Genomic DNA, 144179 nt, shown 5'->3' on the forward strand with positions numbered 1-144179 from the left:
AAGAAACTTCATAGGGTTGATGTAAGGGTTAGGTGACAACAAAGTACTGTCACTGTGGAACTTGACACCTACAACAACCCCAATAGAGTGGATAGCTGCTACTGATAGAGGCCTTCTTACTCTGTGGATGCTGGGGCAAGATTCTTGCCTCCAATTAAAACCCAATAGTCCAATGAGGAATTAGTCCTATTTACACAAAGATAGGTTTTGAGGTACTCTGAGATTAAGTCCCATAAAAAAATATGTTAACTTGTTGGGGTTACCAGGGTCTTACGTATATTATTCGGAGCATGTATGGGAAAGTAATTCTATGTGAGATTAATATTTGAATCAGTAGATCAATAAAAAAGCAGATGGCCTTCCCAATGCATGTAGAATGAGTCCAATCTCTAGAGGGCCTTACTAGAACAGAAACAAGTTAAGAACGAGAGAATATCACTTCCTGCTTCCATATGTTTGAGATCTTTATTCTCCCTAGAAACATGAGTCACAATTTTCTGAGTTTTCTCTTGGTCAGTTGCATATCTTGAGATTTTTTTCATCTTTGGTGAGGCAATTCTAATGATGATAGATAGACAGAGTATTCTAGTTTGTTTTTCTGCTCCTTTTATAAAACACCATAACCAAAAGTAACTTAGGGGAGGAAAGTTCATTGTTCCTGCTCACACTTCCAGTTCATTGTTCATCACCAAAGAAAGTCAGGGCAAGCATTCACAGCAAGACCTGCAACAGAAGACAAGACTATACACTAATGATCACTGGCTCATGCTTAGCCAACCATTTTCTATAGTCCAACCTTATTTACCTAGAAATTGTGATGCCCACAGTGGGCTGGACCTTTCTGTGGTGATATTTGTAATCTAAGAAATAAAGCTTGCCTGAAAAATCAGAGGACAGAGCCAGCCACAGAGGTCAAGCAGTGGTGGCACACAACCTTAATCCTAGAATTTGGGAGGCAGAGATCCATTTGGATCTCTGTGAGTTCAAGGCCACACTGGGCTACATGAGATTGATCCAGTCTAGGAAAGAAACAGAGCCAGGTAGTAGCGGCACAGACCTTTAATCCCAGTATTTGGGAATCACACAGGCCATTAATCCCAGCTGAGATAGGAAGTGAAATGGCTGGGTGGAGAAAGGCATATAAGATGTAAGGAGATAGGAACTAGGGCCCTTTTGTCTGAGGACTCAGAGGCATTCAGTCAGAGGATTTGTGGAGTTGGCGAGGTGAGAAGTGACTATGGCTTGTTCCTTTGTCTCTCTGGTCTTTCAGCATTTACCCCAATATCTGACTCTGGGTTTTTAGTATAAGACCATTTAGAATTTGTGGAACACCTTTCCACATAAATCATTGGTCAAGACAATATCTCACAGGCATAGCCACAGGTCAAACTAATGGAGGCAATTTTTCAATTGCAGCTTCTTTTCCCAGGTAATGCTAAGTTATGTCAAACTGAAAATAAAAACTAAACAGGATGGCTATGTAGATAGATAGATAAATAGATAGATAGATAGATAGATAGATAGATAGATAGATAGATAGATAGATAGATAGATAGATAGATGGCTATGTAGACAGACAGACAGATAGATAGATAGATAGATGGATGGATGGATGGATGGATGGATGGATGGATGGATGGATGGATGGATAGATAGATAGATAGATAGATAGATAGATAGATAGATAGATAGATAGATAGATAGATGGCTATGTAGACAGACAGACAGACAGACAGACAGACAGACAGACAGACAGACAGATAGATAGATAGATAGAACAATAGATGATAGGTGGATGACAGATATCTCCCATTGGCTCTGTTTCTTTGGAAATCCCTGACTAATACTGAGTACATAGATGCAAGCTGACAGAATGAAGCCAATATCCACACCAGCATGTTTGAAAACCAAGAACCCATGAATTGTGGCCTGACTCCTTTGCATTCCAGTTTGCAAGCTTCAGACCTTATTCTGTACTGGATAGCACTACCCATAGCAGGCATGGGGCAATTGGTATTTTCCAGACCAAGAAAGGGGAGGAAAAAAGATTAGGGATGAACATTCTAAACTCAGCAATCACATGAGCCAAGCCAGAGGTGGGTCCCCATTCTTATCAAATATTGCTTAATTTAATGTTGGTGTTGAGCCAAGGCTTAAGCTGGAGGCTTCTTTTAACTTATTCCAAAACTTAGTATTAGAAGCCCAAAATTCTGCCAAGTCCACATGATTTTAGGGACTCCATCACCACATCTGATGTATAGTCGGTGTATGATAAGCCCTCTAATGTTAAATATTCTGCCATGGTACTTAAAGAGTTTCTCTTGCTATTTTCAAGACTCCAGCTTCTCTGGGAAGTGGAGACAAAAAGTTTGATTTTTGAAAGTTCTCTAATTCATAGTGCTCCTCTACATCATCACCATCGAACCTTAAGGAGAGATGCTGTGTGTTAGAGAGCAGAGAAAGATGTGGGCTTTTGTTTGCTTTTTAAAAATCACTTCGTTGTAATAGACAAAAAATATCACAGCTAGATTAAGCATGCCACTCAAACAACTGCCCACTCCCAAACTTTTTTTGCATCTCAGTGACCTTCTACACAGTTAAAATGGCCATTCTAAAGCCATTTACTGACAAATACATTTTTATGCACTTATCCACCACAAAAAAGAAAAAAAAAAACTATGGCAGGGTTGCAACTAGGAAAACAATTAGGTTTATATCGTCAAAAGGACCCGTGTGTCCTTTTGCCTGCATTTTTTCCTTTCTCATCACCAAATAGCCCTTCTTGGTTTTCTTTCTAAATGTTATTCTGCACCCACACTTACAGCTTTACATATAAATAAGTATACAGTATAGGCTAGAATCTACAGATGAGGGAGAATGTGTGGGATTTTTTCCCTGAGATTGTGTGACTGTGCTTAATATAATACAATCTAAGTTCATCTAGTTCCCTGCAGATTTCATATTTCCTTTATAATTGAATAATATTCAATTTATATGGGTACCACATTTTTATTACCCATTCATTTGTTGATGCACATTTAGGTTAGTTCCACTTCCTTGCTACTGTAAACAGAGGTGCAAGAAACATGTATGTGCAAATATCTCTGTGGTAGGATATGAAGTTCTCTGGTTATATATGTTCTCTGGAGTGGAATACATGATCATTTGGCAGGTATATTTTTTATGTTTTGGAGGACCTTCCAAACTGATCTCCATAATGACTATATCAATTTGCATCTCCACCAGTAGTGAAAAGTGTTCCTGTTTCCTTACATCCTCTCCAACATTGTTGTCAGACTTCTTCCTCTCCTTTCCTTCTCCTTTTCTCCTTCTCCTTCTCCTTCTCCTTCTCCTCCTCCTCCTCCTCCTCCTCCTCCTCCTCCTCCTCCTCCTTCTTCTTCTTCCCCTTCTTCTTTTCCTCCTCCTCCCCCCTCCTCCTTCTTCTTCTCTTCCTTCTCCTCTTTTTCTTTTGGTGTTTTGAAACAGGGGTTCTCTGTGTAGCTCTGGCTGTCCTAGAACTCACTCTGTAGACCAAGCTGGCCTTGAATTCACAGAAATCTGCCTGCCTCCACCACCTGAGTGCTGGGGTTAAAGGTGAATACCACCATCACCCAGCTCAGATTTTTTAGCTCAGTCATGCTGAATGGGTTGGAATGATATCTCAACTTAATTTTAATTTGCACTTCCCTGATGACTAGGGATGTTGAAGACATTCTAAAATAGTTACTGGCCATGTGTTGAGACCTGGTTTTGCTGGCTATGATGCTGATAGAAATTTTAAAATGCAGCTCTGCATGTGAACCTAAACCTACTACTTGAACTCCACACTCTCTGGGGCTGCTTTACTCATGTGACTCCCAGGTTTTCTATTTCAGAAATGTCATCATCAGATGGTGTGTAATTATCATCAACACAATGTTGATGTTTATATATTGAAATATCTCTGAAGGTTCAACGAATAAACTTGGTTTTACTGGCTGGAGAGCTGCTGAGCTGCTGCAGACACTTGCCACAAATTTGGTTTTACTCATCTCTCTTTGGACTCACAGCAAATTCCTCAGAATGCTGTAATGATACTTTAATCTAACATAACATAAACAAAACAAAACAAAGCAAACTCTAATCATGGCATGGCTTTTAAAGTGCAGTTCAATAAATAAATTTAATCTAAAATTAAGAAATGAGGGTTAAGAGAAAGAAAGTGATGGTAGAACAACATAAAAACATGAGAGACCGATGTTATCTTTCATAAAATGAATCAAAGAAAGTCACGTCACTGCTCTTTTGTGATCCTTTCATTAGTCATCATCTTTTGGTTTAGTAGTTTGGTTCCTTTTACATTTTTTCTTGCTTCATACCATATTATGTTAAAGATTTTGTTGCTATGTTAATGTGGGGTTCAAAGCGTGAAGTGTCAGTCACCCACTTCATTCAGTTAATGACACTTCTGCCTCTGCCCCAGTTTTGCCAGGCATGGCTATCCTAAGAGTACCCAAGGTACAAGCATTGGAGACTCCAGCTTCCCTATTGCCATCACTGCTGCATTTCTGCTTGTGAACATTTTGACAAATGTAGGCTTCTGAAAAGACCTGGTATTCTGGAATGCATTAGCTTCATGTCACCTGGTTTTCCTGACAGGATGACAACCCTGTTCACTCAGGACCCGGCTCTCCTGTCCTGCCTATTTTTTAATGTGCTTTTACTCCACACAGGTGGATATCCATATACGGAAATGATACCCAGGATACTGAGAAACAGGAGTCCATTCTACCTGAGCTATAAGTCCTGTGGTACTCTTCCAACTTTTTGATGATTTGATAGATCTGCATTTCACTGTTTGATTCACCCTGATTGCTGATAGGTCTGAGTAGCAAAAGATCATTTTTAAAGCTCTTCCCTCCCTTGCTGGAACTACCAACTATTTTGCCACAACAGCTACAAATAAAGATAGGCTTCACAATAATTGATCAAGTAAATAGAAGTCTTGAACCTTTTTTTGTAGCAATGAATTAGTGTCTAAAAACAGGTTTTTCATTTGCAGGTAGCCTTTCGGCAAAGCACGTGCATTTTTCACTAGCCTATATGTTCAATTACTGAGTTTTACTGCATTTTAAAATTGTTTCAATATACAATACATAGTTTCAGAGTCATGTGGCAATCATCCAATATATCATTTTTTTTTCTTTTTAGCTTTGGAAAGATGCAAACAAGTGAAATTTTACTGTAGGAAAATGTACACTTTGGCATAATTTTCATAGGACAGTGGCAAACACAATGCTTTAGTGTTTATAAACTACCCACTGCAATGTGAAATTGCCAAAACATTATTTAGGACAAGTCTGTTCTCCAATTAATGAGCAGCTCTCAGAAAAGGAAATAATGTAAACCTCAACATATGCACACAGTTGGTGTGAATGTGAAGAGTTGTTCAGACTTAATTAAAGCTATTAAACTTTCTTCTCTCTTTTCACTACACATTTCAAGTAATCTGTTGCCTGAGGTAGGACAAATTGCAAAGAGACTGTTTTTAGAACTAAAACTAAATATCTAGACAAATGTTGTCTGTCAAAGAAGTTGTCTAGAACAGTTATCCATACACTCTAGTGACCACAAAAATCTTTCAGTTTCTCTAAATTCCCCTTTTAAGTTGATTTGAACCATTGAGAAAAACTTTACTCGCTGTTTTATAAACAAAAGTCTATTTTTATTTAATATATTTTTTCTCAGTTTTTATTAGTTCTTTGAGAACTTTATACATTGTATTTTGATCATTTTTGTACCTTCCCTCCACTCTTTTAAGAAACACTTCCATCCCATTCTCTACCTGCTCAAGTTTGTGTTCTTTTTTACCTCATCAAGTACACTTTGTGCTGCTCATATATTCTTGAATGTGTGACCATGCTCTTCACTGGGACATGGTCAAGCCACCAGGAGCCTTACCCTTATAGAAAACAGACACTTCCTCTCCCAGACACTACCAATTGCCAATAACTCCTTAGTTAGGGGTGGGGTTTTGTTCCTAGACCCCGTCTACACGCTGGGAATTTTTTTCTGGCTTGAACTTACACAGGTTTTGTACATGTTCTCATAACCACTATAAATTCACTTGTGGAATTACCCTATGTTTGAAAATAATTATTTTCCTGTAGTCATCTAGCACTTACGATTCTTACAGTCTTTATGACCCTTCTTTCATAGTGATCCCTAGGCTCACTAGACCTTGGGATAAGGAGGTATGATATAGATGTATTGTTTTGGGCTGAGCATTACACAGTCTCTTATTCTCTGCACTTGACCAATTGAGGGTCTCTGTTGGTCACTATATATTACAAATAGAAGTTTTTCTTATGAGAGTTTAGATATACATTAGTGTCTGGGGATAATCATAAATCATTAGTAGTCAATTTAATATTATATTTATTTATACTACTACTGTCAGTACTACGACTACTATTACTACTGCAACTACTAATCCTCCTCCTCCTCCTCCTCCTCCTCCTCCTCCTCCTCCTCCTCTTCCTACTACTACTACTACTAGGTTCTCCCCTAGGGCCTATAACCTGTCTGGCCACAGTGATGTAGGTATCAGGTTGGTTACTTTCATGACCCTTGTGCCACTATTACATCACTAGGACCTGTCTTGCCAAGCCTATGTTGCAGCTTCTTGGATTCTCAGCTGGGTAAGATTGGTGATTACTTTTTCCTCTGTTAGTATGCATAGCATCTTCCAGCACTATGAAAGCCATCCACTAGGCTTGAAGTTTACAGGTGAGTACTGGCTTGAGTTTTTCCATGTACTTTGACTCAAATATGTGATATCCTCAGCAATAGGGTCTTACTATCAAGTTCCAGACTGTTACAAAGAGCATTGGCAATAGCTTGTAATGTTTGGGAATCTGTGGGAACTCACTAAAAATTCCATAAATAGTAACCCATTGGGGGATAGAAGGGCAGGGCAGAGGACGAAATATGAAAGAGATAACTGTCATAGTTAGGGTTACTATTGCTGTGACAAAATACCATAACCAAAGCAACTTGGGAAGGAAAAGGTTTATTCAGCTTACACTTCCATATCACTGTTCATCATCAAAAGAAGTCAGGACAGAAACTTAAACACGGCAGGAACCTGGAGGCAGGAGCTGATGCAGAGGCCATAAAGAGAGCTTCGTACTGGCTTTCTTATCATGGCTTGCTCAGCCTGCTTTATTATAGAACCTAAGACCACCAACCTAGGGATGGCACCACCCACAATGTACTGGGCTCTCTCTCATCAATCAATTAAGAAAATGCCCTACAGTCAGATCTTATGAAGATATTTTCTCAGTTGAAGTTCCCTTCTTTCAGATAATTCTAACTTGTGTCAAGCTGACATAAAACTAGCCAGCATAGATAACTAACAATAAAAATTTCAAAAAAAAAAATCATACTGATACTTTTCACAATTTTTAAAAATCATTTTTAATTAAGTGTATGTGTGTGTATTTCTGCATGTGAGTGTAGGTAGAGGCCAAGAGACATTGGATACCCCTGGAGCCCGAGTTTTAGGCAGTTGTGAGCCACCTGACATGAGTTCTGTGAATCAAACTTCAGTCCTCTGCAAGAGAAGTTTTCACTAAGCTATATATCCAGTCCCAAAATGTATAATGATTTCTTCATGTACAGCTGTGAGAATTTTCTCTGGGAATAGTGGTGGTGGAGGGGACAAGGCAATATTCACACAACCCCCATCATGAGGTCCCAATAATAATCCGAAGTGTGATCCCAACAAAGATCACCTGAGGGAAGCAATGAGTTTATAAGGTTTATTTACAGAGCAATTGGTGAGAGGTTATGGGCAGGAGCATAGGTGGACTTACAACAGGGACCCTGGAATCTGCACCCTGCAGATAATCTGACTTTCTAATGGTTCTGTAGGTGGAGCTCCCTCTATTGGTCCTTCTAAGACATTGTACTATAGCTCCTCCTACGTCTCTAGAGGCTGTGTACAGTAAGGCAGAAATGCATACAACTGGTTGGGAGGGATTGCCTGGATACTCAGGTGAGAGTCCTATGACCTCAACTCCTTTCTTCTATGATGGAATGTCAACAGTTAACAAGCCCAGATGTTAGGAATTTTTGTGAACACATTCAGTCAAACTCCTGAAGATGGTGGCCATTTGGCTTGGAGAATTAAAGCAGGACACAGAAGCATGGGCCAGGTAAGGTTTATTAAGGAATGAAATCTATAAGGTACATTCATGACACAGAACAAAGCTGAGAGGTTGACCCTGATTCAGCTGCTACCATCCTGCTTGCTGTTCCGCTCAAGGGTGATGGAATCAAACTGCAAGTCATGCTTCTCCACTGCTTGCTCTGCTCCGACCACCCAAGAGAGAGAGAGCAGGACACCCCTTCCATAGTTTTTAAGGGGTCACGTATCTTCAGAGAAGACCAAGCCCATCAGACCCAAACACTCCATTCAATTGGTCATTGGACCAAATGGCAGAATTCCCACAACAGAGAATAGTCCTGTATAATATCTACACATGAAAACTAAATTATATAAGTTATTGATCAGAGCATAGCAAATATAATACAAAATAATAGAAAAAATTCCTTAAGAATTATTAATAGATCTTTTGAAAACTCCAAATATACATATATATATATATATATGTATGTATATGTCATCAAGTCCCTTGATGATTGATGTAACTGCATATTAGTCTATACTGCAGTGCTCTTACGATGAAATCCTAAATTTGAAACAAACCAAACACCTCTGGAGGGGCTCTAAGGAGAGTCTGTTCTACCTGCACTGAAACAGACAACCCACTCCCCTCCAAAATAAGATTTTTAGGAATGTCTGCATGTCTTTAAACTTACTCAGAGACATGAGAGACTTCTTAGTCTCCAGTGACATCTGCTACTTATATAAGTTTCTTTCAGGTACAAAGAGAAAACTCCAAATTAAAATGAAGGTGCTGCTTCATTAAGTAGCCTAATACTTAGTGTAGTGTGGTTACCTACACACATAGAAAAATGCTGTTGTTATGTATTTGTGATCTAGATCTTTGAATTACCCAGGAAATTCACATCAGAACCATCTATCTAATCAAACAATAGTAAGACATAGTCTTCCAACATCTAAGATAATGTGGACTCTCCCAACAAACATTTTTATAATATTTACCTAAAGAATATAAATTATCAAGAGGTTTTACTCAACAGATATATGGCGATATAGTAATTAAAGTCACAAGCTTTGAAATAGGATTGGTACAGGTTTGAATCCCAGTCCCACTAACTGCTTATGTATATGGCTTCAAGCAGGTCACTTACTCAAAGTCATAGTTTCCTATTTAGTAAGAGACAAAATGCAATCAAACACCCACCACACTATCTTACCAATGGTGAATTTATTCAACACGCAACTACTTTTCAATTAAAATTTTCAAATGCTAAAGAAAGACTCCTATTTGTTAGATAGCTAGCTGCCTAATAGTACTTTAGATGAAAATTGGTCAGGGTCAAAACCAACCAACTAAACAACAAACTAATGACCTTTCAGAGCACAGGGCTGAGTGCTGAGGTTCTTTGTGCTTTGTCATCCTCTGGCTCCTTTTAGGAGCAGTGATTGTGCTATGAATCAATGATGGTTCTTGTTAGACCCAACACAATCTCAAAACCTTTTAGAAATTCTCCTCTTTTGTCTACAGTCACTTAATATTCTCTGATTTTCTTCTGCATTGTTTATTTAACACCCATCCTCTGTAGTCTCCCTCACTCTCACGGGACTTATCACATGCTTTGAAAAATGTTCGTGATAGACTCAAATGAGGGAATGATTCTTTTCTGCTTTTATCATTGCTTTCTTGAACTCTCTTCTTTGATCTCTCTGTCTTCAGTACAACAGTCCCTTGAACTCCAGGAATAATAATCAGTCAGGAGACAGAAATGATAATTTCCCCTCTCCTCTCATCACTCCTGCTTGATTTATTCCAGGAATTCATTGAGTTTCTCAAGACACAGGCCACTGTTCCACATGTGGCTGGCAGGATCTTTGTAATCTAGTTCCTGCCTCTTTCTTGACTTTCTTGTGTCTTCTATCTGGAAGCTTCTATAAGACTTTCAGAACTCCATGCCCTTTTTGCTTCAGAATCTTTCAGAATCTTTCCTCAGCCTGCCATCCCAGGTTAAGGAGCACATCTTTCTGCCACGGTTCCTTACTGAAGAATAAGCACAGGCCCTCTTAGTCAGGTATCATCTCATCATCTCAGGCTTCTCTGCAATCTGGTCAGGTACCTTTTTTTCTTTCTTTCTGAGTTTGGCCTACTTTCCTTTTTCTTTTTATTACTATTAAAAATAATTTATTATTATTATTATTGTTGTTGTTGTTTACATCCTGACCACAGTTTTAACCCCCTCCTCTTCTCCCAGTCCATCCCCGTACCTCCCTTCTGCACCCCCCTACACTGCTCCTCCATTTCTGTTCAGAAAAGGGTAGATTTCCCTTGGATATCAACCAAACATGGAATATGGAGTTACAGTAAGACTAGGCACCTCCCCTCATATTTAGGCTAGACAAGGCAATCCAGTATGAGGAGTAGGGTTCCAAAAGCCAGCTAAAGGGTCTAACACTGGGTAGTTTATTTTTAGGCATTTAAGTACAGCATAACTTTGGAAAAAAGTTTCCTGGTAACAATCATCTCAATCCCAAGTGCACAAATAAAGCTTAAGGCAGCTTATGTTCCCAGGAGAGGATCAGGGGCGGTCTCACTCATACAGATCGTGTAGAGGTCACCAAGCTACAAAGAACATGTGATATCTCCCTTAAAGATGGGTACTACTGAGAAACAATGCTCAAGGTAACAGTTTAGTGTAGCTGAAGTTTCTCTCTGGATTCCGCCAATCCCCAGCAGTCCCATAGCCCACTTATAAAATAATCACTCAGAAGCTTGTATTACTTATAAACTGTATGGCCATGGCAGGCTTCTTGCTATCTAGTTCTTATATCTTAAATTAACCCATTTCTATAAATCAATACCTTGTCATGTGGCCCATGGCTTACCGGTATCTTACATCATGCTTCTAATCATAGTGACTGGCAGCATCTTTCTGCCTCAGCCTTCCACTTCCCAGAGTTGTTCTCTCTCTTTGTCCCGCCTGTACTACCTGCCTGGCTACTGGGCAGTCAGCACTCTAATTTATTAACCAATCACGAGAGCAACACATTTACAGCATACAGAACATTCCACAGCAGTTTAGGGTAAGAAAGTCTTAGATAAGCATAATAGTCTGGGGCGTTCCTGTGTGGCCTGGCCCTATAGATGGTAAAGGTCACCAGCTTATTAACTACAAGTATTCCCAGTCTTCTAGCAGAAAAACAGGTATACACACGCCTTCCATTGAAGAGACAAGCCTGGGTCCCTAGCATTTTTGTTTCCCTTAGTGCTTATCTGTGAGCACAATGAACTCATGCCCTCTCCATACACGGTTATGATGAGATGGTGTGCAATCATGGTTCAGCAGATCCATGGAATATCAACTCAATGATTCTATTTCATATTACCTAAGAAATTTGGGTAGAATACCCCAAACCAGCTGCATTCCCACTTATCAAGACAAGAGTGGACAAGTTGAAGACTACAGGCATTGTAGAGACACAATTAATCTTGAGAGAGCTACACTTCAAAATGTGTGATGTAGGTGAACAAAAATCAGGATGGTTTGAGGGAGTGAGAACAATCACCTCCTGTGTAGCACTCAGTGAATGTGACCTCGTTCTGGCAGACGATGTGGAAATGAACCAAATGCATCAACATATGAAAGTATTTATAGCATTTCTAACAGTCAGTTGTTTACAGATGCTTCAATCATTCCCTGTCTTAATAAGAAACACCCCTTTCAAGGGAAAAAAATAAAGAGGAATCTATTAACAGTCGGATGCCCAGGAACACAGGTTCCAATATAAGAGGCAGTTGCTTACATTTAGGGCCAGTTTAAAGATCTGAACAGAAAAAAAGCTACCAAGGAGATGTACACCAACTTCACTTGTGCCATAAACACCAAAACATGTGCAGTTTGTTTTTGATGCTGTTACAGACATCATAGTTCAAAACAACATAAAGGAATGTGGACACTATTGAGAGGATGGTCTGAGAACAAGTTACTACAGTGTTGAGTGTTGAGACTAGACATCTCTGTCTCGTTGAGGAGCTACAAGCATTACAGTACCAGGGTATGGGGCAGCAAGGAGAATTTTATCACTCTTTAACCCAATCTTCTGTATTAGGAGATGTTTAATTGGCATGAGATGTTCAAGGCAGACATTAGAATTGGAACAACTGTATAATTGGCTCATCAAGGCATCACTTGGATTTTATAATCTGAAATGTTTCAGGCGTGTTGAGGTGCTGCATTCCAAAACTTAAAACATTAGATCATTTTTTTCTCCCTCATTTTAAAGAAATTTCTGGTAGTTAATTTCTAAGGTTTTTCCCCACCAAGAAAAGAATAACTCAACTAAACTCACTTGCTTGTAGGAGAATTTTTATGAGAACAGTCTTAACTGCATACCTTGGGACTAAATACTCCTGAAAATATTCCTTTATGTTTTTTTTTTTAATTTTTGATGTGGTCAGGATGTAATATTTCCATAATTAAGATTTTCCTGATTATTGGGACTACAGAAATACAACTCTTCTGAATGAAATTTACATTACTGTCATGTTTAAAGTCCTGTGATGTTTTCTAAACAATGGTTGCTTTGGCGAGCTCAGCAGAAGGATCCTAGCTCTTATTTCTTTAAGCTTATAGTCAGATTAATCTTGTTTCTGCTGATTACTCAATGAACATTGAAGTAATAAGATAAAGTCAGCTTGGATGCAGATATACCCAAGACAGACTTCAACTGGAAATGCAAATTGCTTTGCTATTGGACATTTGCTAACTTGACCACTTTGATTCTTGATTGCTTGTCTCAGCCTCGGGGAGTTTTGCATAAGGTGACACGTGTTTTTTCATCCTCGTGGCCTTTGTTGTCGTTCTTGGGAGACACTTAAAGTGTATCAACACTGCATGCTTTTCCTTTGTAAATGTTGCACGGAATCCCTGTTTGCCTTTGTTTTTACTGTAGAAGTAAAAGTTAACTGTAGAAGTAATCTTCAGTATGTTCTTTGTCTAAAACTGTTATATTTTGAGACATTTCCCCACTTTGTCATGCATACAGATTTGAATCTTTTACAGTTGGCAGCAATATTAAAAATGGTGACTAAGGAGTCCAGGATTGCTTGTACTTGTAACCAGTCCTTTCTGGAAATCCTGTTTTCTGTTTCCGTTTGCTGCTGCTGAGAGTGCTTTACCGTTGTCTAAGAGTGGGTGTTATAAAAACAGTGGAAAGGTAGCCTTGGCGGGTTGGCGCCAAGGGGCCCTACAAAGCCATGCCTCACATGGAGAACGTATTGGGGGAGGGGAGGAAGGGACAAAGAGTGCGCCTTTGGAGTTATGGGCTGAAGAGAGGAGGAATAAGATAGGAAGAGAAAAGAAGGGAAGAAGAGACAGAAAAGGAGGAAGAGAAGAAGGGTGCAGACATGGCTTCGTGGGGATAGGAAGAAAGAAAAAGAGGTGGGGAGGGTTAGCCTTTAATAAGGGGATTTAGCGCATGCGTATAGAGACTATGCAGCCACGCAGTGCATGTGCACAGGCTACAGCCATAACCTGCCTGGGTTGTCTAGGTATTTGCCTGAATGTTAGCAACTGCGTCCTGCTGGGTCCCCAAGGGGTGGGCCAGGTAATGTCTAAATGCTAACAGTGGGTTCAGGTGGAAGAGTTCTCTGGAAATCCAGTCCCTTGATTTAGTAGTATTATCTAATCTAGGATGGAGGCCATTATGCCCTATCTATGTGTAAGTGATATGCAGTCATAATTCAGCTTCCATATTTATGGTTTTTGGCTTTTTTTTGAGACACAGTTTCTCTGTGTAGCTTTGGAGCCTGTCCTCGAACTCGCTCTGTAGACCAGGCTGGTCTCGGAAATCAGAGATCCACCTGCCTCTGCTTTCCAAGTGCTGGGATCAAAGGCATGCACCACTACCACCCAGCCAGGTTTATGTTTTACTTGTGTAGGTAGCTAAAGTCCTTTTGAACAAAGCACAGCAAATTTTATTAAACATTGAGTGGACCACTGAGGGACAGAGGCTACAAAGAAAATGCATTTTGAGGATTTCAAATCAGTAGGTTGGGCAGTGCCTTCTGAGGTCCAATCTTTTGGGGTTGGTTCCTTTTCATATTTTGATATCACCTTCTATGCATTTAAAAAAAAAAAGATGATTGGTGATCAACAGAACTGCTCCAGAAAGCAAGCCACAGCTGGTCAGTGCCATTGCTGGCAGCTTTTTAGGTTTCTAATTTTTACATGTTTTGGAAAATTATTACTACACACACAGTCCAACTAATAATAGCTAACAAACATTTCTTTAGGACTAGGAAATCTAATCCTCACAGTATAGGGGTTGATAGGGCTTACTTGCTTTGAATTTATTTTCCATTATTGTATTCTATAATACAGAAACATCTGGAATTGAGAACAAGTGAAATACTGTTTTCATGATTTTTCTATACTTTGGGTTTAATGCAATGGTGTTGATAAACTAAAATAATAGGTAATCCAAATTTAATTTAAAAAATTTAAAAATTCCTTCTTTCTTGGATACCTTTCTTCTAATATTTGTCTGTCTCTTGTTCAGAGAGGACGAGTATCTTTTTATGCATCTGAATTACTATGCAACTGAATTTTTTCCCTCAGATATTATCAGTCCCTATTTCAGGATAAATATGGCCTTATCTATACTCTCAAGTAGATATGGTTCTAAAGATCTTTTTTTTTCAAATATTTCTCTCAGCTCTATTATTCTTTATGAGTTTTATTTGTTTAAAAAAAAACCCTTAAGGCAGATGAAGTCAACTTCTGGAACCTGATTATACAATTTAAAGATTAGTTTATGCTTCCATTCCATTCTCCTCCCCTCAGCTACATACCCTTTAGTCATCCTTATCATAAACTCCTCCATGAAGAGAGCGATGAGATATTAACACAGCAGCATTAGTGAGATGTGTGATGGGGGAGGTTGGAACTGTTAATGTAAAAAGATCTCTTTGATTCACTCTAAGTCCACCTCTTAAACAGCAGCATTAGTGAGACGTGTGATGGGAGAGGTTGGAACTGTTGATGGAAGATCTCTCAGGCTGATTACAGATTCTACATCTTTACACTGACCAAATATAGGCTAGCTGGAAACTGCTATGCTTCCCCTGGTTTTGTTTAAACTAGCAAATGCTTTATTCAAATCCATTAGCTTTCCAGCACAGCAGTCATCACTGATTTTTTTTCTTTCCAAGCTGGAATACTCATTTCTAAACAAGCTGTCTTGGCACTGCTCCACCCCACAGACTCCTACCCGCCACCTTCCCTCCAGTGCCCCATCACACTCACATTCCTCTACTTGGTGAAATACAGAATGAAGGACACGGAGACTTGTAGACTTGGGATAGTTAGCTGTTCTAACCTGGCACCCTCTGCTCACAAAGGAAATCTGACTTCTATAAAGAGATCTCCTGATTGTACTGTCCGAACCAACCTAGAGATCTTCTGTGGGACTCTGCAGTGTCAGCAGCTCCTTAGCTACACATTATTCCAAACACAGTCCTTTTATAGTTTTGACTGAGAGCCAGCTTCTGCTTCCAGCTAGACCCAATGACTGCTGCAGTTCAAGACAGCTCATTCTGTCCTAGAACTTTCTTTTCTATTCAGCTGACAGAAGCAGAGCTCTGGAGTCCTTAATTATCCCAGGGAATATAATGACTCAGCTCATAACACTGAGTCTAGGGAGCAAATCTCAGCATTGCTGTGCCCAGTACTTTGCTGTCCTGGTTCTGTGATTTGTCACAGGTGTATTAATCAGGGTTCTCTAGAAGAACAGAACCAATAACATTTTGTGTGTGTGTGTGTGTCTGTGTGTGAATAAGGTTAGTTTTAAAATAATACCAATAGCAGAACCATATGATGAGAGCTAAGAACTCATTAATTACTTGACCCTTGATGCTGGTTGCCTCAGTAGTCCTAATCTGGCACTAGTAGCCAGAATGTTTCTGGGAGAGCTGCTGGTCTCTAGTCCAAGATGTAAGCTTAGATACTCTGCCTCCGATAACAGTCTGGGATCAGCACCGGCCCCAACAGTATTGGTTAATTCCTGGCAAGAGGGAAGGAGGAGCCAGTGAAAGGTAAGATTTTCCTTCTGCTGTATCTTTGGTATCTGGGCTGCTACCAGAAGAGCCACCTATAGTCAGGGCAGATCTCCCACATCAGTCAAACAATCAGGACACTTCTGGTGAGGTTCCCTACTCAATGACTCTAATTTGTGTGGCAAGTACCACTGAAACTAATCATAATAACTATCAAGGTACCGGCCAAAGCCAACCAATGAATGTAGTTCTGGTTTAAATTTAAGCCTTACTGACATTTTCTTCTTCTTACATGTTGCTACCACTGTTTGGGGGAGGTTTACCATACTTCAACAGAGGAAAGCACGTGTACCATGTGATCAAAGACTTTTCTAAATAACTCAACACTCTGTCTTGGGGACTATTATTGTTTCCAGCTAATGGATTTGAAAGTTCAGATCAGGTTAGTGTCCTGTGGTGAGGATGGTTGCCTGACTACTTTTTCAGGGCAAAGTCTTTGATTAAGATTGTGAGTAGCCTGGACTGTGAGTGGTAATGTAACTGTAGTATTTCTTTACTGTATTAAATGTGTGTGCAACTTTCCATGATCTTCATAATGAACTCACAGCCCATGCCCTATTCATTTGATAATGCTCAGATCTTTGCAGGTAAGAAAACAGGTGGCATAAAGAGGCCACATCTTTCTTTCTGGTGTTATGTATCTTGTTAAGAGGCAGACATAATGGCATGCCTTTAGAGCCTGTAGACGAGCATTTTATACTGCATCCTGAGTATATTAAAACATGGCCTTCCCTCTTTCCTTTGGTCACTTCCCTTAGTCTTTTTTTCTTTCTTTTCTTTTTAATCTACATTTAATACAATGATAAAGCCTAGTAGGATATAGTCATTTTTAATTCTAGGTGAGGTGAGTCCTATCATTAGCTCAATAGCACTTTTCAAATATCAAAGCCATGATGTTGAGTAAGAACCTCATGATCATATAGCCTTGTGGAGGACACAGACACTAACAAAAGTAGAAAAGTCATCTGATGCTGTACTCACTCATGGACAGGGTTCCAAGCCAGAGGAACAACTGGAAAATGAGGGATTCATGGGGATTTGTCAGCCCTGAACCAAGGCTAATGAAGAGCATTCTAAATTGGAGAGAGGAGTGCTCAAAGTCAGGAGCCCAACCAAGGCTTTCAGCACAGACTATTTCCTTTCCAACAAACAGACTTGAGTCTGAACTACCTGGCTGTGATCCAGGACTACATACCAGCCTATAAAGAGTGTGTAAACATAGCTGGGGACATAGAGTCAAATGGCCCAGAAACTTTGAATGCTATCCTTGCCCAAAACACCCTGCTGTTCATGTCTATGGGGTGGTGAGAAAGGAGCAAACATAATTCTGAGTATCTTTTACTACAGGGTATTATAAGGGTGAGAGTGAGATAGAATGACCACCACTGCTCAGCATAAGCACAAGGTTGCTGGAAGAATAGGATTCAGGATGGACCATCACAATAAACAAATAAGCAAACAAATAAAATGAAGCTAGCAAAATGGCTCATTATAAAAGTTTGATAATGGTAGCCGGGCGGTGGTGGCGCACGCCTTTAATCCCAGCACTCGGGAGGCAGAGCCAGGAGGATCTCTGTGAGTTCGAGGCCAGCCTGGGCTACCAAGTGAGCTCCAGGAAAGGTGCAAAGCTACACAGAGAAACCCTGTCTCGAAAAACCAAAAAAAAAAAAAAAAGTTTGATAATGGTGACAGGAAAACATCAAATCCTCAAAATTCTCTGAGCTCTACCTACAGGCCATGGCATGCACATCTTCCCTCCAATAATAATGACAAATAAAAATAAAAAAATATTAGCCCATTTAGCTCACAATTTAGAAAGAGAAGCCAAGTGTCCCCTGAACTATAATAATGTATTTCTGTTTTCTCAAAGCATATGCTTTTCAGTAATATGAGAATTTTAAGGGTGTGTGCTATGGATGTGATTAAGATTTCCACTGGAGAGAAATAGAAATTATCCTGATATATTTTATTTCTATGAAAATTGTGGTGCTTGAGTAATAAGGTATTGTCATAATGAAAGTACCTTTTCTATTGGAATATATTCTTTGTACATAGTGTTGAACTGTATACAGATAACTTCTTTCAAGTATATCATATACCTTGTTTATATTTGTCAAGTTCCTGTTTTTTTTCTCTAGTCCCATAATTCCTTCTAGCCTGGCTTGTATATGAATTGCTAAATGGTCTTATAAATGAAATACATGGAGCCAGATATTGGGGTGAACGCTGAAAGATCAGAGAAGCAGAACAAGCCACAGCTAACCGCACCTCACCAACTTCTCAGCCGATCCTGTTTCCTCAATCTGGAAGCCTCTGAATCCTCATCCAGAATGGATCTCACCTGAACTGCTGCTGAAAGCTTAAAAGCCTAAAAGTCCCTAGTTCCTGGTCCTCATGCCTTATATACCTTTCTGCTTCCTGCCATCACTTCCCAGGATTAAAGGTGTGTGTCTTTCCCAAGCAAGGCATGAGATCTCAAGTTCTGGGATTAAAGATTTTTTTTGTCATCATGCCTGGCTGCTTGCAGTGTGGCCTTGAATTCATAGAGATCTGGATGGATCTCTGTCTCCAGAATGCTAGGATTAAAGGTGTGTGCTACCACTGCCTAATCTCTATGTTTAATATAGTGGCTGTTCTGTTCTCTGACCCCCAGATAAGTTTATTAGGGTACACAATATATCAACCACACTGGCTAGTCTCCTTCCCCTCCCCCCATCTCTCTTCTGCTTTTATATCATGATTTTGTATGTCTGTAAAGAATTTTAGGCCCAATAAATTAAAGAAAGCACATGATATTTGTCCTTCCAGCTTAGTGTTCTTAGTATGTAATTTCTAGTTAAATCCATTTTCAAACAGAGAATATAACTATTGTCTGGATTCATCTATCTGTTGACAGACACCTATGCTGATTCTCTAACGAGGCTATTGCTCATAATGCTGAAAGTAACATTGTGCAGCCTCACTGTGGTGTGTTGATTTGGAGTCTGGTGGGTATAAAGAAGTCAAATGGGGGTTCTATGGTTAGTTTTTTTAGGACCCTCCATGTTGATTGCAATGGTGATTTCACAGGTTTACATTCTCATTAGCAGTGTGTAAGAGTTCTCTTTTGCTTACACCCTTACCAGTATTTAGCATTGCTTCTTTTCCTAATAATAGCAATCCTGACTGGGGTGATTAAAAAAAACCTCAATGTTTTAATTTGCATTTTCTTAATAGCTGAGGATGTTGAACCTTTTATCACATAGTTATTGTATTTCCTATTTTGAGAATTGTCTGTCCATTTTCACTATCCTACTTATTAATTAGGTTTTTTGGTATTTAGTTTGAGGCGTTCTTTATATAGTCTAGCTATTAATCCTCTGTCCAAGGATTAGTTAGCAAAGGGTATCTGCCATTCTTTAGTCTTACCTTCATTCAATTAATTATATGATTTCATGTACAGAAGGCTTTTAATGTCATGTAATCTTATTTGTCAGTTCTTGGTATCATTTCCTGAGTTACTAGACTCTTTCAGAAAGCCTTTCCTTACATCTATTTCTTCTCATGTTTATGTGTAACCATTTCAGAGTTTCAAGTCTTATTTTAAGTATTTCATTCACTTTGAACTTACTTTTGTATAAGATGAGAATTAGAAATCTAGCTTTGTTCTTTCACACACCAGTGTCCCTTTTCCTAGTAACATTTGTTTAAGAGGCTACCTTTTCTTCAATGTACGTTTTTGAGCATCTTCGTTAAGAATTACACCAGTGTAGTTATGTGGGTTCAATTCTAGGTCTTCCATTCTATTCCATTCACCTACATGTCTGTTTTTATGTCAGTACCATGCTGCTTTTGTTACTGTGGCCCTATTGTATAAGTTCAAATTAAGTATGATGGTGACTCTGGTATTGCCCCTTGTTCCCATTTCTCTGACCAATCCAGAATCATTTCGGCTATCCAGGGTATTTTGTGTTTCTATGTTTTTCTATCTCTGTGAAGAGTGTCATTGGAATTTTAATGGGTGTTATATTGGACCCATTGTCCCCCTTTAATAATATAGACATTTTTACTGTTGTTGATGTCAATCCAAGTCCAAAGCAGTTGATGTTTATGTTTTCTGGTGTCTTATTTTTTAATCTTCTTTTATGTTTTAAAATTTTCATCTTTTATGTCCATTGTTATGTTTATCCCTCATTCTTTTTTAAAAAACTATTGTTAATGGAATTGTTTTCTGATTTTGTTCTTAGCATGCTTTTATACATATAAGAAAAGCTATTGACCTTTAAAATTGAATTCTTATCCTGTTACTCTCAAAATGTTTCTTCATCATAAGAGATTTCTGGTGAGGTCTCCAGGGTCTCTGAAGTATAAGATCTTATTATCTGCAAATAGGGATGGTTTGACTCCTTCCTTTCTGGTTTGTATCTCTTTCATTTATTTCTCTCATCTCATTGTGTTGTCTATAGCTAAGACTTGAAGCATTTTAAAGAATAATACTAGAAAGAATGGACAGCCAGGCTGGAAGCTGCCCTGTTACTCATGAGAGAGCTTGCCTTGTGCTTTGGCAGCAGCCACAGGGCACTGGCTATGGAGAGCAGCTGGTCCTGACCCTCATGGGAGAGCTGGTCCTGTCCCCACTCTGGCCATACCAAGGGTCTCCTCAGCTGATGGTTTCTGGTGCAGATGCAGGTGAAGAAAGACTTATTCTCCCTTGGGCGGGGGAGGGGGCTGGACTCTAGGAATGAGACTGTACTCCAGTGAATATATGGACAACACAAAATGAACTTTCTTGTGGGGGGTGTTGCACAGAGGAGGGAAGGCAGACATGGAAAGACTGGGAGGTGAGCAGGATTATTTGTGAGATTCTCAAATACTCAATAAAAAATTAAAATAAAAATAGACAGCTGTTGTGGATTATTATTTTAACTGGGTAAAGATGTGTTACATTTGCTTATGCTATGGAATATTACTTTTACTGTGCAAAGATGTGTTACATTTGTTTATGCTACATTTGTTTAATTATGTAAATATGTGTTACATTTGTTTTACCTTGCCTTCCTACGGCACCTGATTAGTTTAGTAAAAAGCTGGATGGCTAATAACTAGGCAGGAGAGGGACAGGCAGGGCTGGTAGACAGAGAGAATAAGTAGGAGGAGAAATCTGGGCTCAGAAAAAGAAAGAATGAGAGGAGAGAATGAGAGAGAAAGAAAGGGAGATGCTTGGGGCCAGACAGACAGACATGAGAAGCAGTGAAAGTAAAATATACAGAAAGAAAAGGCAAAAAGCCTCGAGGCAAAAATGTAGATAAAGAGAAACAGATTAAAAATAACAACTAAGATAAAGCCGAGCATTCATAACTAATTCTAAGTCTCCATGTCATGATTTGGGAGCTGGTTGGTGGCCCCAAAGCAAAAGCCTGGTACAGACACCATTTGGTGGTACCTTCAGGAAGTGATGTTTGCTGGAGGAAGTGTGTCACTGGCTCAGGCTTTGAGAGTGGATAGCCTTTTTGGCCCACGTCCAGTTCACTGTCTCTGCTTCATGCTTGTAGTTGAAAATGTGATGTGACCTCTATTTGCCATGTCGTTTCTGGAATGAAGCCCACTTGGCCATAGTGAGAGATCTTTTAAAAAATTTAGCTTAATTCTCTCTGAAATTATTTTATTGAGAGTATTCCAATACATGTTTATCAGATGAATTGTCCTAGAATTTTTCCTTGTACAATTTTGATAATAAAAACCCAGAGTCAGATATCAGGGTGAAAGCTGAAAAATCAGAGAAGCAGAGCACCCAGACACTCTTTTTTTTTCCCTTTTATTTTATTTTACAATACCATTCAGTTCTACATAACAGCCACGGATTCCCTTGTTCACCCCCTTCCTGCCCCCCTCCCCTTCCCCCCAGCACACCCCCTATTCCCACCTCCTCCAGGGCAAAACCTCCCCCAAGGACTGAGATCGACCTGGTAGACTCAGTCCAGGCAGGTCCAGTCCCCTCCTCCCAGACTGAGCCAAGCGTCCCTGCATAAGTCCTAGGTTTCAAACAGCTAACTCATTCAATGAGCCCAGGACCTGGTACCACTACCTAGATGCCTCCCAAACAGATCAAGCCAATCAACTGTCTCACCTATTCAGAGGGCCTGATCCAGCTGGGGGCCCCTCAGCCTTTGGTTCATAGTTCATGTGTTTCCATTCATTTGACTATTTGTCCCTGTGCTTTATCCAACCATGGTTTCAACAATTCTCTCTCATATAAACCCTCCTCTTTCTCACTAGTTAGACTCCCAGCACTCCACCCGGGGCCTATCCATGGATCTCTGCATCCAGATTCCTCAGTCCTTGGATGGGGTTTCTGCTACTCACATCACCAGTGAGTGCTACCTGGAAAACAGGACCCCAAGAAAGACATGAAGATCGCCCAATGACAGAGAAGTGGCTGAGATCTACATGAACAACCTGGACATGAGTGGGAGTAATGAAGGGCGAGGGTTGAGGGAAAGAGAGCGGGAGATCCCAGCTGGATCAAGAACAGAGAGGGAGAACAAGGACTAGGAGACCATGGTAAATGAAGACCACATGAGAAAAGGAAGAAACAAAGTGCTAAAGAGGCCCACAGAAATCCACAAAGATACCCCCACAAAAGACTGCTGGCAATGGTTGAGAGACAGCCGGGACTGAACTACTCTGGTGATGGGATGGCCAAACACCCTAATAGTTGTGCAGAAACCCCATCCAAGGACTGAGGAATCTGGATGTAGAAAGACTTCTTACCTCTAGGAATCCTCAGATTGAAAGAGGAGCTCAGCTCCTGTCTCCACCCCGTCTTATCACTTCCTCTCTCCTCCCAGCCATATCACTTCCCATTTCCTCCTCCCAAGTACTGGGATCAAAGGCACGAGATCCCAAGTGCTAGGATTAAAGGTGTGTGCCACCATTGTCTGGCCTCTAGTAGCTAGCTCCACACTCTGATCTCTAGGCAAGCTTTATTTGTTAGAGCACAAACAAAATATCACCACAGTGTTCCTTCTCTTTCTCTTCTATGAATATTGTGAAAACTATTAGTCTCCATTCTTCTTTAGAGGTCTGGTTGAATTGACCCAGGAATCCATCTGGAACTAGTCTTCTTTCTTTCTTTTTTTGTTGGGAAACTTTTACTATCACTTTAGTCTCACTACTTGTTATAGGTCTACTTAAGTAGTTTATACTTGAGTAGTTTAATTTTAATAACTCACAAGTTTCTAGAAATGAATACATTTTAGTACCTTGTAATTTGGTAGAATTTGTATTTTAAATAGTCCCTAGTAATCCTCTGAATTTGTTTGGTATCTGTTGTAATTTCTCCTTTTCCTTTCTAATTTTATTAATTTAGATTTAGTCTCTTTTTATTTGGGATAGTTTGGCTAATAATTTGCTGATCTTGTTTATCATTTCATTAATTCTTTGCAATCTTTTCTCGTTTTTGTGTCACTAATTTCTGCCCTGGTATTTATTATTTCATTGCTTCTATTGATTTGGATTTAGCTTGTTCTTATTTGTCTAAGACCATTTGGTGCAGCAACGAGTTATTTATTTCATATTTCTCTAATTTTTAAAACATTATTATCTTTTTTTGGAGAATGCTATGCACAAAATCATTTATATCTTTTCCACCCCACCCTCTAAAACTTCCACCTCCTCCTGTGTTCCCTAAATCCCAAATCCCAAGTTTATGACCTCCTGTTCTTTAATTACTGTCACACACATATATCATCTTCCTTCCTTCCTTCTTTCCATCTATCTATCTATCTATCTATCTATCTATCTATCTATCTATCTATCTATCTATCTATCTACCTATCTATCTATCATCTATATCCTGCTGAGTTCATTTAGTGTTGTTCATATGTACATAGATTTAGGGCTGACCTCTTGGGATTAGATAACCTATCAGAGGACTTTCCTCTAGAAAAGAATGATACTCCCTCTTAAGCAGCCAATAATTTCCTGTAACTCTTCATCTAGAGATGGGGCTCCATGAGATTTCCTCCATTTATGTTGGTGTATCAGCTGTTGCCATTATGCAGGCTTTGTTTAGGAAAGCACATTGTTTAGATTTCACTGGTGTAATTTCTTGTCATATCTTGTAACAGACATCCTGATCTTCTGGTTCTTACAACTCTCTGCCCCATCTTCCGTGATGCACTGTGAGTGTTATGTTTCAGAGTTGTTCTGTAGATGCATCAATTGGCTGGGCACAGAACACTCAATTTTTCTCTGTATTTTGACCAGTTGTGGATTTCTGTGATAGTTTCCATCTGGTGCAAAAAGAATCTTCTTTTATGGGGGTAGCTACTTTTATCTGTGTGGACATAAAAATAGGTATTTAGAATGGTGGGGATTACACTGGTTTAAGAAATTGGTGGTATTATGTTCTCCTATAGGGTCCATGACCTCACCAGCTATAGGTAGTTGGCTATAGTTTTGGCTCTAGGCAATAATTTCTTCCTGTTGAATGGGACTTAATTCTAATTAGGTGGCTATTGGCTACCTTCAACATAAAAATCTTGGGTAGATATTGCCATACTCATCATGTTGTGGTTCATTAACTTTATAGCATGGTAGGATTTTTAATTGCTTTCCTATGTTGGCAACTTGCATAGCATCTTCCAATGCTATGAAAGCTAGCTACTCTTAAAGGAAGAAGCCTTCAGATTAAATACTGTGTTTTCCAATCTTCATGAGTTTATGCATATTCTGTGGTTTCTCTTAGCATTGATTTCTACTTGTACTCTATAGTCAGATAGAATATAAGAATTTATTCTAATTTTCCTTTTTGGAGACTTACTTTATGTCATAAAATGTAGCATATTTTAGAGATAGTTCTGTGGGCTTCCAAGAAGGATATGTATTCTGTAGCATTTGGGACAAATATTCTGTAGCTATCTGTTAGGCCCATTTGATATACAATGTCCTTTGCATGTCATGTTTCTTGGGTGATGCTCTTGTCTATTGATGAGAGTAGGATGTTGAAGTCAACACTATTATTTTTAGGTCATTCTGTACCTTTATAACCAGTAGTATTTGTTTTATAAAACTGGGTACCAATATTTGGTGCATGTAATTTTAGATTTGTAATATCTTAATGATTAATTGTTCCCTTATTAACTATATAGAGACCTTGTTTATCTCTTCTGACTAATTTTGATGTCTATATTTTCTCATTATAATTGCTACACCCACTTTTTTTGCAGTGCCATTAGCTTAGAATCTTCTTTTATATGTTGAAAAAACACCAAAACTTTATTCAAAAGAAGAATAAGCTACTAAATGGAGATATTCAATGAGTAGTACCTCTAGGTGACCACAGATAGTAAGTACTATTTGGTTTTATTTTCTTTTGGAAATTATAATATAATTACTGCATTTCTCCCTTCCCTTTCCTCCTTCCAAATCCTCCTGTATACCTCTCCCCACTCTCCTTCAAATTCATGACTTCTTTTTAGAAACTAGTTGTCATTGTATGCATAAATGTGTATATAAATACATAATCCTAAATAGAACCTGTTCAGTTCATATAATGATACCAATATTAAAGTTTTCAGGGCTTATCATTTGGCACTGGACAGCCAGTTGATACACTTTTCTCTGGAGAAGACCACTTTGCCTTGCCCATTTCCATCTTTCCTCATTGTCTAGAATTTTTTGTTTGTTTGTTTGTTTGTTTGTTTTGTTTTGTTTTTTTTTGTAGTGTTGAGGCCTTATGGGCTTTTCCCTGTCCACTTTGGCATGTTCATTGGTGCCATCCTTGTTAAGCTCATATTTGGGAATTTATACTGATGATACTTTAGTATAGCCTCTGATATTACTAGGAGACCTAATCTCACAGAAAACTCCTTGATCTTATAGTCCTTCCACCCCCTCTTCCACAGTGTTCTCTAAGCCTTAGGGGCAGGAGTGTTTTGTAGATGTGTCCATTAGAGCTGGCATCCAAAACCAGCATTTTGACTGATTGTGGTTTTCTGTAATGGTCTCTTACTGTTGCAAAGAGAAGTTTCCTTGATGCAGGGTGAAGACTACACTTATCTATGAGTATAAGAACAAATGTTTATAGATGGTTGTTAAGGAGTATATTGGTTTAGCAATTAGGGGTTGTAGACTCTTCTCTAGTAACTTCATTAGTGCCAAGTAGTCAGCTAGGTTTCCAATATCAGGCTGATTTCCCTCTTACTGAGTGGGTTTTAAGTCCAGTTAGAGAGCTGTTGGTTACAGCCAAGGTGTGTGTGCCACTACTGTACCAGTAGGGTTATGGTGTTGTGCTGGTTATTGTTGTGGTTAATAGCCATCATAGCTGAGTAGGACTAGTGGTTCCTTCCTTCCTTTGGAAGCTTGCATGATGCCTTCTGGTACCGTGAAAGTTAGTCCTCAAAGAATGGACACTAAGGTGAGGTCCAGTTTAGGGGGCTCTGGTCCCAGTCTCTGAAGTATATGGTGTCTTCAGCAATAGGGACTTATTTTCCACCTTTGTGGGCAACCAAAGGCAACACTAATATCTTATATATTTTGGAGGGTTTCTAGGACAGTCCTGACAACTCAAAAGAGGGCATCTCATGTTTGATACTGGGCTTTTGTTAGGTTGTTTTTGACTCTTTGAGGGAGCATTGTAACCCCAGATGAAAAAAGTTCATTAAAACTACATATATATTGAATCTTTGCTATGATTGCTTTTGATAAGATTGCCATCACAGAGCCTTCATCTAGTTACTGGTTGAAGTAGATGCAAAGGTTCACTGCTGGGTGCCAGGCCGAGCTCCAGGAGTCCAATCGATGAGAGAGAGGAAGGATTCTATAAGCAAGGGACACTGAGATTATGATGGAAAAATGTACAGAAATGACCAGCCACACTAGTGGAAACCCACGAACTATGGACCAATAGCTGTGGAACTCCCATAGGACTGAACTGGGCCCTCTGGATAGGCAAGACAGTTGTTTAGCTTGAACTATTTGTGGGGCCCCCAGGAAGGGGGATCAGGATCCACTCCTGGTGCATGAGCAGGCTTTTTGGGCCCAGTGCCTAAAGTGTGACACCTTGTGCACCTTGGTACAAGGGGGGAGGGCCTTGGACTTGCCTTAACTGAATGTGCCAGGCTCTGCTAACTCCCCATGGGAGACCTTGACTTGGAGGAGGTGGGAATGGGGAGTGGATTGGGGGGGGGGGCTGGGTGGTGGTAGGAGTAAGGAGGGAGGGATCTGTGGTTGGTATATAAGATGAATAGAAAATTTCTTAATAATAATAATAAACCTACATATGCGTATTTACTCATAGAATTATGTGTATTCTAGATTATTTTGGTAAGTTAATAGTATGATTCTTTTTCAGATATCCCTACTGTTCTTTTACCCTTCTTTTGTATTGACTTTGCTATTCTTCCCTAAAGAGCCCCCCTTTCCCATTTTCCTGATCAGATAACTTATACCCTGCTATTCTCTCTATTGCTCCCAAAGCTTCCTATCCTGGCAGTAGTCCCATTTTCCTTTCCTGGTTTCTGAAGTTGCTACAGGATATGTACTCACATCTGAAGATTTGGAGCTAGGAGTCTCCAAGAAGAGAGAACATGTGATATTAGTCTTTCTGGGTCTAGGTTACCTCATTCAATATGATCTTCTCTAAACCCATTCATTTACCTGTAAAGTTTGTGGTTTCATTTTTCTTTACAGCTGAAAATATTCCCTAGTATATATTCCACATTTTCATTATCTATTTGTTGGTTGTAGGACATTTAAGCTGTTTCCATTTCCTACCTATGAAGCAATGGATGTGTCTGAGAAAGTATGTGTTGAGTAATTTAGAGTATCTTTTTCCATCCCTTTACCCCCAAGCTGTGTTTGATTTGTCATTGAGACAGCAAAGTCTCTGTTCTATTAAATCAATCTTCTAGGATATTCACTTGATTAGAGAATTCAGACAATTAACATCCAGAGTTGTTACTGAAAAGCATGCATTAATTCCTGTTATTTTGTTGTCTAGTACTTTTCTAACTGTAGTTTGCTTCTTTACTGCCCTAGTTTCGTTTATTCTTCCCAATGGACTCATGGTTGTGATCTCTGAGAAAACTAATCATCAACAACAACAACAACAACAACAACAACAACAACAACAACAACAACAAAGGGTGTAGAGAGATGGCTCAGCAGTTAAGTGCGTGTACTGCTTTTATAGGAGACTTGAGTTTAGTTCCCAGCACCCATCCTGGGTGTCTCCTACTGCAAGGGATCCACTGTGGGCGTCTGAACTCACCTGTATATGACCAATACACAAGTGCATACACATACATAATTTGAACTTAAAAAAGAAGAAACAAACAAAGCAAGGAAAGCTCATCAACAAAATTGACATTAGATATCGAATAAGAAAAACACAAATGTAAAGTAAAGAGAGCTGAACAAGGGTTGTCTCTTGTCTGGATGCTGGTTCCAGCTTCCACCTTTGGGTGATCACTGATGCTGGTCATACCTCTGAGCATCTTTTCCTGGGGTTACAATTTGTACCTAGGTGTTCCACTCCAGACTATGGTTCAGGTCAGAGTTCCACCTTGTTGAGTACCACCTAATTCTTAATCAGAGTTTAGAGCTTGTCTAAAAGTATTCAACAGCCCAGGTTTCAGAGTATAGTTCCTTGTGACACTTGCTCTGGGTTTCCAGAGTGTGTGATGCAGGGAGAGACTTCTGCCTCTGGGCTCTTAAACTGATTGATTCAGGAGGGGTCTTTAAAGAACAGTTTTCCTTGTGTCTTTTCCCTTTGTTGTTGTGCAAACTCTCTCACTCCTTTTCACCCCCCTGGTCTTTGCTCCTTAAAGTGTCTGTTTCTGAAAGTGCAGTGCACGTTTTCTGAGACTCTATCCTAAGCTATGGTTCTGACCTTCCCCAGTTACTCTCCCTGGGAGAAGAGGGTTTTCTAACTGGGGCTAATGTCTTATGAACAGGTTAGGGATTCCACACCCTTCTCTTCTACTTTACAAACTTTCCTATTTTTAACTTTACTACTGAAACTTGTGTTTTTTTTTTAATCTGACACCACTCTACAATGATCCCCAGTTTACTCATAGAGGTCCCAACAGTCCATGCCGAGGTAATTGTCTGTCATTTCTGCAGTTAAATTTTCTCTTTCAAGTGAAACATTGCTTCTTTGAATATTCTTAGCTTGCTTTATTATTTATTTTCCTTGTTTGCTGTAGGATGGTCTATATGTCAAATTGCTCTGATTGGTCAATACATAAAACACTGATTGGCCAGTAGCCAATCAGGCAGGACTAACAGAGAGGAGAAAAGAAAAAACAGGAAGGCAGAGAGAGAGACACTGTCAGCCACCACCAGGACAAACAACATGTAAAGATACCAGTAAGCCACAAGCCATGTAACAAGGTATAAATTTATAAAAATGGATTAATTTAAGCTATAAGAACAGTTAACAAGAAGCCTGACATGGCCATACAGTTTGTAAACAATATAAGTCTCCATGTTTTCTTGGTTGGGTCTAAATGACTATAAAACTGGTAGATAACAAAAATTTGTCCTAACTATAAACAAAACAAAGAAACTCTAACTACACTTGTTGCTATGACCAAATACCTGACTAGAAGCAACTTAAGGGAGCAAAGGTATATTTTGACTCATAGTTAAATGGATGGGTACAATCCACCATGACAAGAAGGGCATAGCAGTAGAAGCAAGAGATAGCTGGACACATTACATCTGCAGTCTTAAAGCAGAGGGTATGAATAGGAGGAAGTGGGCCTGGCCTCTAAAACTTCAAGGCCCACTCCAGTGACTCACTTCCTCTAGTGAAGCTCTACCTCCTAAAGGTAACACAGCCTTTTCAAACATAAATAGACGCAAATGCAGCATTCAAATATATGAGTCTAGGAGGGACATTTCACACTCAAACCACCATGCCTAGTAACATGTGAAGCTAGAATTTACTGATAAAAGTCTAAGCATTTTTATCATGTCCCTTCTCCGAAAGGTTGAGAACTGAGCTAAAAGGCAGTTGAGTAGCTTTTGTGTGAGTCAGACAAGAATGGATATCTATTCCTTCCAGTTTTCTTCAAGCATCTAATGAGGAGTACATCCCAGGTGCAGTGTCTGGCACTGGAAAAATACTTACGCTGTTGTAAGACACTGGGGAGTTGAAGGAAGAGAATAGGAATGGGAAGAGACTAAAAACAGAGTCAAGATAGGGCCAAGGACAAGGTACACCTGTGTTCCAGATGTAAACAATGAACAAATGTTGAGTTAGAAGTATGGGCATTGAAAAAGAAGTGCTGACATTGGGAAAATAATAAATGCTCTGAAGTTTCAGCACCATAGAAAAGCTCTAACACATTACTGCCGGGGTTTCATTCTCTATGTTCTTTATGCTTCATGTCAGCTATAGGATCATTTTGTTCTTGAGATTGGAAAATTGCTGACTGATTACTTTCTGGCCAGATTCTTTTTGCTACATACAAACTCCTTTCTTGTAATTAAAACCAGGTTTCCTGTTACAGTTTGCTTTATATTCAGGTAGCATGTGGCCATCTGGAATGAGCATGTTGAGTTGAGTCAAATTTCCCACCCAGATAGCATGTCTTTGTGCTTCTTATGGTGTTGAAGGGGATACTAGGAAGTAGCTGCAGCTAACTGAGCAATGTTGTTTTGTTCAGGAAGATTTAATTGGCTTCTTGAGAGAATACACTTGAAACTACTGTGCTGCTTCCTGGGTGTGAGAAAGAAAATTAAGTAGCCTTCCTAGCACAGTGAGGAAGGGCAGTTGAGCAAGTCAGAAGTGGATCCATCATGCTGAAGAGCATGGTGTACCACAGGACTTGGAAGGTCACTGGTTGAATTAAGAATGAGACCACTGAATAAATAAGACAGGAGATCAGTGAGTGAATAGGAAGGGGATAATAGGTTGGATTGGGTAGAAAATCACTGACTGAATATGGACAACAATGACTGAATTGGAAAAAACATCAATCACCGCATTGGAGAGGAAAACATTGGGTGAAATAGAAAGAATATCAGTGATTGATGGAGGAAAGAGATCCAGGATTTGGGAAGGAGATCACTGACTGGACTGGGGAGAATGCTGAATGAACCTGGAGGAGTACACTAACTATATTATGGAGATAATGGAAGGAACTGAAACAGACAACAAGGACTCGGTTGAACAGCAGTGTAACACGAATCTTAAAAGGTCTTACTAAATAAGAACTCAGAGCCAGATATAGGGGTGAAAACCTGAGAGATCAGAGGAATTGGAAAAGCCACAAGCTAATTTCACCTTCCTGACACCTCAGTCTCCAAAGAGACCTAGTTCCTGTATACCCACACCTATATGCATTTCTGTTCTGCTATATCATTTGCTCTCTCCATCCAGCTACATCGCTTCCTCTTCCTGCCCAGCTCTGTCACTTCCTGTCTATCTGTACAGACCTCCAGACCTCCATGGTTAACTAGTGTTGGAATTTAAGGCATGTGCTACCACACCTGACTCTGTTCCCAGTATGGCCTTGAACTCACAGAGATCTAGATAGATCCCTGCCCCGCCAGTGATAGGATTAAAAGCAAGTGCTACCATTGTCTGACTTCTATGTTTAATATAGTGGCTAACTTTTTCCTCAGATTCTCAGATAAATTTTATTGGGAGACACAGATAAAATATCACCGTATTTCCTCCTTTTTTTTCTAATAAAAAATAAAAAAGTTATAACTAATGTAAGAAAAACTATATACAATAAATATAACTATATACAATATATACAAGCAATAAATACATCAATAATGTCTAGTTCATTTGCATTTGACAAATTCAGCAAAAATATTCCATTATCTATCCTATTTTGGTGAGTCCAAAATGTACCTAATTCACTTTCTATCCTATCTTATATTACCAACAGAAAACTATCTTATGATGTCTTTCAAATTTATACACTTCACACCTCTTCGTGAGTTTCTTTTCTGAAATTGTTAACAAGGAAACTGAAGCTACAACTATTGAATCTTCAACTCCCTCAGAGACCCGAGAAGGAAATAATAGTACCTAGTAAAACAGGAAGTGCAAACAAGCGACTTCCAAAAAATGTGAGTTATGACAGAAACAGACAGCTGCCTGGACAGTCACCTGAGGTTTCTCTGCAACACTGGGGCATCATTTTCGGTCTACAGGCTTAGCATATATGACAGATTCATTTATGAAGCAGGATGTACACAAGGCCCACAGCTGAATAAACTTGAATTCCGCAAGTGTCCTGTCATGATTCAGGATTTTAAATTCTGGAAATGGCTGGTATTTTTGGAATTCAGCTTCCCATTCTTCTTGGCTTGTGGGTGGCTTCATCTCCTTCATTAAATGCCAGTCTCCCATTGAGAGGCTAGACTCCATCAGCCTAGTTACTCCTCCAAGAATAACTGTTCCAGATACTGTTCCACTGCACACCCGGAGCCATCAGCCCACTGCCTACTCAGCTGCCTTCAAAGGAAGAGGCACTGTACCTTTTTCCACATTGCAAAGCCATTTCAGCAATGGTGCCATATTGTCCTGACCTCAGAGGATGCCTGTTGCCAAAGCTGTAACCATACTTGTCTTGGCAAGGATCGGCAGTCCTTTGTTTTGTGTTCTGCTTGTCCATTTTGGACTGCATACTGTCAGCAGTCGATGCGAGGGCACTTTCTTGTCCAGTGGCTAACTTTTGCAACAGTGAAAGTTAACTCCATGTGGAGGTTCTTCAATGCCTATATCTTCTCTGAAGTATATTGGTGCTGCCAGGAGCAGACATGTCTCATAGTCATAAAAAAAGAGAAAAAAAATCTGTTATTAAAACATCTTAAATGCCATATTCTGTAGATCTCTGAAGGGTTTGTTTATCTAAAATACATCTTTGCTTGACCTTGAAAACACACCTAATATATATGACTACAAATTTGATTGCAATGACTAACTACTAATCTGCATTTCTTTATATCCTAATTAGTTGGTAATAACTTTCAAGGATTAGCAAATTGCATTACATTGTTAAATGAACTGTTGTAGGTACAATATCTTGAACAAGATTAGAAATATATGTACAGTATTTTCTAACAAAATCAATCTCAAATTTGTATCAATATACATAATTTGTATACAGTATACAAAAATCCAATCCAATGTAAAATATTTAAAACTAGTAGTTTCTTTCTAAAAGTAGATTCAATAATCTACCTTTTTATCTATATCATATCTATAGCCACTCTTTTTTCTTCTCATGATAGATTCAATAATCTACCCTTTATTCTATCATTTCTGTATCTTTTTTTTTAGAGTAGATTCAATAATCTACCTCTTATCTATACAGGAGATCACTCACTGAATTGTTTCCCATACTGGCTGAGGTGGTTTGGAAAATAAATACTTAATTGGGAAAGAGATTACTCACTGAATTTCAAAGGAGTCATTCACAGAAGTGGTAAGAAGACCACTAACTAAAGTGGGACAGTGATTATTTACTGAATCAGAAAGAAAATGTACTGGATTAGGAAGGAAATAGCTCAATGGTTTGGGAAGAAAATCATTGACTGAAATGGGAAGGAGATCACTGATGGAAATGTGAAAGAGGTCACTGAATTCAGAAGGAGATCACTTATGAACTTGGAAAGAGATCATTGAGTTTGGAGGAAGATCAATGATTGAATTGGAAGGATGTCTGATATTGTGTCCTCCGATTTACTGTGCACCCTAATAAACTTATTGGGGGTCAGAGAACAGAACAGCCACTAGACAGATATAGAGGCCAGAAAATGGTGGCACAGATAACTTTAATCCTATCACTTGAGAGGAGGAGATCTATCCAGATCTTTGTGAGTTCAAGACCCCACCAGAAACTGCCAGGCATGGTGACACACACCTTTAATTTCAGGAAGTGATGGCAGGAAGCAGAAAGGTATATAAAGCATGAGGACCAGGAACTAAGTTTGTTTAGCTTTTAGGCTTTTAGCAGCAAGCAGTTCAGCTAAGATCCATTCGGATGAGTCCACAGAGGCTTCCAGTTTGAGGAAACAAGATCAGGTGAGGAATTGGCGAGGTGAGGTTAGCTGTGGCTTGTTCTGTTTCTCTGATCTTTCAGTGTTCACCACAATATCTGCCTACAATGTTATTAATAAGACCCTTTAAGATTCGTGTTACAGATGTCACTCAGTGAATTGGGACAGTGATCACTGAATGAATTGGAAAGATCACTGGCTGAATCAGAAAATAAATAACTGACTAAAGTGAGAAGGATAACACAGACTAACAGGTAAGCAGACATCTGAATTGGGAAGATCACTCACGGAATTGAGGAGAAAAAAGTTCCTCATTGAATTGAAGAGATCATTGATGGAGATGTACTAGGGGGAAAAAGCTTATTTGGGAAGGAGATCATTCATTGAATTTCAAAGGGGTTACTCACTGAAGTGGGAAGAAGATCAATGAAGTGGGACAGTGAACATTCCATGAATTAGGAAGATCATCCACTTAACTGGAAAGGAAATCACTCAGTGAATTGTAGACAGACTTATGGGAAAGGAGATCATTTAATTTGAAAGGAGATCAGTGACTGAAGTGGGAGTGCATTTTGAATTCTGAAAGCTGTAACTCACAGAATTGGGAAAGAAGTCAATCAATGAATTGGGAATAATTCTGGCTGAATTGGTAAGGAGATTAATAACTGAGTTGAAACAGACAATGACTAGATTATGAAAGATATCACTCCCTGAAATGGAAGAAGATCAGTGACTGGTATAGAAATGTAATCACACCCTAAATTAGGAAGGAGATTTTACACTGAATTGGAAAGGAAATTATGAAATGAATTGGGAGGGAGATCCTGACTGAAATGGAAAGGCAATCAATCATTGAAGTGGGAAGGAAATCAGTCACTGAATTGGGAAGGATGTTCCTGGCTGAATTCAGATTTAGATTGTTGACTTCATTGAGAATGAGATGACTGACTTAATTTGGAAAGAGATTACTGAATAAAATGAGAATGAGATCACTAATGGAACTGAGGAGATCACTGATTGAATTGGGATTGAAATTATAGACTAAATTGGGAGTTAAACCACCAACTAAAATTGGAAGCATATTGATGACTGAATTGGGATTTAGGTTGGAGGCATATCTAAGGAGGTCAGAGTTCATCTGACCTTATCCAACCTTCACCACATCAAACTTCCAGGCATAGTCTGGATCGAACACCCATTGGTCTGGTCCAGCCTGTTGAGTCTGTCCAACTCTAGCCCAGTCTCACCCTCACAAATACCCAAACAGCTTGGTTCATCCTATTTGCAAGCCTAATATGCTGAGTCTTGCCTGTGCTATTCCCCAAGTTCAAGGACCATTGATGCCAACATAGGCTATCATACCCAGCAAAACTATCTGCTGTAGTTGATGGAGAAAGAAAAATCTTTCTATCATGCACACAGGATTATTGAATTCATGTTCACCAAATCAACATTTTAAAGAATACTGAAAACATTATTTCAGATTTAAAAGAGGAGTAAGCTTAGTTAAAAGACTGTAGAAGAAAACTCTCTATAATTAGTAAAACACAAAGTACAACTGAAAACAACCTGCAATAACAAAAACAAAAAACAATGAAATGACTGCAACTAACACACACCTTTTTTTAAAAAAAAACCTTTTTTTTTTTTTTTTATTCTTTGTGGATTTTGCATTATGCATTCCAATCCCACTCATCTCCCCATCCCCTGGCATCTGCCTTCTGCCCTTCAACTCCTGCCCCCTGGGAAAAAAAAAACAAAATTAAAAGAACCAGAAACAAACAAACAAACAAACAAAAAACCCCAAAAACCAAACAAACAAAAAAATTCTCGGTGTGGAAGCTATAGTGTGGCCTAGTGAGTCACAAAGTATACCCTTTAGTTCATACATCTTTACTTGTAAGATCTGTATGGCTTCAGCAGAGGGACAGCCCTCAGACATTAACATGGCCCTAGGTGGCAGCCCAGATCCCTAATGTCTTTGTGGCCCTTGGTGGCAACACAGGCCATGGCTATCAACACAGACCTTGGCTGCAGTTGGACCATGAATCCAGACATGGTTCTTGGCAGCAACTTGGGCAGAGATGTCACCATGGCCCCAGTTGGCAATGCAGGCCACTCCGATCAACATGGATCCAGCAGCAGCATGGTCCTAAATATCAACATGACCTCACATGGTATGATCCAGAGCCCAGGCATCCATAAGGTTTTCAATGGCAACAGTAGTTTCAGACATCAATGCAGATCCTGCCTATGGCAGGGCAATTGACACAGATATGGTCCCAGCCACTGGCTCAGGCCCATTTGAGGTCATGGCCCTGGGTGGCAGTGCTAGTCACTCAGATGTATATGGGTCCAGCAGCATCAGAGCCCTTGGACACCAACATGACCAGAAGTGGTGGCCCAGATCCTGAGCATTCATGTGGCCTTTGGTGGTAACACAGGCCATGGACATTAACACAGACTCAGGCTGCAGTAGGACCACAGACCTAGATATAGTCCTTGGCAGCAGCCCATGCCCTGACATCACCATGGATCTGTGTGGAAAGCAGGCCATTCATGTCAACACATTTCTCACTGCCCTCACCCCCTAAGGTTTGCCTCTCTCCCCAGCACAAGAACCCTTCTGTTTCTTTCTCTCTCCCAATTCCCAACCTTATACTCACTCGCCATATTGGTGCCCAACCGCCTGGTGCTAGAGGTGCCACGCCAACTGCTGGCTAATTTCCACATGCCAAGTCAAGAGGCATGGCATGGAGCTATGGCTATCCTTCTTGCAGCCCTTGTAGTGTCAGACAGCTGCTGGTTGACTTCTGCCCTCACAAGCCAAGAAGCATGGTGTGGAGCGGTGGCTCCAGCACATACCTTTTAATAATTTTAAAGATTAATGGCCTCAACTCCCTAATTAAAATACATAGTCTAACTGGATGGATTAAGAAACAAAATCCATCTTTCCATTATCTGTAAGAAACTCAACTTTAAAGATAGACACCACCATAAAGTAAAAAGATGGGAAAAATTATACCAAGCTAATGGATCTAGGAAACAAGATGGTATTGTTCTTCTAATACCTGACAAAACACACTACAGACTAAAACTGTAGTCAGGGGAGATAAAAAATAATTAACCAAGAAGATACTACAATCCAAAATATATGCGCCAAACTCTGGCGCACCTAATTTCATATGAAGCATATTATTGGAACTGGAGACAGGGATTAGCACCAACCAAATAATAATAGTTGATTTCAATACTTGTTCAAACAGTCTGGAAATGACTGTATAATTTTCACAAAGTTAAAAGTTGATCTTCCATATGATCCAGCTATACCACTTGTGGGGATATGCCCAAAAGACTCAACACCCTACTCCATAGATACTTGCTAAGCCATGTTGATTGCTACTCTATTCACATTACCTAAGAACATGTGAACACTAAAATGTTCTCCAGCTAGTGATTGAATAATGAAAATGTGGTACATATACAGTAGAATTTTATTCAGCTGGAAACAAAAAATACTGAGAATTTCAGGTTAAATGCATAGAAATAGAGCATATCATACTTAACTAGATAACCCAGGTTCAGAAAGACAACTTTCATATATACTCTGTTGTTAGTCTTCCTACCCTCAAATCTTTAGATGTGATTATATGTAGTGGTTTAAGTGCGATTGGCCCCCTTAGGCTCCTGTCTTTGAATGCTTGGTTCCTAGTTGGTAGAACTGTTTGGCAAGGATTAGAAGGTGTGGCTGTGTTGGTGGAGGTGTGTCACTGGAGTGGGCTTTGGAGCCTGAAAATCCTCTCACCATCCCCAGTGCATTCCCTGCTTCCCATATGTGGTTCAGGACATACGCTCTCAGCTCCTGCTCTAGTAGCATACCTGCCTGACTGTTGCCATTCTCCCTGCCACAGGGGGGGTGGACTGCTACCCCTCTGACACTCTAAGTGCCAAATAAGGCCTTGGTCACAGTGTTTTATCACAGCAATAGAAAAAAGTAACAAATACAGTATATAGCCTGCAGTGACTGCAGAGTCTATGGAAATGAAAAGGGACACAGGGGAAGTAAGGGTGGGAGTGGGGGAGAGGAAGGAGCTCTGGAGAAGAAGACAACAAAATGCTGGTGCTATGAATGGGGAAATGTGAAAAACAGCAGGAGAGTTTAATTGGGGAGAAGGAAGGGAAAGAAACAAAGAGAGAGAGGGAAAGATGAGGAATAAATAACACTAAAGATGTTTGGAAAATCTATAAAGAATTGCATTATTTAATGTTTACCTAAATTTACATATAATATGCATAGGAATACATGTACACATAATTTAAATGAGGTTACTTTAGTTGGAGTGATGGATCCATAGACTATCTAACAAAAACCCCAGTATCATGCATGAGAATTCTTTTGAGTTTTTGGTCAAGGAAGTACAAGCAACTCCCAAAACAATACAGCCTATTGTTGTTGTATTTAGTTGCCTTCCAGAATCAATGTTGAGTCCTTTGTTGAAGACACCATACACTTTGGGCATTTGGAGTAATTGAGCTGGATCTGACCAAGAAGCCTCTTCATTAAGAATTATCATTCATGGTATAAGAAGATGCTATCCAAACTGCCAAGAGAGAATAGCAATCAATAGTTCTACTCAGCTGTGATACCTAAAAACAACAAACATGACCAGAATAGCAAGATATTCCCAAAGGTGAGATAGTGACACTATATCTTGACAATAGCCAACAGCTGTCTAATCAGATTAAGGACTGCTCAATAAAATGGAATTCATGCCTGGCACTGTAAACTTAGTCAACTACCCATGACTGATGAGACCATGGAATTTGGAGGAGAACCTATCTGTAGCATGAATCTTCAAAGTTCTTATTAATAAAATCAAACCCGAGGCCAGTTATTGGGGTCAATGCTGGTAGATCAGAGAGACAGAACAAACCACAGCTATCTCACCTTGCCAATTCCTAAGCTGGTCCTGTTTCCTCAGACTGGAGGCCTCTGAGTCCTCATCCGGAATGGGTCTCAGCTGAATTACTGCTCAAAAGCCTGAATGCTTAACCAGCCAAAATCTTAACCAGCCAAATGCCTCTAGTTTCTGGTCCTCACGCCTTATATATCTTTCTACTTTCTACCACCACTCCCTGGGATTAAAGGCTGGCTTTCTGGGATTAAAGGCGTGTCACTATGCTTGGCTGTTTCCAATGTGGCCTTGAACTCACAGAGATCCAGAGGGATTTCTATCTCTGGAATGCTAGGATTAAAGGTGTGAGTGTCACCATTTTCTAGCCTTTGTATCTAGTAGCTGTCTGTTCTGACCCCAGATAAATTTATTAAGGTACACAATATTTTGGGGAACATAATACCACCACACCTATCCTACTGCTACTTTCTCAACCAAGTATAATCTCTAACTGCATTCTTAATACTTACCTTTATATTCACAGATAAGTGCAGTTTTCACCTGTTAGCAAAGAAGCATTTTTGCAGCAGATGGAGATACTACAGAAAGCCACAACTAGTCAAAATGAAAAGCACTGGCCATGAGGTTCCCAGCCCTAATAGATACATCTACAACACAGCTCTTAGATGTAAGGCTCAGGGGATATAATGGAGGAGGAGTATAAAAATTGTAAGAGCCAGAGGACCAGACCATTTATTATGAGATTTGTCTTATATAAACGACAGGAAGGGTGTACCAATGAATTTTCAACAATATAGTTGCTTACCTAAAACCAGAACAATGACAACACCAATTGACATGACAACATGGAAGAGGGAAATCTCAGGAGGCCCTACCCCTAGATGAAAAGATGCAATTAAATAATGATTGCTAAGAGAGGGAGACTCAATCTTCCCCAGGGATGAGCCCCCTAATTGTTATTCAATACCATAAGGTCAGCTTAAAATATATATACAAATGAGCAACACTAAATGGACTCAATAACACACACACACACACACACACACACACACACACACACACACACGCACGTCCTTGCGCGCGTCATCAAGAAAAAGAGGCCATAAGTTTTAGAGGGAGCAGGGGATGGTGGTGGTGCACAATAGGGGATGAGAGAGGAGAAGGTAGGAAACAGCACAAATACAGTACTCACATAGGAAATTTTGACAAAAATGTTAAGAACACTGACTGAATAAAGAAGGAGATAATGAATTAGGAAGCAGGTCAGTGATTAACTTGGGAAGAAGATAACTGACTGAATGAGATTAAAGACACTGCGTTGTGTATGCAACAACAAAAGAATTTAGGAGAACACTCACTGAAGGGGAAGAAGAATTACTGAATTCTGAAGGTGATCACTGGCTGAGTTGGGATAGTCCAAAATGACTGAATTGGGAAGGAGATCACTGATGGAATCGGACAGTAGATTAATGTCTGCATTAGGACAAAGACAATGACTTAATTGAGAAGGAGATCATGCACTGATTTGCAAAGATCATTCATTGATGAGGGAAGAGATCAATGACTATAGTGGGAAGGAAAACACTCAGTGAACTGTAACAGAAATCAATGCTGAATTGGGAAGGAGATCACTGACTGAGCTGAGAAAGGCAGCAATCAGTGAATTGGACAAATCATTTGCCAGTTGAGAGGGGCTTACTCTCTGAAGTTCATAGGAGATAAGTCTACCTAATAGGGAAGATAATTACTCAAAGAATTTGCAAGGAGATCACAATCCGAATTGGGTTATAGATCACTGGTTGAGTTTGGAAGGAAAACACTTATTAGGTAAGGGATCACTGACTGAGTTGATAAGATGATTATTAACTGAGTTGGAATGGGTACGACTGAGTGAAATAGGAGTATGATCACTGATAAAACTGGGAGAGAGATTATTGAGTGAATTTCAAAGGACACCCATAGTTGGACTGTGAATGAGACATGGACTCATTGAATTGGGAAGAAAATACCTTACTTGATAAAAAGATCACTGTCTGAATTGACAGCGAGTTCACTGGCTGAATTTGGAAGGACATGGATGACTGAATTGGGATATCGCTCACTGACTAAATTGGGAAGCTCACTGACTGAATTGGGACGATCACTGATTGGATTAGGAAGTTGTATTAGTTACTTTTCTATTGTTGTGATAAAACACCATGATCAAAGAAAATTAGAGAAGGAAGAATTTAGTTGGCTTTAGGGTTCCAGAAGGTTAGAGTCCAGGATGGCAGAGGAGAGGTAGCAGGTTGCAGGAATGGTGACTTGAGCAGGAAGCAGAGGGGTCACATAGTGAACTGCAAGCAGGAAGTAGAGTGCGAACTACAAATAGAGTGAGTCTTTAAACTCCCAAAGCCCATCTCTGCTGTCATACTTCCTCTGGCTAAGCCATGACTTCTAAACTTTTTCAAACAACATCACCAGTTGGAGACTAAGTATTCAAATGTCCCCAAATATGGGAAATATTTAGCATTCAAACCTTCACATTCAGCTTCCTGGCCCTCATAGTCTCTTGACCATATCATAATGCAAAACACATATAGTACAACTTCAATAGTCCCCATAGTTTTTACAGTCTCAACACTGTTTAAAAATTCAAAATCTCTCCCAAGACTTAAGACAATCTTTTAATTGTAAACCCCTATGTTATGGGATATTTGTTCACACTGACACCCCAGGACTTTCAGTAAAGTTAAACCTTGAATCAGAGGGCAGAGTCAGTGATTCATTGACCAGAACTAACCATAGATATGTTGGAGGAGCAAGGGAGTCAGATAGAGATGTACAGGAAGAGATAAGGAGGAGCTTGAAGAGGTTTCATGGGCTTTTTGATCTGGGAAACATAGAGAGTAGGGTCAGCCAACTGTTCCTCTGCTGTTCTTTGAATTTATTAGTTTTTATCTTAATTTCTTAGCTTTTATTAATACTAGAACAATAGAGGTAAATGCATTATCTGGCAACCAGTGAATGGCTTTAAACCACTACTACCATGGCTGGCTTTCTCCCCTTTGCTCTAGACCCTCCCAGGAAGTCATGGGCCTTTCTCATTGTAGTCCCTTTGCAGTACACTCTTGCTGCCACCAGCTCCCAACCTCAAACACTGCAGGTGGCTGGTTCCCTAGCAGCATCAGTGTTAGCAGCCCACTGCAGCTGCCTCTGTCATTTGGGTGGCCCCTTTGTCTTCATGCATCGGCCTCTCCTGTTTGTTTTCCCCTTGCACCCACTTCTCAGGCCTATCACTCACCCTTCCTGTGCAGCCAGACACAAGCACCTCGGCCCAGCAGAGCTAGCCCAGCCTCCTGGAATGCCCCCCCCACTGCCCTCCCAGGCCTGTCCTATGCAGTTTGGCATAAGTACCTGGGCCAAACAGAGCTAATATGACTACCTGATCACCACCCTCCACAGTCTACTGCCACCTCCTCATCTTTGTCTTTGCTGTCATCATCAGCAGATCTGGTGAGATACCAGGGAATTCTTTTTTTTTTTTGGTTTTTCGAGACAGGGTTTCTCTGTGTAGCTTTGCACCTTTTCCTGGAACTCACTTGGTAGCCCAGGCTGGCCTCGAACTCACAGAGATCCACCTGCCTCTGCCTCCCGAGTGCTGGGATTAAAGGCGTGCGCCACCACCGCCCGGCCAATACCAGGGAATTCTTAAAGGGGAAATTATTTTTTTTTTAAAAAAAGATTTTTTCCTATGTTAAGAATGGGAAGCAATATTACAACACAGGGAGTTAGGTCTCTGTATGGTTCCTTTATGAATGGTTTGAAAATGAAAAATTTAAATGAAGGGAAAATCAATTTATTTAGGATTGACATGTCAATTATAATTATTACCAGTTTGGTAATTCATGTTTTATCTTTAAAAGAGTGGTTTGATATCAGTGCCAAATATGAAAAATTGACTGATAAGATACAATCTTTAGAAAAACCTACTAATGAAACTAAGAAAACTATTCACACACAGACTGAGGAATTTAGAGCAGAACCTATTTCACCATTGCATTATGAAACTGAAGAGGAGAGCCCCAAGGTTATTAGAAAACCAAGCTTAATTTACCCAGTTACCATACAAGAATGCAGAAGTTAACTGGGATCCTATAGAAATGTTAGATTTGAAGAGATTTAAGGAGGTAGTCATTTCATATGGTATGTATTAACTCTTTGTAAAGCAGATATTAAATGGGCAACTCAGAGCTGAATTATCCCATAAGACTGGAAAGATTTAGTTACAGAAATATTGAAAGCTGGTACTCAGTTACAATGGGAAACATGGTGGAGAGAGGAAGCTAGGGTCATAGAACAACACAGTAGGGCTAGAGGTATTGAAATTTCCCAAGACCAGTTTATCTGTGAAGGGCAGTATGCTGATTTGCAAAGACAGTTAGATTTTATGATCATACCTTGGTCCTATGCTGTATAGTAGCAGCTTTGAATGACTGGGACAGGGTTGAAGAATCAGGAAAGAGGACTGCGTCATTAACTAAAATTACACAAGGCCCAAAAGAAGCCTTCACTGATTTTAAAAGTAACTGACTTCACCTGTAAATAGAATAATATTAAATTCTGAAGATAGACAAATATTAATTGAATCTTTGACTTTTGAAAATGCTAATTCAGAACACAAAAGGATGATTAGGCCTTTAAACTCAACATCCATAAATAAATGGATCCAAAATACAGTTGATATTGTATCTCACATTTATGATGATACTTTGCTAGGAGAAGTGATTTCTAAAACTTTTAAGAAAAATCAAAAAGTTAGATGTTTTAATTGTGGCAAACAAAGTCATCTGAAAAGGGATTATAGGCAAGGTGTTTCTAGAAACAATGTTTTTTCTAGAGATAATCCAAACAGAAGGCCCTAACCTTCTGGAATATGCAGAAGGTGTGGCAAAGGCAGGCATTGGACTAATGAATGTAGATCAATAAGGGATGGGCAATGTAACCCTTTGCTATCAGGAAATGCCTTGGGGGGCGGGGGGCTTCTCACAGGCCCTAATGTCAAATTTGGTTAGTAATTCCATGTCAGCATTGGGAAAACTCCTCCACAGAGCAATTAAAAGACTTAATGACTGTTGTTAAAAACCATACTGCTCTGGATTGTAACTAGAGTTTTCCTGCCTTGCCCACAGTCAGGACAAATCTTTGTCACCACCAGTCCCACAGCCGCTCAGACCCAACCAAGTAAACACAGAGACTTACATTGCTTACAAACTGTATGGTCATGACAGGCTTCTTGCTAACTGTTCTTATAGCTTAAATTAATTCATTTCCATAAATCTATACCTTGCCACGTGGCTCGTGGCTTACCAGCGTCTTCACATGCTGCTTGTCATGGCAGTGGCTGACAGTGTCTCCTTCCACCTTCCTGTTCTTTCTTTTCTCCTCTCTGTTAGTCCCGCCTATACTTCCTGCCTAGCCACTGGCCAATCAGTGTTTTATTTATTGACCAATCAGAGCAATTTGACTTACAGACCATCCCACAGCACTGGATGACAGAACAGCTTCAGTAAATAAAATAGTTTTCAGGAGAGACCTTAAAACAAATATTTTGGCAAATTTCTATAAATGATCAAAGAGCAAAGCTAAAAATACAAATGAATGGCATTGTAATTGAAGATTTACTAGACATAGGAAAAGATGTAACAATACTTTCTCCAAAATTTTGGCATCCAGATTGGCCTCTTCAGGTGGTAAATGTCCAACTTCTAGGGATTAGAACTTTATCTCAGGTAAAACAAAGTAGAAGGTGGGTTGAATGTATAGGGACAGAAGGACAGATAGGAAAATTAAAGCCATATGTGGCTAACATAGCAATAAATTTATGGGGGGACATGATTAATTACAGCAATGGAAAACACATTAACATTCCTTCAGTCTCCAACAAAAACCACAAAAAACCCCAAATGTTTCTGAGAAAATTATGAAAAGGTATTATCAAGAACAGTCACAGACTATTCAGTTTGTACATAAACAAGGCACAACAGCTGTTGATTTTTTAAAGGTACCAACAGCTTGGTAACAGATTTGAGAGCTATCAATAAAATGTTCCAGCCAAAGAGCTCTTTACAGCCTGGAATTACCTTGCCTTCTTTATTACCTAAAGGATGGTCTATTATAGTGATTGATTTAAAAGACTGCTTTTTTTTAAAAACTATACCTTTACAAGAACAGGAAAGAGGAAAATTTGCCTCCTTTACACTGCCTACTTATAATTCCTAGCCTGTTAAAAGGTATCAGAGGAAAGTTCTTCCACAAAGGATGTTAAACAGCTCCACTATGTGTCAATATTTTCTACAACAGCCATTGGAAATAATTTGTAAACAGTTTCCTCAATCTATAATTTACCATTATATATTACTATCTGATTCAGATGCAGATACCTTAGAAAAACATTTGATGAAGTAAAGAGAATTTTGCATTGTTGGGGATTACAAATGCTCCTAAAAAATATAAAGGGGAAAGTCTATTAATTACTTGTATATAAGATAGGTACACAAAAAATTCAACCACAGTAAAACCAAAGTACAAATCAGGAGAGATCAATTATGAATTCTCAATTATTTAAAAAAGTTACCTGGAGGTATTAACTATCTATGGCCTGCAATTGGATTAACAACTCAAGAGCTAAGTAATTTATTTAAAAACCTTACAAGGTGATAAGGACTTAAATAGTCCAAGAAAATTATCAGCTGATGCTGAGAGCAAACTACAGGATGCACATGAAGATCATTTGGATCCAGAGTTTGATTGCATTCTGGTTATTTTACCCTCTATGAATTTTCCCACAGTATTCTCATGCAGAGAAGATACTATTTTAGAATGTATATTTTTGCCACACAAACAGAATAAAAAATTAAAGACCTACACAGAAAAGTTTTCTGAACTGATTCTGAAAGAAAACCGAGACTTTGTCAATTAACAGGAATAGACCCAACAGAAATTGTGGTATCTTTTACTAATACTAAAATTGCCTCATTACGGGAAGAGAACAAACATGGGCAAAGATCTTGCAGTAATTTCTCAGGAGAGATTAGAAATAAATATCCCAAAAGGAAGAGACTTCAGTTTACAAAAAGAATTAATTGGATCCTTCCTCACATTTTACAAGGAACAACAATTTCTGGAGCCACCCCCTACATTCTATACTGATGCAAATAAATCAAGAAAGGCAGATTATAAGTCAGGAAAAATAAACAAAGTAATTCAAAGCCCTTATGGTTTCATTCAAAAGTCAGAACTATATGCTATTCTCAGGGTATTAATGTTGTTATTGACTCTCAATATGCATAAAGTATTGTTTTACATATTGAAGCCATTGAAATTATTCCAGATCATTCATAATTAACATTGTTATTTATTCAATTACAAAAAATGCTCAGAAACAGAAATCATCCCTTGTATGCAACACATATCAAGTGCCATATGAGTCTACCAGGTAATGGTAGCACTAGCATAAGGTAATGATGGAATTGATCAGCAATTGGTAGGAAATGTGCTAGAAGCTTCAGAATTTCAAAAGAAACACAACGTTAATAGCAAAGGTTTGAAGAAAGAATTTTCTATTACTTGGCAACAAACAAAGGTAATATAAGGAAATGTCTTTCATGTTCTTTGTATAACCAACCTCCACTGCCTGCAGGAAATAACTCAAAGGGTACTTAAAGAAACAAAATTTGGCAAATGGATGTATTTTATTTTGCAGAATTTGGAAAATTAGATATGTTGGAGGACTGAGAGAGTTAGATAGAGATGTACAGGAAGAGATAAGGAGGGCCTTAGAGAGGTTTCACAGGCTTTTCAATCTGGGAAATGTGGAGAGCAGGGTCAGCTAATTGTTCCTCTGCTGTTCTTTGGATTTGTCAGGTTTTTATCTCTGACTCCTGAGTTTTTATTAATACTGGAACAATTAAGGTAAACACGTTAGCTCTTATAAAATTAAAAAGCAAATTACATACTTTTAACATATAATGACACAGAATATACATTACCATTACAAAAAGGAGGGATGGGGGCATAATGAGGAAGACTAGGCAAAAGCAAGACCAAAATCCAGTAGGGAAAATACCAAATTCTTCAGCTTCATGTTTGATGTCAAAGGATATAGATGGTTCTGCCCTTCCATTTTGCTGCTTACAACATACCTCTAATTCCTGTGTGCAGCTTTCCTTGGTAGGTTTGTCATGGATCAGACTTCTGTAGCATCTTGGGGTCTCAAACACAACTCAGGCTTTAGTTTTACAACTTCGTGAAGTAGTCTGTCAGTACCTCTTACTCTCTCAGGGCCTTCATGCATGGACTTTTCTGTCACACATTCAATGGCTTCAGCAGCTCTCTGAAAATGCAGAGGAAGATTTTATGCCCTTTCCCCTCATGCATCCTTTATGACTGTAAAACTGGCATGATATGAATGACATTGTCAAATGGTGACTTTTAGCTTAAGATGGACTGTGGTCCCTTGAGGAACATTTGCAATGGTTTTTGATTACATTTATTTCTAAGGAGCATAAAATGTTTTATGGTCTCTTTCAGAAGTTGGAAGTTTATCTGCGTGGGGTCTTACTTTGAGGACATCCTTCCCTTTATTCCAGTGCTGAGGACAACACCATTCTTTAATGGTACTAATCTCCTTGTTTCTTTTAACACAAGTCTTAGCTGCAATATTAAGTTTGCCAATGAGCTGGTACTTTCCAAACAACATTTTGTTTCTTTCTTCCCATTTGCTCTTTTTTTTATTGTAGACAAGCATAAGAGAAGATACTGATAACCATGAGACAGAGTCACTATTAAACTGTTTTGAATTCTCTTCTTCCAAAATAATTAACACATTACTTTTTAATTTAGCCCTAGGCAAGTTCTTAGGACAAAGGCAGAAAACATCCTTTAACCCCCTTTAAGCTCCTTATATCCCTCTGAAACTTCTTAAGCTGAGCCTCTACAGTCAGTGTTGCTTTTTGCAGTATCTTCCAAGTTCCTACTAGGACAATCCACTAAGCCTTAATTACAGTGTTCATTTGCCTTTCTAGTTCAAAGTTCCAAAGTCTTCCACATTCTTCCAAAATACAACATGGTCAGGCTTATCACAATAACAGCTCACTCTCTGGTACCAAATTCTGTATTAATTATTTTCTATTGCTATGATAAAACATCAAGTCAACTTATAGAAGAAAAAGTTTGCTTGAGCTTATGGTTCCAGAGTGTTAGAGTCAATGATGGTGGGGTATAGGGAGCAGGAAGCAGTTATGGTGGCTAGAGCAGCAAGCTGAAAGTTCACATGCTGAACCACCAGTGTGACTATAAATCTAGTGAGTCTTTAAACTCTGAAAGCCCAGCCCCTGTGACATACTTTCTGAAGCATGGTCATACTTCCTAAATCTATGTAAACAATGCAAACAGCTGGGGATCAAATATTCAAATGCTTGAGGCTATAGGGGATATTTATCATTCAAACCACCACAGAAGGAGATAACTGATGAACTGGGAAAGAAATCACAGACTAAATTGAGAAAGAGATAACAATTGGAAAGGAGATCACTAACTGAATTTCCAAGGAGATTAATAACTAGATTGGGAAATCAATCACAGTAAATATTCAGAAGGTAATTATTGACTGATTTGTGAAATATATATTTAATTGATTTTCAGTGGAAAAACTGATGAACTCTATCAAATAGGAGATCAGTAAAATGGGAAGATTACTGAGTGAATTGGGAAGAAGTTCACAGACTGAATTTGGAAGGACATCAGTGGCTGAACTAGGAAGTACATTACTCACTGATTTTGAAAGGAGATCATTAACTCTATTAAGCAGGGTACTTACTGAGTTGGGAATGTGATCTCTGAGTGAGTTAGGAAGAATATCACTCACTACATTGGGAAATACTTCATATTTTGAATTGGGGCAGAGATTACTGATTGAGTTAGCAGCTGAATGGGGAATGGGATAAATATAACAGATCACCAAAAGAATTCAGGGGCAATTATTTTTTGAGTTGGAAAATCACTGACAATTAAAGGAGATTATTAGTTGAATTTGGAAGGAAATCATTCATCTAATGGAAAGGAGATCAATGAACTGGGAAGCAAATTTATGACTTGACTTTGTAAGGATTTCAATGATTGAATTGGGAAGGAGATCAGTGACTGAATTTGGAGGATGATCACTCACTTCAGGAAGATGTCACTCACTGAATTTACAAGGAGACTGCTGAAATAGGAAAGAGCTCACTGAGTGAATTGGGAAGTAGATCACACTGAATGGGGAAGGCAATCATTCAATAAATTAAAACTCATTCACTGAATTTGGAAGGAGATCAATCAGTGAATTAGAGAGAGATTATTCATCGAATTGGGAAGACAATCACTACATTGAGGAAGATATACTGAATTATAAGGATCACTAAGCGGAAAAGGACCACTGAATTAGGAAGGAAATTTCCTATTGAATTGGGAAAAAGATTACTGAATTGGGGAAAAATCACTACTGAATTGGGAAGGAGATTGCAGACTACATTTAAGGACATCTCTGACTAACTTGGGAAGATCACTAGTTGCATTGGGAATGAGGTTACTGACAAAATTGGGAAGGAAATAATTACTAGAATTTTTTTGAGTGGGTAATTAGTAGCCAAATGTTTAGGAAAAACTTCTGTGCCAATATGAAAAATTGTTTGTAAAATAACAGCATATTTTGTTATTATGAACATTGAATAAATTTTTTTTGAGCCATTTTCTTTTTTTTGCTTTTCTCATTTTTTTTATTATTATTATTTTACAACACCATTCAGTTGAACATAATAGCCACAGATTTCCCTGTTCTCCCCCTCTCGCCCACCCCTCCCCCCAGCCCACCCCCCATTCCCACCTCCTCCAGATCAAGGTCTCCCCCGAGGACTGGGGTTGACCTGGTAGACTCAGTCCAGGCAGGTCCATTCCCCCCTCCCAGACGGAGCCAAGTGTCCCTGCATAAGTCCCAGGACTCAAACAGCCAACTCATGCAACGAGCCCAGGACCTGGCACCAATGCACAGCTGCCTCCCAAACAGATCAAGCCAAATGACTGTCTCACCCGTTCAGGTGGCCTGATCCAGTTGGGGGCCCCTCAGCCTTTGGTTCATAGATCCTGTGCTTCCATTCATTTGGTTATTTGTCCCGGTGCTTTATCCAATCTTGGCTTCAACAATTCTCGCTCATATAAACCCTCTTCTTTCTCACTAATTAGACTCCCAGTGCTCCACCAGGGGCCCAGCCGTGGATGTCTGCCTTCAGATTCCTCAGTCCTTGGATGGGGTTTATGGCACCACTATCTGGGTGTTTGGCCATCCCATCACCAGAGTAGGTCAGTTCCTGCCGTCTCACGACCATTGCCAGCAGTCTTTTGTGGGGGTATCTTTGTGGATCTCCGTGGGCCTCCCTAGCTCTCTGCTTCCTCCCCTTCTCACCTTCTCATGTGGTCTTCATGGTCTCCTATTCCTTGTTCTCCCTCTCTTTTCTTGATCCAGTTAGGATCTCCCACTCTCTTTCCCTCGACTGTCGCCCTTCATTGTTCCCACTCATGACCAGGCTGTTCATGTAGATCTCGTCCATTTCTCCATGTCTTTTTTTGGGGTCCCGTTTTCCAGGTAGCCTCACTGGTGATGTGAGTAGCAGTCCAGTCATCCTTGTTCCACATCTAGCATCTTCCTATGAGTGAGTACATACCATATTTATCTTTCTGAGTCTGTGTTACCTCACTCAGGATGATTTTTTCTAGATCCATCCATTTGCCTGCAAACCGTGTGATGTCATTGTTTTTCTCTGCTGAGTAGTATTCCATTGTGTATATGTGCCACAATTTATTTATCCATTCTTCAGTTGAAGGGCATCTAGGTTGTTTCCAGGTTTTGGCTACTACAAACAATGCTGATATGAACATAGCTGAGCAAGTGCTCTTGTGGTATGATTGAGCATTTCTTGGGTATATGCCCAGGAGTGGTATAGCTGGATCTTGGGGGAGATTGATTCCCAATTTTCTAAGAAAGCGCCATATTGATTTCCAAAGTGGTTGTACAAGCTTGCATTCCCACCAGCAGTGGAGGAGAGTTCCCCTAGTTCCACATCCTCTCCAGCATAAAGTGTCTTCAGTGTTTTTGATCTTAGCCACTCTGACAGGCGTAAGGTGGTATCTCAGAGTTGTCTTGATTTGCATTTCCCTGATGATTAGGGAAGTTGAGCAATTCCTTAAGTGTCTTTCAGCCATTTGGGATTCCTCTGTTGAGAATTCTCTGTTTAGTTCTAAAGCCCATTTCTCAATTGGACTGTTGGTCCTTTTGATGTCTAATTTCTTGAGTTCCTTATATATTCTGGATATCAGTCCTCTGTCAGATGTGGGGTTGGTGAAGATCTTTTCCCATTCTGTAGGCTGTCGCTTTGCCTTGTTGACCGTATCCTTTGCTCTACAAAAGCTTCTCAGTTTCAAGAGGTCCCATTGATTGATTGATTGCCTCAGTGTCTGCGCTACTGGTGTTATATTTAGGAAGTGATCTCCTATGCCAAGGCGTTCAAGACTATTTCCTACTTTCTCTTCTAGCAGGTTCAGAGTAGCTGTATTTATGTTGAGGTCTTTGATCCACTTGGACTTAAGTTTTGTGCACGGTGACAGATATGGATCTATTTGCAGCCTTCTACACGCTGATATCCAGTTATGCCAGCACCATTTGTTGAAGATGCTTTCTTTTTTCCATTGTACACTTTTGGCTTCTTTGTCAAAAATTATATGTCCATAGGTGTGTGGGTTAATGTCAGGGTCTTCAATTCGATTCCATTGGTCCACTTGTCGGTTTTTATGCCAATACCAGGTTGTTTTTATTACTGTAGCTCTATAGTAGAGCTTGAAGTGGGGGATTGTGATGCCTCCAGAAGTTGTTTTATTGTACAGGTTTCTTTTAGCTATCCTGGGTTTTTTGTTTTTCCATATGAAGTTGAGTATTGTTCTTTCCAGGTCTGTGAAGAATTGTGTTGGTATTTTGATGGGGATTGCATTGAATCTGTAAATTGCTTTTGGTAAGATTGCCATTTTTACTATGTTAACCCTGCCTATCCATGAGCATGGGAGATCTTTCCATTTTCTAAGATCTTCTTCAATTTCTTTTTTCATGGACTTAAAGTTCTTGTCATATAGGTCCTTCACTTGCTTGGTTAGTGTTACCCCAAGGTATTTTATGTCATTTTTGGCTATTGTAAAGGGTGATGTATCTCTAATTGCCTTCTCAGCTTCTTTGTCCATTGTATATAGGAGGGCTACTGATTTTTTTGAGTTGATCTTGTATCCTGCTATGTTGCTGAAGGTGTTTATAAGCTTTATCAATTCCTGGGTGGAATCTTTGGGGTCACTCAAGTATACTATCATGTCGTCTGCAAATAGGGAAAGCTTGACTTCTTCCTTTCCAATTTGAATCCCCTTAATCTCCTTATGTTGTCTTATTGCTCTGGCTAGAACTTCAAGTACTATATTGAATAAGTATGGGGAGAGTGGACAGCCTTGTCTCGTTCCTGATTTTAGTGGGATTGCTTTGAGTTTCTCTCCATTTAATTTGTTGTTGGCTCTTGGTTTGCTATATATTGCCTTTATTATGTTTAGGTATGTTCCCTGTATTCCTGATCGCTCCAAGACTTTTATCATGAAGGGGTGTTGGATTTTGTCAAATGCCTTTTCTGCATCTAGTGAGATGATCATGTGGTTTTTTTCTTTGAGTTTGTTTATATGGTGTATTACATTAATGGACTTTCGTATGTTGAACCACCCTTGCATCCCTGGGATGAAGCCTACTTGATCATGGTGGATAATTGTTCTGATGTGTTCTTGGAGTCTGTTTGCCAGTATTTTATTGAGTATTTTTGCATCAATGTTCATGAGGGAGATCGGTCTGTAGTTCTCTTTCTTTGTTGCATCCTTGTTTGGTTTAGGAATCAGGGTAATTGTAGCCTCATAGAAGGAGTTTGGTAATGTTCCTTCTGTTTCTATTATGTGGAACAATTTAGAGAGTATTGGTATTAACTCTTCTTTGAAGATCTGGTAGAATTCTGCGCTGAAACCATCTGGTCCTGGGCTTTTTTTGGTTGGGAGACCTTTAATGACTGTTTCTATTTCCTTAGGGGTTATTGGACTATTTAAATAGTTTATCTGGTCTTGATTTAACTTAGGTATGTGGTATCTATCCAGAAAAATGTCCATTTCTTTTAGGTTTTCCAGTTTTGTGGAGTAGAGGTTTTTGAAATATGACCTTATAATTCTCTGGATTTCCTCAATGTCTGTTGTTATGTCCCCCTTTTCATTTCTGATTTTGTTGATTTGGATTCTCTCTCTCTGTCTTTTGGTTAGTTTGGATAAGGGCTTGTCTATCTTGTTGATTTTCTCAAAGAACCAACTCTTTGTTTCATTAATTTTTTGTATTATTCTCTTAGTTTCTAATTTATTAATTTCACCTCTCACTTTGATAATTTCCTGGCGTCTATTCTTCCTGGGAGACTTTGCTTCTTCTTGTTCTAGAGCTTTCAGATGTGCTGTTAATTCACTAGTGTGGGATTTCTCCAACTTCTTTATGTGGGCATTTAGTGCTATGAATTTCCCTCTTAGCACTGCTTTCATAGTGTCCCATAAGTTTGGGTATGTGGTGTCTTCATTTTCATTGATCTCTAGGAAGTCTTTAATTTATTTCTTTATTTCTTCCTTAACCCATTGGTGATTCAGTTGAGTATTATTCAGTTTCCATGAGATTGTAGGTTTTCTGTAGTTTTTGTTGTTGTTGAAATCTAGCTTTAAACCATGGTGGTCTGATAGAACACAGGAGGTTATTCTGATTGTTTTGTATCTGTTGAGATTTGCTTTGTGGCCAAGTATGTGGTCGATTTTAGAGAAAGTTCCATGGGGTGCTGAGAAGAAAGTATATTCTTTCTTGTTAGGATGGAATGTTCTGTAGATATCTATTAGGTCCAATTGGGTCATGACATCAGTTAAGTCCTTTATTTCTCTGTTAAGTTTCCATTTGGGAGATCTGTCCAGTGGTGAAAGTGGGGTGTTGAGATCTCCCACTATTAATGTGTGGGGTTTTATATGTGGTTTAAGCTTTAGTAATGTTTCTTTTACATATGTGGGTGCCCTTGTGTTTGGGGCATATATGTTCAGAATTGAAACTTCATCTTGGTCGATCTTTCCTGTGACGAGGATGTAATGTCCTTCTTGATCTCTTTTGATTGATTTTAGTTTGAAGTCTATTTTGTTGGATATCAGGATGGCTACCCCTGCTTGTTTCTTAAGACCGTTTGATTGAAAAGTCTTTTCCCAGCCTTTTATTCTTAGGTAGTGTCTGTCTTTGAATTTGATATGTGTTTCTTGTATGCAGCAGAAAGATGGGTCCTGCTTTCATATCCATTCTGTAAGTCTATGTCTTTTTATAGGTGAATTAAGTCCGTTGATATTAAGGGATATTAATGACCAGTGATTCTTCATCCCTGTTATTTTTGGTGGTAGTGTGTGTGTACTTCTCTTCTTTGGGGTTTACTGTTGTGGCTTTATCTATTGCCTGTGTTTTCAAGTGTGTATCTGACTTCCCTCGGTTGGAATTTTCCTTCTAGTGCTTTCTGTAGGGCTGGGTTTGTGGATAGGTATTGTTTAAATCTGGCTTTGTCTTCGAATGTCTTGTTCCTTCCGTCTATGATGATTGAAAGTTTTGCTGGGTATATTAGTCTGGGCTGACATCCATGGTCTCTTAGTGTCTGCATTACATCTGTCCAGGTCCTTCTGGCTTTCAAAGTCTCCATTGAGAAGTTGGGTGTTATTCTGATGGGTTTACCTTTATAGGTCACTTGGCCTTTTTCCTTGGCTGCTCTTAATGTTCTTTCTTTATTCTGTACATTCTGTTGTTTAATTATTATGTGTCGAGGGGACTTTTTTTGGGGGTCTAGTCTGTTTGGTGTCCTATAGGCTTCTTGTATCTTCATAGGCATTTCCTTCTTTAAGTTGGGAAAGTTTTCTTCTATAATTTTGTTGAATATATTTTCTGTGCCTTTGAGTTGGTATTCTTCACTTTCTTCTATCCCTATAATTCGTAGGTTTGGTCTTTTCATGGTGTCCCAAATTTCTTGGACATTTTGGTTCATGACTTTGTTGGCTTTAGTGTTTCCTTCGACTGATGAAACTATTTCTTCTACTGTGTCTTCAATGCCAGAAATCCTCTCTTCCATCTCTTGCATTCTGTTGGTTATACTTGCATCTGAAGTTCCCGATCTTTTACTCAGGTTTTCTATTTCCAGCATTCCCTCTGTTTGTGTCTTCTTTATTTTTTCAATTTCCCTTTTCAGTTCTTGGACTGTTTCCTTTGTTTGTTTCATTACTTTTTCATGATTTTCTTTCAGTGCTTTATTGTTTTCTTGCAGGACTTTATTGTTTTCTTCCAGGAATTTATTGTTTTCTTGGAGAGCTTTATTGTTTTCTTGGAGGGCTTTATTGTTTTCTTCGAATTTGTTTGCCCTTTCCTCTAGTTGTTTACAGCGTTCTTCCAATTTTCTTGTCTTTTCCTCTACACAAGCCTCTACCTTCTTCATGAAGTTACTCATAAGACTACTTTCTTCTGCTTCTTCCAATTTTTGGTGTTCAGGTCTAGATGTTGGAGGCGGGCTAGGTTCTGGTGATGCTGTATTGCTCTTCGTTTTGTTGTATGTACTTCTGCCTTGACGTCTGCCCATGTCCTTATGGTTCCTTCTTGGTCTTATCAGTGTACTTGTTTCACAAAGAGCTGACAGATTCAGGAAGACTCTCTCTCTTGTCCAAAAGGGAGTTCTCTTGTCCAACTCTCTGGTCCAGAAGGGAAGTCCAGGGCAGGCTCTGGTCCAGAATGGCAGTCGGGGACAGGCTGGGAGCTGGGGGCCGGTCTCTAAGTCTCAGGAAGTGGCTGTGGTCTCAGGCAGATGGGCGTGGGGGCAGGGCGCGGAGATTGCAGGGGCTGCCGGGGGGCTTGGAAAAGGGGATCCCTCCCGGTGGGGCTAGAAGGGGAGCTGCCCGGTGGCCAGAACCTGGTGCCAAGTTGGGCAGGCCTTCCCGGAGTGGCTGGTGCCCAGGGATGGGGTCCGGGTTGGACCCAGGTACTCACCTCTGGACCAGAAGGGAAGAAGGGGGCAGGCTGGGAGCTGGGTGCCGGTCTCTAAGTCTCAGGAAGTGGCTGTGGTCTCGGGCAGATGGGCGTGGGGGCAGGGCGCGGAGATTGCAGGGGCTGCCGGGGGGCTTGGAAAAGGAGATCCCTCCCGGTGGGGCTAGAAGGGGAGCTGCCCGGTGGCCAGAACCTGGTGCCAAGTTGGGCAGGTCTACGCGGAGTGGCTGGTGCCCAGGGATGGGGTCCGGGTTGGACCCGGGTACTCACCTTTGGTCCAGAAGGGAAGTCGGGGGCAGGCTGGGAGCTGGGGGCCGGTCTCTCGAATAAATTTTTTAAAGTAGCTGTTAAGACTAATTTCCTTAGAAATACTTTTTTCCTTGAGTTGAAGTTTTTAGCTCAGTCATACTGTGTTCTTAGTATGTATCTATTCCAAGATCAATTTGCACAAAAATGAGAATTATTTTATGTTCTCTCTGAATGCAAGTGCAAACACTATTTGAATGGCTAGCATACACACAGTATATACAATGTATGAAGATGCATAATATATACATTATACATACATTCATATTTAGCATACATATATGTATAACCCCAGAAATACATATATAGACATAAGTGTGCACACATATGTAACATAAATTAACATATAAACATATTCACATAAATAAAAATTTTCACATGTAGCATGTGTGTGTGTGTGCACGTACACACATTATACATTCTTAAGGACTGAACCATCTCTCTAGATTCTATTTTCTAGTTTTTAATCCAAGTTGCTCTTGTGTAGTTCCTTTTCTTTCACTGGGCTGGGTCTGCCTAGCTGTAGTCAATAAACCCATAAGCAAGCCTGTTTCTATCAGAAGTGGCTGCTCTCTCAGAACCAGAAAGACTCCTTATCCACTCCCCAAATCATCCCTTAGCTTCCTGTAGGTGAGAGAAAGGCCTGGGGCTTATTGGATCCAAGTTCCTGACACTGTGGATGTTTCAAACTCTGAATTGATAAATTAATCAGCCTTTTAATCTGAATACTACAGCTAGACAGAGACCTTCATAACAACATGGCTACAGAATGTCATACTTAGCCCTGGAAACTGGAATTGAGAATTGCCCTCCTTTACCAAAGGGTGTCTGTAGGAGTCTAATTCCTCTTCAAACCCAAGCAAACATGCAGATATTTCAAACCAAGGAAAATTCTTGTTACAACAACTAGGTAAAAAAGGGCCATAAAATATCAAAGGATAAAATGTAGTTTTGCCAGGAGGAAGTTAGATACTTAGGTCACATAGTAATTTCTTCCAGATCGCTCATAAACCCTGACCATACCTCTGCTGTTAGAGATTTACCCTGACCATACCTCAGCTGTTAGAGATTTTCCTATTCCCAACACAACACAAAACAAAAAACAATTACAAGTGTTCTTAGGGCTAAACTGGTTTCCAAACTATCCATTAATTTTTCATCCACTATAGAGGAAGATTAAATGGGACCAACTCAATACCATACAAATAGGCCTGCAGGAAGAGGCAGCAATTAAGACCCTTGCTTTAAAGCAGGCCCCTGACCTTGGGCATCCAAAATATAATCTTCTCATCTTCCTTTTCATTCATGAAAAATGAGCGCACCCATTCAGGCATACTGACTCAGAAACATGGGAAAAGACTCAGGCCCTTCAAATACTTCCGGCAATTAAATCCAGTAGAGAGAGGACATCCTCTCTACATGAGGGCCATCTCTGCCGTTGTTGATCTACTGAAAATAGCAGAAGATGTCACCTTGGGCTTTGTCACCATTTATGTGCCTCATTCTGTAGAACTTCTGTTAAAATTCCATCACAACATCACATTACTCATGGAGTAGCCTAAGTTCTTAGGAGACACTTCTCTTCTGCTTCTGTTTCCCAATGTTTCCCTGGCACTCTGCAACTCTCCCCATCCTGCTGCCTTACTCCCTTTATCAGATGAACCCAAAGATGATAACACGTGACTCCACTCAAATAAATAGAATTCTATTCCATAGGAGAGATCTGTTAGAGAGACCTGTCAAACACAGAGTAGAGCTAGATATAGAGGGGATGCTATTTCAAGAAAAGGGAAAGGATGAGAAACTTTTTAAAGTGAAAGTGACATGTTTCAGACAAGGATCAAAAACATTGAACCAACACAAAAGACTGTTTTTAAAATGCTGTAGAATAATCCTTTTCTATTCTGTTGAGATTTGTCACTGTGATTAGCTTAATAAAGAAGCTGACTGGCCAATAGCTGAACAGGATAAAGTTATGGGGGAGAGCCAGACTAAGAGAATTCTGGGAAGGAGTGCAGAGTCTGGAGTCACCAGTCAGACACAGAATAAGTAGGACACACAAAATGGGACAGAGGTAAAAGCCACAGCCTTGGAGCAGCACATGGATTAATAGAAATGGGTTAAGTTGTAAAAGCTAGTTAGTAGCAAGCATGAGCTATCAAGTGTTTATAATTAATATTAAGACTTTGTGTTGGTTATTTGGGAAGTGGCTGCTGAAACACAGAAAAACTCTGCCTACACTAAACTTAGAGATGGTAAAGAGCCTATACTTTAATTTGATAGGAACTGTAGACAGTGAAAATACAGATAATTCAGAGGTAGCTTTGGGGCAGTGAACAGTGTTTCATAGTGCAGAGGTCAGAACTAACAATTTGTGGAAATCTTTTTTTCTTTTTTTATTATTAAGAAATTTTCTATTCACTTTATATACCAACCATTGATCCCCCTCTCCTCCCTCCTCCTGCCCTTCAGCCTTCCCCCCAACGTTATAAGAAACCTCAATTATTAAAAGTAATAGAGTTTGTAACTTAAGTCCTTTAAGGACTCATGTTTCCTGATTAAATGAATCTTCAAAGTATTCTATAGTATAGTTAACTAGGATTGGGAAAAAACTAAGTAATTCTAGTGTTCTACCAATGGGAAACAGATTGGAGTATTGCAAAATGACTCCCACTGGAGTCCCAAATGCCTCTTTGAGCATGAAATGAGAAATAAGATTTTGTTATGCCCATAGAACCTATGGAATTCTAAGTTCTCATAAGTCTTGACTCTTGTTTAAACTCCTTTTGTAACTACTATTTGGCGTAGGAAAAATGTTGACTCTACTGAGAGGGAATTCAAAATGATATTGTATTGCTACCTGATTCCTTCTGCAGTGTAACCATCTATTTGCTTTTACAAACTGTGATCTGGTGCAATCCCAAGATAACAGGCCAGGTCAAGTTACTACCCACAGATAAGAGTTACAATAATTTCAATATTGAAGATCATTCTTTTTTTTTTTTCCGTCAGAGCTGAGGACCAAACCCAGGGCCTTGCACTTGCTGGGCAAGTGCTCTACCACTGAGCTAAATCCCCAACCCCAAGATCATTCTTTCTTAAGAGTTGGAGCTAGCCACTTCACATAAGGTGATAGCTATGGAATCAAATTGGCCAAAAGAAAGACTAGAATTAAAGGGTAATGAACAATTTCAGGTACTCCAAACATCAAATAAAATGTTCCTTAAAGTACAAATGACTGTAGACACAGTAGAAAAAAAAATCTCATTGGTCTGCTTAAGGAGTATGAGGATACATGCGGAGAGTCTTTTCTTTGGTTAAGATGCCTATTTTCCTAAACTACTTTCACTTTTATCAGGCCAAACTGTATTCTTGATTATTTTTATTTTAAATACAGATTATTTTATTTTGGATCCAACTATATGTTACATATAAATGTTACATCAGAGGCTGGGTGGTAGTGGCACATGCCTTCAATTCCAGTACTTGGGAGGCGGAGGAAGGAGGATCTCTACGAATTTGAGGCTAGCCTGGTCTAAAGAGTAAGTTCCAGGACAGGCTCCAAAACTACACAGAGAAACCCTGTCTCAAAAAACCGAAACCAAAACCAAAATATGTCAGAGGCAGATGGTGAAAGAAAAAAAAAAAAGTCCATCTGGATAGTGATAGTTAATGGTTTTAATAAGGCCAGGAAGTTTCTTGATGGTTTTTACCAGCTGTTTCTTGCTCCTGAAGACTGCTGGCCTGTCTACTACTCAATCCCATCCACATCAGATATTGAGAATAGGTCTTCCTAGCTACAAGAGACTTTACAATATTTAGTAAATAATATGTTCACTTTCACAGATATATCATGTGATGCTTGTCCAACATGGGGAACTGTGAATGAAAATTCTGGAAAAGAAGCTGACTGCATAGGTTGATTGAGAAAAGCTGTGATAACTATGGAGGGTTTGAGATGTTGCTGATCCCAGTCTAATTATAATTTCTTTTGGATTATCTGTAGCCCCCTAAAGAGCCACCCCTTGTACTCCTTTGTATCAGACCTAACATCCTGATAAATAAATAAATGAAACCTTTAGAATGCATTAACTTAACAAACTCCTATTCTCCAGAAATGGAAAGGCTAGCAGGTGACATCTGAGACCTGTAGAAGAGGTCTCCTCATTTCCCTGTCACTGCGTCTCTGATATTTTCACCTATGTGTTTTTTAAATGCTTTGATTTATAACTTTCTTTGTTTTGCTACTGCAAAATCTCCATCAAACTGCCTCCTCCTGGGAACCTTACATTTGTCGATACCTAAGTATATGCTACTGAGCCTGATCACTTCTATTTTGCTCCAGAATAAACTATGTCTTACTCCTTTGAGGTGAGAGCTCTTCCTTTAAAGACATTGGGTAGTCAACCCTCTCTAAGAATCTTGCAAGTGTTTGTTCTACACATATGGACCATTTGTGAAGTTTTGTTTACCTCCTACTCTCTCTGGGGGGAAATGTTTCAGTTTGTAGAGAATGTTGCAATTCACAGGAACATACCATAGAACACAACATAAAGAGTCTGCATCATGTCACCAACCTAGGACAAAATCCGAATTCAAACTCTGAAGAGCAACTGTTATTGAACGTGAATCACTTCTCTATTATGATGAAGTTGAGAGATCTTAAGTGAAACTAATGTAAGTCAGGAAGCATCTCTATTCTATTGTATAGATAATACCACAATCTCTCTGTTTATACACTGATCACATCCAGGTCATTAATGACTACAAAACTTTCGGCAATATTTTGTACAAATTTTATATACATAAATGTTTTATTTGTTTTGAATAAATTATTGGTGTGGGGCTGCTGATTATATGAAAAATTTATGTTAACGAGTTGTGAAACTATTTTGTGATTCATTGTACCATGTTATGTTCTGACCTACAGTATCTGAGAGCTCTGGCTGTTCCACACATTCCCCAACACTTAATATTGACTGTTATTTTTGTTTTCTGGTATTAGTGATTAAATTTAGGGCCTTGCAGATTGTAGGCAGCGTTCTAATAGTGAGCTACATCCAGACCTCTTTTCACATTTTTGTTTTAAAGCAAGGTCTCCTTAAATAGCCCAGAGTAGAATCTAGACTTAGTCTGTATTCTTGACGGTCTGTGAAGTGGTGATTCCCTGCTTGTCAACATTTGGAGTAACCTCCTTAGCACCACCTGGGATGGATTATGGTTTTTGTTTTTTATCATTCTAGGGAGAATGATGTAGAATGTCATCTTGCCTACTGATGTTATGTATCTCTTCATATGTTAATTTGTCATTTGAGTATCTCCTTTGTGAGATAGGCATCGTTCCTATCCATGAAGGCTCTTCTCCCATGACCTAGCCACCTCTGAAGGCCCCATTTATAAAGTCCATCACATTTAGAATCAGGTTTCAATATAGAAAAGGCAACAAGCACACAAACATTCAAACTGTAAAAAACCTATAATTCTAGAATGCGTATCCTTTTACTAATTTTACAATAAGTCTTGTCTTCAGATAGAGTAAGCTCTTCAACTTTAGAACTCTTTTTCTAAATTGCTTTGGCTAGTCCAGATCCTTTACATTTCTTATACAGGTTACTATTGGTGAAAACAATAGCTAGAAACTGATCAGGTAGGATAGGGACCCCAAAGGAGCCTTCTAAGACTGTCCTTGATGGAGGCCAGAAGAGCTCTGGTTTCTGGTTCCTTGTTATCTCTCTCCTGCCTGTTAAGCTATATACGAGGAAGTGACTGAAATTAAGAGGAGCTACCTGGACACCTTGTGTTTGGACCAACTGGACTGAACCACTCACTTCCCTCCCCATGCCTCCCATCAGTTTCTGCCTCATCCTTTAAAAGACATCTAGATTAGCATCTTGATGGTGCCCTATTTCCTGGGGCACCTGCTTCTGCTGCCCAAGAGCTCTGTTCTCTTATGCTCCCACACATTAATCTATAATAAATTTCTCTCTAAAACTTAACATCTAATGTCCATGAATTTCATTCTCCAAACTCATGACACAAGAGCCCAAAGGTCACTGACACAGTGAAGTTTTGTGTGATTGTGAGCATCTGGAATTTTAACTCCTGAGTTGAAAAGCTTCCCTAAAGATCAGAGTGGGCTCTGTCACTTTCAAAGACAACTCCCCAATTTTCCCATGTGATAATTTATACCAGTAATACATTTTAATTTTAATTATTATTGTGCTAAACATAATTTTCTGAACAATTGCCATCTTCTAAGCTAGTGGGTTTAAATTTCTTTCAGTGTACTTTTTTCATATATTTTGGATGATTCATACTTAATAATGTTATGTTTTATAAAATGTAAATAAAGTTTGTTGCAGTCTCAGATTACACCTAGACCTGGTGTAGCAGGTCTGTAGTCCCACTCCTTGGGAGTTAAAGCCAGTCTGGGTTATATAGTAAGTTCAAAACTGGACTGGTCAATTCAGTATAAACCTTCCTCAAAAATGTTTTTAAGACCTTTATCTGTTGTTCATGGGTAGTACTCTTGCCTAGTATGTGTGAGGTCTTAGGTTCAATTTGTAGCACTAAACCCAAAAAATAGTAGATTGAGTGGGACAACTTACTTAAGAGAAACTTTAGCACTGTGGAGCCATTACTGATCTCAAAGCAATCTTCTAAAGGAAAACATAAAGAATTAAGCTAAAATAAAAAGAAAAGAGAAAAGTTAAAGACTATTATTTTCATTGGAATAGTTTCCATGCATTTTTCACTCTGGCCTCCCTTTTACCCCTATCTATATACCCTGGATATGTATTGAAGTCAGTGTTAGTATAAGGGCTGGTGGCTGTATCCATGACAGATGAAAAAGAAAAGTTACAATGAAACAAAACACCTTTCATAGGCAAATTGTCTTCATGTCAAGAAAGAAAATCAAATACAGATCATTGGAGGAGCTGATTTGTACCTTTCCTTGAAAATTTTAGATACTGGATTTTTTTTTCTTTCCCTTTTTTTAAACCTGCTAGACAACATTGACATTTTGCAAGCTATACTACTATAAAATGTTTTTTTTAAGCATAATATTTAGAAAGTGTGTCTTCCTTTGAGCAAGATTAGTGTTTAAACATAAATACCTATGAGTACGTTAAGTAGACTGATCCAATCATGAGCAATTATCTAAATGCTTATTGGCTTGCCTTGGAACACTTTGTTCATGCCTAGAGCTGTCACTGTGTGGATGCAAATGAATTATTTTCTGAGAGTAAGAAGTGGAGAAAAGCAAAGGACATCTCCCTGGTTTCTTTAACCTTGTGGGAATAGGACAAATCTGGTTTTGGCATCTCTCTAAGGAAAAGAATATCTTGACATGTACATAAAGCTCTTGGAGAAAGCTTAATATCCATTGGCAAGAAAGGGTGAGATTCTGAATATATCTAAATAATTTGCCTAGTATCAACATGCCTACTCATGGCAGTCTGCTAACCAGGATATAAATCATACTGCTTGCCATGTGCAGCACATAGGCATGGAGAAAGACCCCAGATCATCCAATGACATGACTTTATGAAATGTATGTAGATAAATTTAAACAGTACTGCTAAGAACTGTTTTTAATACAATTCTGAGATCAGTAAGTGGACAGTGCTACACATATAATAAAAACTAAACATGTCTCTGGGATTTGTGCAGACAGGCAATTGATCAACTTGTATGTGTAAAAGAAATATACATGATTCTTAAAGTCAGAGTTGGATGGTGCGAATTCTGGGACCTATTCTGATTGCTAATGCTCTTTTGGAGTTAGGAGGTACTAGGCTCTCTTGCAGGGGATGATTGTAAGGACTCTGACTTCCCCAGGGAGAAATAGTTCTTCCTGAATCATTGCTTGCTCTCAACTATTATATTTTACTAAAATATTCCTAACACACTATCAAATTCCTTTAAAAAAAATCTTTTAGCACAACATATCCACAACACACACACAACACACACACACACACACACACACACACACACACACACACACTTTGAATATCTTCAATCCTATGTTATAGTATCCTGACCCCTTCCATTGTTTCCTTACCTCTACCTCTAAACCTTTCTCCTACTTTCATGTATTATCTCTACTATTTTCTTTAATTATTATTATTACATATATACATACATATGAATACATAAATGCAACTTGCTGAGTCCATTTGATGTTGCTCATATGTATATGTTTTTAGGGCTGACCACTTGGAATAGGATAACCTGTCAGGAGCTTCTTCCTAAGAAAGACTGATTATCCTTCCCTCAGCAGTCATTTATTGTCTACAGCTTTTCAGCTAGGGGTGGTGCTTTGTGGGACTTCTGCAGTCAACATTGGCATTTTAATTGGTGTTGTCAATTCAGGTCTTGTTTAGGCTGCCACACTACTGAGACTTCATAGCTGCAGCTTCCTTGTCCTACATAGATGGCACAGTTTCCCAGGAGACTTCTTGGTCCTTTGGCTTTTTACAATATTTCTGACCCATTTCCATGATATTTCTTAAGACTTTGGTGTGGGAATTTTCTTGGAGATGTATCAATTGAGGCTAGGCACCCTATGGTCAGTCTTTCCCTGAATTTTGATGAGTTATGACTTTATGTATAAAGGACTCTTCTGCAAAATGAAGCTTCTTTGATGAGAGGTAAGAGCTACTCTTACCCATGGGTATACAATTAAGTGTTTACAATACAGAGAAAAATGCCACAGGTTTAAGAAAGTAGCAGCTGTAGGCTCTCCTCTAGGTTCTATGGCTTCACCACCGGTAGTTGTCTGGGTTTATAGTATCAGACATGAATTCCCTCTTATTGAGTGGGTGTTAAATCCAGGAAGACAGCTCTTGGTTAACTTCTGGATATAAGTGTAACTATTAACCTCTGAGGATATCTTGTCATGCTGGTCATAGCGTTCATAGGCAGGAGGACAGTTAGGTAGGACAATCGACTGCTTTTCTTCCTGGGAAATTTACATAGCACCTTTTGGTACCATGGCGGCTAGTTCTCCGGGAGGAGGATTCCAGATCAGTTCCAGCTCAATTCCTCAAATGAGGTGTCAGCAGTGTATAGCGTATAGGCTTCCAGTTCAATCAAAAGTCTTTCCAAAGCTGTTTGTTACCCCATAACAGTCGTGCCACCACTACACCAGTTGTCGTATCTTATCTGTTAGGTCAGTATTGAAGTGTGCAGGATCCAGTGTTGTAGAAGCGAGTCAACCAGAAGAAAGTTTTTAGGCAAATTTGGAGAATTTTCTGTAACATTTCTTAGACCATTTTTTATTAAGGTTGTTTATTTTCTTAACGTTTGGCTTTTGAGTTCTATACATATTCTTCACACTAATCTTTGGTTAAATAATATTTGGCAAAACTTGGATGATAAGCTGGGGCAATCATGGCAAAACCGTGGGAATAACCAACCAATAGTTGATCAGATTTAAGGTCCACTCTTTGAGATGGAACATATGCATGACACTGCTTGGGTGACCAGGAACCTGAGACTAGATAGAACATGAGCCTAGGGGAAAATCAAATACTACTATCCTGCTAAAAAAATGTAGCAATAAAATGACCCTTAACAATAGTCTGCTATACTCATAGACCAGTGTCTTGCTCAGCCATCATCAGAGAACCTTCCTCCTGCCATAGATGGAAACAAATACAGAGATGCATGACTGGAAAACAAAAGTGCAATGAGAGATCCTGGAACACTCAGTCCCAAATGTGATGTCTCCATCAGAGTCCCTCACCTCAGGAATCAGGGAACTTTGTGGAAGAGGAAGTGGGAAGAATGTAAGAGATAGTGAGTATGGAAGACACCAAGGAAACAAGGCCTTCTAAATACAACAGGATTAATGCATATATGAATTCACAGACTATGGCAGCATACCCAAGGCCTTAACAGGTCTAAGCCAAATGGGATCCCAACACTGAAAAAGGATGTGGACACAAGCCCACACCCCTAACCCTGAAGCTATCTCCAACAGAATCTCACTGGATATACAAACCACACTTAAGAAGAGGTCCCATGCCCAGCAGTAGATAGTCAACAAAAAATGAACTCAATGTTATTTTGGAGAGGTGTTTGTTTGTTTGTTTGTTTGTTTGTTTGTTTGTTTCATATTGCTCTGTCTGGGCATTTTTTTTAAACTTTAGAGGTTTTTGCTTATATATTATGGTTGCCAATTTAATGTCTTTATGGGGTATCTGTGTTTTTAAATGTGTGTCTCTGTGCCTATATGTGTTTCTTGTACTTTTTCTTTGGAGCATTTATTTGTTTGTTTTTTCCTATTCTGTTTTTTTTAAAGATGTCTATTTCTTTTCTAATAAGAAAGAGAAAGATGGTGTGGATTTGGGTGTGAGAGGAAGTTGGGAGGATCTGGGAGTTGTTGAGGGGATGAATGGGAAACTGAGATCAGAATATACTGTATGAAAAAAAATCTATTTTATTTGTTCATTTTATTGAAAATAGATTATTTTCTCACATAATATATCTTGTTTATAGTTCCCCTTCAATCTACTCCCAATTCCTCCCTACATCTCCTCCCCTCCAGATTCACCCCCTTTCTGTCTCTCATTAGGAAAGAACAAGCTTCTAAGAGATAACAACCAAACATGACAAAAATAAAATATAAGAGAAAGCAAAACCTATCACATAGAGGCTGGCCAAGGCAAGCCAACAGAAGGAAAAGAGCCCCAAGAGCAGGCACAAGAATCAGAGACCCACTCATTCACACACTCAGGAGTCCCATAAAAATACTGAACTGAAAAGCCATAATATATATGTATACAGAGGACCCAATAGAGACCTGTGTAGGCCCTGTGTTTGCTACTTCAGTCTCTGAATTCATATGCACCTTGCTTAGGTGGAAAAAAATCTAGTTTCAATAAAATTGAAATAAAAAATGGCAAAACTTCCTTGTATTTTGTGGGTCATGTCTTTATTTGGTTGACAGGTTCCTTCATTATATAGAAGCTTTTTAGTTTAATGAGATCCCATTTATTAGTCATTGCTCTTCTTTCCTGAGCTAATGAAATCCTGTTCAGAAAGTCCATACCTGTGCCTATAAGTTGAACTGTATCCCCTACTTTTTCATCTAGCAGTTTCAAGATTTCAGTTCTTATGTTGAAGTCCTTAACCTATTAGGAGTTGAGTTTTGTACAGGGTAAAAGGTAAAGATCTAGCTTCATTTTTTTGCATATTGAAATCCATTTTTTCATTTTTGACACCATTGTTAACAGTTATGTAAGTGTGGTAGGGTTGGATTTTATCTGGACTCTCTGTTCTATGCCATTGTGCTATGTGTCAATTTTTGTTCCTGTACTATACTATGGTTCTGTAGTATAATTGGAAATCAGGTATGGTGATGCCTCCTGCAGTACCCTTTTTGTTCAGGATAACTTTGTATACACTTGGTCATTTGTGCCTCCATATAACTCTTTGGATTTTTAAATTTATTTTCCTTCTCTTATTGTTCTATGTAGAAATTCAACCACTTTATTTAATAGAAGGGCAAAGAGTGGATACTTGCCTTTTTCATGACCTTAGTGGGAATGATTTGAATTTCTCTCCATTTATCATGATGTTGGTGACAGGTTTCTCTTATATAGCTTTTTATACAGCATGTTGAGTCATGCTCTCTCCATCCCTACTCTTACCAAGCCTTTTATCATGAAGTATATTGGAGTTTGTTTAATATGATGGTGAATCCCATGTGCTAGTGTTTTATTGGGATTTTTCATCTGCATTCATCAGGGAGGTGCGGCCCCCCACCCCGGTGTGTGTGTGTGTGTGTGTGTGTGTGTGTGTGTGTGTGTGTGTGTGTGTTTATCTGATTTTTGTATTAGTATAACACTGGCTTCATAAAAAGAATTTGGAATCCTTTATTCCTTTTATATTTTATGGAACAATTTGAGTTCTATTGTTGTTAATTCTTTGAAGTTCTGTTGGAGTTCTCCATTGAATCCATCTGGCTCTGGGCTTGTTGTTGTTATGGGATCTTTAATCATTGGTCCAATCTCATTCCTAATTATACATTTATTTCACTTATTTATTTTATCTTGGTTTAATTTTGGTATGTCATATGCATCTAGAAATTCATGTTTTTCTTTTTAAGTTTTCCAATTTAATGGAATACAGGTTTTTAAAAGAAGTTTCCATAATTTCATTTTATTTCTTTTGTATATCCTGTGGTGTCTCCATTTTCATCTCTAATTTTATTAAATTGGATATTCTTGCTCCTTCTTTGGGTTTATTTGGCCAAGGGTTTGTCAATCTTATTTATCTTTTCAAAGAACTAACTCTTCATTTCATTCTTCGTATTATTTTTGTTTCTATTTCATTAATTTCTGTTGTGATTTTTATTTATTTTTTAGTTTTTATTTAGTCTTTCTAATACAATACATCCCAACCATAGCTTCCCATCTTCCACTCCGCCTACTCTTCCCCAGATTCACGCCCCCTCAGTCTCCCAAAGAGAAGAGCACACATCTCAAGGTCATCCACGGAACACAGCAAAACAAGATACAGTAAGACCAGGCACAAACCCTCACATCAAGACTGAGAAAGGCAACCAATTAGGAGGAAAAGGGTTCCAAGTACAGGCAAAAGAGTCAGAGATGCCCCCACTCCTACTGTCAGTAGTGCCCCCAAATACCAAGCCAATCTATAACATATATGCACAGACCAATGGAGGCTATGTTGTACTCTTCTGGTGTCCCTAATCCCTCTGGCTCCCACAATTTCCCCTCCCATCTTCCTTGAGATTCCCCAGGCTCTAAAAAGAGAGACCCTATGGAGGTTCAACCTAGGCTTGCTCTCTCTCTCTCTCTCTCTCTCTCTCTCTCTCTCTCTCTCTCTCTCTTTCTTTCTCTGTCTAATATTTGACTGTGGGACTCAGCATCTGCTCCCATCAGCTACCAGAGACAGCCTCTCTGTTGGTGACTGAACTAGGCAGCAATCTATAAGTATATTAGAACATCATTAGGAATCATTTCACTGACTTTTTTTTGCCAGTTTTGTTTGGTTCTATCCTAGTCTTTGGGCTATCCAGCCTCCAGTTCCTGGTCATCCAGACAGTGTCCAGTATGGGCCTCAAATTAGACCAGTAATTGGTTGGCCACTTCTACATGATCTGTGCTACCATTGCCCTAGCACATCTTAAAGGCAAGACAGATTGTAGGTCAAAGGTTTTGGTAGCTGGATTGATGTCCCAGTCTCAACATTGGAAGCCTTGCCTGGTAACAGAAGATGGATGATTCAGGCTCCAATTCTCCATTACTAGGAGTTCTCACTAGGTTCACCCTCATAGATTAAAAAAGAAAAAGAAAAAAGAAGATATAGAAAAGGGTAGATCATTGAATCTACTCTGAAAAAAGGGAAGGTATAGAAATGATAAGATAAAAGGTAGACTTTAGAATTTACTCAGAAAAGAAAAAAGAGAGTATGGATATCGATAAGATAAAAGGTAGATTATTGAATCTACTTTTAAAAAGGAACTACTTGTTTTAAATAGGATAAGCAATGAATTTTTTTGTCTGTGTTTATCAAATAGTACTGGACTGGACATTGTGTGTGTGTGTGTATACATATATAATGGAGTTTTCATCTTAATCTGTCAAATGTTAATGGACTAGACATTGTTAATGTAATTCTTGACTGTATATATTGTATATACTTATTGGATATAGGTTTTTTTGTATTAGTTACAAGCTTTTTTTCTAAATTTTAGACAAAAAAGGGGAAATGTGATGATATTATGTTTCCCAAAATATTGTGCACCCTAATAAACTTATCTGGGGTCAGAGAACAGAACAGCCACTAGATATAGAGGCAAGAAAATGGTGGCGCATGCCTTTAATCCTAACATTCCAAAGGTAGAGATCTGTCTGGATCTCTGTGAGTTCAAAGCCACACTGGAAACAGCCAGGAGTGGTAACAATAGCCTTTAATCCCAGAAAGTAATGGCAGGAAGCAGAAAGGTATTTAAGGTGTGAGGACGAGAACCTAGAGCCTGGTTAAGCTATTCGGCTTTTAGCAGCAGTTCAGCTGAGAGCCATTTGGAAGAGGACTCAGAAGCTTCCAGTCTGAGGAACTGGCAAGGTAAGGTGCCTTGGCATGTTCTGCTTCTCTGATCTTCTAGCATTCACTTCAATACCTGGCTTCAGGTTTGTTTTTATTAATAAGACCTTTTAAGATTCGTGCTACAGCTGAGTATTCTTTATTGTGTAAATGTACTATATTTTCTTTATCCATTCTTCAGTTGAGGAACATCTAGGTTTCCAGTTTCTGGCTATTATGAATATAGCCACTATGAACATAGTTGAGCAAGTGTCCTTGTGGTGGGATGGAGTGTCCTTTGGGTATATGCCCAAGAGTGGTATAGCTGGATCTTGATGTAGATCAACTCCCAATCTTCTGAGGACCCACCATGTTAATTTCCATAGTGGCTGTACAAGTTTGCACTCCCACCAGCAATGGAGCAGTATTCTTGCTACATATCCTTGCCAGCACAAATTGTATTTTTGAGTTTTTTGATATCAGCCATTCTGACAGATGTAAGATGGAATCTCAAAGTGGTTTTGATTTGCATTTCCCTAATGGCTAAGGATGTTGAACATTTAAGTGTTTCTCTGCCATTTGAGATTCCTCTGTTGAGAATTATGTTTAGATCTGTATCCTATTTTTTAAATTGGATTTTTGGGTTTGCTGATGTCTAGTTTCTTGAGTTCTTTATATACCTTGGATATTAGCCCTCTGTCAAATGTGGAGTTGGTGACAATCTTTTCCCATTTTGTGGACTGCCATTTTGTCCTACTGATGGTGTCCATTACCATACAAAAACTTTTCAGCTTCATGAGGTCCCATTTATTAACTGTTGATCTTAGTACCTGTGCTATTGGTGTTCTATTCAGGAAGTTTTCTCCTGTGCTAATGTGCTCAAGGCTGTTCCCCACTTCCTGTTCTATCAAGTTCAGTGTGTCTGGTTTTGTGTTGAGGTCTTTGATCTACTTGGAGCTGTGTTTTGTGCAGGGTGACAGATATGGATCTATCTGCAATCTTCTCCATGCAGACATCCAAGCTGACCAGCACCGTTTGCTGTTTTCATTGTGTATTTCTGGCTTCTTTGTGAAAAATCAGGTGTCTACAGGTGTGTGGACTTATGTCTGGCTTTTCAATTTTATTCTATTGATCAACATGTCTGTTTTTATGTTAATGCTATGCTGTTTTTATTACTAGCTCTGTAGTACAGCTTGAAATCAGGGATGATGATACCTCCAGAAGTTCTATTATTGTTCAGAATTGTTTTAGCTATCCTGGGTTTTTTGTTTTTCCATTTGAGGTTGAGTATTGTCCTTTCAATGTCTGTAAAGAATTGTGTTGAAATTTTGATGGGGATTGCATTGAATCTGTGGGTTTCTTTTGGTAGAATGTTACAATGTTCAGGAGAAGAATAAGTTGTAGTAGGCTCGAAGTATAACTTTCTGCTATGAGACTGCTATCCAGGGACACAGGTTATATCCCTAGTCTTTCTCAAAGAATCAGCCATTGCTCTGAGTTAGCTAAGCCTCTACTCTGTGTCTGCAGCTTCTGTTGTGAGTTGAGGAGCTTTACCCAGGCTCATCTCCAGTCCTCATTCTGGGTCTGCTGAGAACTTATTTGGCCTCCAGGGTGTTATCTGGCCTCTGGAGGAATTCTATCACAGCTGGACTTATATTCACTGTTGCAGCTGCAAATACATCTCCGTTTCTGGCCATGTGTTCACACTGCCCCCATCCAGCATTGATAACTATGCTGCACCTCTTCCTGGTCCCCTTTGATACCCTTCTACTGAGAGTAGCAATTGTGTGTGTAGGAGAGGGTCCTCATTATATGCTTTTAAACACTTTCATTGAAGCAACATTTATCACATTTGTAATTGTTCATTATAGGGATGATCTTTTGGGTTTAGGCATGTCATTTCCATTAGATGAAGCAAACTATTGAGTCAGGGATTATTCTATATTTTTAACACAGTTTCCCTGTCGCTCAGTACAATGTTTAGCACCAAAAAAGTATTCAATACATATAGATCAAACACATGGATGAATGATAAATAAAATCAAAACCCAATTTGGCTTGCCTTTGCTTTGGACAATCAATTTGTAGGACAAGAAGTCATGTGCACATTCAATTGATTTGCTATTAAGAGACCATTTTTTAAAAAATAAAATCTTAATCCCATTAATCTAAATTTCCATAATCTACTTGAAGTGTCTGCCTGATCATGTCCATCAATACTGGACATATTGGGAGTAGAGTCTGAATTCTCTTGGATAGGTTAACGCAGGCTTATATTGGTCACAAATACTTTTCCTACAAAATATTATAGTCATCTTGTACTTTAGTCCCCTGTTACTACAATATCACCCCTTTTCATTCTTTTAAACACTAATGTCATTTTCTTTTGAAGGCCACATTTCGTTTTCATAACAATTTTCCACATCATTACTGCATCTCATTCCTTATAGACATATGTAGCTGTCTTGGTCTTTTTTTAGCCCTGAACTCAGTTATTTCTGTTATCTAGGGAAATAGATATTTAGAAAGTTAGATTATGACTGGCAGTGTTCCTGAGTTTTCCTACCCACTACAACCAGAGTCTCTCCTGGATGTTCTTCCAAGCTGGGGTCCATTCCCAACTCACAGTCATTTTCATTGCAGTGATCCTCAACCATACAACACTTTCAGTCCTGTATTTACCCACTTCTAGAAATGGGTACCTTGTATTCTGCCTTAGATCCTCATTTATATACAAACCTTCACTGAAAATTCTCAACTCTAGATTAGTTTTAAATTTCTCCATCTGCTATGTCTGAGCTTTCCAAGGAAACCTTATGACTATAAAGGATAGTGTAGTGGCTCATCAGTGGTCCGTAATGCTAACCGGTCCTGCAGGTGTGTTTGGGATGTTTCTCCTGTCTTTGTTAGAAGCTATTAGCAGTAAGAGAATCTTCTCCATGGCCCTAACACACACCAACTACAATCACCAACATTATGAAGACAGTCTAGTGTTCAATGGTATCTAGAAATTGTAAGGAAAATATGGCAGTGGTCTCATCAACCATTACCTTTTCTTGTGTTTGCAACTGGGTCAATCCCTTTCCTATCTGAGTCATGGAGTGAAGTGTCTTCTCTGCTGAAAAAGACTGCTTCTTTCAAAACATTCAGTTACTGCAAAAAAATATATATATATTCTCTTCTCCCTTTCTCTTTATTTGTTTCTTGTTAGCCCAACTGACCCCTATTCATTCTTTACCTGCCTCTTTAATGCTTCCAGGAAGCTCCCTGGAAGCAAGGTCTATAGGGTGGATATCCTGAACTGTACCAGAATTCCTTAAATGTCCTTCCCCCAGCACTCTCTTCAGACTTGTGATTTCCTTTCACTTAGCACCCTTAGATAATTGGCAGTCTTCAGACACTTTACGGTCACTGTCTTCTGCATTGTTTCAGGACACTATCTCTAGCATCCATGCTTTAGCTCAAAGCAAAGTACCCCAGGCACTGGACTCTATAAACATTCCAAAATTCTGGAAACTGATTTGGGTCTGCAGGCCTTTCAGCACCCCACTCCTGAGTTAGCAAAGAATAGGCAGTGGGTTATAGTTTTTAAATACCATCTTCCCTTCGAGTGCTGTCTTCTCTTTTCATTCACACTTCCAGAAAACAGTACATTTGATTTAACTAATCATGATTTATGTTCATGAAATGTGAACATCAGGTTTAATTTGCTTATTGGCAAGGATGAAAATGTGATGGGGAGTAATGGTATGAAGAGAAGAAATAAGATTTCTCAAACAGCAATTAGACACAAAGACATGATATGGAGGGTAACATCACTCTTACTTTCTACAGCCATAACAGAGTCAAAAGCTGGTAATTTTAAGAACATAAACATCTGTGTCTTCTTCATTGTAAAAGAAGGATGAATCAAACATATTCTTACTTTGATAAATCTATGTCCTGGTAGGCGAGAACTTGCTAAGTAAGAGAAGGGATGCCCTTTGCGTGAAGGAATCCTGAAGGTAACGATTCCTCATCTACTAATCTGAGTATGTTGGCTTAGTAAGTAACTCTAAGTGTCACAGCTTCCCATCTATGAGAAATCTCCCTAGATTCTTCCAGACTTAAATTTTATGTTACTTTGGCTTATCCTGACAAATGAAAAATCAGAACACTAGAAAGCATTTCCACAGCTTTTAATTTCATATAAATTTTAGATTTGCATGAAGTAAGATTTTTGTCTTCTAAAATGTCAGATGAATTCAGAGATAGAGAATTTCTTAGAAAAATTACTTGAGGAGCCAATTTGCCGTAAAAACACATCTCAACATGCCCTGATTTTGGAATGAAGACTACGAGATGACTCTCAGCTGGACCAGAGTGATCACAGGCAGTCTTCGTGGCTGTCTCTGATTCTGCAATTAGCATAGCTGTCTTATTTATTCAAATAAGTGGTTGGAACCTCAAGTTTCTAGTATAAATCATTTGTCTGTGTATCTAATGCTTCACAATGTCTTCTAGAGGTTCCCTAAAGGATATGGAAATCTTAAGGGTGAGAAGGTGGGTATTGCAGATTCAGAAGTGCCATAAGTGCACACAGACCAAGAGGGCTTTTGAACTCAGGCCTATGAATGGTCCTGGGACATCTCTCTCACTCCTTGAAGGAGAGACAGTTCTCTTCTAGCATCCTCTTCCTCAGCTCTCTGGTTCCTGAATTCTGAAAAACTTTCTGTGATTTTTATACAAGTTTAAAGCAATTGACAGGCTTATGTTTATCTTTCTTATTTTTTTCTGTTCTTAATCCCTTAGATATATTTCTAGACAACTTGTTTCCAGACATTGTGAATAATTCTTTTAACTGATGACATAGTTTGCTTCAATACAACCTTTAAAAACAAACCCACAAAACTACTTTCTAAAACTATCAGCCTTTAATTTAGATCAGAGGATTCCAATAGTGAAGATGTGAAATGGGGAGCCTTTTCTAAGCTCACAGCCATGTCTACCACAGAAGTTGGAAGCTTCACATGGATGAGTTTGAAAGCGCAATTCTTTGTTGCTTTTCTCATTTCATTGCAAACTGGTGAAACTCTACCCTAGAATGGCATGGATGCTTAGCATTGTTTAGGGGGCATGTTTTGTCATGGTGTATATAGTTGCATACATTTTAAAAATGGTCTTACACTGTATGTGCCTTCTCATACCTACAGAGAGAGTGAGTGACACTGTTACTGTTTCCTGTCTGTCATGAAGAAGAGGGATCACTGAGTTTTTAGTGGGGACTCTTCTATTTTTTGCCTAGAAAATATATAATGTTCACAAGTAAAGATGTCAGCATAGAGGCAAAAGATTTTGGTGTAAACTTGAAATGCAAATTTTAGAACAAATGTGATACTGACATGCTTTTACACTGACTTTGTCTGTGTTTTGTTCCTGAATTCTCATGAAAACAAGTATGTGGGATATATATAGCCACCTGGCATTTTTTGTTTAATGATTTAAAACCTAATGGAGTAAGTAGAAATTGGGAAATGAAGCTGCTTGTCAGCAGCAAATGGTGGCTGAATTTTTAGTGGTAAGTAAACCTAAGCATTTGTGTAGAATGAGGAAGAACGGGACAGAAAACAAAATAAAATTGGCTTCCCATGAAACATGGAAAATTTAAATTGGTTAAAGTAACCAAAGAGAGAAACAGGCACAGAGGGCTGTTGTATGAATGGAAAATTGATCCAACCATATGGAAGGAGAGAGGGGTCACAGGTCAACCAGGGGTCATTTCCTGAGGGAAATGGATACTTCTAGGAGTGGAGTCCTAGGCAGTTTTCAGTCCTGTATCCCTTACTTCTGATCTTTGTAAGTGCCATCTTTTGAGAATGATACCTTCAAAAAATTATGAGGAGCCCCTATTTTTCCACATTTGGTTTCATACAGAATTGAGAGGCAGCAGATACAAGAGATGGGAACTCAAGAGAGTGATCTGCACACACAACAATGTCAAGAGAAGGAATGAGAAAATGAAAGTTCTCAAGAATCCTGGGAAATGCAGGGTGTCAGCTAAAGAAGGAATGGAAAATTGACTCATTTTCCTCTCGGCATCAAAGAGAAGTGTGTGCAAACATTTGGAAACTCCCGCACAGCTGAGTCCTGGGCTGTATTTGCAAATTCTTTTGACATTTTTACAAATAGTAGCTTCTCTTGACTTATTACTGACAAGCTGAGGAATCTCTTCTACTTTATGGTATAAACAGTAATGAAGATCCTGCCTGCAATACCCAGCATCCTCATGACATGTGGGGATCATCACAGAATGATTCTCAGCACCAGAACCTTTCCAGTGGAAATACTTATAGTGGTCAGACATCATCAGAATTATCTGATGTTAATTCCCTGCCCCGTAAAGTACATTATATAAGATGTTGCTTCTTACAAAATTATGGCTTTTTTGGAAAAGAAAATAGAAGTTTCTGAGATCAAGAACAGGAAATGAGTGATTCAGCAAGCTGGATTCCCCCCAAAGAGCAGTCTCCATAACTGCAGTACATAGTTACACAATCTTCCAGAGGACTTGCCTGGTGTTATTCAAAATCAGTCAGGCTGAGAGCCACAGGGAACTCTGTGCAGGATGATGAAGAGCAATTAGAAAGACAGTTCGGACTCCCAGAAATATGTCAGCCTAGCGTACTGCTTGATGGGAGCTTGTGATCCACCATGACTAGGAGCTGGACAGAGAGCAAACCTCTTCCACCACAGTAGCCACAAGATACTTGTTCTGCCCTGAAGATTTAAGGGGTGATTTGTTGTGGTAGCCCATCCTTCTAGCCTGTGGGTCATAGTGGAGAGTGGGAGATCAGTCAGTGCTGATTCCTTCATTCCCTCCTCCTACCCTCTCCCCTTGAAAAGCATTCATCGAAGGACCAGATCAAAGCTCTCATCTAAAATCGTCCGAGCAACTCTCATGTGGACAATTCTGCCAAACCGATGGAATGCCATTTTGGAGGAAATTGCTAATGCATAAGATTGGAGATTTGGCATTGGAAGGGAGAAGTCGTCTTTGAGTATAGTTTTTTTTTTTTTAAATAACATATGTGCAGGTTTCAACAGAAAAACAAAGTCCTTCCAAACCCTGGAAACATTTCTACTGCTTAACCCCCAACACTGTTCCACACAGTCTTTCGACACAGCCACCCATCATGCTGATGTATGTCTAGGTTCCTGTTGTAGATCTTACTATGTTCTCTGTCTCTGTCCAGATTTTCCATACCCTCCCTCTTTCTCACTCTCAGTCTTCCTAAACATGAATTTCCACTGTGTCACCCTCTGCTCAAAATTACTCATAAGTAGCAGCCATGTTTTTATTAGTACCGAATGGGTTTTTTGGGGGGAGTCTTATCTACATTCTGTTTAACAGTATACATTTCTACAACTGCACACTCATTTTCTAAATGACTTGACTTTATCCAAGAATAAATGTGCCTCATATGTGATAAGATATCACTAAGATTTTTCTGTTATCTAACACGTTTGTCAAAGGGCCAGGCTGAGAATAAGGATTAGTAACTATTACACATTGGATTCCTATTGAGCATCGTCCATATCACATATTCACATATATACCTGTATTTTATACCTATATTCTATCTTACTGTGCAGGTCCACAGCAGAATCATACATAATGCTTACCTCATCTGTTGACTGTACAAAAACCTACATCAAACACTTGGTTGGTATCACCAAAGTATAAGGCAATATACATAGAATACATACATTCCAGTGTTCACACAGTGACAATACAATTGATGTTTATTTCATAATGAATTTTTCTCCTTACATAAAGCATAATTGAATTTTATCTGATATAAAACTTCATTATTTTATGTTTATCAAAATATCATATGCACATTACTAATAAGCCTAAATAGAATAGAGGGATTCTTGTTAAAACAAAATAACCCTAAATATTACTTATTTCCAAGCCAAAGTTAGCCAATTACTTTAATTTTTTTAAGTGTGGTATCATAGCATAAATGTTACCTTTTGGCCATTTACAGCGCATAGTTTAGAGTCATTAAATATATTAAATTTGTTGCAAAACCAATGTGCTATATAATTTTATTTGGATTTCTTTCACATACTTGAGATATTTGTTTCAAATGTTGGATTTCATTCATTGCCTGTAGTTATTATCTTTTTATTTTCTTCTAAGACTTACCTACTCTTCCAGCCAACCTAACTATGTAACTGCAACTGTTTCTGCCAATAACATTTAAGCAACTATTTTTTACTGAAAATCATGGGTAGAATCTTCCTTGTTCTCTTTGAAAATCAAATATGCTTCATTTTCTAAAGTTAAAAGAAGAAATATAAAAAGCAATTTACCACATTAATATATGAATAAAGTTTGGGTTTTTCTGCAATCTTTAAGTGATTAAGTTCAACACAGAAAGTACAGTTACTATATTTCCTTTCCACAACTGCTTTCTGAAGTTTTCTAAAAAAAAAAAAAAAAAAAAAAATCCTTTCAGTGGGAGTTCTCTAAGCCATGGAAGACCTGGAAATTAGAAATGCAAATGTGCTCCTGCTGCAGTGGACTGGGCGTGCTACTGGGCCTTTACATCGCTCATTTGGGGGATTCTGGGAGCACTGGAAACTTCATTCTTGTAGCAGAGCTTGCTGTATTGCCCTTATCCTGGAACATGTTTTCCGTCTTCATAGTTTCACAGATTCTGTGACCTCCTTTTGGTGGAGTCCTTTGTTTTCCCCAAAGCAGACTCTTTTGTAGTTTCTTATGAACAGATTCATGAAAAGCATATTATATAAATTCTAATCTATCTGAAATTTTGTTTTCCTGGGTACTTAGTGATTTTTTTGTTATTGTTTAATATAATTTACGTAGCAGAAAATTATTCTTTTAATTTATACCATTCAGTTTTTCCATATTTACTACATTATATTCACCAAGTTGTGTAATCATATCCCTCTAGTTCCAGAACACTTTCATTTATTAAAATGGGTACTTAACTTAGCTCTTTTTACATGAAATAGCCCATAAGAGTTCTGGAGGGAAAGGACTACACTCTTGTACATCTGGTATGAGGAACAAACAATTTCTCATTTATGTCCTGGGTTAATGAAGTTCTAGAGACTTTGCCTGTTAGCCTGATGGAGTAGGGAGTTGGGTTTAGAAGGCTCATATGGCCTACCATGTAGACTTTTAGTAGCTAAGGTGGGCACAAATTATAGACATGAAGAAGTCACAGCCTTTAGTCCAATCTCTAGGGAATGACTGTGCCAATAGCTTGAGTTAGTTTGGGAGAAGATTCTTCTCCAGTAGAGCTTCACGATGGAAACAGAGCTCAGCACTTAGACAATCCCTTAATTACAGAATCCTGTGATCATAAGTAGACAGCCCAGCTAAGCTGTGTCTATAATCTTGACCCATCAGAACTGTAAGACAATAAATGTCTGTTACTTTAAGCTGCCAAATTTGTGGTACTGTGTTATGCTACAGTAGAAAACTAATACATCAGGTGCAGTGGGAAACTAACACATCTGGCCTCGGCATCTTCTTGTTGCTCGATTTTTCAGCATGGAGTGTTCAACCTTCCTTCAACATTAGTCGGCACTCAGAACAAACTACAAATAGAATCCACCAAGGTGCAGTTGTGGGCTGTATGCCAGTTTGGAAGACATCACTATCCTTCACATTCTTTTGGAGAACAATAGAAAGTCCACAAGTAAAGTTTGGGAAAACCATAGTGAATATCTTCAGCAGATCATAACAGTCCCATGGCTAGCACATAAACAATGAACTGGACTCCAGGTATCATTTTCTGCAATCCTTTTTTGTTTTTCCTTTTTTGTTTGGATGGCCCAGGAGACTGTGAAAAGAGCCAGCTTGGCGGAATATGTAAAGCATCAGATTTAAAGCCAGAAAGACATGTTTACACCCTATAGTGCTAACTTTGGTCGTGTTATTTTGTATTTGTGATTAAGTTATATTGTATGAAAAATCATGTAGCCAAGTTCAGGTTAATTTATATTGTGGTGAGTAATTAGAAACTGGTAAAACATTAGGGATGGATAGCATTTAGAACACCCTGAACTCTGATAGACACTTTCCATTGTCACCTGCTCATGGTCACACTGTAGTGTTAGAGGTAACTATTCACAGGAGTTGAACTTTTGTATCTTAGTCCCTATAATGCTTCTCTTGGCCAGATCAAATCTCATCCATCATGGAAGCTTTTGTGCAGACCTGGTTCAGTGTTTGCAGCAGAAGTTAAGCAATCTATATGACTTTGGGGAATAATACTGCACTTTGAATTCTAGGAATTGATTTTCATGAATCATTGTATTAATTACCTTTCGGTGCTATGATGAAATACCGTAACCACAAACAACTTAATGAAGAAAATTTATTTTGAATTGCAGTTCCAGAGATCAGAGTACATAATGGTAGGGATTGCATGGTAGCACTCAGTCAGAACATGAAGCTGGCTGATCATGTTTTGTTGGCACATCAGGAAACAGAAAGAGTGAACTAGAAGTGGAATAAAAGTTTAAGTTCTCAAAGTTCACCTGGCCTACTTTCTTCAGCCTAGCCTCCCAAAAGTTCCACATCTCCCCAAACAGCACCATCAGCTGGGGACCAAACGTTCAAATACATCAACCTATGAGGGACATTTCTCCTTTCAAACACACCATCATTACTAACGTTTTGGATAGAAGTAATATCAGAAAAAAGTACTGAGATGGGGAAATATTTGGGATATTTGAAGGCCAGGTTTTGAAAGTGGTAAGTACATGTTAGTATGGCAGCACATGAGACAACGGAGATGGAGAGGGGCCAAATGAAATTAATCTTGATGCCTAGGGTAAGTGTCTTAGTTCGATTTCTGTTGCTGAGATGAAATACCATAACCAAAAGCCAGTTGGGGAGAAAACGCTATAGTTGTACTTAAAACTCTCAGATCACACTCAGTCACTGAGAGAAGTCAGGACAGAAACTCAAGATAGAAATTTGAATGCAGAAACTGAAGCAGGAGCTACCGATGAATGCTGCTGACAGGTTTCCCCCAATGGCTTGCTCAGAATGCTTTCTGATACAACTCATGACCACCTGCCCATGGTTATTATTAAACCATAACCCTTCCTTCATTTTTTACCCTCTATATCTCATATTAATATCAATATCTCAATATAAAACATTCCAACTTGTAAAAGTCTTTAAAAATTCAAACCCTTTAAAAGTTCAGTCTCTTTAAAACATCCAAAGTCGCTTTCAAAGTTCAAAGCCTCTCTTAAATAACCAAAGTATTTTAAATGTGGGCTCCTATTAAAAAAAAGGTAATACATTTTTTTTTATTCCAAAATGGAAGAACCAAGGCACAGTTAAATTCAAATCAAAGCAAAACCAAAGTCCAGGAGTCTATGTGGCTCAGTGTCAGACATCTGGGATTCACTTACGATCCTCTGCAGCATACATACCTTCTAAACTCAGACTGGTTTCTCTTTAATGCCTCTGATGTCCTTGGTGGTCATCCCATGATACTGGCATCTGCAAAATGCTGCAGTCTCCACTTCACCCTACTGCATCTTCACTATTGGTCCTTTCTGGGCTTTCTTCATAGATTCTGATTCTTCCACATGGTGCCAAGCCTTAACTTCTCTTTATAATGCCAATAATCCTGGGGCCTCCAATTCAACTGAGGCTGCAGCTTCATGAATGACCTCTTCTTGCCCCTCACGGTGCTCTTCATGAACCCCTCATGTCTTCAAAACTAGTACAGGAGACTTACACAGTACCAAACTTGGCTGCCAGCACAAGGTACTGCCTTGGCCTCTCTGAACCACAGCTGCCATGTTTCTGGCCTGAGGAACACTTCCAGAAAATTTCCCCCAATGATGCTGCTCTTTGTTTTTTAATCTTAGCTGATTCTGCAGCCCCAGCTGACCGATATTAATTCTCATAGCAAAACAAAGGTTTCACTTTAGTGGTTTTAATTCAAAATATCACATAAATGTCACTGGTAGAGTCTTTGCTCCCTTCTTAAACTTCACAAGCCTGGCCTCCATCAACAGAGCTGCTCTAAGCATTATCTTATACGTTCCCACAATAGCTCACTAAGCTATGAACACTCAATAGTTTTTCTAGCCCAAAGTTCCAGAGTGCTTCTATAATCCTCTGAAAACATGATCAAGTCTGCCACAGCGATACCCCATGAGCCTGGTACCAATTATTTTTTGGAGGGGGAGGGAGGAATGGTTCTACTCACTATCATACTTAGTGACACACTAGGAAACGTTTCCTTTCTGTGGCTGCAACCTTATGCTCTGCAGGCTTAGAAGTTTTGGTTCCAGAGAGAGGAATGCTTCTGCCAGGAAGCACAACAAGCATCCCATTGAAGTGGAGGTTAAGACTCTCAGACTCACCTGCTCTGGGCTTTTTGTTTGGTAACCTAGAGCTTCTAGGTTGATAAAAAAAATCCCCTGTGTAACTCCATTAAACTACACACACACACACACACACACACACACACACACACACACACACCATCTATTAGTTCACTTAATTCTCTGTTAAGTTTCTGTCTGGCAGATCTGTCTGTTGCTAAGAGTGGGTGTTGAAGTCTCCCACTATTAGTGTGCAGGGTTTGGTGTGTGATTTAAGCTTTAGTACTGTTTCTTTTACAAATGTGGGTGCCCTTTTATTTGGGGCATAAATGTTCAGAATTGAGACTTCATCTTGATGGATTTTTCCTGTGGTGAATATGAAATATCCTTCTCTATCTCTTTGGATTAATTTTAGTTTGAAGTCTATTTTGTTAGCTATTAGGATAGCTACACCAGCTTGTTTCTTAGGTCCATTTGATTGGAAAAATCTTTCCCCAACCCTTTACTCTGAGGTAATGTCTGTCTTTGAAGTTGAGGTGTGTTTCTTGTAAGCAGCAGAAAGATGAATCCTGTTTTCATACCCATTTTGTTAGCCTGTGTTTTTTTATAGGTGACTTGAGTTTATTTATATTAAGAGATATTAATGGCCAGTGATTGTTAATCCCTGTTAATTTTTGGTTTTTGTGGTAGTAAGTGTGTGTAATTCCCTTTGCTGGTGTGAGATTATCTATTGCCTGTGTTTTTATGGGTGTAGCTAACTTCCTTGAGTTGGAGTTTTCCTTCTAGTACTTTCTGTAGGGCTGGACTTGTGGTTAGGTATTATTTAAATCTGGTTTTGTTGTGAAATATCTTGTTTTCTCTGTCAAGGGTGATTTGAAAGTTTTGCTGGATATAGTAGTGTGGGGTGGCATTCGTGGTCTCTTGGTGTCTGCATAACATCTGTCTAGGACCTTCTGGCCTTTAGAGTCTCCCTTGAGAAGTCAATGTTATTCTGATAGGTCTGCCTTTATATGTTACTTAGCCTTTTTCTTTTGCAGCTCTTAATATTATTTCTTTATTCTGTATGTTTAGTTGTTTTGATTATTATGTGGTGAAGGGCCTATTTTTTGTTTGGTAACCTAGAGCCAATAGCTTTCTGGGACTCTTTCTCATAACCCGCCCCCTGAAAACTATATATAAGATGCTGTACCTCTTAATAAATTTGCTTGGCATAAACCATCAGCTTATGCAAGATCTTGTACCTTCATAGGCGTTTCCTTCTTTAGGTTGGGAAAGTTTTCTTCTATGATTTTGTTGAATATATTTTCTGTGCCTTTGAGCTGGAATTCTTCTTCTATCCTTATTATTCTTAGGTTTGGTCTTTTCATGGTGTCCCAGATTTCCTGGATGTTTAGTTTTAAGAATTTGTTGGATCTGACATTTTCTTTGACTTCTGAATCTATTTCCTCCATTATATCTTCAATACCTCAGATTTTCTCTTCCATCTCTTGCATTCTGTTGGTAATGCTTACATCTGTAGTTCCTGTTCATTTACCCAGATTTTCCATTTCCAGAATTCCCTTGGTTTGTATTTTCTTTATTGCCTCTATTTCAATTTTCAAGTCTTGAACTGTTTCCTTCACCTGTTTGATTTTTTTTCTTGGCTTTATTTAAAGAATTTATTGATTTCTTCCAATTTTTTGTTTGTCTTTTCCTTGATTTCTTTAAGAGAATTTTCATTTCCTCCTTAAGGGCCTCTAACATCTTCATAAAGTTATTTTAAGGTCATTTTTCTTCTGGATCATCTGTGTGGGGATGTTCAGGTCTTGCTGTGGTAGAACTACTAGGTTCTGGGGGTGCCATATTGCTCTTTATGTTGTTGAATATATTCTTATACTGGGTTCAAGAAAATTATAGGTACAGGTGTTGATTCTTCCTCCAATCTGTGCAGGTGGGGCTGTGCCTCCAGGGGCCTCTGATGCTAGTAAGGATGGTGGTGGAGTGGCCTGGCCATAGGTAACTTGCTTTCTAATTGATTGCTGGGACTGCAATGGATGGGGCAAGGGGTGCAGGAAGTGCCCTGGGACCTAGTGCCTAGAGAGCTGTGCTGACCACCCCACTCAACTCTCCTGTTCAATTTTTTAAAAGTCTCATAGTTGATTACATTGTCTATAGCTATGGCCAACAGTGAAAGATTCAGCTGAACTTTCCCTTCTGGGGATAATATAACAGGACATGAGGAGATTCTAAGGAGTTACCTTTGTCTTAACCAGGTGGGTGCCTCCAGGACAAGTCAAATATCACCTTATGTCATCTCTTCAGGGACACAGAGTATTTTAGAAGCATGGCATATGCCACCCAATGAGAAATTCCATTTTGAAACCAGTGCACTAGGTTTTCATTGCATACTGCGAAGTGATTTTCCAAAGGGGAAACCTGTGATTGGTTGGCTTAAGTGATGAGTGGACTGTTTTCGTCTGAAAAATTGTACCTCTTACCTCTCCTGGACCCCAAAGCCATAGGCTTATTGGTCAGTCAGACATGAGGGGCACAACTCTAGTGACCCCCCAATGACAAATAGAAATGGTGGATGACATCCCAGCATAGTTAAAGAAAACATTGTGAAGCACCATGTGACAAACATCCATAAGATCAGTTACAGCAGTCGGATAATGTTAAATACTGTGTAATACGTTAACAGTCATGTATTTTTTAAATGATTGACATATATTTTGGCAAGTTTTTTGTAATTGTTGATGTTAGACCTTAGAAACTTGAACATGATATATATTGTGTTTCAGTCTCATCCTCTATGTTTTAAATAACTCACTTAGACTTTCATAACTTGTAAAAGCTTTCTGCTTTTGCCTTTCCCCCAGTCTATTTTTTCCCAGTCCAGATTTGTAGGAGTGTTACGTTACTGTCGAATCAAATTTATGCTGTGGGTCTAGGCAATCTCTAATCAAATTTCACAATGCAGCCCCATCAGTAGGACACCCACTTTAAACGTTCACCTACACAACCCTTTGTCTTTGCAAGAACTAGAATGCAGAAATGAACAAAGTGTCTGTAGGAAAAGAAAATGCTCCTTAGAATACATCTATCCCATGTTTTACACCCAGCAATTCCACCTCTCCCTTCCTTCAGGCAGACCCTCTGGCCTGACTTCTTCTATTTATTTAAACATTCCAACTGTATCCTCTCTTTCTTCCATACTCAAGCATTCCTGTTTGGATACCAATTGACCCGGCTATACCTCAGTGATTGGGTCCTGAAGGGGAGGACCAGAGAAGAGAAAACAAAGAATGTGGGAAAGTTGGGACCAGGAGATCTTGCATAAGCTGATGGTTTATGCCAAGCAAGTTTATTAAGAGGTACAGCATCTTATATATAGTTTTCAGGGGGCGGGGTATGAGAAAGAGTCCCAGAAAGCTATCATACAATAGAACAAAGTCATCAGGAAACTAATCGAATAATGTTACACAAAGGGAAAACAGGACATCTCAAATGTATCACAGACTGAGCACACAGTAGCTGTGGGACTATAACAATAGCCTCTAGCATGGAAGAGTTAGGGTCTCAGGATCCAAAACCTTGATACTGAAAACTACAACCCTTCAAGTCGGAGAAAAGTTGGGTTCCCAGGATCTCAGCTTCCTAAATCTCTGGCTATAGTCCATTACTGGCCTTGCCAACCATGTTCCTGGTTTTAAACAAGGAACTACATTCTTTCTCCAGATATTAGAGCCATTAGGGAAAAGCTCCCAAAGGCTTTATTATTGGTCCAGGTCATTGTTGTATTTACCATGCATGTACCTGGTTTTAGACAAAGAATTACATTCTGTCTCCATACATAGGGACTCAGGGAAAGCAAAGAGTCTGTGGAATAAGTGACTATCTTAGTGACTTTTGATTGCTGTGAAGAAACACCAAGTCCAAGGCAACTTATAGAAGAAACAGTCCATTGGAGCTTGCTGACAGTTTCAGAGGGTTAGAGTCCATGGCCATCATGGCAGGGGTCAGGCAGGCAGGTTTAGAGCTGCAGCAGTAGCTGAAGCTTACATCCTTATATCAAGTATGAGGCAGAGAGAGCTAATCAGGCATGGGCTTTTGAAGCCTAAAAGCCCATCCCCATTGACATGCTTTCTCCACTGAGGCCACACCTCCTAATCTTTCCCAAATAGTTTCACCAAAATAGGGACCAAATATTTAAACATATGAGCCTATGGGGGGCATTCTCATCAAACCACCTCATTCCACACAGTGGCCTCCATAGGGTTGTGGTCATATCAAATGTGTTTATTCCAACTTCAAAAATGTGTATCAAAGTACATTTAGTCCAGCTTCAATAGTCCTCATAGCCTTTCACAGTCTCAACACAGTTAAAAAGTCCAAACTCTATTTGGAGATTCAAGAAAATATCTTAATTAAAATCTGCTGTAAAATCAAAACCAGAAAGCAAATTCCATACTTTCAACATACAGTGACACAGAATACACATACTATTTCAAAATGGAGAGTAAGGCTGTAGTAAGAAAATACTGGACCAAAGCAAGAACAAAATCTAGCTGGGTAAACTCCAAATTCTGTAGTTCTATGCCTGGAGTCAAAGGGCTTAGATACCTCTCTTCTTCTAACTTTGTTGCCTGAAACACAAAACACACTTCTCTCTCTTAGTCTGGTTCCATTCCCTATACACAGCTCTCCTTAGCAGATACACTACAGCTCTGACATCTCCAACATTTTGGGATTTCCAACATAATTCAGACTTTGCTTTCACAGCTTCATGCATGGCATCTCAGGGCCTCAATGCAGGGACTCCCCTGCCAAATGCCTTGTACCAGTAGCTTTTCTTCACCCTAGAGGGAGATTCCACAACCTTTTACTCCTGTATCTTTCATTAATTTAAGTTCCAGGTCATTGTGAGGCCTGTGATAAGGCACTGACTATGACCCCTACAAGAATAATAAACGTTTTTAACACTGAGCCATCTCTCCAGGTTCTCCATTGATCTTTAAAAAAATATTTGACCACTTTTCACATTTGGAATAATTCTGTTTGGTCATCATTTATTATACATTTTATATTTGTTATATTTGGCTCTCTAAAATATGGCTTAGCTGGCCATGGCTGAGCCAGGAGTACTATAAATTTGATGTCTCCCTGTCCTACAGGGCATTCAAAGCCAATCTACACTACAAAACTAGCACGTATCTTGAAAAACAAAAAACAAAATTTGCTTACGATTTTTATCCATGTTCATGAGGAATATTGGTCTTCAGTTTCCTTTTCTTCTAGTAATATCAGGAAAAATATGGCTTTATAAAGAATTTGAAATTACATTTTAAAAATATTTAACTGAAAGTCTTTTTATACAGATGGATTTACTTCTTTATCTGGTAGAATCCATTTGAAAATCCCTCAGTTATTAGAATTTTCTGTCAAAAAATTTTAAACTAAAAGTTCAATTTTATGATAAATATAGCACCACACATATAGCCTATGTTTTCCCTGATGAACTTTGATTAATTGTGTTTTTCAAGGAAATTGCTTTTTTTCATATAAGTTGGTGAATTTATTAAAGATGATTTGTGTATATTGTGAATATCTGTGAAATCTCCAAGTGGTATCACTTCTCATATACCTGCTCTTGGTAATTTGCTTTTTCTTCCTTTTCCCTCTGATGAGACTAGCTAGATGTTTATAGTTAGACTCTACAATGTAAAATGACTGCTCTTCTCTACTGTGTTTCTGCTTTTTGACTTCTGCATTCATAGTGGTTATTTCCTTTTTCTACTTTGAGTTATGCTTGCTCATTTTCTAGTTTATTCTTTTAAATTATAATTGAAATATAATTACATCACTTTCTTCTCTCTTGCCTCCCTCTAACTACCACCCATGTCCCCTCACTCCAACCCTTTGTATGCTTTTCATTCCCTCTTAAATTGATGGCATCCTTTTCTTTGATTATTGTTGTTATTCATATATATATATATATATATATGTATATATATATATATCCCATACATATATGCACAAATATATAAATACAACCTACTGAGTCCATTTAGTATTGTTTGCATGTATATGAAGCAGAGTTCATTAAGACTTTTCTTCTTTTTTAATATGTGCATTTAGTTCAGTTCCTTCTTAAATATTCTCTTAGCGTTGACCTTTAACATGCTAATTAAAATATTGTACTTTATTTTCATTTTGTCCCAAATACTTTTTGGGTCTTGTTTTGACTCAAAGATCATGCAGAATTGAATTGTTTCATTTTTAATATTTAAAGAAAAATTGAAGAGTTTCTTGTATTGAAAATTTGATGGCTAGCCATTTGGTACTGGATAAGCATTTGGCATGCTCTTCCCTGGCGAGGACTGTCTTTGCTGCTTCTAGCACTCCTTGGTTGCCTGTAGTTCTTTGTGTAGGGCTGAGGCTTCCTGGGCTTTCCCTGACCACATTAGCAATGTCTGTTATTGTCCTTGTTCAGCTCATGTTTAGTCAGTCACATTGTTGAGACTTTATAGCTATAGCTTCAGATATTTCTAGGAGACACAATCTTAGCAAACTCTGTCATCCTCTGGATCTCACAATCTTTTCACCTCCTCTTGCAATGCTTGAGCCTTGTATTGTAGATGTACCCAAATGATCATCCCTGAAAACATACATACAAATAATATTGTCTAGACTGAGAAGTTTGTATTTATATATTTAGGAATATGTAGGTATCAATGATTAATAAAAAAGAGGCCATAAATTTGAAAGAATTTCTGTATCACTGACAACCCTTCTGACTTTCTCTTTGTAATCATCATGGTAGCTGGGACTCTGTCATATGTCCTGAAAATCACAGGGCCTTCAAGGCCCTCTTATATACAACTGGGCTCAGGTCATCATCACTTTCATTTTGACCAAACTAAATGTACCCCTGAATTTCTCTGCAAATTTCCTTATGGCAAGGTTGTATTTGAGTGTGATAATCGATTCAGTGTGTATGAGAGAAATATCATTGCTGTGGGATGTTCTGTATGGCAAATGTGTTGCTCTGATTGGTCAATAAATAAAACATTGATTGGCCAGTGGCTAGGCAGGAAGTATAGGTGGGACTAACAGAGAGGAGAAAAAGAAAGACCAGGAAGGCAGAAGGAGTCACTGCCAGCCACCGCTAGGACAAGCAGCATGTGAAGATGCCGGTAAGCCATGAGCCACGTGGCAAGGTATAGATTTATGGAAATGGATTAATGTAAGCTATAAGAACAGTTAGCAAGAAGCCTGCCACGGCCATACAGTTTGTAATCAATATAAGTCTCTGTGTTTACTTGGTTGGGTCTGAGCGGCTGTGGGACTGGTGGGTGACAAAGATTTATCCTGACTGTGGGCAAGGCAGGAAAACTCTAGCTACATATCATTGCCTAATATATGAGCAAAGAGAAACTGCAGGGTAGTATTCCTGAGGGAGCAGTTCAGTTGGTGCACTCCTCCAGCCAGAACCTGTGTGTTCCTCACCTTAGGAATTATGCAAACAAACCATCACTGAAGCTGTAGAAGAGGAAGAGAATCCTGGGACATCTGGATGCTCACTTGAGAGTAAGGACTTTTTTGGAGTGAATGAGTGACACTGGCTGATATCAATTTTATATCCCATGTTGTGGCTCTGTAAACAAGTCTTGGAGTCTTTTTTTTTTTTAAATCAGAATTTCTTCTAATACCAACTTCTGGTTCCTCATCTGCACTAACCAGGCCGAGTTCAGAGGTGGAACTGTGAAGGTTTCCAGAGAGCCAGTTTAGAAGTAATAACCCCACAAAAAGAAAAAGTTTCCTGTAAAGAGAAACAGAAGATGCAGCCTGAGCAGAAAGAGGATAAAAGGCTGCTGCCCCAGCTACGGAGGAGGAGATGAATGGATATTAGCAGGGACTGGATACTGAGTTCAAGGTCAAGGACTTCTTGGTTCACCTTCCCAAGAGTACATTAACGTTGGATGAGATTTCCCCTCCCTCCTCTCCTCCTAGTCCTCTCGGCCTCTCCTTCTCCCACTCCCATTCACTGCTCCATTTTTATTCAGAAAAGGGCAGGCCGCCCATGGATATTGACAAAACATTGTATAGCAAGTTGTAGTAAGAAGACTAAGTACCTCTCCTTGTATTAAGGCTGGGCAAGGCAACCCAGTATGAAGAATAGGATCCCAAAAGCCAGCAAAAAAGAAAGCCCTTGCTCCCATTGTTAAAAGTTCCATGAGAAGATCAAGTTACAGTGCTGTGGGATAATGCTCTTGAACACAGGGTTAATAAAACGCCGATTGGCCAATAGCCAGGCAGAAAGCATAGGTCAGGTGAGCAGCCTATGAGAATGCTGGGAAGAGGAAAGGAGTCAGGAGTCCCCTGCCAGACACAGAGGAAGCACGAGGACAAGGCAGAACTGAGAAAAGGTACTAAGCCACATGCTAAACATAGATAAGTTAAGTATAAGAGCTAGTAATAAGCCTGAGCTAATGGCCAAGCAGTTATAAATAATATTTAGCCTCTGTGGATTTATTTGGGTCTGAGCAGCTGCAGGAATGGGCAGGACACAGGAAAACTTACAACTACATCTGCAGACACAGCTTCTTTCCAGTGGTAACAGAGCATAATGCATGATTTCAATTCTTTTAAACTTATGGAAATTTGTATTATGACCCTGAATACTGTCAATCTTTGTGTTCTTGAAAAGAATGTGTTCTTTTGTTGCATGAAAGTTGCAAGTGTCACAGCTCTTTAGAGAACTGTCAGAAGTCAGGCAATACCTACCATTGTTAAAGGAAGGTACCCTGAATACTTACAGCTGTGAGAATGGTATCCTGACTTGTTGGGAAGTTGGACTATACCTGAAGCTGGGTTTTGGTGTGGGACAGCCTTCCCACAGGATGTGGCAATCCTGCCCCCTCTCTAAAAGAGAGCCGTGACAGCTGAGCTCTGCTTAACTCTAAGAGAGTATTACAGCAGCGATGTCTCTTTTATCTCAGCTCTTGCTCAAATTGTTACTTCTTTTGCTTCCCTCTGCTAAGGGGGAAACACCTACAAAAATGTAGCAATCTGTTCCAACTCTGGTGAAAAGTTACTTCTGCTCTGCTCCCCTAGGGAATTTTCCCAGCATAGGTGTCCTTTCCTCTGATCCATTTCACTAGGGAGTTTCCCAGAAGAGACTCTGCTCCCCTCCATCAAAAGAAGGTCTTCACCCAAAACTTTCCAGAGATTTATTTGGGAGGGAGGAATCCAGGAGAGTGGCTGACTCTGCCAGAGTGAAGACCGGAAGCTGCCAACTGAACAGGCACAGCGACTATATAGAACTTCTTGGGGGAGGAGTTTTTCTGGAGAGATTTTCAGGGAGATAATTGGTCAGATTTCAATCTCCTTGAGTTTGGACAAGCTCAGATTGGCTAGATTTCATGCTCAGGGATTGATTAGTTTCGTGCTCGGGGATTGGTTGGTTTTCCTGCTCCAGGATTGGTTGGTTTCATGCTCAGTCCGTCAGGGGCAGATTTGGCTGTGGTTTCAGGGCCACAGTGTGTCTCTTTCACTGGCCCATTTTAGCCTTTTGGCTCTAGTTTCAGGGCCAGAGTGTATTTCTTTCACTGGCTCTGGTTCCAGGGCCAAAGGGTGTTTCTTTGGCTTTGATTTCAGGGTCAGTGTGTGTTTCTTTGGTTCTGGTTTCAGGGCCAAAGTGTGTTTCTTTCACTGGCTCTGGTTTCAGGGTCAAGGTGGGTTTCTTTCATTGGCTCTGGTTTCAGGGTCAGGGTGGGTTTCTTTCATTGGCTCTGGTTTCAGGGTCAGGGTGGGTTTCTTTCATTGGCTCTGGTTTCAGGGTCAGAGTGGGTTTTTATGGCTGGCTCTTTCACCCTACAAAAGTGGTCTATAATTCTACACATCTCTGTCCTCATTCAGTTTCTACTTGTTTTCTGTTGCTGGGGTAAATATTGTGATCTCTACAGCTGTGGCTTCATTTTTTTTTCTTAAAGATATATCAGCTTTGCTACACACATCTCTAATTTCTGTTATTGTTTAATAAACACAGCATTGTTACATCTTTTTGCTGAATGGTTTGGAGTTTCTTCATGAAATCACCTTTCTTGGTAGCAATGTTATTTGCTCTAAAATTTACTTTGAAACCAATATAGAAAAATTTCCAATTTTTGATTAGTAGGATATAATATTATTTTCTACCTAAAGTATGTGTTTTTAATGTTTGTAACATAATTAGGACTCTTGCTTTGGGGTATTTGGACCATTTATAATTAATGTGGTTATTTGTAAGGTTTGGGTTACAGTCATCACCATGATATGTGTTTTCTGTTTGTTCCATGGCTTCTTCATTACATTTTTTATTTATTTATTTATTTATTTATTTATTTATTTATTTACTTATTTGTAACTTTCTTCCTACATATTTAGTCACCATTTTTACTACTTATGTAAATTGAAGTTTGACTTTGCCAACAACTTTGGTTGGCTGGTGATTATTACAGCATCCATTTATTTTTGCCTTTGTTTTCAAGGCTAGAATAGGTAACCTTTATTTCAGTCCTTAAAGAAGTGATTCTTTTAGTCTGTCATTCTTTGTTTCTTGTATGCTACCTGTCTGTTCTTTTCTTTATCTCTCTTGTCGCTTTAAAGACTTTTCTCTTTGAAGTTTCTGTTAACCAACTTAAGTCTGGTATATCTTAGTATGGTCTTATTCATTTTGTTGAACTCTGGATATGTACTGATTCCATGAGTTGTGGTATATACTTTACAACATTAACAAAAAATTAGCCAAATGGTTTTCTTTGTTCATATTTCTTTCCTCTTCACCTACAGAGTCAGTGTTTTTACCCTAGAAGAAGAGTTGGTTCTTTTTTGTATACTCCATGTCTCTACTTAATGTGTTGAAGACATTAATTACTATTATTTTAATGTCCTTGTCTTCTGTATCTAATACCCTCATGACTTCTGAATTGACCTCAATTGACTATCTCCTTATTAAAGAGGTTTCAAAATTGAACTAAAGACATTGTGGATTTTGTCTTTTAGACTGCAGATTACTTATTGTATTATTTTTTGGGGGGGGAACATAACTTACTAGAAAAATATTGAGTTTAGGAGATATGGCTTCTAAGACTCATTAAACAGCCATCCCATTAGTGAGATATACCTGTGAGAACAGCCATTATCCTTGCTAGATACTGTTACTTCTCATTTTATGTTGCTTTTTCTCGTTATTAGGTATCTCCTTGCCATGAATGTATTGATGGGCACTCCAATGAATACATGAAGGGTTCCTTTTGTGTGTCTCCAGAATTCTCTCTTTACACATCTTCTTTTCTCAGTACAGTTCATTAAACTCTAGCTGTCTCCCCAACTAAGGGACATCACTAGGTTCTGCTAGTATGTCCTTCCCCATGCCATGACTTGGAAATCATGTCATTTGCTTTAATTTCAGGAATTAATGTTCTTAATTCCTCTTATTTCATATGTCTCACTCTCTGTAAATTTTGTCTTTTAAAATTGTTTCCAATGGGAAAGAAAAGGAAATACAATTACTATTATTTCTCCTTGCCTAAAATCAAGTCATTTCCATGTCCTGTAAATTGTTTAAAAAATTTAAATTGTTTAAATTTTTCATACCCTTCTCAACTCAGTTATCCACTTTTCCTGTACTTTTGAATCCATCTTCCAGTTTAAAAAATTTTTTGGCTGCCCAATCTATTTAATGTCTTCAGGATATTTTAATATTTCAGTTTTACTAATCATGTAATTTTTATTTCTATTGCTCCTGTTATCTTTAAATTATTCAATTTAAAAAACAGTTATCTTATTAAAATTGAAAAATATTTTTGTGGTTTCTAGTTCATAGAAAATGAGTTCCTTTTTTTAAACTCTTTACAAAGGATATGTTCTAATTTTCTCCTTTGCATGAGTTTTTTCCCTAACATTAATGTTAGATTATATTTTTAAATTTTAAATGTGTTAGCTATCTGTTACTCAAGAGTTGCAATCTATGGAACCTACATTTTAAGTGAGATACTGAAGTAGAATTGTTATAAATTTTTCTTCTGCATAATCTTCCATGTGTTTCATGAGTCTTGGGTGAGACTTTGTTTTAATGCCCTGGCTAGTGTTTTTACTGGCTACAGGTTTTACAAATTCTGATCCTGAACCTTCTCATTGAAAAGGAAAACCTAATTTCCTTTTCTCATTATGTAGTATCTTTCTTACTCTGACAGCAAGTTTATCTAGTAGAGTGTTCATATTGTGATCTTTCTATTTTTAAAAGAATAAGATTTACTTGAACATTCTGCCTATTTTTATCCCAACATCAAGTTCCTTAAAATATATAACCATCCTTACCAATTTTCAATCATCACCGTTATACTGAAATAACTCTCCAAAGCAATGCTCAGAAGCCCCAGGAACAGTCTGGTATTATCTTTATCTTCTTTTAGCTCTAAGATTTAATGGTGTTGATGCTCTTCATCTTCTAATGCTCTTCTTGTTCTTGTGAAACCTAGGGTAGCAAGGAGAACTTGTCATTGAATAAAAGCACTACATCTATTCTCATGAGGAAAATTTTGTACACAGACATATGTATGAAATATGCACACTAATCACAAACAGCTTTCTCAGTGTTGGGAATTATTGTGTCTACTGTTCCCAATATTATCACTAGTGCCACAAGTACCTGACAATCCACTGAAATCCAGCTGATACCAAGAAATTACACTTTCAATATTTATTAGTATTCAATTAATTTAAATTGAGATCATATATGTGGATAAAGTCTACACAAACTTTTTTTTTCTGTGAAAGGGTTTGTATCACACATGAAATAGAAACAAAAGGAAACCAAACAAAGAATCAAAGAGCTGGTTCTTTGAGAAATGAAGATGATCTAGAGACCTTTGGCCTAACTAAAAAAAAAGAAAGAAATGGCACAAATTAATAGTCAGAAATGAAGAGTGAAACCTTACAACAAACACTAAAGAAATACAGAATAGTATAGAGGTCTATTTTTAGACCTATACTCCATTAAGTTGGAAAATCTAAAAGAAATGGATGACTTTCTAAAGTTATCCAAACTACAAAGTTAAACCAAGAAGAAGTCAGCAACCTAAATAGACTCACAACAAATTAAGGAAATTGAAAGAATAATAAAGACCCGCCCCCATTCAGCAAAAACAAAACAACCAGTGCCAGAATAGATTCACAACAGAATTATATCAATTATGCAAAATGTATCCACACTAATATTTCTTACATTATTCAGGAAAAAAAGCACTTCCAAACTCCTTCTACAAGGTAAATATTACTCTAATAACAAAACCCGGTAAAGACATAATGAAAAAAGAAAACTACAGGCCAAAACTCTGATGAAGATAGAAATAAAAACCCTCAATAAAATATTTGTAAACCAAATACAGTTATGTACCAGAAAAGTCATATGTGATGATCAAATTGGTTTTATTCCAGAGATGCATGGATAGTTCAACATTTAAAAGTCAATACATGTAATAAATAATGTAAGTTATCGTAAAGACAAAAATCACATGATCATCTAAACACATGTATAAAAAGTCTCTGACAAATAAACACAACTTCATGGTTAAAGTCCTAGAGAGAGTAGGATTGATGGGAACATACTCCAACATAATAAAGCCTATGCATGAAAAACTCACACCCAACATATCCCTAAATGTAAAGAACATTAAAGCAACCTCATTAAAATCAATAATGAAATAGGGTTGCCCACACTCCTTGCTACTTTTCAATATACTCAGTATCCTTTTCAATGTACTTTTCAAAGTACTCAAGGCACTAATTGGAACAATGAAGCAAGAGAGAAAAATTAAAGGCATACAAATAGGAAAAGAAGTCAAATTATCTATATTTGTAGATGATATAATAATTTATATAAGATATCCCTACAATTCCACTGTTGCTTGTCAGGTTGGCGGCTGGCAGTGACTCCTTCTGCCTTCCTGTTCTTTTATTTCTCCTCTTTGTTAGTCCCACCTATATTTCCTGCCTAGCCATGGGCCAATCAGTGTTTTATTTATTGACCAGTCAGAGCAACTTGACATACAGACCATCCCACAGCACAGCCAAGTGCAGACCATCTCAGAGACCTGCACTCAGGCCCATGGTCCTAATCATCCTCTATGCGGACCTGCTGGGAAAAGCCATGAGGAACCTGAGAACGGGCTCCCATAGGACATACAGAACATCCCACAGCATTCCACCATGAATTTTCTAGAAATAATGAATAGTTTCAGAAAAATGGCAGGATATAAAAATATTTTCTACTTAGAAAAATCAGTAGCTTTTCCATATACCAACAACATACATGATGAGAAAGTTCATGGAAACACTTCCATTCACAATGGCCTCAAAAAAATAAAATTATCAAGGAGTAAACACAATCAAGGAAGTAGAAGACTTGTAACAATGAAAATTTTAAATATCTTAAGAGATTGAGAAAGACACTTGAGTTGGTATGAATTGGCAGAATTAACGAGTTAGCAGAATTAATTCTATGAAGATTACTATTCTCTCAAAAGCAATGTACAGATTCAATGCAATCCCAATAAATAGATCCACAATATTCTTAACAGAAAGAGAAAAAATACCATACTAAAACTCATATGGAACCTAAAGAACCTAGATAGCCAAAGCAACCCTGATAAAAATGAACACACAGTGGATTTCATGATATATTACAGAGCTACATTAATAAAAAGAGACTAGTATTAGCACAAAAAAGATAGGTAGACAAATGAAATGAAACAGAAGACCCAAATGTGAGTATACATAATGACAGTCATCTGATAGTTGAACAAAGATGCCAAAAATATACACTGTAGTAAAGATAACATCTTAAAAAAGATCTGTGAATAGTGGATAACAACATGTAAAAGAAAGAAGTAAGAACTCTGTCTATCATCTGGGCAAAAATCAACTCCAAATGCATGAAATATTCTAATATGAAACCTGAAAATGCTTAAGGAAAGCATAGGCAGTATTCTACAAGACACAGATGAAAGAAAGACATTTCTGAATAGGATTTCTTTTGCCCAAGAACTAAGGTCAACAATCGACAGTGGAACCTTGTGAAACTAAAAAGTTCTGTACAGGTAAACAATTAAGTAACCTGGAACATCAAAGAGGTTTTTTGCCTGTTATAGTTTTGGCAGAGGATTGATATCTAGAATACACAAAAAAATGCAAAAGAAAACAGAGTCAAGAATATTAAGGGAGGCTGGAGACTCAGCAGTTAAGAGCACTGGCTGCTCTTCCAGAGGTCCTGAGTTCAATTCCAAGTATCTACATGTTAGCTTACAGCCATATATAACCATAGTCCCAGGAGATCTGATGCCATTTTTTGGTGTGCAGATGTAAATGTATACAAAACACCCATATAGGTAACATACACAAAGAAATAAATCTTTTTTTTAAAAAAAGAATATTAGCTGCCAAATTAAAATGGATTTGAAAATAAAATTCTTAAACTAGAATGTAAAAATGGCTAAGAACTATCTCAAAAGGAATTCATTATCCTTGGCAATCAGGAAAATGAAAAGTAAATTTGAGATGTGATTGTATCTCAGGTTTCTGCTTGTACACGTCAGAATGGCTAAGATAAAAAAAAAAGCAACAAAACAAACAAAAGACCAAAACAAAACAGACAACAAAAATTGCTGATGTGTATGTGGGGCAAAGAGGACTCTCATCATGGTTGGTTACTACCAAGATATGTGTGTCACTACTGTAACCTTAGCTTTATCTTGCCATGCTGGTTATTGTTGTGGTTTCCAGTCATCATAGCTGGGTAGGACTGTTAATTGCTTCCATCCTTTGAAAGCTTGCATGGTGCCTTCTTGTAGCATGAAAGCTAGTACTCAGGGAGGAGGGATTCAGGTCCATTACAGTCCAGGGGCCTCTGGGCCCTGTGTTTGAAGTACGTGGTATTTTCAGCAATAGGGACTTACCTTCCACCTCTGAGGGACAACCAGGGGCAGTCACAATCACCTATATGTTTTGGGAGTCTCTTGAAATACCCTGGCGAACAGCACAGAAGAGGGTTTTCTGTACCAGGTGTTAAATGGTCTTTGGCTCTTGGATGGAGCATTGATATCCCAGATGAGAAAATTTTATTTAAACTATGTATATAATTTATACACAGACTTATATGCATCAGAGTTTTGTCTTTGTTAATTTGTTTTAGGTAAATAGTAGTAAAACCCCTTATGACATTTTCAGACATTCTTACTGTTATTTTACCCTCCTTCTTCTGCATTTATCTCCTTCTACTCTCCATAATTAGTGGCCCAGTAAGATCACTTGTACCCTACTATTCTAATCTCTACTGCTCCCCTACCACCCTATATCAGCAATGGTCCCTTTTTACTTTTTACTTTTACTTTCCTGGTTTCTGCAGGTACTCCAAGAACTACACCAGAAGATTTGGAGCTAGGCGCCTCCAATGAGAGAGAATGTGAAACTTTTGTCTTTCTGGGACAATATGGTCTTGTCTCATTCCATCCATTTTCCTGCAAAGTTTATGTGGTGATTTGAATGAGAATGCCCCCTCCCCATTGGCTCATATATTTCCATGCTTAGTCCTCCACTGATAAATTGTTTAGGAGGAGTGGCCTTGTGGAGTAAGTATGTCCTTGCTGGAAGAGATATGTCACTGGGGGGTGGCCTTTGAAGTTTCACAAGCCCATACCAGGTTCAGGGATCATGATGTAAAACTCTCAGGTACTGTTCCAGTTCTGTGCCTGTCTGCTTCCCACCATAATAATAATGAACTGATCTTCTGCAGCTGTAGGCAAGCCTCAGTTAAATACTTTCTTTTGTAAAAATTGCCTTGGTCATTGTGTTTCTTCACAGCGGTAGAATAGTAACTAAGACAGTTCGTGATTTCACTTTTCTTTATAGTTGAATAGCATTCCATAGTGTATATGTGCCACATTTGCACTGTCCACTCATCAGTTGAAGGCATTTAAATTGTTTGCATTTCCTAGCTATTGTGAATAGAGCAGCAACGAACATAGCTGAGCAAGAATATGTGGAGTAGAATGTTGAGTCCTTTGAACATATGCTAATGAGTGGAATAGCTGGGTCATATGGTAAAATTATTTTTAGATTTTTGAGAATTCTTTAAACTGATTTCCAGAGTGGCTGAACCAGTTTGCACCATCAATAGTGAATGAGTTCCTTTTTCTCCACATCCCCTCCAGCATTTGTTGTCAGTTGTTTTGCTGATCTTTGCCATTCTGACTAGGGCAAAGTGTTCTCTAATTGGAATTAAGGCCCACTCAACAAGAGAGAAATCATGCCTAGTACTAGGACCCTATCCAAATACACAGGACTAGTGAAGCCATGGAACTCGAAGAACCTGCAACCACCACTTTACCAAAGTAGCATAAGCCCTAACTACGTTTTAAATATTTGTCCTTATACTCACAGATAAGTATAGTCCTTATCCCACATCAAGGAAACTTCTTCTTGCAACAGATGGAGACCATTACAGAAAACCACAGCCGATCAAAATGCAGAGTTGTGGAGTCCAGTCCCAGTGAATACATCTACAAAACAAGTCTTGTACCTAAACTCAGATATAATTTCAGAAAAGGGAATGAAAGATTGTGAGAGCCAGAGGATCAGAGAGTTTGCTGTGATATTGAGTCTCCTAGAAATATCAGAAGCTATACCCATACATTCTTATCAACATGGCTGCCTAAACATAAGCTAAACAAAGACACCAATAATAAACATGCTAATGTGGATGAGAAAAATCCAGGATGCCTCAATCCTATACAAAGATATACAAGCCGCTAGGGAATGCTGAGAGTGAGAGAAATAGTCTCTCCCAGAGAAGAACAAGCCAATCAGTTATTCAGTATCAAATGATCAGCCCTGATGACATACATACAATTAACACTATACAGACTGATCTGGTTGTATTTATGCATTTAGGAATAAACACACACACACACACACCCTTAATTTAAAAAAAATGGGCCATAAATTTGATTGAAAGCAATGAGGGGTAGTATATGGGAGGGTTGAAGGGAAGAAAGAGAAGGAGGAGATGATGTAATTATAATCTCAAAAAATTTTAAAAAATGATTTAAAAAATAAATTGATTTTAAATGATTTTTAAAAATTGATAGTGTAAAATCCAAAGTTATATTCCACAGAACAGTAACTCTAACTATATAGAAGTTCACTGAGTTTTATAGACCCTGGGCCTGATAATTTAAGTGTTTATTGTCTTTTTATTGGCAAACTTTTTATTAAAAATTTTAAAGTAAGTAAAATTGATATAAAATGTAATATGTCATATTAAAATATGCCTGTTGAAGACAATTTTAAAAATTAGCTCATTAAAATTGATGTTCTACCTTGTTTCTCTGATGCTGTGATGAAACACTGACCAACACTACTTGAGGAGAAGGAATTTATTTCATTTTACAACTTAGAATCTAAAGTCAAGGGAGGCCATGGTGGAAACTCAAGCAGAGACTATGGGAAACAGCTCCCTGCTGTCCTGATGCTTCTTTCTAGCCCAGCTTGCTCTCTTATATAACTCAGGATGACCTGCACAGGGATGACACTGCCCACAGTGGGCTGAGCCCTACATTAACCCTTAATAAAGACAATTCCCCGCAGGTTTCCCTACCGGCTAAGAGGATGGAGGCAATTCCTCAAATGAGCTTCCTCTTCCCAAGTGACTCTACAGTTTGTGTCAAGTTGACACAAGTTAACCAGCATAGCAGGAGAGATGACACAGCTATGAAAAGCATTTATTACTCTTACAGAGGATCCAGGTTTCATGTCCAGCATCCACTTCAGGTGCTCCATAACTCCAGTTCCACTGAGATCTGGTGTTTTTTTTATGGCCTCCAGTGATACCTTCAGGCATAGAGTGCATTTAAACTCAATCAGGCACACATACATATACAAAAATAATAAGCAAATAAATCTTTTTTAAAAGTTATTTCAAGAAGGCTGGCAGATCCACTCACCATGGAATGTTCTGGAAGGAAGCCCCAGAGTCCCTCCATCTGCCACACACAGCTTTGGTGCATATGTAGGAGGCAAGTGGGAGCTGGAGAGACATGCTTGTGGGGGTGGCTCCTAGGTCTTTGGAAACACAATTAAATCCACCATGTCTCTGTGAGGAAAGAGGAGCCGTGTGGCCAATATAATTGAGGAAATGGAGAATTCCTGGCCTGAATTCAGTGGAGAGACATTGAAGACAAAGTCAGGAACCATAACTGTTTAACAAGAAGGAAAACTTTCCTATAGGAAAACTTGAATTCCTCTACTGCTCTGCTAAACTATGGAGACACAAGCTCAAAAATGGAATTGACTCTAATTTGGGAGCCCTAAAGAAACACTATATATTATTATATATACTATTATGTATAATTTAACATATATATAATTAAAGAGAAAATCATGATGGTGAAAGGGTGTGGGTGACACAGGAAGAGCTGAAAGCAGGAGAGGAGAGGATAGAAATGATGTAAATATAGTACACATGTAGGAAACCCTCAAAAATATTTTAGATTATAAAACAAGCCTGAAAGGAAGGCTCAGAGACTCTTGCTGTAAGGCGTCCCTCTCTGAAGAATACCTTAGAAGTGGAGCTGCCAGTATCCCAGGCTGTAACTTCATGTATTCACCCCTTGTTACAGCCATTTCATGTCTGATACTTACATAGAGGGAGACTGATATTTCAGCTCTGATCTTCAGGTTTGCACAGCAATATTCTCCCACAACTGGCTCAGTTACGCTCATTTCTTCCATTGCTGTGGAGGTTATTCTTAGTAACACTCAGCTGAACACTTTTCTCTCAAGTACTGATGGTTCATAGATGAGATCCAAGTGCCTCTTCTAAACTCTGGTAGGAATGCCTGTTCTCAAGCTGGCTTACTGTCTAAACTGTCCAGAATCTGAGGTGCATGAGCCTTGTGTACTTAGCCCATGGCTGGGTTAGTGTTCATGCTTTGGGATGTGGCCATAGTAGAGATGAGACTGGGACCAAGTGATACCAGCCCCACATGTCTGCCAGGCTCCACATTCCCATACAGAGATGATAGAACTTTTTTTTTATGGTGTTTAAATCTTATTTAGTTTAATGAAATGGCAACTTCTCTTTGTATCTAAAGGGACACATTTATGGGGTAAAGCTTTATGTTTTCCCTTCTTAGATACTCATCAATGACGCTTATAGATGTGGCTTTCTAAGTTACAGATTATAAAGGCCAGAGTAGAGGAGAATGCTGGAGGCAAGCGTCAGGGGCAAACTCTGTTTCACTGTTGGAAGCATCAATGAAGAATGAGTGACTACCAACATCAGTGATAGCCTGCAGCAGGCTGCAGTCAAACCAGTCCTAATATTGAGCTTAAACAGAGAACACAAGATGGTGTGATGCTGGCCACAGCAGACTTCTCACTTTGACACCAAAACAATCTTCTTCTTGTTGCAGAGTTTTATGACTGTGATGTCATTGAACACTGCCAACAACAGAGCTGTTATATCACAGATGAAAAGCTCTTAAACTAACTGAGGGACACCATTGTGCCAAGACTGGAGTTTGTCATAAAACTATGGGTCACTGAAGTCTGTGCACTTCTGAGCAAGGAACTCCAGGGAAAAGAGCTGTGAATTTAGGGTTCAATTTAGTTGTTTTGATTCAGACTTCTTTATGAGTAGAAAGAATTAAATTGGCCATATGTGACCTTGTGTTTCGAGGAAATCAAATCATTCAAACAAGATAATTTTGCTTCTTGGCCAACAATTCTTTTCCTTCTCTTCAACTCCAAGGTTATAAGTCCCTGCCTGAATACACTTTACTAGCACTTAGTGGATTGTAATTGTTCCATTGTTTCTCTGGTTACAACCTCAAAATGTATTGCAGACAACAGCTGAAATCATTCTCTGCATTAATCCATCGTGGGAGTGAGAGGCAAAATTAAACACTCAAATGTACTATGAGAGGAACCAGTGAGGGCACAGCAGGTTCTTTTCCTGAATTTTGTCTGTTCATCTGTCCATCTGTTCTGCTCTTTTGCTTATCTGACAAATATTAATTGAGTACTAAGTGCGTGTCACATAATTGCAGTGGATGCTGCTAACTAGAATGTCAGAAGAAAACACCATTCTTGCACTCGTGGAGTTTTTTTTGTTTTTGTTTTTGTTTCTGGCAGGAACAATGCCTTTCTTTGAATGTTTTCCGTCCCTCCTTTTTTTCTTCTTTCCTTCCTTCTTTCTTTTTCTGGGTGTGTTGTATGTGTATAAGTGCAGATGCATATGTTCCAGAATGTATGTGTGAAGGTCAGAGAACAACTTTTGGGAGTGGGTGTTCTCCTTCCTCAGCAGATTTCAGGGATCAAACTCAGGTCATTAGGCTTCTTTAGTGAGCCACCATGTCAACCCACCTTTTGTTTTATTACCTCCATATTAAATAAATTCCATACTGCATAGCAATTTTAATAGCAGAAATGACTATTTTATGAATACAATGAATAAATAATAGGAACTATTCTTGAACCTTTAAAAATGCTCATGGAATTCTACATTGTTAGAGAATATTTTTATCAAATTCTGAAGCTCCCAAGACTGACAATAAAATTTGCTTTGAATCAGAGAGTGGAGCTAGCTACTAGCTGCCCAAAATTAACCATAGAGGTTTTGGAAGACTGAGGACAGAAAGGGAGACACAGAAGTAGTAGGGCAGGGCTTAGAGAGTATCTTTGGCTTTTTGGATTGAGGAACAAAAGAGAGAGGAGGTCACTGGTTGCTTCTCCACCATTTCTCTGATAATTCATGTACTTACGCAGATATCTGATTCCCAAGATTTTATTGATAAAGAATAATTGGATAAATGTTTCACTATATGGTTTAAATAACTACACAAACTAATACAACAATGCTTTCTATGTAATATGAATATAAACATACCTAGTCACAGAAAATGTTCTACTGCAAGCAGAACAATATCACATTTGCTTCTCATTGTATTGGGTAGAGAACAAAAGGAATCATGAATAACAGGACTGCATTATACTGATGTCTTTCAGATGAAATTGGGATCTAGTTTCTGATTGCCTTTATTGAGAGTTTAGATTCATAAGAGACTGACCATGCAATTAAAAGACGGGGTTCTTGGGAGAATGGCAGAAGGGAGGAATGGAATTGCCCATGGAAGGTTAATGCACCACAGGACTTACATCTGGGTACTTGAGAGATCTCCATAAAACACACAAGTAGAGGAACCTATAGCCATTCCTCAAAGGAAAGGGGATACCATAGTCCAGAGATTGAGAGACATTAAGCAAGAAGTCAACAGCATTTCCACAGATGGACTTTTAAGGAGGCTGTTGACCTTCTACTGGATCTAGATGTACAGTTGGCTGGTAGAGAATGAGGATAAAGTTAGTGGAATTGAAATAAGGAAAATTGATTTCACATATTGATTTTACTTGAGGTGTTAGAGCTCTTGGAGGAAGCATGGTAACCTGAGGACAGGTTTTGCCTGGAAGAATTTCAGAAATGCACACTACCATTGAAATTGGTCTTATGTTCTTTGCCTTGGAAGTTTCTCCATCTGTATGTATACATACCAACTGTGGATTGAGAATATCTAGGAAAAAATGGTAATCATACAGATTTTTTTTCTTGCCATTCTTCATCAATGCAATTTGACAAATATTTATATAACATTTACATTCTATGAGATGTAGGTAATCTAGACAAGATTTAAAGAACATTAAAGGGCATGGCTCATATGCCATATAAAGGCATTTGAACACCTATATTTGGGTATCTGTGGAGAACTCTGAAATTTTTCCTATGGATACTGAAGAATAAATATATTCATTTGTGTATCCTAGCAAATGTCTTAGTTTCCATTCTCTTCTTAACATTTTCTGGCTTGGTCTTCCTGTCTTTGTCAGTATCTGCTTACATTTTTTTTTTCTAGATTATATTACCATAGTTGTAGTTTCAAATGGTTCCTTCATTTACATTCCAGATAGTCTTTTTCTGTAAGCAGGTGGAGCATGCTATATAGTGAATAATGCTGCTTACCAATTCAGTTTGTATGCATGTATGTATTATATGCACAGAATGCTATGCTATTTATTTAGTTTTCTTGATTTAATTAAAAAATCTAAATCCTTCTCTTTATAAATAATCCAATTGAAGAACACTATGAGACATTTTGTTTATATTGCTTGTCTACATTTTTCCCTAATAAGAAAAGGAAGTAGAGTGAAATAATTCTCCCCTACAAGTTAGAATTGATTTAGAACCCAAGCATACATTCTATTCTACAAAACTGGATTTCTCCTTGGGAGAAATGTCCTCTGTGCCTTTTGGAAAAGTTGACCCACACAGAGGATTTGGGAGACCAGCAGTGTTTAAGAGTACCTTAAAGCTGAGCAACTTTAACTTTGGATAAGGCAACTTAGTCCAGAAATATTAGCATTGGTGTGGCTGTTTCCAGTGTTACTCTAAAAACAGACTGCATGCGCATGTACAGCTATGTCCTTAAAGACAACTGGAGAGACTAGCACCTTGCCCCATTGCCTTGTATTTGATAAATATTCACAAGTGCCTGCTGCAGGAAGGAAGTGGGGTAAGCACTCTGGATGCAAGGGAAATGACACCAGGCCATTACCACAGAAGAGTTTAAAGGTCAGGGAAGAGACAGATGCCATGGCCCAGCCGAGAAACAGAGAAGCGATGTCACCGGCTAGGCTCACTGTCCACCCAGCAATTAGAGGTAGGCTGGAAGTTGCATGTTACCAACCACAAGGGACTCATCACCATGAATCATTTTCAGATACATCCTACTTTCTGCCTCAGGTGAGTCGTTTATAGTTTCCCCAGGAACCGTCTGCTAGTCTAACTGCTGGGGTAAGCTAACTTGTTTTTCTGTTGCAGACAAAAAGGTGACTTTCCCAGAAGCCACTAGAATATACTTGTACTTGGTCTGAAGCCCAAGACAAAAACAAGATGGAGTGTTTTTTTCCTCCCCCTATTCTATGCAAAGATTTTTGGCCATTTGGAAGTTTGCTTGAACTTTCAAGCATTCAACCCTTGAAGATTCACAGTGAGAGTGGGCATCTGCCGAATTGCTGACCTCATGGACATATTCAAGAAAGGTGTAACTTCCCTAGATACTATTAATTTCTCTTCAACCCAAAGTTTAACTTAAACATGTAGTGGTGGCTATGCAAACCAAAGAGTAGAAAGTATTGGCTGTTTCTATGCATGTCTTTGTACAGGAAAAAGAGATGTTGGCAAAATTAAAGAAAACTAAGGTTGAAAATGAATTTAAGTGTGGAAAGATTTGAGGGCAAGTTTCCTTGCCTACATAAACATATGCGTTCAACATCACCTTCTGATGAGGTGTGTGTGTGTGTGTGTGTGTGTGTGTGTGTGTGTGTGTGTGTGTGTGTATGTGTGTGTTTGTGTACCTGCATTCGTTTTCCCTTAGAGTAGAAGTTACACTATCCTAGAAAGTTCTTTAGAACTTTGGTGTAATAAAATAATAGTTAATATTATATTAGGTCTTAAAATAAAAAAAACGAAAGAAACTTAATGTTGTAAGTGATGGTCACAATGATTAGATTGGGAATGATGCTATGTTACTTTCAGATGCTAAAATAAACACATGAAAGGAGAAAGTGAATCATCTTGTCAAAGAAACCACTGAGCTCAGCTTGTATTTTGTATTTTTCAGGTTGCAATATTAATACCTGGCAAATTCAGACATTTTCCCTGGTGCAAGATGGTGAAGCAGATGGTTAAAAAACTAGCCCAAGAAAATCCTGCAGCTGCTGAAAATAAGCCCACCCCTCTTCCTTATGTGGGTCCTTGGGGTGTTTAGGCAGCCATATTATTTATCTGTCTCCAACTCTCTTCTCCAAGTAAAATCTGCTTACACACATGGGGAGCTCAGCACACGCTAGAACATCTCCCCAATTCAGACTTGACATTGCCTGTGTTACTTGGCCTCACCTCATAAAGTTGCCAACAAAACCAAAATTTACAATGGCTTCCATATGTGTACATGTGGCAATTCTGGGGACAGAAGAGTAGGAGTTAGAGTAAGAAGAAATAAATGTCCTGTAAAACATCTGAGTCATTCTGGCCCTCCTTCAGATGAGTGGCACATTTGTTTTTTCTCTGGCCAGTGACAGGAAGAACTGCCACATTTCTTGGCCAGCCTGGATTTATAACAACTTTTCCTTTTTGCCCGTATTCATGAACGTCAGTGTTTTGCTTAGTGTTTCAGACCATGGCCCACTTTCAAACATCTGCCCAGATGTTAGTTCTATAGAAATGACTTTCCATCCCAGACCATTTCTTCCTATTACATATTTGGTTGTTAAACATCATTAAATAAACACATGACAAACTCACCCATCAACTTAGGCAACAGTTCACTGATAAGTATCTACTTGGGATAGACTTTTTCTTTGCTCTAGTCATGAATGTATGTATTGCTCACCAGATATAGCCTCTGTAATTCAGGAAAATGCCTTGATTTTTCAGGACTTGGAAAGTCATAACTAGTATACAAATGTCTCTTGTAGTCAGCTAAACTGGTGTCAGGGAGATGCAAGAACAGGGCTCCTATCGCTCTTGGCTGTCTCCTCTCTAATCACCATTTGGATGAGTGTAGTCACTAATGGTAAAACAAGGTATCTTACAGGATTTTGTTCTGTGAAAAAGGGAGTCTAAAACTTCCTGAATTGGTGATGTAAGTGTAGATGATTGATATTGACAAAATGAAGAGGCTTAGTATAAAAATATGAGAGTAGTGGTCCCTTAAAAGTTACTTGTATAATATAACCTATGCAAATACAGGTGGTGAGTCCAAGGAACAGTTTGGGAGGAATTTAGTCCTGTCCTTTGGTTTTAGATTAGTCATGAAAAATAAAAGAAATTCATATACTAGGGCAGTAACTTGCCTGTATGTAGGAAAATGATGAAGACAAAAATAGCTCCTCACTAGATCAATGAGAGCCAAGCTAGAGACTCAAAGCCTCCTGGGGGTCAGCGCTCTTCCTTCTCATGGACAATGGATGGGGTATGGGATGGGATCTAGGTGCTGTTTTAGTTCTGCTGCTGTACATTTCCACAATTATTTTGGATTCACGCTTGAATTGCTGTGGGTCTCAATTTTTCATCATATACTTTAGTAACTAGTTTATCATATCTCCCAAAGCTAGAAGAAACCCTCTCAAATTTATTTGTTCTATCCCTACCTTAGCTATAATCAAATGACACAAGGGGCAAAGGGGTGGCTATGGCTATTCCTTACCTCACACCTTTCCTCCTCCTGCCTTTCTCTCTCCTCTTCTTCACTTATTTCCCTTCCCTCTCTTCCTTCATCAGAGGCTCTTCTGTTTGTAGATTCAAGGGAAGGTATCTAGGAAACACCTAGTAATCTTATCAGGTTCCCATACCACTTCTGCTTACTCTTGACAAGTGCTATGGCATGCTTCTCTGAGAAAGGGATCCCAAAGTCATCCTGACAGTTTACAAGCCTATACTCCTAGTCCCTGTCAAGGCTAAGCCTTTCCCAAGTATAACTGGGAAGCATCTGCACTCTAATCAGTTGGCATGGACTCCTGCTTTCCCTTACAACACCAACCTTCCTTCTCCTTGAAACCTTATTTCTGCTTTAAAATCTCTGTCAGTGGTTTGTAGCTGCCAGGAAAGTTCCTTTCATTCTCTTCACTCAGGAAATTCTTACTCACTTTAAAGTCACGCTTCTCTAGGCAAACTTTCCACAGCTTTCTTTCTGAGTTATAACCCTAGCTTAGAGATTCTATGACATGGTTTTTATTTCCTTCCTGGTGCTTATTGTAACTATAATGACATACTCTTAGACGTGTGATCCCTTATTTAAAGTCTGTTGACTAGATTCTCCCATGATGGAAAACACCATGTCTATTTTGTTCAGCATGATATCTTAGCACTGAGCAAAAATGTTTAACACAAACTTGATACTGAGTCAGCATTAATTGCATGAACTTTTTTCAATTATCTAACAAACTTCTAGAATGGTATTTTCCACTAAAAATACAATAGACACTACAAATACATAAAAATGAAATATTTTATGAGCTTGAGAATGCTCATTGGTAGAGTATGTACTTAACATATACAAAGCCCTGGGCTCAATCCTTAGCCACAAAACAATATAAGGTAGAAAAAAGTAAAAATTACTAGTATTCACATTAAATATGGTGAAAAGAAATAGGCAAGAGGTAAGAACTCAACATATTCACCCTTTCTTCATTTTGCTCCATCTGAACAAAAATCTGGCCATGATGCTGAGCCAGGCACATATTTAAGGATCTTCAAAAGAAAACAGTAGCAGAAATACTTGGGAAGAGGGACACATCAACCTGTCTGACTGATTTATTGGGTACCCTAATAAGTTTATCTGAGGGTCAGAGAACAGAACAGCCACTAGATTAGACATAGAGGCCAGAAAATGGTGGCACACACGCCTTTAATCCTATCACTTGGGAGGCAGAGATCCATCCAGATATCTGTGAGTTCAAGGCCACACTGGAAACAGCCAGGCATGGTGACACACACCTTTAATCCCAACACTTGAGATCTCATGTCTTGATCAGGGAAGACACATGCCTTTAATCCCAGGAAGTGATGGCATGAAGCAGAAAGGTATATAAGGCATGAGGACCAGGAACTAGAGGCTTTTAAGCTTTTAGACTTTTTTAAAAAAAATTAATTTTATTTTATTTTACAATACAATTCAGTTCTACATATCAGCCACGTATTTCCTTGTTCTTTCCCCCAGCCTACCCTCCCTCATTCCCACCTCCTCCAGGGCAAAGCCTCCCCCAAGGACTGAGATTTATTTACCTGGTAGACTCAGTCCAGACAGGTCCAGTCCCCTCCTCCCAGGCCGAGCCAAGCGACCCTGCATAAGCCCCAGGTTCCAAACAGCCAACTCATGCACTGAGCACAGGACCCGGTCCCACTGCCTGGATGCCTCCCAAACAGATCAAGCCAATCAACTGTCTTACCCATTCAGAGGGCCTGATCCAGTTGGGGGCCCCTCAGTCATTGGTTCATAGTCCATGTGTTTCCATTCGTTTGGCTATTTGTCCCTGTGCTTTATCCAACCTTGGTCTCAACAATTCTTGCTCATATAAACCCTCCTCTTTCTCGATAATTGGATTCCCAGAGTTCCCCCCGGGGCCTAACCGTGGATCTCTGCATCCAGTTCCCTCAGTCATTGGATGGGGTTTCTAGCATGACAATTAGGGTGTTTGGCCATCCCATCACCAGAGTAGGTCAGTTCGGGCTGTCTCTCGACCATTGCCAGCAGTCTATTGTGGGGGTATCTTTGTGGATTTCTGTGGGCCTCTCTAGCACTTTGCTTCTTCCTATTCTCATGTGGTCTTCATTTACCATGGTCTCCTATTCCTTGTTCTCCCTCTCTGTTCTTGATCCAGCTGGGATCTCCTGCTCCCTCAAGCTCTCTTTTCCTTGACCGTCGCCCTTCATTACCTCCACTCATGTCCAGGCTGTTCATGTAGGTCTCATCCATTTCTCCGTCATTGGGTGATCCCTGTGTCTTTCTTGGGGTCCTGTTTTCCAGGTAGCCTCCCTGGTGATGTGAGTAGCAGTCCAGTTATGCTAGAGAGGATGTGGAGCTAGGGGAACTCTCCTCCACTGCTGGTGGGAATGCAAGCTTGTACAACCACTTTGGAAATCAATATGGTGCTTTCTTAGAAAATTGGGAATCAATCTCCCCCAAGATCCAGCTATATCACTCTTGAGCATATACCCAAGGAATGCTCAATCATACCATAAGAGCACTTTCTCAGCTATATTCCTATCAGCATTGTTTGTAATAGCCAGAACCTAGAAACAACCTAGATGCCCTTCAACTGAAGAATGGATAAATAAAATGTGGTACATATACACAATGGAATACTACTCAGCAGAGAAAAACAATGACATCAGGAGGTTTGCAGGCAAATGGATGGATCTAGAAAAAAATCATTCTGAGTGAGGTAACCCAGACTCAGAAAGACAAACATGGTATGTACTCACTCATAGGAGGATACTAGATATAGAACAAGGATGACTGGACTGCTTTTAGACTTTTAGCAGCAGTTCCACTGAGATTCATTTGAATGAGGACTCAAAAGCTTCCAGTTTGAGAAAACAGAATCGGCTGAGAAGTTGGCAAGGTGAAGTTAGCTGCTTCTTTGATCTTTCAGAATTTACCCCAATAGCTGGCACTGGGGTTTTTATTAATAAGACCATTCAAGATTCGTGCTACAAACCTGTCATTGAATTTTCCTGAAGTATTCCCTAGCTTGTCCTTAATACTTTCTCCAAACATAGAATAAAACATCGGGATATAAAGAGATAAGAGAGGAGAGAGAGCAGAAGAGAGGGGGAGAGAGACAAAGAGAATGAAGAATGAATGAATGAAAATGAATGTTCTATGAAGGAGTCCAAGCTCTGGACCAAAGATCTTGGAAAATGAACTTGTAAACAACACAGTAGTGCATGGATTTCTTTCTATTTCTCCCTCCTCTCCCCTCCCCTCCCCTCCCCTCCCCTCCCCTCCCCTCTCCTCTCCTCTCCTTTCCTTTCCCCTTCTCTTGACACAGCCCCAGAGAATTCTGAGGCAGCATAAACAGTAATTTAAAATGAGAACAAAAAGCAGCCAACTCTCCAGAAGTCAGTTCTAAGTATCACTGTGAGTCTTTCATTTGTATTTTGTTGTGTGTCCTTGTGCATCAGGCAAATATTTTTGTTCCTTCCCTCTTTTATTGACTTATATAACATAATGTACACAACTTTACATTATAGTAAATGTTTTTAACTTCACATCATAGTCTGCAGGATATTTGTATATTGTTCTGGGGAAATGATTGTTATATATTGTTGTATTAGGATAATTATATCACATTAGATCAATGGTCCTCAACCTTCATAGTGCTGCGACCATTAATACACTCATGTTGTGGTGAACCCAACCATAAAGTTATTTAATTGCTACCTCATACCTATACTTTTGTTACTGTTATGAATTGTAATGTAAATATCTGATATTCTGGATATCTGACATGCAACTCCAAAAGGTGTCATGTCATGACCCACAGGTTGAACACCACTGCATTATATTGAAACATAACCATTTTTGGCCCTTATTTAAAAATTAAATGTGGCTTAAGAAAATGTGTATAGAGATCCAATTAACAAGAAAAAGGTGTATGACATTTAATTCTACATATAAACTTAGCTCAACAGCAATAACCAGGTGTGTCTCCTTTCACTACGAAAGTAATTTCTTAGGAGAGATTAGCATCTAAACCAGTAGAGTTCAAATAAAGCAGAGTACTTTACATCATCTCAGTCATCTTCAATCCAATTAACTGAAGGCTTTAAAAGAAAAAGACACATGGACTTTGTGGAAGAGTGTTGTCCCCAGAAAATACTGTTTTCACGTGTAAGATAAGAATTAGTTCCTTCATGGGTTTCCAGCTTGTCAACTGCCCTTGGATGTAGCAGATAAAATTGAGAACATTATATTCCCAAACATACACTAAAACTCTTGAAACACAAAAGTACAAATATTTTGAAACCCACCAAAGAAAAGGACAGTGATATGTCGTCTAAACAGGAACAAATGCTTTGTGGATTCTCATGAGAAGAGTCAATAGCACCTATAAATGCACAGATCTAGTGCTGTCAGCAAAAGATTTGATTCATCAAAGCCTGTGAATAATCAAAGCCTGCACAGGAAGATAAAATATGTAGTCAGCATAACCTTATGACTATGAGAAGAACTGATTCATGTCAAACACTCTAAAGCTGTTTTCCTAAGCCAAAATACTTCCATGGGCAAAGTTTGTCAAATGTTTGAATGAAACATGCAGCACAGATTTTTACCAGATTTCTCACAGCAAACAAAACAGAAGGGAATGTTTTCCAGCTAATTTCATTAAGTCAGCAACACTCTGACAAAACAGAACAAACCAAGTTTCTAAACACACACACAAGATCAGTGTTTCTCATGAACATCCATGTGAAAGTTCTTAAGAAAAAAATATTAGTATACTGAATCCACCAACAAGATTAAGACTGGGGCACCATGATTATCATGATTGACTGGGGCACCCCCTGGGAATGTTAATTTAATTTCAAAATTTGGAAACCCATCTATGTACTTTATTTTTATCCAGTTTATTAATGTAGGTACTTAGTGGTATGAACTTGCCTCACAGAACTGCCTTCATTGTGCCACACAGAGTTGGGTGTGCTGTTTTTTTTTTTTTTTTTTCATTTTCACTCAATTCTAAAAAGTTTAAATTTCCTTCCAGACTTCTTTCATGACTCAATTTTTATTGAGTAGTAGGTTGTTCAGTTTCCATGTTTGCCCACTTTCTGCTTTTCTATTGTTGATATCCAGCTTTAATCCATGGTGATCAGAAAAGATACAGGGTGTTATTTCAATTGTCTTATAACTATTAAGACTAGCTTTATGTCTTAATATGTTGTCAGTTTGGGGAAAAGTTACTAATCTGTGGAGAAGAAAGTATATTCTTTAGTGTTTGGGTAGAATGTGCTGTTGATGTCTGGTAGGTCCACTTAATTTATGATGTTATTTAACTCCAGTGTTTGTCTTTTTATTATTTTCTTGATGACCTCTATTAGAGTATTGAAGTCATCCACTATCACTGTGTTAGGGTCACTTTGTGATTTTAGTAGTAGCTTCTTTTACAAACTTGAATGTCCCTTGCCTTGGTGTATAAATGTATAGAATTATAATATCCTCTTGATGGACGTTTTCTATCATGAGTATGTAGTACCCATTCCTATTTTTTCTGATTAGTATTGGTTTGAAATATGTTTGTCAGATATAAAAAGAGATACACATGCTTAATTCTTGATTTCATTTGCTTGGAATCCCTTTTCTATCCTTTCACCCTAAGGTGATACTTATTCTTAATGGCAAGGTATGTTTTTTGGATGCAGCAGGAAGATGAACCCTGTTTTATAAACCAAATCTGTTAGGCTATGCTTTTTTTTACTTGGGAAATTGAGACCACTAATATTAAGAGATATAATGAGAAATATCTATTAATTCCTACCACTTTGTTGTGGTGGTGGTGGTTCCTCTTTTGATGTAATATTCTGGGATTATTTCTTTCTGTGATGTAGATTACCTTCTCCTGACTGAACTGTTCCTTACAGTGCCTTATGGAGAGCTGGACTGGTGGACAGAAATTGTTTCAATTTATTTTTATCATGGAATATTTTCATTTCTCCATGGACTGTAATTTGTAATAACCAGAGAGAAAAAGGGGCTATCAACTTGAGTGGGATACATAGGAAGGGTTCAGTGGGGTGGAGCTGGGAACAACTGAAAGGGGAAAGTGATCTAATTCTACTTCAGTTAAAAATTGTTGTGAATTTTCTTAGAGGAAAAGGATTTAAGTTCTGTCTTACTAATTCTGACTAGTTTTAGTTTGTTAAAATATTTTATTAATTCTTTAGAAAATATTATGTGATGCATTTTGATAATAATCCCCTCTCCCCTAATTCTGAAGATCTATCCTTTCCACCCTTACCTCTCTACTCATACAGCTTTGGGTTTCCTTCTTTTAAACCTATTAAATCCAATATGTGTTGCCCATCCACTCCTACAAGTAAGGCCTGCCCTAGAATATAGTTGACCTATCAAGAGTCACATCATTAAAGAAATTGAATCTCTCTCCCCCAGTAGCTGTCAGATTTCAATAGCTCCTCAACTGCTGGTAGGATTTCAAGCCCACTGCATCCCAAATGCTGAGATTTTGTCTAGCTTGAGCTTTCACAGCCCTTTATAAGTTGTCATAATTGCTATGAGTTAATATGTGTATCTGTTGTGTCTGGCAAATTGTTTTCATGAAGTTATCCACCACTCGTGACTCTTACAATCTTTTTGCCTCCTTTTCTACAAAGATCCCTGAGCTTTGAGTAAAGGGATGTGACACATATATCCCAATTAGGATTGAGAACTCTGCAAGTTCTTATTCTCTACAACTTGACTAGTTGAGGATCACTATGTTAATTGCCATCTACTGTAGGAAAAATTCTTCTTGAAAGAGGGTTGAGAGATGGACTGATCTATGATTATCGCACTATGTCATTATAAGTCATTTAATATACCCATTTAGTCGAATATTATTGGGTTCTATCCTTAGGTCTATGACCTATCTATCCACGGGTTCTTTTTCCTATAATGGTGCCAGTTATAGGTTTCATTTCATGGAGCAGGCCTCAGATCAATCAGTGATATTCTTGTCATTATGGCACAAGTGGGCAAATCTTATCAGATCAATTGTTATTGCAGTTTGCAGGGCTCACAGCATGACAACATTAATGATATCTTTTCTCCAATTTTTGTTGTTTGTGTGTAAATTGTTTCAAGGCTGATCACTCTGCATTGGATAACTAATAATGGGGCTCATACCTGGAAGGAGCTACTTCTCCATTTTACAGCAGTCATTAGTACTTGTAGTTCTTTGTGTAGTGGTGAGATCCTGCATAGAATTTTCTAGCACAGTGAAAGCTAACCAGTAGGGATGAAGCTTCCAGATGAATACAAGTTTGATTTCTCCGTTGCCCTGTGTCTCCATTGCATTATATCTCAAGCATGTAGTGTCTTTAGCAAAAGAGTCTTACCATCAAGTTCATAACATATCTTGGTACTAAGATACTTGCTAATTCAAGTTTATTGCTGCTTTGTTTACAATAGCTAGGAAATGGAATCAATTTAGAAGTACCTCAATTGATGAATGGATTAGGAAAAAATCTACATAGGAAAATACATATATACAATGGAATGTTATTCAACTGTAAAGAAAAAGCATGCATTTTGCAGATATATATGGGGAAAACTGCAGGTACACAGCTGAAATTTTTAAAAATTGAGTGTGGTAACCCAGGAACAGAATAACAAATGTTTCATGTTTTCTTTCATACATGGATCCTAGCTTGAATCTCTAACTTTGTGTGTATTCAATTTTGGGTTCCCATAGAAGTCAGAAATTCAGAAAGTGGCCATAGGTATGAAGGTACCTTGAAAAGAGGAAATAATAGAATGTAGGCAATGTGAAAGCATAGAAGGGAACTATTAGGGGTATGAAAATTTAAGAAGGGAAAAGGTAGTAGACACCTTAGACAAGGGGAAGATTGAGAGTATTAACTAAAATGATGGGATTGTCATCTGAACCTTAGCTACAGGGATTGTGTTGTAGATATACCATTGCAGACTCTTCTTCTTTGCATTCTAATTGGTTATGCTTTTCTGAAATGGTTGTGTTGCAAAGAGAAATTTATTTCATAAGAGGTGAGAACTATACTTATTTGAATCCCTTTAGTTTCCTTCTATTCTCTTATTTTGCTAGCTCTGATTATAAGCATTCTATTGAATAGGGGTGGACATAATGAACAACTGTCTCAGTCTTGATTTTAATAGTATTCCTTCAAGTTTTTCCACACTTGGCAATGGGTTTGTTGGCTATCCTTTATTTAATTGGGGTATGTTTCTTCCACCTTCTTCTCTCTAGGACTTTTATCATGAAAGCATGTTAGATTTTTAAAGACCTTTTCTGAATCTATTCAGATGATCATATGTTTTTTGTCTTTAAGTCTATTTATATAGCTTATTATATTTATTGATTTGTATATGTTGAATCTCCCCTTTATCTCTTGGATACTCGATCATGTCTACTTATCTTTTTGATGTGTGTTTGTATTTGATTTGCAAGTATTTGCTGAAAAATTTGCATCGATATGTTCGTCAGAGATCTTGGTCTGCAGTTCTCTTCTTTTTGTATTTTTATCTGGTTTGGATATTAGAGTAATAGTAGCTTCATAGATAGAGTTTGGAAGTGTTACTTCTAGAATAATTTTAGAATAATTGTAGTTCTTTAAATGTTTTGTAGAATTCTTCTGTGAATCCACCTGGACTTAGACTTTTTTTTTACTGGAGATTTTTATTAATATGTTAATCTCCTTGTTGTAGGTCTATTTAAATTATTGATCTATATTTGACTTTGAAGAGTCAGTGTTTCTGGAAATGTATACATTTCTTTTAGGTCTTTATAATATACTACAATATGCTTTCCAAAGTATGCCCTTATTGTGTTTTTTATTTAATTACTAACTGTTGTGATGTCTCCCTAGTCACAACTAATTTTATTATTATTGGTCTTCTCTCATTCAGTTAATTTGGCAAAGGATTTGTCAACCTATTCTACATTTTCAAAGAACCAGCATTTCATTTTATTGATTATTTGGACTGGTTTCCATTTCATTAATTTTTTCTCAGGTTTTGATTATTTCTTTTCATCTACTGCATTGGGGATTGGTTTCTTCTTATTTTTTCAAAGTCTTGAGACACATCATTAAAGTATTTATTTGAGCACTTCCTAGTGTTTTCATGAATCTTTTCTTTATTAAAAAAAAATGCCTCCTCTTCCAATAGGTCCCTGAGCTTTGAGGGGAGGGATTTGATGGAGACATCCTATTTAGAGCTGTGTGTTCCAAGGTCTCTCTCTCTCTCTCTCTCTGCAGTAATGTCCTGGTGTACGTCTCTGCATTTGTTCCATTCTGCTGCAGAAAGAAGCCTCTCTGATGATGGCTGAGTAAGGCACTGATCTATGACTATAGCAGAATATAATTAGGAGTCATTTTATTGTTCCTTAAAAAAAAATTAGACCAGTAGTGTTTGGTTTTACTCTGGGTCTCTGGGCTATCTATTTTCTAGTTCAATGTTGGGTATGAGTTCCATCTTGTGGAGTGGGCCTTAAGTCGAATCAGACATCGGTTTCTTCCCCAAGCTTTGTACCACCTTTGCCATAGGATGTTTTGCAGGCAGGACGCATTGGAGCTCAAAGGTTTTGTGGCTGAGTTGGGGTTTACATTTCTCTTGGGTAACCTTTAGAGTACCGTCCTGTGGCAAAGACACTAGAACATGGTGGGGGGATAGTTCTATGTATGCACCAGCTCCCTGCTTTGGTATAATTATCCCTAAATTCAATCCAAAATACTCCTTTCAGTAGTCTCTACAAGGCTGGTTTAGTGGTCATAAATTCCTTTAACCTGCATTTTTCATGGTAAGTTTTTTGTTTGTTTTCTGTTTCAATTATGATGGGAAGTTTTGCCAGGCAGCATAGACCAGCATAGACTGGTTTGGCATCTGTGTTCCTTCTGAACTTGAAACATATTGCTCTAAGTTCTATTAGCTTCAGAGTTTCCATTGAGCGACCTTCAATTAATCTGAAGAGTCTGTACTTAATATGTGACTAGGTCTTTCTCTCTTGCAGCTTTCAATACCCTTTCTTTGTTCTGTACATTTGCTGTTTTAAGGATAATATGAAATGGGAAGTTTATTTTCTAGTACTTTCTATTTGGTGTTCTATGTATCTATTATATATGGGTGGGCATTTCTTTTCCTAGATTTTGGAAAGTTTTTTTAATCATTGTATTGAAGCTGTTCCTATGCATTTGAGCTAGAATTCTTCTATGCCCATAATTCAATAGATTTACTTTTTTCATGGTGTCTAAGTTTCTGCATATTCATTTAACAGGCTTTCAATTTTTTAATACTTTCTTTAATAGAATAATCCAATTCTTCAACTTTGTTTTCAAGCACTGCTATTCTATATTCACTGTGCCCCATTCTGTTGGCAAGGCTAGCCAGTGAACTTTTTATGACAATTATTAAAGTTTTCATCACTAGTTTCATTTCAGTTTGGGTTTTCTTCAGTACTTCTACCTCTTTATTGAATTCAACTTTCATATTCTGCATTTTCTTTATTATTATTTCACCCAGTTTTTGACTGTATTTTCTTGGACTTCCATCAATTTATTGTCCTGTCTTCTTCAAACTAATGCGAGTGTTTACTTGCACATTTAGAAAATTTCTTGACCTCTTTGAACATTTTTACAATTTTTCTTTTGACTCCCATGTCTTGACTTTCCTCTAAATTCTCATTGGGGACCATTACTATGGGGTTGGTGATCTCTAGAGGGGAAATGTTTTCAGGTTTTTCATATTGATTTTGGGGTTTATGCATCTCATGTTAGGTTATTGGTTGTGTCCTCCAATGTGAGTTTTTACCCTGCCATGGGTGAGGCAGGGTGGCAAACATGTCTTTGGGAGCATTCCAAGGGGGTAGAGTCAAAAGGAACAAGTCTGTTACCAGGGCTGCATTGCAGCTAGAGGGAGTCCCAAGGTAGAGCAAAGGCCTGGTGGCTTGAGGAGAGTCGTGACTGGATAGAGAGGAGACAGTGTGGCTGAAATGAGGGAAGTCAGGTCTCTTACCAGGGACTAGAGGCAGCTTAGGCCAGCCACATGGAGTGCAGTTCCCTGGGCAGCATTATAAAATTAATATCAAAAGTGAAAAAGAACATTACAGCACAACATACCCAAAACTGTGGAATATAGCTAAAGGAATTCTATATGGGTAGTTGTGTTAATTATGCACCTCACTGCTGGAACAAGATCCCTAACAAAAGCAATGCTTTATTTTACAAAAGACATTATTTTGACTCTCATTTTGAAGATACAGTCTGTCTTAGTTCGAGTTTCTATTGCTGTGAAGAGTCACCATAAGCATGGCAACTCTTATAAAGGAAAACATTTAACTGGAGCTTGCTCACACTTCAGAGTACACTTCAGAGTACATGGCGGGAGCGTAGTGGCATGCAGGCAGACATAGGCAGACATAGTGCCAGAGAAGAAGCTTTTTGATCCACAAGGAGCAGGAAGTGAACTGGCTTGAGCTCCGAGACCCCAAAGCCTCGCCCCTAGAGACACGCTTCATCCAATAAAGCCACACCTGCTACAACAAGGCCACACCTCCTAATATTGTCACTCCCTATGGACCAACCACTCAAACACATGAGTCTATGGGGGCCATTACTATACAAACTACCACACTGTCCACCCTGAAAAAGCATAAGACAGCTGATCACAGTGTACTTACTCTAAGGCAGAAAGCACAGATCAATAAGTCCTGTTGCTCAGCTCCCTTTTGTCCTTTTATTTAGTCTAGAACCCAAGCATATAGAATGATAATTGCCCGCATTTAGGGTGAGTCTTCCCACCTAAAATAGGCTAGTTAGATATCTCTCACAGGTATACCTGGGGATTATTTCCTAGGTGATTATAAACCCTGTAAAATTGCCAATCAATATTAACTAACATGGCATTTAATAGCAATAAATGCTTTACTTTTTAAAAGGATGAAGTGGTGCTGGAGAGTTGGCTCAGTGGATAAGAGAACTTGTTGCTCTTATACAAGTCCCTGGGTCAATTACTCGTACCCATGGCAGTTCACAACCTCTGTAATTCCAGTCCCGGGGAGCCAACACACTCTTCTGACCACTGAGAGCACCAGGCATACATATACATACATGCATTCATATAAACTAATTTTAAATTTTTTTTAAAAGAATAAAATTTCCCAAGAGGGGTATACTGGATCATGTAGATCAATCACCAATTTTCTGAGAAACCATCATATTAATTTTCATAGTGGCTATACTAGTTTGCACACTCACCAGCAATGGAAGAGTGTTACCTTTGCTCCACATCCTTACCAGCATGAGCTGTCACTTGTGGGTTTTTTTGTTTGTTTGTTTGGTTGGTTTTTGTCTTAACCATTCTGCTAGGTATAACATGGGATCTCAAAGTAGTTTTGATTTGCATTTCCCTGACTGCTCAGGATGTTGAATATTTCTTCAAGTGTTTCTCAGCCATTTGAGATTCCTCTGTTGAGAATTCTCTGTTTAGATCTGTACCCTATTTTTTTTTAACTGGATTATTTGGTTTGTTGATGTCTAATTTCTTGAGTTCTTTATACATTTCTGATTTTGCCTCTCTAGCAGGCGTGCTGTTAGTGAAATCTTTTCCCATTCTGTAGGCTGCCATTTTGTCCTATTGATAGTGTCCTTTGCCTTACAGGAGATTTTTCAGTTTCATGAGGTTTTATTTATTGATTGCTGTTCTTAGTGCCTGTGCTATTGGTGTTCTGTTCAGGAAGCTGTGTCCTATGCCAGTGAGTTCAAGGTTATCCTCACTTTCTCTTCTATCAGATTCAGTGTGTCTGGTTTTATGTTGAGATCTTTCATCCATTTGAACGTGAGTTTTGTATAGGAAGATAGATATGGATCAATTTTCATTCTTCTACATGCTGACATCAAGTTAGACCAGCACTAATTATTGAAATGGTTAATTTTTTCCATTGTGTATTTCTGGCTTGTTTATCAAAAATCATGTATCCATAGGTGACTTAGGTAGAGTTTCTATTGCTGTGAAGAGACACCATGACCATGGCAACTCTTATAAAGGAAAACATTTAATTGGGTTGCTTATAGTTCAGAGGTTCAGTCCATTGTCATCATGGTGAGACATGGTAGCATGCAGGCAGACACAGTGCTGGAAAAGGAGCTGAGAGGGGAGAAGGGGCTATATCTCATCCTCCAGGCAACAGGAAGCAGTCTGGGACATTGGGAATGGCTTGAGCATATATGAGATCTCAAAGCCCACCTTCACAACGACACAACTTCCTCTAACAAGGCCATACCTCCTCCAACAAAGCTACACCTCCTACTAGTGACACTCCCTTTGTGGGCCATTTTCTTTCAAACCACCACAATAGGTGTATGGGTTTATGTCTGGGTCTTTGATTCAATTTTATTGATCAACATATCTGTTTTTATGCCAAAACCATTCAGTTTTTATTACTATAGCTCTGTAATACAGCTTGAGATTAGGAGATATGATGATATCTCTGGATGTTTGTTTATTATACAGCATTGTTTTAGCTTTCCTGCTTTTGTTGTTGTTGTTTTTCATATGAAGTTTTATATTGTCCTATCAAGGTATGTAAAATGTTGTGTCAGAATTTTGATGGGGATTGCACTAAATTTGTAGATTGCTTTTGGAAGGATGGCCATATTTACTATATTAATCCTGTAAATCCATGAGCATGGGAGGTCTTTCCATCTTCTGACATCTTCTTCAATTTCCTTCTTCAAAGACTTGAAGTTTTTGTTTGACAACTCTTTCGCTTACTTGGTTAGAATTACCGCAAGATACTTTGTATTATTGGTGGCTATTGTGATAGGTGTCGTTTCCATCATTTTTTCCCTCAGCCCACTTGTCATTTGTATATAGGAGGGATACTGACTTTTTTTTAGTTAATCTTGTATCCAGCTACTTCACTGAAGGTGTATATCAGCTGTACGAGTTCCCTGGTAGAATTTTTGGAATAGCTTGTGTCCACTATCATATCATCCACAAATAATGATACTTTGACTTTCCAATTCATATTCCCTTAATCTCCTTAGGTTGTCTTCTTGCCCCTGCTAGAACTTCAAATACTATACTGAATAGATATGGAGAGAGTGGACAGCCTTCTCTTGTTCCTGATTTAGTGGAATTGCTTTGAGTTTCTCTTCATTTAATTTGTGTTGATTATCAGCTTGCTGTATATTGCCTTTATTATGTTTAGGTATGTCTCTTGTATCCCTAATCTCTCCAAGACTTTCATCATGAAGGATTATGTCATAGGTTTTTTCAGAATAATTAGAAGATTATGTGCTTTTTTTCTCTTTTAGTTTGTTTATATGGTAGATTACATTGACTGATTTTTATGTTGAACCATCCCAGTATCTCTGGGATGAAGCCAAAGGACACTCCATCCAACCACAAGGACACTTGAACAACCATGTTCATTGCAGCTTTATTCATAATAACCAGAAATTGGAAACAGTATAGATGTCCCTCAACCAAAGAATGGATAAAGTAAATGTGGTACAATTACACAATGGAACATTATTCAGCTGTTAAAAACAATGACATCATGAACTTGGCAGGCAAATGGATGGAACTAGAAAAGATCATTCTGAGTGAGGTAACCCAGACTCAGAAAGACAAACATGGTATGTAATCACTCATAAGTGGACATTGATGTTATGTAAAGGATAATCATGGCCCAATCTACAGACCCAGAGAGGTTAAGTAACAAAGAGGGCTCAGGGGTGGTGGTGGTGTATCAATTTCCCTAGGAAGGAGATATAGAATAGATTTTGTGAATGGACTGGGGCAGGGGGGATGGGAACATGAGGGATCAGGTGTTGGGGTGAGAGGGATGGAAGGAGAGAGTGCTGGGAGAGATAACTGGAATTGGGGAACATTTGAGAGGTGTGCTGGAAATGTAGTGCAGTAGAAATTCTCTAGAATCTATGAGAGTGATCCTAGCAAAGTCTCCTGGTAATGGTAGATGTGGAACCTAAACTGCCCATTGTGGTGATATTGTGTTCCCCAATATATTGTGTACCCTAATAAACTTATCTGGGGCAGAGAACAGAACAGCCACTAGATAGAGAGGCCAGAAAATGATGGCACATACACCTTTAATCCTAGCATTTGGAAGGCAGAGATCAGTCTAAATCTTTGTGATTCAAAGCCACACTGGAAACAGCCAGGCATGGTGACACATGCCTTTGATCTCAGGAAGTGATGGCAGGAAGCAGAAAGTTATATAAGGCATGAAGACCAGGAACTAGAGCCTTTGTTAAGCCTATAGGCTTTTAGCAGCAGTTCAACTGAGATCCATTTAGATGAGGACTCAGAGGCTTCCAGTTTGAGGAAACAGGATTGGCTGAGAAGTTGGCGAGGTGAGGTTAGCTGTGGCCTGTTCTGTTTCTCTGATCTTTCAGAGTTCACCCCAATACCTGGCTCTGGGTTTGTTTTTATTAATAAGACCATTTAAGATTTGCACTACAGCCCATCTTCTATAACCTGGCAAAGCTCCTAGATGTGGGGCTGGGATATCAACCCAACCACAAAACCTTTAACCTACAACCTGTTCTACTTGTAAAATGTGCTGGGGTAATTGTGGCGCAGAACTTGTAGAAGTGGCCAACCAATTACTGTCTAACTTGAGGCTCTTGCCACGAGAAGGAGCCGATGCCTGACACTGTCTAGATGACCAGGAACCAAAGGCAGGATAGCCCAGAGACCCAGAATAGAACCAAACATGACTGACAAATAAATAAAAATTAAAAAATCAATGAAATGATTCCTAATGATATTCTGCTATACTCATAGATCAGTGCCTAGCTCAGTTCTGATATGAGGGACATCATCTAGCAACTTATGGGAGCAGATGCAGAGACCCACAGCCAAACACTAGGCAAAGCCAGAGGAACCCTGCAGAAGAGCGAAATGAGAGATTGTAGGAGCGAGAGGGGTTGAGGACACCACACGAACATGGTAAATCAACTAAGCAGGGCTCATAGGGGCTCACAGATACTGAAGTCAGAAACACAGACCGTGTATGGGTCTGAACTAGATCTTCTGCATATACCTTATGGTTGTGTAGCTTGGTGTGTTCTTGTGGGACTCCCAACAATAGGAATGTGTGTGTGTGTGTGTGTGTGTGTGTGTGTGTGTGTGTGTGTGTGTGTGTGTGTGTGTGTGTCTGGGGAAGGGGGGGTGTCCCTGATACTTTTGCCTATACTTGGAACCCTCTTCCTCCTACTGGGTTACCTCACCAGCTTTGATATGAGGGTTTGTGCGGGTCTTATTGTATCTTTTAGGCCAGGTGAGAAGAGAAACTGAGGGGAGTGGAAAAGGGGAAACTGCAGTCTGGATAAGGATCTAACATATGAGAGAAGAATAAAAGTTTAAAAAAAAAGAGAGAGAATAGAGTTTCCTGATAATCTAATGCTATGCTTCAGAAAATAAGAAAAATAGAGTACAAATTAAATGCAAAGTCAGCGGAAGGAACATAAAACATCAGAACAGAAATAAGTCAAGTAGAGACCAAAAAGCCATAGGGAGTCAAGGAAAATACAAGCTTTAAAAAGTAAATAAAATCGCTGGGTGGTGGTAGCGCACGCCTTTAATCCCAGCACTCAGGAGGCAGAGCCAGGCGGATCTCTGTGAGTTCGAGGCCAGCCTGAGCTACCAAGTGAGTTCCAGGAAAGGCGCAAAGCTACACAGAAACCCTGTCTCGAAAATAAATAAATAAATAAATAAATAAATAAATAAATAAATAAATAAATAAATAAATAAAATCACTAAACACTTGCATAAAATAACATTTATGTATGAAATCAGAAATTAATATGTAGATTATTGTACAGGTTATGGATTAATATAGTAAACATCTCAGAAGTAAACAGGATAATAAAATACTATTATTAATAATAATGTGACAACGTATTTGATAACTTACATGATGTGGAGAACTTCATAAAAATATATACCAAAATTGAATCTTAGAAAAAGATAAAAATTATGGCCACATCAAAGATGAAGAGTTTGAAGTGTTAATTTAAAATCCACAGAAATACAAAGGTCAAAACCAGATGGCTTCAGAGCTGAATTCTACTAAACTTTCTTTTTCTTTTTAATTTTTTTTATTTAAAAATTTTTTCTTTTCAAATGCTAAACATAGTTCCCCCTCCCTCTCTTTCTTTCACTCCCCCCCATCCCACCCCCATTCACACCTCAGAGAGGGTAAGGCCTCCCATGGGGATTCAACAAAGCCTGGTATATCAAGTTGAGGCAGGACCAAGCCCCTCCCTTCTGCATCAAGGCTAAGCAAGGTACCCCACCATAGGGAATGAGCTCCCAAAAGCCAGTTCATGCACCAGGGATAAATCCTGGTCCCACTGCCAGGGGCCCAACAAATAGACCAAGCCATATAACTGTCACTCACATTCAGAGGGCCGAGTTGACTCCCATGCAGGCTCCTCAGCTGTTGGTCCAGAATCCATGAGCTCCCACTAACTCAAGTCAGCTGTCTCAGTGGGTTTCCCTAACATGCTCTTGACCCCTCCCCCTTGTTCATATAATCTCTCTTCCCTCTCTTCCACTGGACTCCAGGAGCTCAGCCCAGTGCTTGGCTGTGGATCTCTGCATCTGCTTCCATCAGATGGTTACTGGATGAAGGTTCTATGATGACAATTAGGATAGTCACCAATCTGATTACAGGGGTAGGATAGTTCAGGCATCCTCTCCACTACTGCTAGGAGTCTTAGCTGGAGTCATCCTTGTGGATTCCTGGGAATTTCCCTAGAACCAAATTTCTCCCTAACCCCATAATGGCTCCCTCTATCAAGACAGCTCTTTCATTGCTCTCCCTCTCCATCCCTCCCTGAACTGGACCATCCTGTTCACTCATGTTCTGACTTCTCTTCCCACTCTGCCCCCTGCTCCCAGTGTACCCAGGAGATCTTATCTATTTCTCCTTCCTAGGGCAATCCATGCTTATCCCTCTTAGGGTCCTTCTTGTTACCAAGACTCTCTGAGGCTGTGAATTGCAGCCTGATTATCATTTGCTTTGCATCTAATATCCATTTATGAGTGATTACATACCATGTTTGTCTTTCTGGGTCTGGGTTACCTCACTCAGTATGATTTTTCTAGTTCTCTGCATTTGCCTGCAAATTTCATGATATCATTGATTTTTATAGCTGAGTAATGCTTCATTGTATAAATGCACCACATTTTCTTTACCCATTCTTCCATTGGAGGGGCATCTAGGTTGTTTCCACATTCTGACTATTATGAATAATGTTGCTATGAACATAGTTGAGCAAGTGTCCTTGTGGTATGATTGAGCATCTTTTGGGTATATATCCAAGAGTGATATTGCTGGGTCTTGAGGTAAATTGATTCCCAATTTTCTGAGAAACCACCATACTGATTTCCAAAGTGACTATACAAGTTTGCACTCCCACCAGCAGTAGAGGACTGTTCCCCTTGCTCCACATCTTCTCCAGCATAAGCTGTCATCAGTGTTTTTGATCTTAGCCATTCTGACATGTGTAAGATGGTATCTCAGAGTCATTTTGATTTGCATTTCCCTGATGACTAAGGATGTTGAGCAATTCCTTAAATGTCTTTTAGCCATTTGAGATTTTTCTGTTGAGAACTCTCTGTTTAGATTTGTACCCCATTTTTAAATTGGATTATTTGATATTTTGATGTCTAGTTTCTTGAGTTCTTTATATATTTTGGAGATCAGTCCTCTGTCAGATAAAGATCTTTTCCAATTCTGTAGGCAGCCATTTTGTCTTATTTACCATGTTCTTTGCCTTACAGAAGCTTAGGAGGTTCCATTTATTAATTGTTGCTCTCATTGTCTGTGCTACTGGTGTTATATTTAGGAAGTGGTCCTTTTGCCAATGCATTCAAGGCTACTTCCCACTTTTTCTTCTATCAGGTTCAGGGTAACTGGATTTATGCTGTGGTCTTTGATCCTCTTGGACTTGAGTTTTGTGCAGGACAATAGATAAGGATCTACTTGCATTCTTCTACATGTTGACATCCAGTTATGACAGCACCATGTGTTGAAGATTCTTTCTTTTTTCCATTGTACAATTTTGGCTTCTTTGTCAAAAATCAGGTGTTCATAGGTGTGGGAATTAACGTCAGGGTCTTCAATTCAATTCTATTGATCCATGTGTCTGTGTTTATACCAATACCATCCTGTTTTTACTGTAGCTCTATAGTAGAACTTGAGGTCAGGGATGGTGATGGCTCCAGAGGTTGCTGTATTGTACAGGATTCTTTTAGCTATCCTGGGTTTTTTGTTTTTCCATATGAAGTTGAATATTGTTCTCTCACGATCTGTGAAGAATTATGTTGGGATTTTGATGGGAATTGCATTGAATCTGTAGATTGCTTTGGTAAGATTGCCATTTTTATTATGTTGAGCCTACCTATCCATGAGCATTGGAGATCTTTCCATTTTCTGATATCTTCTTCAATTTCTTTCCTCAAAGACTTAAATTTCTTGTCATACAGGTCTTTCATTTGTTTGGTTAGAGTTTCCCCAAGATATTTTATATTATTTGTGGCTATTATAAAGGGTGATGTTCCTCTGATTTCTTTCTCAGCCCATTTATCATTTGTATACAGGAGCTCTACTGATTTTTTTAAGTTAATCTTGTATCCTGCCACACTACTGAAGGTGTTTATCATTTGTAGTAGTTCTCTGGTAGAATTTTTGGTGTCACATATGCATACTATTATATCATCTGTAAATAGCGAAAGTTTGACTTTTTCCTTTCCAATTCGTATCCCCTTGATTTCCTTTTGTTGTCTTATGGCTCTAGCTAGCACTTCAAGTACTATATTGAATAGATATTGAGAGAGTGAACAGCCTTGTCTTGTCCCTGATTTTAGTGGAATCACTTTGTATTTCTCTCCATTTAATTTGATGTTGGCTGTTGTGTTGCTGTAAATTGTCTTTATTATGTTTAGGTATGTTCCTTGTATTCCTTATCTCTCTAGAACCTTTATCATGTAGGGGTGTTGGATTTTGTCAAAGGCTTTTTCAGCATCTAATGAGATGACTATCTGGCTTTTTTCCCTTTTAGTTTGTTTATACGGTAGATTACATTGACAGATATATTGAACCATCCCTGCATTTCTGGGATGAAGCCTACTTGATCATGGTGGATTATTTTTTTTTATGTGTTCTTGGATTTGGTTTGCCAATATTTTATTGGGTATTTATTGAGTATTTATCAATGTTAATGAGGGAGAATGGTCTGTAATTCTCTTTCTTTGTTGCATCTTTCTATGGTTTGGGCATCAGGGTAACTGTAGCCTCATAGAAAGAGTTTGGCAATGTTCCTTCAGTTTCTATTGTGTGGAACAATTTGAGGAGGATTGGTATTAGGTCTTCTTTGAAATTCTGTTAGAATTCTGCACTGAAACCATCTGGCTCTGGGCTTTTTTTGGTTGGGAGACTTTCAATGACTTCTATTTTCTTAGAGGTTATAGATCTATTTAAATTGTGTATCTGGTCTTGATTTAATTTGGGTATGTGGTACCTATCCAGATAATTGTCCATTTCTTTTATAGTTTCCAATTTTGTGGAGTACAGGTTTTCAAATATGACCTAATGATTCTCTAGATTTCCTCAGTGTCTATTGTTATGTCTCCCTTTTCATTTCTAATTTTGTTAATTTGGATATTCTCTCATGCCTTTTGGTTAGTTTGGATAAGGGGTTGTCTATCTTATTGATTTTCTTGAAGAACTAACTCTTTGTTTCATTTTTCATTGATTATTTGTATTGTTCTCTTTATTTCTATTTTATTGATTTCAATCCTCAAATTGATTATTTTGTGTCATCTGCTCCTCCTGGGTAAGTTTTTTTTTTTTTTGAGACAGGGTTTCTCTGTGTAGTTTTGGTGCCTGTCTTGGAACTTCCCCTGTAGACCAGGCTGGCCTCAAACTCACAGAGATCAACCTGGCTCTGCCTCCTGAGTGCTGGGATTAAAGGCATGCACCACCACCACACAGCTTCAGTGTGTTTCTTTCTATTCTAGAGCTTTCAGGTGTGCTGCTATGTAGTTGGAAGTTTTTCTATGTCCTGCCCAGTCCCAGCCACTCAGATCCAAATAAACATACAAAGGCTTATACTAATTATAACTGCTCAGCCATTAGCTTAGACTTATTACTGACTAGCTCTTACATTTAAACTAAGCCATAATTCTTATTTATGTTTAGCCATGTGGCTTGGTACCTTTTCTCAGTTCTGCCTTGTCAGCTTGCTTCATCTGTGTCTGGCTGGTGACTCCTGACTCTGCCCTGCATCTTCCCAGCATTCCTTTAGTCTGCTTGCCCTGCCTATACTTCCTGCTTGGCTACTGGCCAATCAGTGTTTTATTTATCAACCAATCAGAGAAACACATATTCACAGCATACAGAAACAACATCTTACAGCACTGCTAAGTCACTAGTGTGAGATTTCTCCAAATTCTTTATGTAGGCACTTAGTGCTATACACTTTCCTTTTAGCACTGCTTTCATTGTGTCCCATAAGTTTGAGTGTGTTGTATATTCATTTTTATTGAATTCTAGGAAGTCTTTAATTTCTTTCTTTATTTCTTCCTTGACCCAGTGGTGATTCAGTTGAGCACTGTTCAGTTTCCATGAGTTTTTAGGCTTTCTGGGATTTGTGTTGTTGTAGTCTAACTTTAAGCCATGGTGATCCAATAAGATACAGGGGGTTACTCATTTTTTTTTATCTATTTAGATTTGCTTTGTGACCGAGTATGTGGTTAATTTTAGAGAAGGTTCCATGAGGTGCTGAGAAGAAGGGATATTCTTTTGTGTTTAGATGTAATGTTCTATAGATGTCTGTTAAGTCCATTTGAGTCATAACATCTGTTAGTTCCTTATTTCTCTATTAAGTTTCTGTCTGACAGACCTATCCATTGGTGAGAGTATAGTCTCCCACTATTAGTGTATGGGGTTTGATGTGTGATTTAAGCTTGGGTATTGTTTCTTTTACAAATGTGGGTGCCTTTGTACTTGGAGCATAAATGTTCAAAATTGAGACTTCATCTTGATGGGATTTTTCCTGTGATGAATATAAAATGTCCTTCTCCATCTCTTTTGATTATTTTTAGTTTGAAGTCTATTTTGTTAGATATTAGGATAGCTATACCAGTTGATTTTTAGGTCCATTTGATTGGAAAATCTTTTTCCAACCCTTTATTCTGAGGTAATGTCTGTCTTTGAAGTTGAGGTGTTTCTTGTATGCAGCAGAAGTTCAGATGCTGGTTTGGAGCCATTCTGTTAGCCTGTGTCTTTTCATAGGCAAATTGAGTCTATTGATATTAAGGGATATTAATGATCAGTAATCATTAATTCCTGTTGTATTTTGGTTTTGGTGGTGGTGGTGGTAGTGTGTGTGTTTCCCTTCTTTGGGATTGTCTGGTGTGAGATTATTATTGCCTGTGTTTTTGTGGGTTCAGCTAACTAACTTCCTTGGTTTAGATTTTTCCTTCTAGTACTTTCTGTAGGGCTTGATTTGTGGTTAGGTATCTTTTAAATCTGGTTTTGTCATGGAATATCTTGTTTTCTTCATCTACAGTGACTGAAAGTTTTATTGTATATAGTAATGTAGGCTGGCATCCATGGTCTCTTGGTTTCTGCAAAATGTCTGTCCAGGACCTTCTGGCTTTCAGAGTCTCCATTGAGAAGTCAGGTGTTATTCTGATAGGTTTACCTTTATATGTTACTTATGTTACTTGGCCTTTTTCCTTTGCAGATCTTAGTATTTTTTTTCCTTTAATCTGTATGTTTAGTATTTTTATTATTGTGAGGTGAGGGGCTTTTTTTTTTTTGTCCAGTCTATTTGGTGTTCTGTAAGCTTCTTAAATCTTCACAGGCATTTCCTTTTTTAGGTTGGGAGAGTTTTCTTCTATGCTTTTGTTGAATATATTTTCTGTGCCTTTGAGCTGGTATTATTCTCTTTCTGCTCTCCCTATTATTTCTAGGTTTGGTCTTTTAATGATGTCCCAGATTTCCTGAATGTTTTGTGTTAAGACTATGTTGGATTTAACATTTTCTTTGACTGACAAATATATTTTCTCTATCATATCTTCAACACCTGAGATTTTCTCTTCCATCTCTTGCATTCTGATGGTAATGTTTGCATCTGTAGTTCCTGTTCATTTACCCATATTTTCTATTTCCAGCATTCCCTCAGTTTGTGTTTTCTTATTGTTTCTATTTTAATTTTCAAGTCTTGTAGTATTTACTTCACCTGTTTGATTTTTTTCTGGGCTTTCTTGTCTTTCTTTAAGGGATTTTTTTGTTTTCTTCCAATTTTTTGTTTGTCTTTTCCTTGATTTATTTAAGGCAATTTTTCATTTCTTCTTTAAAAGCCTCTATCATCTTCATAAAGTTATTTTTAAGGTCATTTTCTTCTGCTTCGTCTGTGTTGGCATGTTCAGGTCTTGCTGTTGTAGAACCAGTAGGTTCTGTTGGTGCCAAATAGCTATTTATGTTGTTGAATGTATTCTTACACTGATGCCTACCCATCTGAATTTGGGGGTAATTATAGGTACGGGTATTGATTCTTCTCCAATTGGTGCAGGTGGTGTCTGTGCCTCTGGGGACTACTGATGCCATGGGAGATGATTTCAGGGAGTTAGGGAGGGGGATGTTGGGTTCCATATGTTTAGGGGGAGGACTGGGACTTGTAGGTTACAGGGTCCAATGGGTGGTGGGTGTGGTGGAGCAGACTGCCCATAGGAATCTTACCTGCTGACCAGCTAGCTGCTGGATCTTTGATGGGTAGGGGATCTCTGCTAAACTTTCAAGGAAGAATTAATGCCAATACTTTTCAAAACCTTCCAATAAATAGAACTGGAAGGAATAGACTACTTCCTAATATGTTTCATGAGCCCAGTATCACCTTAATCAATGTACCAAAGATATGACAAAAAATCAAAACCGCAGCTTAATATTTGTGGCAATTGGGGAAACGTGAGCAAATTTTCTCATGAGGAAATATGAGCAAATTAAATTTTAAAGTATATTACAATAATTGCACACAACAATGAACTAAGATTTATCCCTGGCACTCATCTAGCTTAGCAAATGTAAATCAATCAACATGATCAATTACACAGTGAGACAAAAGCCAAAATGACATGGGCATTTCAATTATCCACACCTCTCTCCCCCCAAAAAAAATTAGAGAAAGACCATTATCAATTCTTGTAAAAATAAATCTCAATAGTGCCAAACACGATGGTATGAGCATGATGATACATGATGGTACTTGGAAGACAGAGGTAGGCAGATTTCTATGAGTTCAAGACCAGCTGGGGCTACATGGTAAGACTTTGTCTCAAGTATATATCAATAGTTGGAGAGGTGGAGAGGTGGCTCAGACATAAGGACAACTTGCTGTTATTGAAAGGAACATAGGTTTACAGCCTGGCACCCAATAGTAGCTCACAACCACCCATAATTCCAGTCTTGAGTGATTTGAAAACCTCTTCTGGTCTCCAAAGGCACCAGGCACACATGTGGTGCACAACAAAAATATAATATAAAAAACTTTCTTTATAAAGTTTCCATGATTCAGGTATAAAAGAAGAGCTCATCATGATGTAGCCATTTACAAAAGTCAGCAGTCTACATGATAATCAGGGGGAAAAACTGAAAGCTTCTCCTCTAAAATGTACAAAGTGTGGAATTCTTATCATCTCTATTTACCATAGTACTAGAAGTACTATCAAGAAAAAACAAGCAAAAAATATATATACTAACAGTATCTAAATCATTATGAAAAAGTAAAATTATCTTGATTTGTAGTTGACATGTTCATCTGTGTACAAAATCCCAATGATTTAATCAGGAAACTATAAAACTAAAGGATAAATTTGATGAACTTGCAGGAGATAAGACCAATACATAAAAACATGATATTTCAAGACACAAATAATTGTATAATAAAAATATAATCTAATTTATAATTGCATAAAATATTTAAGAATAAATTTAGCAAAAGAGGTGAAATACTTGTAAAGTGACAGCTACAAACATATAGTAAAAGGAATTAAAGACAACAACAGGAAATGGAAAGACTCCATGGCCATGGTTCTCAAGTATTATTGTTAAAATGTCACACTACCAAAAGAAACATGTAAATATATCATAATCTCTATAAAATTCCAATTGAATTTTTCATAGCAATGGGAATAAAAATAATTACAAAATTTGTATGTAATCATAAAATACTATGAGGCAGGAAATACAGTTAGAAATATAAGCTTATACTATACAACACAGTTTTCTTAATCAAAATACTAGGACATTGAAACCCTTATAAACCTATGCCACAGAAGAGAGAGACAAGAGGGGGTCCACGCATTACAGTCAGCTGGTGTTAACAAGAGTAAAAAGGAGAGGCAATGGCAAAGGAATGTCTCTTTGATAAATAGTGCTATGAAGAATGAAATTGGACGCTTGCATATCAAAAGAAATTAAAATGGATTTAAACCCCCAAAATATTAATGATTAATTCCATAAAACTCACATAAAGAAACATAATGAAAGCTCCTTGACATTGTCTTTGGCAATATTTCTTAGCTATTATACCAAAATCAGAAGATACAAAAGTAAAAGTAAGCAAACATGATTACATCAAGCTACAGAGCAAAACAACTCATAAAATCAAAAGGCAACCTGCAAGTTGGAAGAAAAATATCTGTAAATCTTGTGCCTGATTAGAATCTGGTGTTTGTTAGTATCCAGATTCATGAAATACTTTCTTTTTAACTAGATAACGAGAAAACACAAAACGTGATTTTTAATGGTCAGTGTCTTGAATCTGATGCATCCAAAAAAGAGGTATAAATGATCAGCAGGTAAATGAAAAGGTAGTCAACATCACTAATCATCAGGGAGATGTAGACAAATGCCACCATGAGATAATATTTTATATCTTAAGATAGTTGTTATCAGTATGGCCGGAACGTTGGCACAAATGAACTGGAAAAAAAGAAACTTTTAAACACTGTTTCTGGAAATGGAAACTGGTGGAGTCATTATGGAAGCCAATATGGAGGGTCCTCAATAAGTTAAATGCAGAGTCATCATATGACCTAGCAGTCTCTCTTCTGGGAATATGCTCATAGGAAATGAAATCACTCTAACTCAATTCACATAACTGTATAGTCTTACTGTTACAGGGATTGGGAGGGGAAACGGGGGAAGAGGAGAACACAGGAAGCAAATGGGATGATATAACTTGAAGATACAAAGTACGGATGTTTATAGCAAAAGGAATGAGGATAATATAACATGAATGTTATAGATAATATATCCAGAATTTTTGTTAAAACTGTAACCATGGAAGGGTGTGGATGATGTTTATGTGAGATGATAGATACTTGTTTTTTTCACAGTGTCACAGTAGTAGCTGTTTTAAAGTCTATAACAACAGCATGCTGCATACCCTAAATATACACAATAAAATTTATTTTTAAGGAAAATGTAAGGAATATGATTACATTCATCCAGAAATAGTCAGATTTACTGCAACAAAAAAAATTCATTTGTGGTTGCCAGAGGCTAGGCGAGAGGTAGAGAACTAGAGCTTGATGAAGAATCAGTTGGGGAAAACAAAAGTTCCCAGAATGAATGATGTGACATCCAAAAGTGTTCACTAACTAACTACAAAAATGCACATTTAGGTAGATGAACTGGTAAATACCCTACTATACACATATAGACATAATAAAACTTAAAATTCATGCAAAAATAGATCATAGTTTAGCAAAATCAACTTCCCTTGAGTATAAAAGAAGAATGAGTAAAGTTAAGAAAGGAATGACAAATAGTACTTAGTTATGAATTCTCATTATGTAGTCATCTCGTGCCTTCCATCTAGATCCCAAACTTCCAGAAGAGAGGGGTGACTTTACAGTCCACATATGTGTTTCCTGTTCCTCAGCATAATGACTGGCTAGCATGGCATAGACTCTGTCAAGAGGAATTGCCATGTGACATTTCCTTAGAAAGTAAGGATAGTTGAGTTCACAGTGGTAATGATCCCATGTGGAAGTTTTCCAAATGTGGTTAAAAAATTCCAAACTTAAGCTTATGACTTTGAGTTTAAGGAGATGACTATGGAGCAGGAATAATGCACCTGTAGTAGAGACATGAATTTGTCATCTCTCTTCCTGTTTCAGAGGCTCGTTTGTAAAACAGTTCTTCACATCTACTTGATTTCCATGAAGGTAAGGCATGGGTCATATACAAGTGCTCAAGTATTGCTAATCCCGCCCCCCCTTCAACTTCTCTGAAGGTTTGTTTTCTCTGTGGAATTAACTTAACTTAAAATACCTGTTCATGCATAGTAATCAGCTTTACTTTTAGCTCAGCCTGGATTATATACAATAACTTGAGTGCTGAGTATTCATTGCCTTGTTCTGTGACATTAGTCAAGTCATGCCTTATGTCAGCTATCCTTAAATGACTTCTGGGTTCTTGTCATCCTCCTGAGATCGTGCTTTTAAAACACAATGAGGAGATTTCTTTAAAATCACTTTAACCTTCTAGGCAATAGACTGCTATTGCATTTTTTTTCTTCATAAGCATGTCTATTGGCTCAACGACAATTCTGCATCAGTTCTGAGCCCTAATATTCTTTCACCTCAATCATAATCATGAAGATAGTCATGTTTTTGTGGATGTTTCACTTATCACAAAGGATTTGATTGACCTAAAGATTTGGCTTCAGTTATGAGGGATAACATTTGTATTGCCAGGTGGAACAGGAGTTTGTATACTCCTAGATACCCTGATGATGGACTGGAGAATGTTATTCATATGAGGCTAGCATCAGATTCTGGGCAAATCAATGGGAGTAGTTGTAAGATCTGAATCATGACTATTATCTTAAGATTCTGAGTCTCTCAATGAAGTGGGTTGAATTGGAAAAAAAAATGTCTGTTCTCACCTCTGTGCACACCACCAGAGAGCTATAAAACTGATGTGAGTGGAAAATTCAACTGTAGCAGAAATTAAAAGTCTGCAGCCAACATTTCCAAGTAAACTGAGAACCAACCAGAATGTTAAAAAAAACAAATGACCACAAACCATATAAAATATTCAGACCTTGGTAGAAAGAAAAATACTCCAAGGACTCCAGAAGTTTGATTTATGAAAGACCTGGGTTCTTGCAAATGCATAAAATTGTACAATTGCTCATAGAGAATCAGTCCTTAATGCATTTTGTACCATGTAGAAACTATGAAGAAAAACTATATTTATGTATGGAGCCTATGAGCACCATGATTTATTAGGCAATTTCCCCCATGTGCAATGCTGTGTGAGCACCAGGTCCAGTGTGGAACCCTAACCAGGCGAAGTCAACATGCAGCACAAGAGTCTGAAAAGTGTCTGGCTTCAAGGGAACATTTGTGTGCAATTTGGCAGAAATAAAACTAACTAGGAAGGCTGGGAATCTTAAAAAAGAAAAATGTTCCCCCTGTAGTCCATCAACTGGAGTAGGAAGATTTGCCCTGAGTAAGGCCATTTGATCCATACTAACTATGCTCACCCAGCAGCTCTTCCAAGAAGACAGAGGTGGCCATCCGGGGGGCTGGTGTGAAGAGTGTATACACTGTGGCCTTACTGAGTGTATCCAGCACATAAGCTGGAAGCTCATCCTCCTTGAACCACACCCTTAGGAGGCAATTCAGTTGTGATTATCCACAAGATTAAATGTTGCTCCAAGCTGCAAGAGGTAAAGGCTGGAAAGAGAATACAAGGTCATAATCCTTAAGTCATATTTGTTCCTGAGGGAAAATTGGTACTTCAGTCTAAATCATTCAAACATCTGCCTCTGAAACCTGGATGTTTGGGATACCAGCATCCTATAAAGGAAGTTCCTTCTAACAGACAGCTAGAAGCTAGATACAGCCAGTGGGACTTGTACTTAGAAGCAGAAACATAGCTTATGACAAAATGGCATGTACTTCAGGTATTTTCAAGGAACCTTGGCATGTGGCACAGTTTCTTTTCAATGTATTCATAGGGTGACTACATTGCTAGATCAAATATAAAGATTATATTAAAAGCTTAATCAGAAATCCAACATGAAAATTGAATGCTTTTTGACTTATAATGGTGTCATGTCCCAGTTAACTCATGGTAAACTTAAAATACAGTAAGTTTAAAAATGCATTTAATACTCTCTCCTATTAAACATAAGAGCTTAAAGCAGGCTGATCAAAATAGTAAATCCAAAAAGCTGTGTTACACTGAAGTGTTTACTTTGTGTTGAGCACTGTACTGAGGAAACAGTACAAAGGCCCTCTGGGTACACATTTGCAGCCTTGAAAGCCACGCCCCCTTTGTGGGGCCATCCAAGCCAAGCACGGCTGCCGCTGCCATGTATACTTGTATATATGTACACGTATGAGTCTGCAGATGGAGAACTTGTCATGTCTCCTACAGGAAAGCTCATGGCACATGTTGCCTGGTTTAGGCTTCACCTTTGTCACTGTGGAACTTCCTATAACGCAGTGAGTTTCTACTCCTTGCTTCTACCCGTGCCCCCCAACAGCTGGCCCTGGAGAAACTCTCCCTGGTTGTCCCCTTAAGAGAAGGAATGGCTCTACTCTGCAGTTGAGTTTTAACCTGCGGTCTCCAGTCCATGACCAAGTTCCTTTTAGAGAGTGTGAAGCTGAAGGGGGAAAGAGGGTTTCATTTGGTTTACTACAGATTGGTCCTTGGCAAGCATATTCTCTGCAACAAGGTTTTGTTTTGTGTTTTGTTTGTTTTCAGCTGTCTGAAAAGCATAGTTGTCTGCTTTCTTAGGCTCTCTTTTTTCATTATTTGCCTATTCAAATCCTCCAGGCATCTTTAGAAATAATATTGAAGGGAAACAGACAAGCATTTAACGTATCTGAGGACCTATTTTTGTTTCATTCTTTCTCACAGAGCATTACTTTTTACTAGCATACATTCATTTTATATAGTGCTAGATTCCATAATGACAGTCTACCTTCTTCAAGTAAATCATGTACTTTGAACATTTTAACATCTATCCCACTTACTTTCCTTCATCTCCTATTTCATTCCCCTCCTGCCATAAATTTACATATATACATATACACAAATAGATATACATATATACTTATATATACATAATATACTTGCATAGGTATGTACATACTTATATGTGTATGTACATATATGCATATAAATGTGCACACATACATATGCATACACATGTGTATATTTACATACATGTACATATATATGGTTTTGGATATCTATGTAAATCTAGAATCCACAGTCCACATATGAAAGAAAATGTTTCTGTACTTCTGTTTCCTCTTTTATCAAATGTGGCTAATAGTCTATTAAAAATGAAAATGCTAGCTCAGGATGGTGTATATGCCTATAATCCTGGTACACCAGAAACTGAAGAAGGAGAATTGGGAGTTACAGGTCAGCTTGGGCTATACAGTGAAACTCTAACTCAAGAAAAAACATGCATTGTTTAAGATATTCCATACCAAGTACTTAATAAAAGGTGAAAAATCACATAATTAACTTTGAAAGATATTTGATGGGTTCATACCTACCATTTCTTTGACTGCCTCTCACTTACTTTATAAATTCAAGCTGACTCTTTTTCACACATACTATGCATCCATTAGAAAAATTCTTTTTTTTTTTTCAAGACAGGGTTTCTCTGTGTTGTTTTGGTGCCTGTCCTGGATCTCGCTCTGCAAACCAGGCTGGCCTTGAACTCACAGATATCCACCTGGCTCTGCTTCCCAAGTACTGGGATTAAAGGTGGGCCACCCCCACCAGGCTAGAAAAATTCTTATACTTAATTGATGTTCTTTTAGTTCTCTGGCTACTTCAGCAGCTTGCAACACACTTAGATTCTATTTTCCTGAACAGAACAAAGGTCATGATAATGTCCTCTTCCACTTAGAACATCGTAGAACTATCCCTGAATATTGGTGATGATGGTGGTGAGCACTTCCAGCATGCTGAAGGACTGACTCATGCTTTAAAAATGTCCAGGGATGGCAAGATGACTCAGTGGGTAAAGACACTTGCCACAGGAGCTGATGACCTGAGTTTGATCTTTGGGACTAACATGGTAGGAGAAAGCACTTGCTAAGTGTCCCCTGACCTCCATACAAATGCAGTTTCTCCTCTCTCTCTCATTTCCTCTCCCCCTCTCCCTCTCTCTATCTCCTCCCACACATATATCCAAATATTAATAAAAAATGAATTTTTCACAATTTTATTGTCATTGTTCAGACCTCATATTCTTCATATAGGTTTGACTCATGCTACCAAACTCTTATCAAACTACGTGGTTTCAAAGAGAGATCCGTAAAAACATTTAAGTTAATATTATTCACTCATTATAATAGTATTACCAAACTTTGAAGGGTCCTATCTTTCCTCTTATTCTTTAAACTAGATCAGAATACCTGTTTTAGTATCAGAAACATTGTTCTAACAATAATAGTAAGAGTATTGCTAACTTACTCATTAGCATAGCAGCCAGCAAACAAATGTCACTGTTCAGCCAATTTCCATGGACATCCAAGTTGTCATCAGTGCATTGGTATCACCCACCAAGCAAAGTACCTGCCTTTTCAACACACCAAGTGATAGCACACAAGTCATTACTATTAATGGACTATAGCAAAACACTGTGTTTATCACCAACCTTCATTTTTAAAGCTTTGTGAAGCTCAACTACTAGGATTTCAGTTCATCAATCTCCAGGTTAAAAATGGAAAATATACTTCCTTGCTCTCTTTCAAATACATGGCCTCTTTTTTCATTAATTGCTGTTAAATAATATGTACGTATACATACATAAATATCCCTAAGTACATGAATACAACCTGGCCAATCTGTATAATGTTACTTGTATGTATGTTTTCAGGACTGACCAGTTTGATTAGATAGCCAGTTGGTGTTCTCTTCCCTCAGGAAGACTGTTTCTCCCACTTTCAGCATCCTTGGTTGCCTGTAGATCTTTGTATAGGATTGAAGCTTCCCAGGGTTTCCCTAGTCCACAGCACCATCTCTATTGGTGTTGTCCTTGTTCACCTCATGTTTAAACAGTCATGTTGGTGAGACTTTGGAAGGGCAGGTTCTGAAATCTCTATGAGACACAATCTCAGTAAACTCCCTGTTCTTCTGGATCTTACAATCTTTTCTCCCCTTCTTCTGCAATGATGCCTGAGCTCTAGGTTCAGGAGTTGTGAGCAGTATATGGGAGGGTTTAGAGAGAGGAAAAAGAGTGGAAAATGTTGTAATTATATTATGATCTCAAAAAGAGAAATATTTTTTAAAGAGGTAAATACACTTCAGCTTGAAAATAAAGCTATATTTGTTCACCATTGTTTCAAGAATTTTACTTTTAAAAATAAGTTGAAAAATTATAAAAGTTAATTGGGTATTTATATATAATTATGTCTAGCTACCATACTCTTTGAGACTGTAAAATAAACATAATAACTTGTATTTTAAAAATTCCAAGCAGTAACCAATCAACTAAATTATTTACTTCCATTTTATTTTAACAAATAAATTAAAGTTGTAGTGACTACTTGATTAATTGGAGGGTGGATGTGAGACCATTGCAGACATCTTTCCTAGTAAGACTAAGTTATGGGAATGAAGTAGAAAATGTAAGAAAAAGAAGATTTTGTGGTCAATACTAATAGAATCATGCAGAAGTTTTGTGTGGCTTTACCCTTCCCCCTTATTTGGGGATCCATCCTGATTCACTGTTAATATGCTTTTTTAAAAGCAAGGAACATATCCAAACCTCAGTTCAACAGGAATGGAATTAGTACTGCTGTAAAAGTAGAAGCAGGAAGTATAACCTGTAACTCAGTTGACAGGCAAGTTCTGGGCTGAGTGAACAGGTGAGCCTTGTAGAATATTCTGGAAAGAACATTCCTCTGCCATTCTCAGAAGAGACTTGACTACTTAGTCATCTATTAGAAGAGCTTCTCCTATCAAACATATTAAGAGACATCAAAATTACCTGGGGATGGGGTGGGGCTGTAGGATATCATCCACGTATCTGAACACCATAAATGGGATTGAGAGATGAGAAGTTCTCTAGAATTGTTTTCATCTGCATTTCTTTTAAACTTTTCTAAAAAAGAGTTTAAAAATAAATCTTTGTGGAAAGATTTCAAAGTTTTTAATTCACCTGAAAAACATTACAAGGATTATTTCTAAACTTAGGTCTTGCTTTCAAACAAATATGACACATGCCATTTAAAAACTTCAAGATGGGAGAATAAAAGACATATCCTTGCAATTAACATAGATTATTTCAATCTCCCAGTAAATATTTAAATATCTATGAGAGCCTGGGGAGTAGGGGTGGGGGCTTTGTTTCTTTCTTTCTTTTTGTAAAGGGTATGCCTCAGCCATTCTCTAAGTCTTTGGTTGAGACCTCATCTCTGCATGTTTCCAGTTTGCTTAGAAGAGGAAGGCTGCTCTCCAACAGTTGAAACAAACTCCTCTTTCACACCATATCAGGCAATGCTGATTAACTGGATGAGACTCAAATATTAAAACCACAGTGGCTTATTTCTCATTCATGCTGGACAAATACCCATTCATTCTTGTTACCAGGGTCCTCTAATATCCACAGTTTTTAAAGTAGTCACCATATTTGTCTTAGAGACAGTTATATCATATGCAAAGAGAGCTCTAAAATGACTTCCAATTAAAAGCTTAGCCCTAAATCCACACAAAACATTGGCCAAAATGAGCTGCATAAGCTAAAAGGTACAAGCTTGATACACACCAGAAATATCTGATGGTTCATATTAAGCATATCCACACATGACCATACTTAAGTTACTCTTAGACTGGCCTTCATTTTTCCCTAGTATGAGGGATCAATCAATTCTGAAAACATTTAGAATTCATGTGATATAATCAATTTATCTCCCCCTTTGTCATCAGACATCATTTTAGGTTAAATATATAGACTATTTGAACATGGTTATCAATGTTTAACTAGACATTGTCTGTATGATTACCTTTGACCTGTCTGATTTTTCTTATGCCTTCTTTGCCTCTTCTGTATTTTCTCTGACCTTACAGTTTTCCATTTCTTTTCCTTATTTTAATCTCCCCCTCTTTTTCCTTCTTCTTTAGCACCACCATCTAAAATACCCTACAAAGTAGTTAAAATCTGGAGTTTCTTTTAGCATGAAGAATAGTCTTTTATTATATGCTGATGGTAAAGAAATACAGAGGAAATGCATGCTTGAGAGCCAGGTTACAGCTTCGTGACTGAACTTAGTTAGACTACAATTATCAATCCATCATCAAATATAAGTGACTGATCAAGTCGCTCCTGTTTTAGATAGCTGTGGTGAGTATGAAAGTAAGATTGAAATGAAAACAGAAAGAGGCCTTTGGGCAAAGAAAGGCATAGGAAAAACTGCTATAGAGAAGAAGAAAGGCCCAGAGCTTCAGAAGTCTTCGCTTGTGCCTGGGACAGACTGGAAGCATTGCAGTGAGGTGTCTGCACAGCACAGCTGCAGAACAAAGGCATTTCTGGGAGATTAATGGACAGGCTCACATGACTTACAAAGACTTAACAAAACGTCAGCACAA

The 144179-nt window shown here is 38.5% G+C and overlaps 2 long non-coding RNA genes and 1 pseudogene across 3 annotated transcripts; all 3 read left to right on the top strand.

Annotated features, from left to right (window-relative positions):
• The first annotated feature begins 8113 nt into the window (after positions 1 to 8113).
• On the top strand, positions 8114 to 108757 carry LOC143273405 (uncharacterized). 2 transcript variants are annotated; one of them, XR_013051498.1, is made up of 4 exons: positions 8114 to 8198; positions 47780 to 47865; positions 90608 to 90683; positions 107870 to 108757. It is a non-coding gene; the product is annotated as an uncharacterized LOC143273405 (long non-coding RNA). The 2 variants fall into 2 exon arrangements; XR_013051497.1 differs by lacking the exon at positions 90608 to 90683.
• Positions 8238 to 13790, top strand: LOC102927930 (guanine nucleotide-binding protein G(i) subunit alpha-3 pseudogene; annotated as a pseudogene).
• Positions 14258 to 35847, top strand: LOC143273406 (uncharacterized). Its single transcript, XR_013051499.1, has 4 exons — positions 14258 to 16662; positions 18419 to 18723; positions 25490 to 25608; positions 28302 to 35847. It is a non-coding gene; the product is annotated as an uncharacterized LOC143273406 (long non-coding RNA).
• Positions 108758 to 144179: the final 35422 nt, after the last annotated feature.

Source organism: Peromyscus maniculatus, chromosome 5, assembly GCF_049852395.1.
Source record: "Peromyscus maniculatus bairdii isolate BWxNUB_F1_BW_parent chromosome 5, HU_Pman_BW_mat_3.1, whole genome shotgun sequence".
In the NCBI taxonomy this organism is placed as follows: Eukaryota; Metazoa; Chordata; class Mammalia; order Rodentia; family Cricetidae; genus Peromyscus; species Peromyscus maniculatus.